The sequence below is a fragment of the Cricetulus griseus genome, chromosome 7 (assembly GCF_003668045.3).
Source record: "Cricetulus griseus strain 17A/GY chromosome 7, alternate assembly CriGri-PICRH-1.0, whole genome shotgun sequence".
Classification (NCBI taxonomy): domain Eukaryota; kingdom Metazoa; phylum Chordata; class Mammalia; order Rodentia; family Cricetidae; genus Cricetulus; species Cricetulus griseus.
Genome location: NC_048600.1, coordinates 102,064,927 through 102,206,627, shown reverse-complemented (window position 1 = coordinate 102,206,627; position 141,701 = coordinate 102,064,927). Strand labels below are relative to the sequence as shown.

The 141,701-nt window shown below is 45.4% G+C and overlaps 4 protein-coding genes, 1 long non-coding RNA gene and 2 other non-coding genes across 10 annotated transcripts; 4 read left to right on the top strand and 3 right to left on the bottom strand.

Annotated features, from left to right (window-relative positions):
- Positions 1-4,112: 4,112 nt before the first annotated feature.
- Positions 4,113-25,334, top strand: Dgke (diacylglycerol kinase epsilon). The gene is made up of 11 exons (XM_027426280.2): positions 4,113-4,909; positions 10,589-10,748; positions 12,346-12,465; positions 14,658-14,801; positions 15,088-15,245; positions 15,689-15,740; positions 16,917-17,030; positions 18,314-18,385; positions 21,204-21,331; positions 21,996-22,107; positions 22,384-25,334. Exons 1-11 carry the CDS (start codon positions 4,452-4,454, stop codon positions 22,561-22,563), a joined length of 1,698 nt encoding a protein of 565 aa, XP_027282081.1. The 5' UTR covers positions 4,113-4,451; the 3' UTR covers positions 22,564-25,334.
- A 24,185-nt stretch (positions 25,335-49,519) lies between these two features.
- On the bottom strand, positions 49,520-67,081 carry Trim25 (tripartite motif containing 25). 3 transcript variants are annotated; one of them, XM_027426281.2, is made up of 9 exons: positions 66,410-67,078; positions 62,069-62,164; positions 57,600-57,833; positions 55,445-55,616; positions 54,032-54,094; positions 51,606-51,629; positions 51,183-51,284; positions 50,998-51,096; positions 49,520-50,518 (listed from the first exon to the last, which is right to left on the bottom strand). In XM_027426281.2, the coding sequence occupies exons 1-9, from the start codon at positions 66,992-66,994 to the stop codon at positions 49,986-49,988; spliced, it is 1,908 nt and encodes a 635-aa protein (XP_027282082.1). In that variant the 5' UTR covers positions 66,995-67,078; the 3' UTR covers positions 49,520-49,985. The 3 variants fall into 3 exon arrangements, with proteins under 3 accessions (XP_027282082.1, XP_027282084.1, XP_027282083.1); XM_027426283.2 differs by lacking the exons at positions 51,606-51,629; positions 54,032-54,094 and adding an exon at positions 54,228-54,301 and having other exon boundaries at positions 51,183-51,259; positions 55,419-55,616; positions 66,410-67,081; XM_027426282.2 differs by lacking the exon at positions 54,032-54,094 and having other exon boundaries at positions 66,410-67,079.
- Positions 67,071-69,452, top strand: LOC103161399. Its single transcript, XR_003487233.2, has 3 exons — positions 67,071-67,583; positions 68,860-69,009; positions 69,249-69,452. It is a non-coding gene; the product is annotated as an uncharacterized LOC103161399 (long non-coding RNA).
- A 4,209-nt stretch (positions 69,453-73,661) lies between these two features.
- Positions 73,662-73,780, bottom strand: LOC113834995. Its single transcript, XR_003487346.1, has one exon. It is a non-coding gene; the product is annotated as a 5S ribosomal RNA (ribosomal RNA).
- Positions 73,781-74,314: 534 nt separating this feature from the next.
- Coil (coilin) lies at positions 74,315-87,445 on the bottom strand. 2 transcript variants are annotated; one of them, XM_027426284.2, is made up of 7 exons: positions 87,169-87,445; positions 81,950-83,051; positions 81,745-81,831; positions 81,440-81,487; positions 79,078-79,147; positions 76,715-76,803; positions 74,315-75,253 (listed from the first exon to the last, which is right to left on the bottom strand). In XM_027426284.2, exons 1-7 carry the CDS (start codon positions 87,411-87,413, stop codon positions 75,179-75,181), a joined length of 1,716 nt encoding a protein of 571 aa, XP_027282085.1. In that variant the 5' UTR covers positions 87,414-87,445; the 3' UTR covers positions 74,315-75,178. The 2 variants fall into 2 exon arrangements, with proteins under 2 accessions (XP_027282085.1, XP_027282086.1); XM_027426285.2 differs by lacking the exon at positions 87,169-87,445 and adding an exon at positions 86,722-87,143.
- LOC113834997 lies at positions 85,355-85,461 on the top strand. Its single transcript, XR_003487392.1, has one exon. It is a non-coding gene; the product is annotated as a U6 spliceosomal RNA (small nuclear RNA).
- Positions 87,446-92,867: 5,422 nt separating the features above from the next.
- On the top strand, positions 92,868-125,326 carry Scpep1 (serine carboxypeptidase 1). The gene is made up of 13 exons (XM_027426286.2): positions 92,868-93,018; positions 95,068-95,216; positions 100,203-100,292; positions 103,085-103,240; positions 103,592-103,666; positions 105,929-106,001; positions 109,012-109,049; positions 109,645-109,773; positions 111,336-111,429; positions 112,314-112,427; positions 115,270-115,407; positions 117,003-117,166; positions 124,691-125,326. Exons 1-13 carry the CDS (start codon positions 92,943-92,945, stop codon positions 124,760-124,762), a joined length of 1,368 nt encoding a protein of 455 aa, XP_027282087.1. The 5' UTR covers positions 92,868-92,942; the 3' UTR covers positions 124,763-125,326.
- Positions 125,327-141,701: the final 16,375 nt, after the last annotated feature.

The following is a 141,701-nucleotide window of genomic DNA, read 5'->3' as shown; positions in this document are numbered from 1 at the left end:
AGAAGCCCTAGTCATTGGGTGACAGTTTTATAATTAATATGTCTTTGTGTGCTTATTTGGGGCAAGGTGGCTACGGGACCAGGCTGGCGGGAAAGAAACTCCACAAGAGGCAGGGACTTGGGCAGCTGGCAACTTTCCGGGGAAGAAGCTACAGCAGCCACCAAGAATGCAGAACTGAACTTTTGTCACCTTTCCTTTGCTAGGAGACTCTCTGAGAGGGCAGGGTTTTGGGTGCAGAGAGAGGAATGGGCTCCCTAGAATGTGCAGGGGTAAACAGGAAGGTCCAACCAAACATGGGACTTTACTGTTCCTTCTGGATAGGACCAAATTGAGGCTTGTTTTAGTTTTTTGTTGTTTTTTTTTTTAAACAAAGCTATATTGCTTAGGGACATTCTTGGGGATGGTAAAACTAAAGAAGAGCAAGGAAATGACCCCAAGTTCAGGACAGGCATTTCCTGTAGCAGGGGAGAGGGAGACAACACACCCGGAACAGCTATGAATGTATAATATGCCCATCTGGGTAGTAGGTTCACAGGTATGTATTCTATTACAACATTTCAAACCGTATGTATGGTGTGCACATGTGCCTCATGCTCACATGTGTGGAGGCCAGAGATGAACTTTGGGTGTTGTTCCTCAGGTGCTACTGTACAACTAACCAGAGAGCCCCAAGAATTTTCTCATCTATATCTCGAGGTATAGCTGGGATTGCAAGCCCAATCCACCACACTCACCTTTTTCTTTTTTCTTTTTTTCTTTTTTTTATTTTTTTGAGACAGGGTTTCTCTGTGGCTTTTGGAGGCTGTCCTGGAACTAGCCCTTGTAGACCAGGCTGGTCTCAAACTCACAGAGATCCTCCGGAGTGCTGGGATTAAAGGCATGTGCCACCACCGCCCGGCCACATTCAGCTTTTCTTTCCTTTCCTTTCCTTTCCTTTTTTTTTTTTGGGGGGGGGGTTCAAGACAGGGTTTCTCTGTAGCTTCCTGGAACTAGCTCTTGTAGACCAGGCTGGTCTCGAACTTAGAGATCTTCCTGCCTCTGCCTCCCGAGTGCTGGGATTAAAGGCGTGCACCACCACCGCCCGGCTCTTTCCTTTTCTTTTTACATTAAAAACAACTTTATCCTGCTGAGCGTTGGTGCAACCTGGTCTCCAGAGTGAGTGCCAGGATAGGCTCCAAAGCAATACAGAGAAACCCTGTCTCAATAAAACTATCCATTATTTTATTTTATGTGTATGGGCATTTTGCCTGCATCTATGTTTGTACACCATGTGCACACAATGCCCTAAAAGGCCAAAAGAGGGCATCATACTTCTCTGGGACTGGAGACAGTTGTGAGTTGCCATGTGCCTGCAGGGAATTGAACCCTGGTCCTCTGGAAGAGCAGCCAGTGCTCTTAACCACTGAGCTATCTCTCCGGCTCCACAACCAGCTTTTTATGTACATCCTGTAGATCAAATGCAGGTCCTCTCATTCTTGCACAGTAGGCACTTCCCCCACGGAGCTACCTCTCCAGCCCCTTGAGCATGTAGTTTTAAACTCTGATATATGAAAGATTTCAGAACTTAAACAACAGTTTTAAATGAATCAATCAAAGAGTAACATGGAGATCTTGTAGGGAAGGGAGATGCCTATTTCCACCACAATTTGGTTAAGGGGGACTGGGCAGGAACTAGGCAACCCGAATTTTTAGACGATAGTAGGTAGCCTTCAAAAAACATCTAGCTGGGTTAAGAGCATCACGGCTTTGGTATGAGACAAACTTAGGGTCAAAGCCCCAGTTCAGTAGCATAGGGCTGTGTAATACCACATGAACTTCCTTTGCATATAAACTGAGGATGGTGAATCTGCCAATTGGCTATGGTGATAACAGCTAGGGACTGTGTGCAGCTCAGTGGTAGTGCATGGGCTTAGCATGCAGGAGGCTCTGGCTTCAACCTCACAGGAACAGACTAAGATTTCTCAGAGGGGGAAGTTGCTGTGAAACTTTTCCTATTCAGGCAAAATTATCAGATAATATTGACTTGCCAGAGGGGCTATTTTTGATAGAGACAGCGTTCAAATTGGCCTCAATATCGCCGGGCGTTTGTGGTGCACGCCTTCAATCCCAGCACTCAGGAGGCAGAGACAGACGGGTCTCTGTGAGTTTGAGGCCAGCCTGGTCTCCAGAGCGAGTGCCAGGATAGGCTCCAAAGCTACACAGAGAAACCCTGTCTCAAAAAAAAAAAAAAAATGGCCTCGATATCACTATGAAGCGTAAGCTGGCCTCAAACTTGAAGGAAACCTCCTGCCTCAGCCTCCCCGGTGAGGGAACAGGTGTGCACCACTACACTCAGGAAACTGTTCTTTAAAACTTTTTCATAAGCGTTAATTCCTTCATGCAGTGGCATCTTGCTTTGCCAGTGAACTTGTGGTGGTGGCCACATCCTATGGGCATGACTCCAAGTGTGCAGACATGACCCCTTATAAGGAAGAAGAGGGGCTGACTCGCTTTCTTGGGGTTTCAGAGAGCATCAGAAGATGCAGTCTCAGCCAGCTCCTTCTCTAGAACCTACTGCCAAGCCTGATAACCTCAGTTTGATTCTTGGAGCTCACAGGTGGAAGAAGAGAACCGACTCCTACAGAACCATCTCACTGCCTCATGGATGCCAAAGTAAAACGAAGTGATTTGCGATGTGGTAAGCTGTTATGGATGGGGTTGACCTTGCTATGTAGTTCAGGCTGGTCCTGAACTCACAGAGATCCATCCTCCTCTGCAGGCCACCATGCCCAGCTATTTTATTTTGTGTCACATGCATGCAGGTTCCAGAGGAGGCCAGAAGAGGGCGTCTAATTCCCTGGAGCTACCAGACACCGGTGCTGAGAACCAAATTCAATTCCTCTAGAAGAGCTCTTAACCTCTGAGCAATCTCTCCAGCCCTTAATAATTCTTTTTCTCCGTTTTTTTTGTTGTTGTTGTTGTTGTTTGTTTTTTGTTTTTTTGTTTTTTTGATTCTACGAGATAGGGTTTCTCTGTGTAGCCCTGGCCATCCTGAAACTCACTTTGTTGATCAGGCTTAATGGGGGATGTCCTTCTGTATGCTGTAAATATGTTTCTCTTATTGGTTGATGAATAAAGCTGTTTTGGCCAATGGACAGGCAGGATGTAGCCAGGCAGGAAGTATAGGCAGGGCTACTAAACTAGAAGGCTGGGAAGAGAAACACAGAAGAGTCCCCTGAGAGATGCCATGTAGCCACTGAAGGAGTAACATACCAGAACATTATGGGTAAGCCACAGCCTCATGGCAATGCATAGGTTAATAGAAATAGGTAAATAATTAAGAGAGAGCTAGCCAGTAAGAAGCCTGAGCCATCAGCCAAACAGTTTATAATTAATAGAAGCCTCTGTGTGTTTGGGACTGGACAACCCCGGGACCACACAGGCACCTAGCAATCATCCAGTATGTGTGTGTGATACCAGTAAGAAGTCTAGTGTTGTCTAGCATGTGATACCCCTGAGTTCGATCCCCAGCACCAATAAATAAGTAAATACAGACAGAAAGAAAGAGCACTGGTGACTTTTGGCAGTCTTTTACTTGTGCCATTCAGAACGCTACACTTTCAAAAGAGACAGTTTTCTCCATGGTTATGACATACATAACCATGTCAATTCCACCTCCACCGGTGAGGAAGTGGGTCAGACTGAAGATCAAATACTGTTTATGGTAGAACTTCCTGTGGTTCCGAAATGTTGTCGGTCAGCCATCTACATTAACATCCTCAGTATTACTCCGCCCCTTATTTCCCTAAACTACGCTTCAATGCACACCACGTCTTCGCTTCCAGGGTGCTCATCCTTTTCCATGCTCCAGATCCATTCAAAGTCTAACATTCCTGACCACCTCCAAGCTGACCCCGCCCTCATACCTGGCCCCTCCCACCCAAGGGGAGTCCAGCCGCGGGCCCCGCCCTACATCTCGTCCCGCCTATAAATGGGCTTCATCAGAGCAGGCCCCGCCTTTCTTTAACCCCGCCCACCAGCGGAATGTGCCGCCATAGGCCTTGTCCTATCCGACCCCGCCCATGCTCTGGGATCCTCAGGCCCCGCCCATCCCTCGCCGTGGTGGGCCAGCGTGCGGACTGCGCAGGTGCGCGCCATCAGCGCGGCCTCCTCACCCGAAGCGCACTTCGCTGCGTGAGGTTGGGACGGCGACCGCAGGCTAGGCTGCAGGTAGAAACCGGGTCCGCGCGAGCGGACGGAGGTCTCCAGAGACCTCGCGAGAGGGGCGCGGGCGAGGCCCCGTGGGTTGGCCGTTGTGTGCGCGGTGGTGCGGGCCTGGCCTATGCTGGACGGAGCCCGCGGGTGCGGGGCTCCGGGGGCCGAGGCCGCGCGCAGCGAAGGCGAGCCGCACCCCACGCTGTGAGTCCTAAAGGCGAGCCGCTGCTCCTTAGGCCACGCCCCAGCCTGGGAAGATGGAGGGGGACCAGCGGACCAGTCCGCCTACCCAGAGCCTGCTTCCCGATGGCTACTTGGTCCTATGGACGCTGTGCTCCGTGCTGCTGCCGGTGTTCATCACCTTCTGGTGTAGCCTTCAGCGGTCACGCCGGCAACTGCTCCGCAGGGACATCTTCCGCAAGAGCAAGCACGGCTGGCGTGACACCGACCTGTTCAGCCACCCCACCTACTGCTGCGTGTGCGCGCAGCACATCCTTCAGGGAGCCTTCTGCGACTGCTGCGGGCTCCGCGTGGACGAGGGCTGCCTCAAGAAAGCTGACAAGCGCTTCCCATGCAAGGAGATCATGCTCAAGAACGACGGCCGGGACGCAGATGCCTTGCCTCACCACTGGATCCGCGGTAATGTGCCCCTGTGCTCTTACTGTGTGGTCTGCAAGCAGCAGTGCGGCAGCCAGCCTAAGCTCTGCGATTACAGGTATGGCCCTGGTGGGGGGCAGGATTGCAAACACTGGGTCGAGAGACCTAAAATCGGTCGCAGCAAATGGACTAAACCACTCACTCACAAGCATCCCTGACACTCATGGCAGTTGGCAGTTCCCCTTTTGATTGGGGTTTTTTGTTTTTTGGGTTTTTTTTTTTTTTTTTTGGTTTTTCGAGACAGGGTTTCTCTGTGTACCTTTGGAGCCTATCCTGGCACTCGCTCTGGAGAACAGGCTGGCCTTGAACTCACAGAGATCCGCCTGCCTTAGCCTCCTAAGTGCTGGGATTTAAAGGCGTGTGCCACCAACGCCCGGCTTGTTTGGTTTTTTGTTGTTGTTGTTTTTTCCCTCCCCGTTTTTAAGACAGGGTCTCCTGTAGCCCAGGCTGGCCTCAAACTCACTGGATGGCAGAGGATGACCTTGAACTTTTGATCCTTCTGCCTTCTCCATGCTGAGATTACAAGCCAGTTCATAGTATGCTGGCGATCCAACTCAAAGGCCCTGAACATATTACTCAGTCACTCTGCCAATCGAGCTCCACCACCACCCCTTACCTTCCCACCCCTGCCAGGGCTCTTAATTTTCATCAAAGGCCTCTTAGTGGCTGCCTTTCTTGTGGCTACTCTGTAGCACCCATTTTACTTAAGAGGAAATGAAGGGCACACAAAGTAACTTTACAGCAGTCACAAAGCAACTGGTTCTTGGTTTGGAACTGTGAAAACAAGGGTCATCCCAAAGCAGGGCTTTTGATTTCTTTCAGTAACACAGGCAGCTCTTGGTGTTTGACACACAAGGCAAAGAAAGGAAGGAAGGAAGGAAGGAAGGGAGGGAGAGAGAGAGAGAGAGAGAGAGAGAGAGAGAGAGAGAGAGAGAGAGAGAGAGAGAGAGAGAGAGAGGAGGGGAAAGAAAGAAAGAAAGAAAGAAAGAAAGAAAGAAAGAAAGAAAGAAAAGAGCATTTTTTATGTTTTCCATGTGTTTATTTATGAGAGGGGTGCACATTATGAGAGTTGTATATGTGGACGTCAGAAGACAGAACTTTGGAGTGAGTTCCTTCCACTGCATGGAATCCTGTGACTCTAACAAGTCTTCAGGCCATTGGGCCTCACCGGCCCCAAAAGGAATATTTCTTTAGTCAGATCTTTCAGGATGAGTGTCTCCCATGAGTCACCCAAGTTAAACTGAGGCTGTTTTTATGGCTTCAGCATCTACACGGAAGAATGGATTTTGTCTGTGGGATGCTGTCTGAAATAGGCTTCTGTGTTGGAGGTTGGTGGGAAGCTTTGCAGATCGTTTGCTCTCCCTTGTTTGAACAGTTGAGAAAAATTGAGGATAAAATAGAACTGGTTCCCAAGATTTCTAACACCTAGCCTAGTCAGAGCCTTGTCAGACTTTCACTGTGTAACAGGATTTATTTCCAGTGACTAGAAAGTCCCACACACACTTCCAAGAGCTGAAGCAGAAAGGAGTACTAGCTATGAAGCTACTGTGTGTCTATGTGTGGGGGGTATGTACACAGAGGCCACAAGGGATGACACAATCTACACACCTGTACTGAAGTTGTAGGTGATTGTAAGCTTCCCTACATGGGTGCTGGCACCCCAGCTTGGGTGCTCTTCAAGAGCAGTACATACTCTTAACTGTTGATCCATCTCTCCAACCTCTCTTTGAAAAAAAAAAAAAAAAAAAAAAAAACTTTGTTTTCTAAGACAGGGTTTCTCTGTGTAGCTTTGGCTATCCTGGAACTTGCTCTGTAAACTAGGTTGGCCTCAGGCACAGAGATCCGCCTGCCTCTGCCTTCTAAGAGCTGCATTAAAGGCATGTGTTACCACTGCCAGTCTAAAATTCTTTATTTTTGGTTTTTCCAGACAGGGTTTCTCTGTGGCTTTGCAGGCTATCCTGAAACTAGCTCTTGTTACACCAGGCTGGTCTCGGACTCACAGAGATCCACCTGCCTCTGCCTCCCGAGTGCTGGGATTTAAAGGCGTGAGCCACCACTACCCAGCTAAAATTATTGTTATGTATGAATTTATCGTCCACCCTGGAACACATTGAGAGCAGAAGAGAGCAATATTAATAATTTTGCTGGAAAATAAGCTTAAACCAAGATATTCACAATGAAGCAAAGACATGTGCTCACCACATTCCTAAATCTGACTTAAATTTTTTTAAGATTTTATTTTAATTGTACATGTGTGGGTCTTTTGCCTATGTGTATGTCTGTGTGTCACATGTGCTTTAGTATCTGCAGAGGCCAGAAGAGGCACATGCTTTTAATCCCAGTATTTGGCAGGCAGAGACAGGCAGATCTGAGTTTGAGGCCAGCCTGGTCTACAAAGTCGGTTCCAGGATAGGCTCCAAAGCTACAAAGAAACCCTGTCTTGAAAAAACAAAACAAAACAAAAAGAACTAATGAAAGGTTCAAAAGGATGGCTCAATGGGTAGACTCTTACCACCAAGTCTTACAACCTGAGTTGAGTCTCCAGGGCCTACATGATAGAAGAAGAAAACAAACTCCCAGAAGTGTTGCTCTGACCTCTACATGTGCTGTGGTGTGCCCCTCTAACGAATAAGTGATACATTACAAGATAGGCAGATAGAGACATATATGAAAGTTTTTAAAAACTAAGGAAAGATGGACATGGCCAAAGCTATAAAGTAAGACCCTGTCTCAAAAGAAAAGAAAAAACAATGGATATAGCACATAACTAAATTCACACACACAAAAAAGACGCAAAAACAAAAAAGCCAGTTTACCTAGTTATCAAAGACCTCTGAATTAAAACAATAGAGTAACTTTTTTATCATCAAGACAAGTTTTTAGGTACTGATAGTACATAAATGTTTTTAGGAACTGGAGATGTAACTTAGTTGGTAGAATGCCTGCCTAGCATGCATGAAGCCCCAGGTTCGATTTCCAGCACCACATAAATTCCTCTGGTCCCTGTACACCTATGATCTGAACGCCTGAAATGTGGGGCAGATGGGTCACAGTTCAAGGTCATCCTTGACCAGATGTGAAGTTTTAGGCCAGCCTGGAATATATAAAACCCTAAAGTTTTTTGGTTTTTTTGTTTGTTTGTTTTTCGTTTGGTTTGGTTTTGGTTTTTTGAGACAGGGTTTCTCTGTGTATCCCTGGCTGTCCTGGAGCTAGCTCTGTAGACCAGGCTGGCTGAGAACTCAGAGATCTGAGTGCCTCTGCCTCCCAAGTACTGGGATTAAAGGTGTGCACTACCACTGCATGGCTGAAAAGAAAATGTTTTAACAGGAAAAAAAAAAAAGATTGAATAAGTTATGAAATAATACATATAATGTAATATTACACATTTCTTTCTAAACCATGTTTTAAAAATATATATAATAGCCTAGGAATATATGTATGATACCAACTAGGAAGAAATGCAGAATCCAGTATGTAAAGATCACTTTCCCACCTGAAAAGCATCTTGTACTGTTAAGTGCTCCAGAAGAGTTGTGTGAAGATGGCATTATACCTTTTTAACATTCTTAAATTCTCAAGCATAAGATATATATATATATATATATATATATATATATATATATATATATATCCATCCTAGTTTTTGGAAACTTAGGTAATACACATACAAAAATAGATACTTTTCTTCCCAGGGGAAGTTAGTAGGAAATACTTCAGTAGGTAGCCTTCAGGTTATGTTCAATAATAACTTACTAATTTAGGTTATGATTCTCTTTTGTAAGGCCACCATCATGTGTGAATCTGTGCCAGGAGGCAGAACCTAGGCTCTGCCCTTGTTTGGGGTTAGGTTTATTTTATATGTGGTATTCTGCCTGCATGTATATCTGTGTACCGAATGTGTGCCTGGTGCTCCAGGTCAGACGAGGATGTCGAGGCCCTGGAACTATAGTTACAGAGACTTGTGAGCTACCATGTGGTCACTGGGAATCTAACCCAGGTCCTGTACGAGAGTAACAAATGCTCTTAGTTGCTGGGCCATCTCCCCAGCCCCTGCCCTTGTTTTTTCAACACTATAGGGTTTTGTTTTGTTTTGTTTTGTTGAGGGGGATGTTTGTTTGCTTGTGGTTTTGATACAAGAACTTCTGAATGGGAAACTATGTGCCCCTTATGCTCCTCTCTGTGATGGTGACAATTTACATGCTAGATCTGATTAATGATGCAGGTGTGAAATCAGGAAGTTAAGTAGATCAGTATCTCATAGTCTTACCTAGCTTAAAAATTGGTGGCGCATGCCTTTAATCCCAGCACTCAGGAGGCAGAGGCAGGCGGATCTCTGAGTTCGAGGCCAGCCTGGTCTACAGAGCGAGTGCCAGGATAGGCTCCAAAGCTACACAGAGAAACCCTGTCTCAGGGGAAAAAAAAAAAATGGTGAAATTTGACCATTTCCCTACAAATAAATGTGGTGTGCTATGAGGAAAAATAAATATAATCTAGTAGGTTAGAGTTAGCTGAGCTGGAGATGTAGGTAAGAGAACATTTGAATATGGTGAACAAGTTCTGGGTTCCATCCCCAGCCTTAGAGGGAAAAAATTACCCAAGCCAGGCTTGTTGGAACCCGAGGCATTAAGATTGAGAGTTCGAGGTCAGAGAGGGTCAAATAGCAGTATTTTATCTTAAAAACAATAATAATATATACAATAGTAATTAGCTGTAGGACACCAGTAGATGGATGTATTCACACCAACTATATAACCATCTATTATAGTTTCTCATGTTAAAAGCCAGTATTTATAAATGGCATGAGCAAGTTGTGTTAATGTCTTTAACACATTGTACAGGTAACTATTTTTAGCCATCAATAGAACTCTTCAGTAAACAGCAAATAATTGACAAATCTCAACATCCAAAAGGAAGAAAGAAAGAAAAAAAACACTTTTAAAATAGAAGGCCAAGAGTTAACATCTGGCAGCAAAGTGTTTATTCCCTCCTTTTTAAATCAGTTAATTCTGTCCTCTGGTGGCCTGCTTTTGCTCAGTCAGATCTGTCTTATCTGTGAGTGGATTAAATAGCTTAGCAGATTAATAATAGAAAGCCCAAGTCTTGGCAACACTGTTCCTGCCTGTCTTTGGCACTGGTACCAAATACAGAGGCAAATCTGAATACACACATTTTATCTTTGTTTCAGAAGGAGACATGGAACTGTTTATCAGCTCCTAAAAGAAATAGGATGCTTTACTTTCTACATACAAGTTGAAAAATTTCCAAACCAGACCTGAGGAACTACAGATGTCATAAACATGTTTAAACCAAAGGATACACATTTCTAATGCATACAGTTGTCGTTCTAGCGTGACCTTGTTAGGAAGGCGTACCTGTAGGTGTCTACCATGTTAACAAAATCACCCTAAAGAATTATTTATGCTTTTCATTTGTTTTTTTGTTTTGTTTTGTTTTGTTTTTCTTTTGAGACAGGATTTCTCTGTTTAACAGCTCTGGCTGTCCTAGAACTAGCTCTGTAGACCAGGCTGACCTTGAACTCACAGAGATCTGCCTGCCTCTGCCTCCCAAGGTCTGGGATTAAAGGCGTGCATGAATGCCCAGGAGCAGTATATTCTTATAGTTTTTTATTACATTTATTTGTGTGTGGATACACTGTTTTAACTTTAGACAGAAATGTGGTTTGTGGATTAGGAACATTGGTTTAAAATTAATTGACGGCTGTTTCTCCTTTCCTCAGGTGCATTTGGTGCCAGAAAACAGTCCATGATGAGTGCATGAAAAGTAGCTTAAAGAATGAGAAGTGTGATTTTGGAGAATTCAAAAATCTCATCATCCCACCAGGTTATTTAACTTCCATTAACCAGATGCGTAAAAACAAAAAGACTGATTATGAAGCGGTAATAATTTATTTTCTTATGAATTTATTCACTTAAACTGTATATTTGAGAAAAATGGGAATTAAGTAAATAAGAGGTTAAGGGGTTTAAAATTTCACTATGGTAAGCTATAAAACCTTACCCACTGCCCATCATGATGGCAAACAACTTTAATATTAACACTCTGGATATAAGGCTGTAGGACCAAAAGTTTAAGGTCACCTCAGTCTATATAGCAAGTTCTAGAATGCATAGCAAAAACTAAGAACCAGGGGCTGGAGAGATGGTTCAGAAGTTAAGAGCACTGGCTGCTCTTCCAGAGGTCCTGAGTTCAATTCCTAGCTGCCACATAGCAGCTCACAGCTGTCTGTAACTCCAGCTCCAGACTGACACCCTCTGGCTTCTGAGGACACTACATGCACATGATACATGTATATACATGTAGACAAAACACTCATACACATAAAAATACATTTAAAATATATTAAAAATTGGTTAAATTTAATTTCTTTTTTTTGGGGGGGGGTTCTCTGTGTGGCTTTGGAGCCTCTCTTGGCACTCAGTCTGGAGACCAGGCTGGCCTCGAACTCACAGAGATCCTCCTGCCTCTGCCTCCCGAGTGCTGGGATTAAAGGTGTGCGCCACCAATGCCCGGCTAAATTTAATTTCTTAAAAAGGATGACATGGTCTGCCCCAAATGATGTGACACACTTTGATTCCCCCATGGGAGGCCTTACTCTCCCTGAAGAGTGATGAGGGGTCGGAGAGGGAGCTCCTGGGATTGGTATATAAAATGATATTGGTTGTTTTTGTTGTTGTTGGGTTTTTTGTTTTTTTTTTTTTGGAGATGGTTTCTCTGTGACTTTGGAGGCTGTCCTGGAACTAGCTCTTGTAGACCAAGCTGGTCTCGAACTCACAGAGATCCACCTGCCTCTGCCTCCCGAGTGCTAGGATTAAAGGCGTGTGCCACCAACGCCCAGCAAGATTGTTTTTAATTTAAATAAAAATTAACTTAAAGAATAAATTTTTTTAAGGGGGGGGTGACATGGGAAGAATACTGTAGAGGCTGGGAAAGTGGCTCGGTCAGTAAGTACTTGGCATGCAAGCATGAGGACCTAAACTCAATCCTCAGCATCTGTGTGAAAGACTGAGAGCACGGTGGCATCTCTGTGTAATCCCTGCCTTAGGAAGGCAGTACTCTGGGGCCTGCCAAAGCTGGCAAGTCCCATGACCCATCTGGAGACCTTATTTCAAGACAGGTAGCCTTTCTTGGTGTGGGGATATGGCCAACATCTCTCATCCCAGCACTTGAGAGGCAGGGACAGGTTGACCTTGATGAGTTCCAGGCACACCCAGGCTATATAGTGAGACTATCTCAGAAGTGAGAAAGGTAAGGAGGGGGTTGCCTCACCTCTACATGGAGACATATGCACATAAGTCTACGTTGAGTGAAAGGCCACGCTATAAGGCTCTCTACCATTCTGGACCTTGTTTTTCATTACCGTGTTCATAGTGCTGGTGTAATTGTTATTTCAGCAAATTATAACACCATTACCACTAAGGGTTATATTTGCCATCTCTCAGACACTAACTCCCTTTTGTTCATGTTTTTTTATAGCTAGCTTCTAAGTTTGGAAAGCAGTGGACTCCATTAATAATCCTGGCCAACTCTCGTAGTGGAAATAACATGGGAGAAGAACTGTTGGGAGAGTTTAGGATCCTGTTAAATCCAGTCCAGGTAACTAAAGAGAAAACCTTGCTCTCTAAGTCTCCTGATTTTTAGCTTTTATTTTCCCTGAATTGCAGTGGTTACTGATTCCTTAAATCACTACCTAGTCATAGGAAAAAATAATAATTATGAAAGACTCACACCTTTCAAATATATAGTAAAACAAAAACCATATCACCTAGCATTCCCATTTCAAGGAAAATAAAGCCTATGTCTGACAGATTTGGATGCAAATGTTCAATGGCAGTATTATCCATAATTGTCTAAAAATGGAACAGCTCGGATTCTCCATCAGCTGGTGAGTGGATAAACAAATTGTATATTCATAAAGTAGAATACTTTTCAGTGAATGAAAGAAACAAACTATATGTGATAGTAAGTGAACTTTAAAAAAGCACTGCTAGATCAATCAAGGCTGAAGGGATCAACCATACTGAATAATTTTATTTGTGTGACCTATCCAGAAAAGGCAAATCAATAGAGTCAGAGAATGCAGACTCTTGATTGCCTGGGGCTGGAAATGGGAAGTGACTATAAAGGGACCTTGAGGCATCTTTTAAAAAAAAAAAAAAAAAGTTGGCCAGACATTGGTGGCGCACGCTGATAATCCCAGCACTTGGGAGGCAGAGGCAGGTGGATCTCTGAGTTCGAGGCCAGCCTGGTCTACAGACTCCAAAGCTACATAGAGAAACCCTGTCTCAAAAAAACAAAAAAAAAGTTATAAACTGGATCATGATAGTAGTTGCACCAACTAAAATCAACTACTTTTCATTTTTAGAGAGGAATTTTTTTGATGAGTAATTTATACCTTGATTTCTTAAATGGGGGGAGGCATTCCATTAAAATTTAATGTACATAATCCAGGTGTAATGGCACATTCCTATAATCCCAGTACACAGGAGGCAGAAGCAGGTAGATCTCTAAATTCGAGGCCAATCTGGTCTACACTGTAAGGCCCTCTCTCAAAAACACAATTTTTTTCTTTTTTCTTTTTTTGAAACAGGGTTTCTCTGTGTAACAGCCCTGGCTGTCCTGGAACTCACTCTATAGACCAGGCTGGCCTCAAACTCACAGAGATCCACCTGCCTCTGCCTCCCAAGTGCTAGGATTAAAGGTGTGTGCCACCACCACCCAGCTCAAAAGCACATTCTTTCAAAAAAAGATTGTGAGAATATACTAACAGGTAAAGATCCATTTTGTAGTAATCAGAAATGTAATTGCTTTTCCTTTTGTAAATGTAAAAAAAAAAAAAAAAAAGTAAATGTTTTAGCTGGGCTGTGGTGTCGTACACCTTTAATCCCAGCACTGGGAAGGCAGCGGCAGGCAGATCTCTGTGAGTTCGAGGCCAGCCTGGTCTACTGAGCAATTTCCAGGAGAGCCTCCAAAGCTACAGAGAAACCCTGTAGAAACAAAGAAAGAAAGAAAGTAAATGTAAATGTTTTTCCTTCCAGTTTATGCTTTTTAAATAGTAACCCAATGATAAAGTAATTGCCTAACATGCAAAGACCCCAGATCCAGTCCCTAGCACCAAAGAGGGAAAGTACCATTAACAGGAAGATGCACAAATTTGCATTTCCTCAATGATGTAAATATTTTCTACCTTTGGAATATAGCCTCATAATTACAAACCTGGTGACTAAAGTAACTTAACAGATATGGTAATTTATCCAGTTGAGATTGTCCCTGCACTTGGATTACTATGAACTATACCACAGAAGTCACCTATGCAGAAGGCATTAGTCTCTTAAGTATTTTCCTGTATCAGTAAATATTTCTAGATATTCGGAGTCCTTACATTTTAGATCATTGTGTAGTTTTCAAAAGTTATTTTCTAGAAATTTGCACTAGTTCTGTTTTTGAAGCATAAAGTACAGAGCATTAGCTAAAGGTGAGCTTAGCACACTGTAGTTTGACGTGAATAGAAGGGAGTCTAATGGTGTAAAGTTAGACTCTCTGAAGAATGGCAGGCAGCTGGTCTAAGCTCCTGGGCCTAGTCAGAATGAGGCCGGGCCCTCCTCTGTAGGTCAGGGTACTGGGTGAGCCACAGTGAGTTCTGGCCCTGCCTCTGGGAACTGTCAGAGGAAGACACAACAGCAAGTACTGCTGCTCAGCTATGCCTCTGTTCATCTAGAAGGCCGTCATCCACAGATGAAGGACAGTGTGAAGTAAACATAATCTCTTTCTTGTTCTTTTATCTTTAGGTGTTTGATATAACGAAAACACCCCCGATCAAAGCCCTGCAGCTGTGCACTCTTCTTCCTTATCACTCAGTCCGAGTCCTTGTTTGTGGAGGGGATGGGACTGTGGGCTGGGTCCTCGATGCAGTTGATGAAATGAAGATTAAGGTATCTGTCTTTAAGAACTACTATAATGGGGTTGATGATATGGCCCGGGAGTAGAGCATGCCTAGCATGTGTAGGCTCAGCCCCTAGCACCACCCCCAAAAGAATGAAAGTAGCAGGAGACCACCCCAATTTGGATAATTAGGAATGAAACACTGTGATTAAGTATTTAGCACAACCTACAGTTACATTTTTGTCTTTGTTGCTTTAGTCTTTAAATTTTACAAAATACTATTATGCTACAAATAATCTAAAGAGAAAAATCTGCAGTACATCTTCTATATTCTAGGGACAAGAAAAGTACATTCCACAGGTTGCGGTCTTACCTCTGGGAACAGGCAATGATCTGTCCAATACCCTGGGTTGGGGTACAGGCTATGCTGGAGAAATCCCGGTTGCACAGGTGTTAAGAAATGTAATGGAAGCAGATGGAATCAAACTAGACCGGTAAGTCACACTGTGCAAGCAAGTCTGTTATTTGCACTAAGGATATTATTTGTATAAACAAAGACTTGTGTAGCTATAAAATTCAGTGAAGTTGGTCAGGCATGGTAACTCATACCTGTAATCCCAGCATTTGGGAGGGAATTGCCATGAATTTGAGGCCAGCCTGGGCCACTGAGTTAAGACTCTGTCTCAAGAAACCAAAATCAAGTTAATGTAATTTAAATGAAAAGAACTATATTAGTTGCACTTACAACAGATTCTGGTGTCTTGTTCTTGGTATTATAAATAGTTCAGTTATAAATTATGTCAGTATTTGCACACTTACTTAGATGTGAGTACTGTCTCAAATACTTTAAATTGCATTGGAATTTTCATGTCAGGTCATCTAGAATATAAGTTTTTGGTTAAAAAGTACTCTTTTTTTTTTAACTTCTGTTTTTTAGATGGAAAGTGCAGGTAACAAATAAAGGATACTACAATTTAAGGAAACCCAAGGTACGTTTTTTAGTGTTTCAGTTGTAAGCAATTTAGCAAATGCACAGAGTGTCTAAAGTCCATGATTCCAGGCGGGTAGTTCAGAGAGTCTGGTATCTCAAGGGAGCTGGATACGAAGCAGAATGCCCGAGTACCTGTCTTACTCTTGGGTTTTTTTCTTTGTTTTGTTTCTGTTGGCTTTTATTTTGGGGGATGCTAGATGAATACTCTTCAATGAACCACATCCCCAGCCCCCAAGCTAGACTATACAATGTGCTTTGGAAAAGAACATTGCCCTAGTGCACTTAGTTCCGCCCTGGTAGATCAGGTTAATTTGGATCAGCAAAGGAACACAGGATTTCCCCCACACAGGTGAAACATGCCAGCAAATAGCAAGCAATACAGAGATAATAGAGAATATTTGTTTACTGAGCATCACAAGCAGGATCTCACACATGCTGTTTTAAGAAAATATTCTGAGATAGTGTGACCATAGCACTCAGACACAAGGAGAGCCTTAAGGACAATTTAGAGACTTTATTTTCAGTTTAAAGACATTTTAAAGTTAGACTGAACAAGACTTGGCAACTGATGGCCACAAAAAGAAGAAAGCAAATATATAGCTACTAGATTTCTTATTTTTATTAGACATATGGAAATGGTGTTAACCAAGGAAATAAAATTAAGGAATTCGGGGCTTGGAGTAAAATGAATTACTTGGCATAGCCACTCAAATGACTGCAGGGTGTGGGGTATTGAACAAGAGGCTGCAGATTTGTGCTGTTTGCTCGGAGTGAGATCAAAGATAGACACGAAGACTGAAGAATTTAGACTGAATTGGCAAAATACAAACTAAGGGAATAAAGAGTTAAGACCAGCAGAATCTGGAAGTTACAAAGAAGGTGCAGAACAAGTACCAAGAGAACACAGGAGTGAGTAAAGCCTGCATAGAAAACTCAGTGGTAGTACAGGCCTTTAATCCCAGCACTCAGGAGGCAGAGGCAGGCAAATCTCTGAGTTCGAGGCTAGCCTGGTCTACAGAATGAGATCCAGGACAGCCAGGGCTGTTACATCGGCAGTTTATGACAGTCTGCGAAATGTAAATACAGAAAGTATTTTCTTTTCAAAAAGAATGCAGACTGAGGTTGACCAGTGGGTGACACAGCTGGTAGAGTCATTGTCGGTTCCTCACTGCAGGAGTTCACAATGAACAACTACTTCTCTATTGGACCTGATGCCCTCATGGCTCTCAATTTTCACGCTCATCGTGAGAAGGCACCGTCTCTGTTTTCCAGCAGAATTCTTAACAAGGTGTGTGGGATAAAATAAGATTTCCTGCTTATCACGAAGGTACAGTAAAAATCAATAGTTCAATTCTATTCAGCACTCTTAGATTCAGATCAGACCAACTTATGGGAACATTTACATGCCCTGCTTTGTATAGGATTTCAAATTAAAATCTATAAATATATTTTGTTTTAAAACTATAGCAAGAGTTTTAAAAGTAGAGATTGGGATATTTCACTTAGATGGAAGTTAATGAATATGTTAAAGTATATCTTAAACAGCTGAAAGAAATTCTATGGAAAATAAATTTTTGGTTAAGTTACTAATAGAGAAATATATTCTGGTGGCTTAGGAAAGCCACACGAGGCAAATGAGGTAAGGAAAGAGGCATTTGTTCACATTGGCTCTTAGCAAAAGTCATCACTCCCTTTGACAGAAGTATTATTTGGTGTGATTTTGATTTGGTTTGGTTGTTTTTGGGGACAATTTCTCTGTATTATCCCGAAACTCACTTTGTGTCTATACAATGTTTGCTAGCTTTATATGCATTTTCCTTTAATAGTTTGGAGTACTGGGAAAAAGTAGAGTTTTCTTACTTCAACATAGTAAAAATAATACTTTTTGGATAAATCAGGAGGCAATACTATTTAAACACAAACCATCCCGACCATATCCCACATTCCTTCTGAAAAAGACTAGTTAAAGCAAAAAATAATGGATTTTATTGTCGCCTTCTAAAGAGAAGAATCATTCTGTAAGAATGGGAAACCTGAGGCAGGAGAATCACCACAAATTCAAGGCCAGTCTGGATTACATAGCAAGACCCTGTCAGAGAAAAAAAGAGCAGAGTCCTTGTGTGGTGTGCACATAGCCCTGAGTTTAATCCCCAGATTAAACTCATGAAACCAGATGTGATAGCCAACCAACTGTAATCTCAGAACCCAAGAAGCAAAGGCAGGAGGATTAGGAGTTCAAGCTAAGTAACAAATTCTAGGCTAACCTGGCCTACATGAGACCCTATTGCCAAAGAGAGAGAGGCCGTTAACAGTTCATGAGTCATGGCCACAGTTCACCTAGAATTCTACTGCAGTTGCGTGATAAAATGCTGAGTGGGTGTTTAAAGGGTGTGAAATGGGGTTGTATTCCAGAGGCATTTCCATTTTTCTGTCCTTTAGTATCCAGGCCACATGGGAAGCGATGGCTTACAGCATAGCAGGAGCTTTGCTATAGTGTCTTCTTGATGCTTTAATGCCATATTTACAGTGTCTTCATGATGCTTTAATGTTGTATTTTGTCTATTTTCATAGGCTGTTTATTTATTCTATGGAACTAAAGATTGTTTAGTGCAAGAGTGTAAAGATTTGAATAAAAAAATTGAGGTAAGCTACTAATGTCTTCTAAAGGAGTGTGTGTTGTCTGGATTCTGAAGTTCTTTAACAAATGCTGAATTTTCTGTAAACAAACTTTGATCATGGATGTAAAGTGTCTGTTCCTTTGCTAGGCACTTGCCTAAGCTGTTTGTTATTTGTTTTATATGTGTATGAGTGTTTCACCTGCATATATGTAAGTGTTCCACTTGTGTGCCTGGTAACTTTAGTGACTCAAAGAGGGCACCAGATCCCCTGAGCTAGAGTTCAGGACAGTTGTAAGCTGCCATGTGGGTGCCTGGAACTGAACCTGGGTCTTTTGTGAGAGTAGTAGGTATTCTTAACCAGTGAGCCATCTCTTGATGGCCTCCACTTGACTAAATTCCTTATATTCATTACGCCTCTAAATTTTCAGTGCTGACATATATGTCAAACATTCCTATATTCCCAGAGACAGCAAAACCATTTGAAATTAAGTTATTTTCCTAAGTCACATAGTTCATGGCCACAGGAACTGGTAGTCACAGCTTGGACCCTGGTTTGTTTCCAAAATCTGTTCACCTGGTAGGCTGACTGAGAGCAAATTCAGAGTTCCTAACACAGTGCTGGCTCATCCGAATGCTCATGAAAGTTTAAGATTCATTCATGTTTTGAATGGTACTATTTACGTGTCAAGTAAAAATGTATGAACAGTAAAAATAGGATACTGTTGATCGTATGCTGCTACAGACTCCTGACCTCATATATAGCAGTCTTGTGTATCTTTCTTGCTTCTAGAGTCTGTAATAGTTAATAACAACAACAGAGACATTAGTTAGAGAAACCCAAAACTATTGTAAAATAAGGGGAGGAATGATAAAGATCTTGGGGAAAGAATGGATAGCATGAGCATGCAGTAAGGAGCCTGATACACTAGCCCAGAAAGCTGCTGCCATCCAACAAAGTGTTCTTAGCTGAACACTTCTGAGAAGCCACCCTGCAGGGAAGGAATTGCAAGACTGTCCATGAAAGTTTTATTGAGTGTGGTGCTGGAGATCAAACCCAGAGCCTACAGAGCACAGATGCCTGCCTGTAAGAGAGCTTCAAGGCAGAACATAGTTTGCAGGGAGGAAGAGGGCGAGAACCAAGGCTAAAGACATCCAGACAGAGGCCAGCCCATGTGTTACCATAGCAGCCTGTTTGGAACTTGAATTTTGCCTCAGGTGCCAGGGTAAGCAAGCCAGTGAAGGCTATAATGAGGGAGTGACATGTTGGTGGTGCCAGCTGATGTATCAGGATGCATGAGACATGAATGAGGTCGAGTGCACAGCCTGTAAGAAATATTTGCAGGGGAAATGGTGGATTCCACAAAATACTGTCAGGAATATAAGATGGTCAGTGTCATCTGGTTTCCTCTGGATGGGCAGTGGGAACACAGCGCATATAGCACCAGCCTCCTGGTTTGAGAATGTAAGGTGCCTTGTGCTTTCTCTGACTATTTTATAGAGTAAGGTGCCCAAGTAACTAGTTCAGGGGTATCTGAAGCCCTCTTCTGACCTCCCTAGGCACCAGGCATGCAGGTGCCTGTAGGAATTCATACTACGCATAAAGTTCTGTTTTGTTTTGGTTTTTGGTTTTTCAGAACAGGGTCTGGAGACTGTCCTGGAATTCACTCTAACAGAGATCTGCCTGCCTCTGCCTCATGAGTACTAGGATCAAAGGTGTGGGCTAGCACCACCTGAATATACATAAACATTTTAAAATATATAAATCTTAAAAAAAAATAAATAAATAAGGGAAGTGAGGTTTGGGACAAAGGAATGTTGTTCCACTTGGGACTGAGAAGATAACTCAGTTGGTAAAGGACCATAATGCAATCTCCAGAACCCAAGTTAAAAAACATACTAAGAGCCAGATCGACCTCAGTACACATGTGGGTGCACACACACCAGGAATAAACTAATTAAGAATTGATTCCATGGGCTAGAGAGAGCAGTTAAGTGCTCTTGCGGAGGTCCTGAGTTCAATTCCCAGCTGTACCGGACAGCTGTCTTCAGGACTGTGAACAGAGCCAGCCATACAGTCCAGGGTCCGATTCTGAATAGGGGAATCTAATTACCTAATGGCACTAATGATGAAGCAGGAAAAACCATATCATCTCAAGAGGGCTCCCATCTGATACCAAGAAGCCACAGTTCATTGAGGAGTCCATTCATTGAGGAGTCCATTTAAATAGTTTTCCAAGGGCTGGGGCAGCACCAGGAAGCATCTATTATGATGTATATAGCTGATATCAAGTGATTCTGTTAATTCAAGCATCACCTAAACAATTCCTAGGCACATAGACAGGGTTCTTGGCACAAGTGCTGGCCTACTCAATGCTTAGGCCCATAGAGATGCAAACTAGGAGGCATACTCCACTGAGGCTATGCCATTCAATAGCAGATTAGCAATCATCTGCAATACAATTGTAGACTGGAGCTCCTGGTTACTGGGACAGGAGGTTTTTTGGACCCCAAGACACTTTCTAATAGAATTGTTCGTTCTTGGCTCCCAATACCCAGCAACTACATGGTGGCCCAGAACCATCTGTAATAGGGTCTGATATCCTCTTCTGGTGTATGTGAAGACAGCGCTGAAATACATAAAATATGTGAATAAATAAATCTTTAAAAGAGAATTGAATCCATTGTGTGAAGAGCAGGAATGGCCAGGTTGCCTCGAGTGTGAGGAGTTGACTTCCCCTCAGCCACTTCTCACATCTGTGAATATGCATATTGAAGTCAGTTATAAGTAGACAGGTGTGGAAATGGGTGCCCTGTAATGACTAACAGCTTACATTTCCTTAAAGCTAGAACTGGATGGTGAGCGAGTTGAACTGCCTAATTTGGAAGGTATTATTGTACTGAACATTGGATACTGGGGCGGAGGCTGCAGGCTGTGGGAAGGAATGGGAGACGAGACTTACCCTCTGGCCAGGTATGTACATTTGCAGTATAGTTGGTTGATTGGTTTGGGAGTGTTGGGTTTTGATGCAGGGTGTCACTGTGTAAACCATATTCACCTTGAACTCCGTCTTCTCACTGCAGCCTCCCTAGAGCTGCATTACAGCTCTTAGTCAACACAGTCAGCTGCAGTCTTGGTTTGACGTGGCTTTAAAATGTTTTTGTTGTTTTTTGGTTTTGTTTTGTTTCTAGACAAAACAAACACAGGTCTTCACTATGTGGTGTCCTGGAGCTCACCTGGTAGACCAGGCTGGCTTTGAACTCATAGCTCTTGCCTCCCGAGTGCTGGGATTAAAAGCGTGGGTCTCTACATCCAACCTTCTCTTTTTTTGTTTTGTTTTGGGTTTTTTTGTTTGTTTTGTTTTTAGTAAACTTTCATATATTTCCCTCCAGTTTTCACTTTCTGTATATGTTAACATGGACATTAATAAGTTGATGGAATAGGGCATGGTGGCACTGCATGCTTTTAATCACATAAATAAATAAATAAATAAATAAATAAATAAATAAATAAACAAGCAAACACGAATGAGTAAATAAATAAATGGATGGCCCACTTAAAGAGTAACTGCTTTGCTTTCCATGGATAATTTGATTTTATGCGTTCTATAAGCCATATTTTCTTGTTCCGATGTTAGGCATGATGATGGTTTACTGGAAGTTGTTGGAGTGTATGGGTCTTTCCACTGTGCTCAAATCCAAGTGAAACTGGCAAATCCTTTTCGAATAGGACAAGCACATACAGTGCGGGTAAGTAGCCTGCTGTTTCCAAGCTGTGGATATGGAGAAGACAGCATGCACCTGCCACTTCCTCTGATCTCCATAGACTATACAGGAGCTTGCAGGAAGCTGGCCAGTTAAAGAAATAAAATGCCCACTGCAGAGAATCCCTAAACAGTCTTTTGGTACATTCGCATGAGTTTTTATTTAATGGCAAAGGTTAAGGGCCGGTAGGGAATAGTGGGAGATAGGAAGAGCTGCCTGTGGTTTCTAGAACTGACACTTTTCTAATCATTCCTGATTCAGCTGATTTTGAAGTGCTCGATGATGCCAATGCAGGTGGATGGGGAGCCTTGGGCCCAGGGACCCTGTACTGTCACCATAACACACAAGACACATGCTTTGATGCTCTACTTCTCCGGAGAGCAGACAGATGATGACCTCTCCAGTGCTTCGGATCAAGAGGACCAAAAGGATGCTGAATAGAGGGATGAGCTGCAACAGCATCTGCCCACGCCAGTAGATACATGGTAGCCCACAGGAAGTACTGTTAGCACACCAGTCTTCATTTCATTCCTTGTATAATGGTGTGAGCTTATGCAAACAGCGTTTCCACAGCTAGACTTCAGTCTCACAAACACAAACTCTTATCAGCAAGATCCTCTGATCTTGGGGGGAAAAAAAACCGCACAAAGTTGCATGAAGATGAAATGTTTCTCCTGACTGAATGTTTCAAGACTGGGGCTCACTCTGCAGTATGAACTGTCTTAAGTGACATATTTGACAGACAGGGTGTGGATGAAAAAAAAATCATTTCTCAGATTTTGATACAGAGACAACATAACATACCATGTTAAAAATTAACTTGCTTTTTGAACTGCTGTGGTTAACACTGGGCTTACTCCTGCAGTGTGCTTCCTGAGATTTCCCACACCTCAAACCCAATGGACCCTACATTCTGATTTCTAGGAGCCCCTGAGGAGAGAAGGGGAAGAGAGATGGTACTTAAAATTTTTACAGTAGTATATTTTCTGCCATCATTTTTAGGTCTCTGGGTATTTAATGGCCATATTGAACTGAAATGCAAAAATCTTTTTATTTTAATTGTTTTTATTTTGGGCAGTACTAGGGATTGAACCTAGGTCCTCTGGAAGGAAGTCTAGATCACTATACACACACACACATATATATTTTAGGAGAATGGGTCTAAAGTAAGATTAAGAGTACTCTGGGTTGGAAGCTCTATAATTCGCCAGCTTCTCTAGTGATTAAAAGATAGTGTTGACAGTGGGGAAAAATAGACATAAGGGAAGCTTCCGAGTTAGATTAATTACTTTAAAAAAAAAAAAAAAAAGGTCTAGGCTGACTGCCTTTGTGTCAAGTGAGTAGTCCTGTGTTGTGAAACCCTGCAGGGTTTTGACAGAGAGGACTCTTTGCTGAGATGTTTATGTCCTATTTATTTCAAAGTGGGAAAGATATCTATTTTAACTTATTATTAACCTTGTGGCATGATCCTTGTGTTTAGTGTTTACACTGTAGTGTACAGTTTTATCTGATAAAGTGGTCTCATAAGTCTGTGGTCATAGTCACATAGACGTCTCCCCCTTGGTTTCCATGGCATATACACTCACTGTGCTCTTTCCTCAGACTCCGAAAGGGAGGGCACATGATGAACTTGGGGTCACAAAGCTTTGTTTCGCTACACCTCAACCCTCTGTTGCCAAGTACTTATTGAAAGGCGGTTCCACGGCTCCCCATTAGAGGGTGCCCTGTTGCTGTTGTCAGTGACCTGCCTCTGCAGTTAGCCACACCCAGTGGGCATCTAGCCCCATGTGTTTCTGACAAATGGCATATTTGCACTTGGTGGTCTTGCATGGATTAACTTCTAAAAGACTAGAATCTAGTCCTAAAACCACCATTTATCTCCCTTTTAAATGTTTTATTATGGATCTATAGTCAGTGAATTGCCATAAACTTAAGTCTGAGTCACCTCAGGCTAGACCATGTTTTTAAAAGGACAACTTAGCAAAGTAATTTTTCACTGCTAGATTAACCTCTTCTACCTGTTCCCAGGTGATGCCAAATTGTACCATTGACAGATGTCCCACAGGTCTGTCCAGCCTACTCATAGGTCTTCACACTGGATAACTGCAGCCGAGGCTGCGAGAGTTTGCAGCTTTCCCTTGGGAATGGATCCTGTTTTGGGTGTAATGAAATTCATCCTTGGATTTATGGTCAGGGTTGTTAAGATGTCACCCTCTAAGGGACATTCTTAAATTTACCTGTAGTTCATAGTGCTCATTTGTAGTGGAAACAAATCATTAATTGGGGCTATGAGTTGGAATAATTAGGGTAACTCTAGAGATACTCTAGTTAGAGCAGGCTGCGTCCCCTTCCCCCAACACACCATGTTGTTTTTCTGATGCCTTACTCAGATTTTTATTCTGTAGCTTTCACAATACCGCATCACAAAACACCCTGCATTCCAGATAGATGTATAGGCTTGTGCCTTGTTTGAATACAATATGTAAGACTTGGTGTTTGCAAGTTATATATTAGGGAGTAGTAGCTGACATTACCAGGGATCTGCACTTATACCCTGGCTCACCATGAGATCGTCTGTTCCGTTTAAAGTTGTCTGAACAGCAACATAAATTACATGTTCTCAGGAAAAACTATGAACCATCTGTTTTTGCATCTCTTGTCTTCTTTTGCCCTGATGCATTCCTAATGCCTCGTGAACTTAGCGGCTTAAACACCAAATGCCCGGCAGCTCCTCTAGGCCCTTAGGCAGACAGTTTGCAGTGCTTTGTTATATTTAGTAGAGTCAGAGGCACTTCTGTCTAGAATAGATGTTGTCCAGTAGTAAGGTCGCTGGATTTAAATGTTTTAGATTTTCTGTAACTCTTAGCTGTGAACTGTAATGTAAGCTGATATTTATAAAAATTTTATAGTGAAACTATTTATTTTATTTTTTTAGAGTATGAAAATCTGTAGTAGTTGCCTTTTGAACATTTGTGTACCTGGTTGTAACATAGACTGATTCAGAAAAGTTCTTATTTGTGCTGTAAGCTGAGTACTTCTACCAGCAGCATGTCAGAAAGAAGAATTCTCATCTGTAATATAAAGTCAAATATTTCTAATGTACACGTGGGATTTTTAATTTGCACTAGCTAGAAAACTTGAAAGGCTGTGTTAATTTGCACATCAATGTGGACCCAAATACATAATCTGACCAGAAAGGTCAATAGAATAGATGATGGTTTTGTGATACTTTTGTTCAAAACTGAAGCAAGAAACCAGCACTTTATATTCAGAAATGCTGTTGGGGGGGAGTGGTCGTTTTTTGGGTGGGGTGGGGGTTAATTTGGTTTTTGTGACTTTCTTCTTTAAACTTCTGTACAGTTTAGGACAGGGAATGTTAAGTAGATTTTATCATTATTTTGAAATTTTTTTCTTTGTATTAACTTGTTTTTTGTTTGTGTTTTTTATTTTATTTGCTTTTATACTCTAGAATTTTGTTTTTGTTTTGTTTTCAAGGCAGGGTTTCTCTGTAGCTTGGAGCTTGTCCTGGAACTCACTCTGTAGACCAGGCTGGCCTCGACCTCACAGAGATCCTCCTGTCTGCCTCCCGAGTGCTGGAACTAAAGGCGTGGGCTGCCAATACTGCCCAGCCTTAGTTTTGTTGCTTTCTCCCAGTCCTCAGGAAGTCACATGCTCCACAGCGCTTGCTTAGCCTCACCTTTATGGAGCATGCCCCATGTTCTAGATGCCTCAGACCTAGCTGCTGCATCTCAGGGATTCTTTCAGAGCCAGGAGTGCGGTTGAGGGGTGAGTTCTCAGCCCAGTTGTGGTCTCATGACACTGAGAAACCTCTTTACTATCAGTACCCTTGTTTGTAGTAGGTTGGCAGTGTGTGCTGTTATAATCCCAACACCTGAAGGGAAGTTCTAAGCCAGCCTGGCTGGTATGAGGACCCGGTCTCAAAAAGAAAGTTTGCATTCTAAACCAATTGGTGATCTAGCTATTAACATAAAAATTGCTAGTTCCTGTTGTGAGTGTAGTCTTTGGGCTGCAGTGTAGGGAGAGCTGGCAGAGCAGAGTGAGCAGGCCAGGTGTGGCAGCTGCCTTCTGCCTCACTGAGTCATAGGAGTACAAGATGTAAAGATTTACACTATTTACAAAACAACTCTCAGTTGGTCATGGCAGCAATGTCATCTCAGTGACAGAGGCAGGAAGATCTCTGGGTTCAAGGCCAGACAAACGCTACATAAACCCTACTTCAAAAAACAAGGTGGTTTTTTTGTTTTTTAAAAAAGCACTTTAGTGGTTTGTTTTGTTTTGTTTTGTTTGTTTTTGGTTTTTCAAGATAGGGGTTTCTCTGTGTAGCTTTGGAGCCTATCCTGGCACTCAATCTGTAGATCAGGCTGGCCTGGAGCTCACAGAGTTTCGCCTGCCTCTACCTCCCAAGTGCTGGGATTAAAGGAGTATGCCACCAACGCCTGGCAAAAAAGCACTTTAGTTTTATGTATAGGATGTTTTGTCTGCATGTATGTCTATACCATGATGGTGCCCAGGTCGGCCAGAAGAGGGTGTAGAATGAGCAGCAATGTCAGTATTGGGAGTTGATCACAAGTCCCCTGGAAGAACAGCCAGTGCTCTTAACCACTGAGCTGAGCCATCCGGCCAGCTCAAAGGGTTTTGTTTGTTTTGGGTTTGTTTCGTTTGGTTTTTCAAGGCAGGGTTTCTCTGTAGCTTTGAAGCCTGTCCTAGAACTCACTGTGTAGACCAGGCTGGCCTCAAACTCAGAAATCCACCTGCCTCTGCCTCGAGAGTGCTGGGATTAAAGTTATGCGCCACCACTGCCTGGCATCAAGGGTCTTTTGTTTTGTTTTTTGTTGTCCAATGATTCGAAAAGTACTTTCTTTGAAGACTTTGTCACATGGTTGATTCTCTAATTTTTTTTATGCACTCAAACCCTCATAGTTTTCTGAAAATACCCTTTTTGAGGGGGATTCAGTTGCCACTTGGAACTGTCTCACACCTTGGCTGTCTCACACCTTTCAGTGGCATTCTTGTTGCAGAGTAAAATACCAAACTTAGCCTCTATTCCTTGTGTCGTGATCATAGTATGGAAATACTCAGTTACTCTGTGTAAATACACGCATGTGTTTATTTTGATGCCCCTGGCTGTGTAGTGGGTATGAGGCTTACTGTCCTCAAAAGGGTATATTCCAAGATTCCAATGTTTTAATACAGACATTGGCAAGATTTAGTACTCTGCGTATACCTATAGAATATTGTCTACCCAGAAATTATTAATCATGATGCAGACACAAGACCCAGGGCATTTCCTTAGTCTCTATAAAGGTAACCTGGATGTTAAGGGTACCCATATTAGAGGAGATCCAGCATAGAACACTCTGAACAGGAAAGGAATCCTAATCTCTTTGGTGACCAACATAGAATGTTGAAACAGGAAGAGTTGGGAAATTGGATTGTTTTCCTAGTTTTTTCTGGCATTATCCAAGCAAGATAGCACCCTCATTGGGTGGACAGATTTGACAGGGCCAGACACGGCATGTCATGCCCTTGGATTGCGAACGCCCCATACATCTTTTCCTCTAAATTCAGGGTTCTGCTAGTAGTACTTACAACTTGATCCACTTGAATGGTCCCTATGAGTAGGTTGGCCCTCTGCTCTGTAATTGTGTTCTGTGCAAGTTTAGAGCGGCTTAGCTGGGTCATCAGTTCTCTCACAAGAGAATTGTACCTCTGAATCCTCAGCATTGAAGATGCAGTGACCACAGGAGCAACCTGACAGCTTCTCCCACCTTGTACCCACTCTGACCACAGTACTGACATCTACCACTGTTACTTACTCTGTTAATTGCTTTCGTTGAGTTGGGTCTGCATACTGTGGTCAATGCCTACAAACAGAAATATAAATGAAAGCATATGGTATGTTGAAAATATGTTTGCTTGTTTTAAAATAAAACTGAAAGTTTGGCACTTGAAAAATTGACCTCGTGGGTTATGGTTGTCAACCAATGACATAAAAGAAGCAAATAGCCATTGGTCTTCAGCGTGCAAACATAATTTGTAGCAAGTCCTAAAGTCATATATTCTTGAATGCAAAGAAAAATGGAAAGTTTATAATGCCTGTGGTTATGGTGACACATTCCTTGTGCTGGTCTGAATGAGAATGGTCTCTACAGACTCATGTTTTAATACTTGGTCCCAGTTGGTGGAGACTGTGGGGAAGGACTAGGAGGTGTGGCCTTGGGAGCTGGGGTTGGGGAAGTCACAGAGTGGGCTCTGAGCTTTCAAAGGCCTCCCTGAATCCTCAGTGTGCTCTCTGCCTCTCTCCTGCTTAGGGTTTGAGATGTGAGCTCTCGGGTGTTCCTGCTGCCATGCCTTCACCCCTCTTCCGTTAGACTTGTAATTAACTGGCATTGAAGAGATGGCTCTTAAGAGTGCTTGTACAACCATGAGAAGCTGAGTTCAAATCCTGGCCTACTTTGGTCTCTCAAATTCCTATAACCTCAGCGTTCAGGAAACAGAAGGAACCTAGGGAAGACAAAACAAGGCCACACATTAAAGGCGTAAGCCTTTAATCCTAGCATTTAGGAAGCAGAGGCAGGGGTCTCTGCAAGTGATCTGGAGGGAAAGGTATCCTGACTTGTGGGGAAGTCAGGCTATACCTACAGCTGTGAAGGGAAGGTTTTCTGGATACCTGCAGCTATGAGGAACCTGAAGCTGGGTGGTCTCCCAGCAGGGTGTGGCCATCCTGCTCCTCTCTGAGAGCCCAGTACAGACGAGGTCTGCGCTGCCCACCTAAGGGAACTTCTCAGCAGAGGTATCCCTTTCTTCTCAGTTCCAACCCAAGGTGACTTCTGCTTCAACCTGCTAAAGGGGCAACGGCTGCAGACATGTAGCAATCTCCTCCAGCTCCAGCTCCTGCAAAAAGTTGTTACTTTTGCTCACCTCCCAAGGGAGTTCCCAGCAGAGGCTCTGCTCCCTGCTGGCAAAAGGGTCTTCACTCAAAACTCCTTCAAGAAAGATTTATTTGGGAAGGAGGAATACAGGAGAGTGGCTGATGCTTCCAGGGTGCATTAGGACAGCCTCCAACTGAACAGGCAGAGGGACTTATATAATAAGGGCTTCTTAGGGGTGGAGGGAATTGGTCAGATTTTGATCCCCTTGAGCTTAGACAAACTCAGATTGGCTGGATCTCATACTCAGGGATTGGTTGGTTTTCTGCTCTGGAATTGGTTTCATGTTCAGTTAGTCAGGGGCAGATTTGGCTCTGCTTTCTGAGGTCCTTTTTAGCCAGCCTTTTGACTCGAGTTTCAGAGCCAGGGTGTATTTCTTTTACTTGCTCTGGTTCCAAGGCCAAAATGTGTTTCTTTGGCTCTAGTTACAGGGTCAGGGTATGTCTCTTTGGTTCTGGATTCAGGGCCAAAGTGTTTCTTTCACTGGCTCTGGTTTCAGGGCCAGAGTGGGTAGCTTTAAGTGGCCCTTTTACCCTACAGTGTCTATGAGTTCAAGGCCAGCCTGGTCTATGTAATGAGTTCCAGGCCAGCCAAGGCTACAAAGTGCTACCCTATCTCAAAAAGAAAAATTGTTATACCCAGATAAGTAGGGTACTACATGAACTGGCGAATACAAAACACACTGTATGCCCCAGTTAAGTGGCACAATAATATCTGTAGAGCATCTGTCATTCATAAAACAATTTCAATGGAGTATTTTATTCATTCCTTTCAAAAAATTCAGTTGCATCTACAGAACAGATATTTCTGTTTCCCAAACATGACACTCAGAAAGGTTAATGGCATGCTATGTTGCCCTGATTCCATTTTTGAATCTGTAGACACTTAGCAGTCTACTCCCTGGCCCCTGACAGCCAGGTCTGCATTGACAACACATTTGGAATTTCCATGACCCTGACCATGGCCCAGATGTATTAACCAAAATAAGTAGTGATTATACAAACTAAAATAACAGAAAAAGATATAAATCAAAATAGACAAGTTGTGTCTGAAATAATTAGGTTCTATCAAATGTTTCAGAGTTACTCTGACCCTCATCTAGGATGGATGTAATTGTGCTATTTTGGTTTTAAAAACCTTGCCTTGAAGCTTTGACACCAAGAGACACTGAGGTATTAGCCCATTCTTGATCACAGGCCAAAAATTTAAAGGATTCAATCGAGATTATTGGCTTAGTTGGAGTGGTGGTCCATATCTTTCTCATGTGGACTTATTTCAATGCCAGTGTTGCATAGATTGAGGACCCCAACCCACAGTCTTTTTTTATCATTTTTTTAAATTTGAATTACAAACATGATTGAATTACTTGACAATCCCAGATCCCTTCTCCCTCCCCTCCTACCCTGCTACCCCCCCAACTAAAACCCTACCTATCACATATCCTTTCTTCTAATCTACATCTGACTCAAATTTTCTGCTCCCTCATGACCTCTGCATCCTTCCTCTTCTTCCCTTCTCATTCTTGTAGCTCCCTCCGCCCTCGTCCCATGTTCTCAATTTGCTCAGGGGATCGTGACCCTTTCCCCTTCTCCAGGGGACAATGCTTGTCTCTTTTAGGGTCCTCCTTGTTTACTAGTTTCTCTGGCAGTGTGGATTGTAGGCTGGTAATCCTTTACTCTGTCTAAAATCCACATATGAGTGAGTACATATCATGTTTGTCTTTTTGTGACTGGGTTACTCGCTCAGAATGGTTTCTTTGAGTTCCATCCATTTTCCTGCAAATTTCAAGATTCCATTGTTTTTTTCTGCTGAGTAGTACTCCATTGTGTAAATGTACCACATTTTCTCTATCCATTCTTCGGTTGAGGGGCATCTAGGCTGCTTCCAGTTTCTGGCTATTACAAATAATGCTGCTATGAACATCGTTGAACAGATGTCCTTGTATGAATGTGCTTCTTTTGGGTATATGCCTAGGAGTGGAATTGCTGGATCTTGTGGTAGACTTGATTCCCATTTTCTTGAGCAGTCGCCATACTGATTTCCAAAGTGGTTGTACAAGTTGGCACTCCCACCAGCAATGGAGAAGTGTTCCCCTTTCTTCACATCCTCTCCAGCAAAAACTGTCATTGGTGTTTTTGATTTTAGCCATTCTGACAGGAGTAAGATGGTATCTCAGAGTTGTTTTGATTTGCATTTCCATGATCATCCCACGGTCTTATAACTCTGAAATCCAGTGGGTTTGACCCTCCCTTTCCCCAACTAAGTACACCATCAGTGGTCAGTGAGGGGTTTCTAGCTTTTATTGGGTCATGGGCAGACTTCCCTATATAGTTGGCTATTGTAACTGTTATGGTTTCATTCTGTTTGTTATGACCAGAAGCAAGGACAGAGTTTATTTCCACTTGCAGGATGGGATTCATTGGTGGAATTTGGGGCAGGAACTTAGCAAGGGGCTGGAGTAATGGCTCAGTGGTTAAGAGCACTTGCTGCTCCTCCAGAGGGCCTGGGTTCAATCCCCAGCACCCACATGGCACACAACTTCAGTCCCAGGGGATCCGACACCCTCAGACATACATGCAGGCAAAATACCAATGCACATAAAATAAAAACAAATCTTTTTAAAAAGAGAACTTAAGCAAAAACTCATAGGCCTGCTCACTGTCCTTTACAGCATTACCTCCAATGAAGGAACTCACTTAACAGCCAAACAAATACAGCAGAGATCATAGAACTGGGAAGAGATACTTGCTAAATTGCCCACAAGCCATCATAGACTCAGATAGCTTTCTTTTTGTTTGTTTGGTGGTTGGTTTTTCAAGAGACAGGGTTTTTCTACATAGCTTTGGAGCCTGTCCTGGCACTCACTCTGGAGACCAGGCTGGCCTCAAACTCACAGAGATCCACCTGCCTCTGCTTCCCAAGTGCTGGGATTAAAGGCGTGGGCCACCAACGCCCGGCTTCAGATAGCTTTCTTATACAGGTCAGGATCACCTGCCTGGGGGTGATACCGCTGAGCCCTCCTACATCAATTAATAATCAAGATATCACACCCCCCCCCCGACATGCTCATAGACCAACCCCACCTGGACAATCCCTCAAATGGGACACTTTTTTCAGGTGCCTCCAGGTTGTCAAGTTGACAGTTGAAACAGGGCTGGAGAGATGGCTCAGCGGTAGAAAACAGGAACTTGCAGAGGACCAAAGTTTGGTTCCCAGCACTCAGATTAGATACCACAAAATTGCCTGTAATTCCAGCACCAGGGGATCCAATGCCTCTTCTGGCCTCCAAAGGTTCTGCACTCATGTACCCGTGCACACACATTCAATTTTGGGGGGTTAACTAAGACAGTAATAGACTCCTTTCTCCTCCCTCTACTGTCTCACGGTTATGCCACAAAACAGAAATTTGTGTTTGTATGTATGTGTGCATGTTCATGTGTGTGCATGTGCATTCTATATGCGTGTGTGTGTGTGTGTGTGTGTGTGTGTGTGTGTGTGTGTAAACCAAGGGGTGACCTCAGTCTTAGGTATCCTTCCTCATGCACAGTCCACTTGTCTTTTGAGATAGGCTCTCTCACTAACCTAGAGGCTCACCAGATAGGCTAAGCTAGGCTGACTAGCCAGCCAGTTTCAGTGATCTGTTGTCTCCACTTCCCCATGCTGGGTTACCTATATAACACCAAAGCCAACTTTTTTTACATAGGTGTTGGGGCTGGGATGGAACTCATATCTTCAGGTTCACATGGCAAGTACTTTACCAACTGGGCCATCTCCCCAGACCAGAAAGCAAAGTCTTATAGAGACTTCACTGGAACCAGCCTGGCAAGATGACTCAGCAGGGGAAAGACACTTGTTGCCAAGCCTGATGGCCTGAGTTTGATCCCCAGGGCCCACAAGCTGGGAGAAGAAAGCAGCCTGCATAAGTGATCCTGTGTCTGATCTCCACATGTATGCTGTGGTTTTCTCTCTCTCTCTCTCTCTCTCTCTCTCTCTCTCTCTCTCTCTCTCTCTCTCTCTCTGTCTCTCTCTCTCACACACACACACACACACTAAATAAATGTGAAAAATACAGATTGGTTTTGGTAGCCCGGCATGATAGTTCACAGGTGTACTCCCACCTCCCCCAGAGGCAGATGAATTTCTGTGAATTTAAGCCCAGCCTTGTCTATATAGCAAGTTCCAGGCCAGGCAACAGGGCTACATAGAAGACCCTGTCTCAAAAACAAACAAACACAAAGAAAACCTCAGCAGCTCTAGCTGGGGTGCCACACATGGTCAATATATACTGGCAGTGCAGTGGACTAGTTTTGACTGGTCAGCTTCTGCTGCATCCAGTCATTTCTGCTCTGACTCATCTACAGGCCCACAGGGGGACAGCGTGTGAACCTACAGGTTCAGAAGAGTTAGCAGGAAAAGGAAAGTGATACTTAGCCTGAGCCTAGTAGGAGGTAACAACCTAATAAATTCAAATCCAAAGACGTCATGCTGGACAAGACAACAGGAATAAAAGGATGAATTTGGAGAGGTAGCAAATGACTAGGGAGAACTTTTTCACACACACACACACAGACACAGACACACACACACACACACACACACACACACACACACTGTAAAGACCAGCTCTCAGCAGCTCAAGAACTGAAAGGGAGGTGCCGAATCAGCGGACTAATCACTCAATTGACTTTTTTATCTGAGGGAGTAAAACTTCATTCTCTGGGGTCTGGCAAAAGGGAAACACACACACACACACACACACACACACACACACACACACACACACACACACCTCTTTAGCGTCTATAATCTATCTTTATTTTTTTCCCTTATAGCTTATATGCCCCAAAAGACTCTTTCAAGAAGTAGAAAAATCACAATGTGGTTACATTCTATTTTTCAAGTGAATAATTATAATGAATACAAGTAAAAAAATAACATGTTTCTCATTTCCTTTACAAGATTAAACATTTTACGTATTATAGGTAAAAAGCAAGTTTTCCCAAAGACCCACATACATTCATGTCTAAGCAACGTGTTATAGATTAACGAAGCATAAGCAAGCAAGGTATTTTTCTCAGCCAGTTCTTTTACTGGCAGGCTGAATTTTGAGGTTACAAGGAAAGAATCATTTTATTTATCCCAGAAGGAATCTTATAAAATCTTTTAAAAAAATAACAAATCTAAACGTTTATATATGAAAAACAGTCATCTTTACTTTAAATCCTCAGGGCGTATACCCACTCATCAACAGTTTTTTATTAAATCATATCAGGAAGTTGAGGGCAGAAATAGGTACAAAGAATTAATTATTGCCTTTGGTCACCACCCCATCTTTAGCAAGAAAAGCATGTTAGCTAGCAATAACCAGACTGCCTTTGTTCTTGTTCCTTGGTCACACCGAGTCCAGAGTGTGCCTTTCTAGACTCTAAATTGTTCCTCAAGATCTTCCACCTCAGATCCATTAACAAAAACACCTTAACCTAACCTTACTAACAATTCACATGTCAAAGTTCTTTCTAAGGGTGGTTAATCTGCTCCAGCAGCAATGCTTGGAAAAAGTCAGTCACTGTTATTGTAAGTACCAGTGACACTGCCCAGAGAGGGGCTAGAAACCCCCTGAGAGTTTTCATACAACCCATAAATTATGAGGAACCTGGTGACCGAGAGGGCAATAAGCAGAGCTATGCTCAATGACAGCATGAGGACCTCAGGACCCGAGCCCTCTGGGCTCTGCCTTTCCAAGGCTCACAAGATGAAGATTTGCTGTCTGCCAATCCATATTCTACAAGTTCCAACGCTGCCTGTTGGTCCCCACACATTCATTTATTCATTTATTATTCATTTATTCATTGAGGAGGACATGTATGCTACAGTGCCTATAATCTCAGCACTGGGGAGATAGAGGCAAGAGGATCAGAAGGTCAGTTTCATCCTCACCTGCATAGAAACTTTGAAGACAGCTTTGGCTACATGAGACCTTGTCTGCACGGAGGAGTGGGGCGGGGGTAGTTTGCCTTGGAAGAATGAATCTATTCAATGACTTGTGTACACTCTTATGTGGGCGGTAAAAACAGAAGCACAGAATGCCAGCTCACACAAACACAGCCAAGGCCAAGGCCTGGCTGATTGAATCAGTAGGCTTACCAGGAGTCACTCTAAATTTTAAACCATCACTTATGAGCTGGTGACGTAGCTCAGCAAGTAAAGGCGCTTGCCACCAAGCCTAATGGCCTGAATTCCATCCTAAGGATCCACATAAAGTAATAGAGTAAAACTCTATTACAAAGGTCAGAACTAAAATGGGATGTAATGGTACATGCCTTTAATCCCAGCACTTGAGAGGCAAAGGCAGGCAGATCTGAATTTGAGGCCAGTCTGGTCTACAGAGAGAATTTTAGGATGGCCAGAGGTGTTGAACAAAGAAACCCTGTCTCTAAAATCAAAACCAAACAAAGGCAAGAACCAGTTCCAAAAACTTGTCCTCTGGCTTCCACATGAGTGCATAGGCCCATGCATACACAATAAGTCAATCAATGCAATAAAAAGAAATGTAATGATAAAAATTTACTATTACTTATATAGATAGCAAAAAGAATAATCGAAGGCTGGGGGTGTAGCTTAATCGATGAGTGTGCCAGATGTGGTGGCACATACCTATAATCCAGCAGTGAAGGCCAGAAGCAGGAGAATCAGAAGTTCAAGGTCACCCTCAGCTACTTAGAGTTTGAGGCCAGACTGGGCTTCATGAGAGACCCTGCCTACACAAAACTAAACCAAAGGTTCCAGAATACCTTGATAATTGTGTCACACACCAGAAACTGCAGCACTGAAATTCAAGGGGCCTGGAGACCACAATGTAGGTGGTTGAGCAGTGGCTTAACAAGCTGCTTCTGGGCTTTGCTGTGAGGGGGCTGGGCAGGAAGCATCCCCACTTCCTCCCACCTCCCCAGAAGCCCTGAGAAATGAGAACCTGTCTGTTAGCTTCCCCAGACAGATACGACAGTTAACAGAAGGACTCCTGCCAGTTCCTTGAAGGCCTCCCAGCCTCCCGCATCCAGGAAGAGCACTGGATGTTCTGCCAAGACTTGGACACACTGACTTTCAAGTTCACTTGAGTACGTACGTGCAAGGTCACCATGATGCTACGGTGAAGCCTCCCTCCCCACACATGGGAGCTGAGCTTTCTGAAACTGCAGATAAGCTTGGTTTTGGATAGACTGTACAGATAATGGGGACACTTATGGGGAAGTGCCTGGGGCTGGGCAGAACTGAAAGTGTAGGCCTGTGTGTTCTGTGCACAGTTGGTAGCGCTGACTGGCTGTTTGAGAGCCATCTCTAGTCCTGAGGTCTTGCCTCTATGACACCTGTTGTGGTTTCCTTCTGAGATGTCCACCCACATGGTCATGTGCTGAATGTTTGCTCTCTAGCTGGTGTCACTATCTGGGGATCCGACTGGTTAGAGGAAGTCACTAGAGGCGAGCCTTTGAAGTCTGGCTCACTCTGCTTCCTTCTCTGCCATAATATGATCTCCACCAGAATCCATCCATGATGAATTCTGCCATGCCTTTCTGGCCTTCCTGAACTGAGCCTCTCTGAAACTGTAAGCCCAAGTAAACCCTTCCGGAAGTTGTTAATGACAGGTATTTTGTCACAGCGACACCAAAGTAACAGATACAACAGTTGTGATATTAATTACCTGAAAACTTAGTAGTTATGTTCTTTGCCAGAGCGAGACAAGGTGCTTTTCAGACACCACTTCTTCCCCCAGATCCACCCAAAGGCTGGGGCTTAGGTAGGTGATACTGACTGAGTCCAAATGACCTCCTCTGACTTCTCTTCGAGGCTACCTTGCTGTGGAATAAGCCTCTTGTAAAGATTTCTCACTCGAATTGGTTTAATAAATGCTGATCTGCCAGTAGTCAGGCAGGAAGTATAGGCGGGGTGACCAAACTAAGGATGATGGGAAGGAGAAGGGTGGAGTGGGCAGTCACCAACAGACCCAGGTGCCAGGCTACTGAAGGTACCGAGACATGGCAGAATGTAAGTAAGGAACATGGGTTAACTTAAAATGTAAGAGCTAGTTAGTAATAAGCCTGAGCTATTGGCTGAGCATTTACAAATTAATATAAGCCCCTGAGTGGTTATTTGGGAACTAGCAGGTGAGAGAGAATCATCCCAGTCTACTGCCTTAGCTTCCTCACAGCATGAGATCCCAATACCAAGGAAAACATTTGGAGAAGCAAGCTGTGGAAGGAAATCCTGTCTCCTCAGGTGACAGCCTCAGAAGTTATAGCAGCATTTCTACAAGAGTCCCAGCCAGACTCCCGAGGGAGGAGGTGACCTCAGCGTCTTCTGGGAGATGTGAAAAGATGAGAAGCTCATGGAACCAGAGAGAGGCACTGGTCATTTTTGAAAAATGGATATGTAACATTATTAACATTATCTATCATTCTTTTTGTTGTTATTGCAGAAAAGTATACATAAGGAAACATCATTTTGGTGATATTTCAATAGACTGATTTTACATGTAGTTATTGGGTTAGTTCCTGCATGTGTGTGCAAGCATGTGTAGAGGTAGAGGTAGAAAGACAACACGCAGGAGTCAGTTCTCCCCTTCCACCTTGAAGGTTCCAGGGATCGAACTCAGGTCATCAGGATTGGCAGAAAGGGCCTTTACCTCTCCCTGACCCTGTTTTTTGGTTTTTGGTTTTTTTGTTTTTTTTTTTTTTTTTTTTGGTTTTTCAAGACAGGGTTTCTCTGTGGCTTTGGAGGCTGTCCTGGAACTGGCTCTTGTAGACCAGGCTGGTCTCGAACTCACAGAGATCCACCTGCCTCTACCTCCCGAGTGCTGGCCCTGTTTTAATTGTTTCAATTGCTTGCAACAAGTCCACAAAATTGGGCAAATATTACCACCATCCACTTCTAGAACTTTCCCAACATCCCAATCAGGACTCTGAACCCATCAAACAATGGCTCCCTATCCCCACTCCTTCCTGAATCTAACATTCTACTTTCTAGCCATATGAAGTCGCTGTTCCAGGTACCTCATTTAAAGGGTGAAGGGACCAGCTCCCCATTTCGGGAGCCACAACAGCCAAACACGTACTTGCCTGACCTCGTCTTGGTCCCTAGGAGGTCAGATGCCTGCCTCGTGGCAAGGAACCAATCAGAAGTTAGCTGGTGGTGCTATGCTTTACGGCTCTGGATGTGCTTTATGGACAAGTGCACAGCAATGACGCACAGAGCATAGCAACCACCCTGGGAGGGCCTATGGGCCATAACAACCAGTTGACCAATCAACACAGGGCAAACCCTCCAAGCCTGGAGGCACACCAATCCTGAGCCTGTGGGTACCCCTAGACACTCCCCTTACACTGCCCTATAAGATCTCTATGCAGTGGCTTCGCAGGGTCTTTCCTAGCCATCCACCATGGCAGGTGGATGAAAGACCCACGTTAACATAGGGTTAGCTCATTAAACAACTACAATAAAGCCTCGTGCAGTTTGCATCAAGCTTTCGCCTCCGCATGGTGATTGGGGTGGCCACGGTCCTGGGCTAAGATCCTGGGGGCCTGAGCTTCCGGGGGTCTTTCAAGGGGACTGTCAAGGTTTGAAATGTCCCCCAGAGGTTCATATGTCTGAACACATCCCCAACTTCTGGCTGTTCTTGGAGATTATAACACCTTTGGGGAAGGTGGCATAGCTGGTGACTGTGGGTCACTGTGGGTAAGGACTTTGGGCATTGTAGCCCAGCCCTGCTTCATACCTGAGCTCCCAGAGTCTACCAAGGTGTGAGGAGCTACAGTAATGCTCTCCTGCTGTGTTGGAGCAGCAGCCAAGCCTCATCACCATGATGAAGCAAACGTCCAGATCCATGTGCCTAAATAAGCCCTTTTTCTGGGAAGTTTCATCTCTCTGCTATTTTGTCACGGCAACTAGAAAAGTAATGAATACAGGAACCACACAGTATCTGTCCTGTCACATCTGGCATCATGTTTTCAAGGTTCAAAAAAGAGCACTTGAGCCTGTTTGGTTATCTACAAAATGGCGTCACAGAGCCTACCTCGCATGGTGTTGACACAACTCCCATCAGAAGTGAATCTAATTCCCCTCTCTATGAATATATACATTGACCTTTCTTTCCTTTCCATTCCTTTCCTTTCTAATAGGTTTTCTGAACCCTGATAATAAGGTTTCTCTTCCAACACTGTAAGCCCAATTGAACCAAATTGAAAAAAGTAGAACAGGTTTATTTGAGCAAAACAACATTCTGGGGCATTCTCCAGTCCCAGTGACAGAGGCTGGAGAAACCACCCACCCGAACTAAAACAGGGAGCTTATATAACTTGTAGGCAAGGCGTATGACAAACAAGCTGGGTTTGGGCCCAAGTATGGTCAAAAGCTGAAGACTTAAGGCAGAGACTTGGGTATCTGGCAGCTTCAGGGAAGGAGCTGCCATAGACACCAAGAACGTGGGCCTGGGCTTTTGGATTCTTTCCCTTTGTGGGAGATTCTCTGAGAGGGCAGGGTTTGGAGAAACAGGAATGGGGCTTTTCAGACCCAGCTGCAGGAGCCAGCTGGCGGTTCCAACTGAACACTTGGTTTCTCAGCTGAGTCTCACACAGCCCAAGCTGACTTCGAACTAGCTCTGTAGCTGAGGATGACCTTGAACTTCTATCCTCCTACTTCTACCTCCAGATGAGTGGGATTACAGGTTTGTACCACCTTGCCCAGCTTCTGCGGTGCTGGGGATGGAACCCAGGACATCACACTTGTTAAGCAAACACTCTACTGATTGAGTTACAACCCCAGCCCTACCTGGCTACTTTTTTTTTTCTACTTGGCTACTTCTAACGAGGAGAATGCAGTCAGTGGGGCACAGAATCTCCTGAGGTTCTGTCATAAAAGGTGGTCCAGCTTTTGCCTGTGGTTCTGCTGAGACATCGCCCTTGGATTCCAGCCCTTTCTTCAGCCTCATACAAGCCAACAAAATCTACCAGCTGCAAGGAGAGCAAGCAAGTGCATGGATGGGTCCCAGTTCTTGTTAATGACTGATGCAAGACAGCAGGTTAAGGGCAGCTCCCGTCTCCAGCCTTCAAGACACTCCGACAGATGTCAAGCGGGAACAGAAATTAGATGTCCCTCCCAAACTGTGCACACATAGAACATTCAGGAAGAGACTGCATGTGTATCCTCCTCCAAGTTTGCTGTTTGTTCCATAGAGTTGACACAGCTGGATCAACCCAGAAACTTCCTGCCTGGAGACTGAGAGTTCTTGAGAGGAAGCATTTCCTCATTTTTCAATGTTGGGTTTGTAAGCAGGGCATGGTGGCCCATGGCTATAATCCCAGCAGACAGGAGGCTAAGGGAGGACGGTTGTCTTAAATTACAGTTCAAAGCCAGCTAGGGCTACTAGGTAAGACACCATCTCAAGGGAGGTGGTAGCAAATGCTTTTAACCCCAGCACTGGGGAAGCAGAGGCAGGAGGATCTCTGTGAGTTTGAGGCCAACCTGATCTACCAAAAAACAAACAAACAAACAGGCTGGCAAAAATGGCTCAGTGCAGCCAGGCATTGGTGGCGCATGCCTTTAATCTCAGTACTCAGGAGGCAGAGGCAGATGGATCTCTGAGTCCCAGACTAGCCTGGTCTACCAAGCAAGTTCCAGGACAGGCTCCAAAACAACACAGAGAAACCCTGTCTGGAAAAAAAAAGGGGGGCTAGAGAGATGGCTCAGTGGTTAAGAGTACTGCCTGCGCTTTCAAAGGTCCTGAGTTCAATTCCCAGCAACCACATAGTGGTTCACAACCATCTGTAATAAAATCTGGTGCTCCTCTTCTGGCCAGCAGACATAGATGCAGGCAGACACTGTAATTAATAAATAAATAAATCTTTAAAAAATAAAATAAAATTGGTTTTAAAAAAACAGAAAAAAAGAAATGTTAAAACCTTTAAAAATGTTTAAGGAAGGGAAGGCTGGAAATCTGGCATAACAGTCAAAAGCACTGGATGCTCTTGCAGAGGACCTGGATTTGATCCCCAACACCTACACGGTGGCTCTCACAACCATCCATAACTCCAGTTTCAGGGAATCCGAAACCCTCTTCTGGCCTCTGCAGGCAACAGTAGGGCATGTAGTGCACAGACAGACGCGTAGCTAAAACATGGATCCACATAAAATAACTCGAAAAGAAAGATGTGTTCATTACCGTAAGCAGCATCCTGGCACCATGCTTGTGTGGAGTTCTGGGTGGTGACCAGAACACAAAGAGCAGAAAGAGGAAAGGCATTGCCAGGTACTGCTATTGTATGAAGTGGGAAACAGTGGCACGGTGAAAACAGCAGTGGAGAAATATTGCTGGAGCTTCTCTCCCTCCAAGTCCATGGCCGCTTCAGCCCCAAATAAACACACAAAGACTTACATTAATTATAAAACGGATGGCCTACGATTAGGGCTTCTTATTGGCTAGCTCTGTCTTAATTATTAACCCATTTCTATTAATCTATGTATTTCCACATGGTACATGGTCTTGGCTTACCGGAGAATGCCCTGACCTGTTACTCCTTTTGGCAGCTACGCATCGGATTCTCTCTGCCTACCTTTCCCAGAATTCTCCTCGTCTCCTAGTCAGCCTATCTTCCTACCTGTGTTAGCCAAACAGTGTTTTATTCACCAACCAATAAGAGAAACATATATGCAGAAGGACATCTCCCATCAGAGAAGATTCCCCCTACACCATGGAGGTGACAGGTCAGGTGGCCAGAAGGCAAAATGACAACCAATAAAATCAACTGAGATGCACAACAAGGAGTTGTGAACATCAACTAGCAAGGAGTCATCGTTAGGATAAAGGCCACCAGTAGACTCTTCCCTCACCTCAAAGTGTCCTCAGGGGAACCATGGGTGACACTATGAAATCTGATGTCCTCTGCCACATAATTCGGAGTGCAATTCTCAGACACTGGGACATCAGGGGATGCTGTAGGTAGAGAAGGAGTCACTGCTGTAACCCCTGGGGTGGTTCAGTCACTAAAACCCTAAACAGTGGGGGATTTGCTCCCAGGAGCTCTGAGAGGCCTTGGGAAAGGCCTTGATGGTGTGGAGGACAGTAAATCCTCAGCAAGAGTGATCCCTGTTGGTAAAGCAGTGTGATACCTGGAGAGAGATCTTTGGAAGGCGACTCCCTCCCCAGCAGTGTCACTGGGGAGTGGATGCAGGACAGACAGCTTGGGCTGTGGGCTGGTGACTCCAGGGAGAACCCTCCCTTTTTTCTTAGGACTCTGGGTAGACACATATTCAGCATCAGGGTGTCATTAGTGTTTGAAACAAGATGTCACCATGTAACTCAGGTGGGCCTTGACTCAAGACCCCCTGTCTCAGCCTGGGGAGTGCTGTGATTTCAAGTATGGACCGCCATCCTCAGCTCAAGTTTTAAAGATGATGATGATGATGATGATGATTCTATGTTTGCAGGGGGGGAGGGAGGGTGGCAGGTCTGGTGGATCCCCTGGAGCTGGAGGCACAGGCAGTTGTGAGCTGCAGGGTCCTCTACAAGAACAGCAAACACTCTCAACTCCTCAATAGATAAACCATCTCTCCAGCCCACAGCTTAGATTTAACACACACACACACACACACACACACACACTTACTTCACTTCCAAGCCTTCATGTTCTTCCCCAGCTTTGCCTTCTGGAGACTAAAGAGCTCACCCCAGCAAAGGGGTCACCCAGAAACTTAGCTAGAGCAACACACAGCATCTATTTATTATGCTCCAGTCTTGCCTGTTTTCTTTACCGCCCCTTTTCCCTCCATGGCCCCTGTAGGATATAGAACCCAATCCACCCCCAAGCATGGATTTGGAGTGTTTTTCTGTATCTTTGGAGTCTGTCCTGAAACTCGCTCTGTAGACCTCGGTAGGCCCTTTGTAGAGGGCCTCAAACTCACAGAGATCCTCCTGCCTCTGCTGCTCAAACGTTGAGATTAGAAGTGTGAGCCACCAACTACCTGGCCAGACAAATTTACTGGATTAGAAAATCACTCTTCTGATGCTGTGGATTTGTATGAGAGAGGAAAGCAGAGTTCACAGCAGGGACTCACAAAGGCTGGCCAGGCAGGCTGGGCAAGTGTGACATGGAGGGGCAGCTGTCAGTGAGCTGTGGGAGCTGGGATAGCCTCTGAGCCCTGTTGTTTTAAGAAGGAATAGAGAGAGGGTCATTGTCTTAGTCATGGTTCTCTTGCTGTGAAGAGACATCATGACCTTGGCAACTCTTATAAAAGAAAGCATTTAATTGGGTTCAGTTTCTGGGGGGGGTCAGTCCTTTATCATCGTGGTGGGTAGCTTGGAGGCATGCTGGGTAATAAGTATGGCACTAGAATAGTAGCTGAGAGTTACATCCTGATCTGGTGTAGGCCTGTCATGCCTGCTATTCTGGAAGCTGAGGCAGGAAGTTCACAAGTCCAAGACCTGCCTGAACTACAGAGTGAATTCAAGTCCAGCCTAAAAAAAATTAGTGAAAGTCTGTCTCAGAAGTCAAACATCCCTGGGGATGTCATTCAATAGTATAGCATGCTTGCCTAACATGTTCAAGTCCCTAGTTTCAAACACCAATATAGCCAAGGGAGAGGGGGAAAAAAGGAAGAAACAGCTGTGAAATGAATGCTGGCCGTGACTTCTGACCTACTTTTAACCTCCAGAGGCTGGGAGCTCCTAAAAGTGACAGATGAGAGGTCACCACTCTGCACTGTGTGCCTTAAAGAAATGTGTCTTGAGGTCTATTAAACAGACTCATTATGAGTCACTAGGAAGGGGGAAGAAATCGGGAACTGGAAACTGGCCCACCCAGCAGGTGCCATTGGTTTCACAGGACAAAGTTCAAAGTTCCACAGCAGTCACAACCATCCAACACCAGGCCAACCTTTCTGCTTACATTTCTTGGAGTGTTACTCTATGCAAGACTGCCCAGTTGACACTTCCTACTTCTTCAGTAAATGTAGGTGTGTGTGTTTATATCCCAAGAGAAAAACCACAGCAGAAATTGCTGTCAACCTTATATTACAAAAAAAAAAAAAAAAAAAAAAAAATTTAGAGGGATTTTTTGTATGCATGTGAAGGGACCAGCTCCCCTTTCGGCAGCCATAACAGCTGAACACGTGCTTGCCATAAACTTGCCTTGGTCACTTAGAGGTCAGATGCCTGCCTTGTGACAAGGAACCCATCAGAAGTTAGTCACTAGAAAGTCAGATGCCTGCCTCGTGACAAGGAACCAATCAGAAGTTAGCTGGTGGTGCTATGCTTTACGACCCTGGGTGTGCTTTACGGACAAGCGCACAGCAATGACACACAAAGCATAGCAACCACCCTGGGAGGGCCTATGGGCCATAACAACCAGTTGGCCAATCAACACAGGGCAAGCCCTCCAAGCCTGGAGGCACACCAATAGTGAGCCTGTGCGTACCCCTAGACACTCCCCTTACGCCGCCCTGTAAGATCTCTTGGGAGGCCCTAGGAGCTGTATTTTGCGAGCCATCTGCCATGGCGGGTGGGTCAGCTAACATGGGGTTAGCTCAGCCTCGTGCAGTTTGCAGCAAGCTCTCGAATCCACTTGGTGATTGAGGTGACTGCAGTGCCTGGGACCCCGGATACCTGAGTTTTCCTGGGGGTCTAACAGTACCTTAATTTCCCTCTGAGCCATTGTGCCAGCCCATAAAAGAAGCTGTTTGTTTTTGAATATTTATGAGGTGGGTGGCATACTCCTGGTGGCCCCTTCTCCTGTCTGAAATTATGGTGAACCAGATCTCCCTTTCGAGGGAATTTCTTCCCATGATCTATCTCCACAGAAGGGAATGGGTATCAAAACCACAATGTCATTGATGTAACAGTGCTGAGCCCTTATCTATGACTGCAAAGATGTTTAACCACCAGGGGCCATTCTGACCGTCAGGGGACATAGGTCTCAAGAAGTGGCTGTAACGTTCCTTGGTTTCCTTTAATCTATCTCCTTTCTGGAATGGTCTTCCTGGGAAGGTGGGGTGGGGGGTTTCTTAGAAGGTGTCCTCACAAACATCTCTGTCTGATGCAATTCCTTGTCTTAAGAGAATAAGGGCCTTGCCGCATGTGGGGTTTCCGCAGGCAGTTGGAGCCTGCCAAGACCGGCCTTGTTGTTTTCCCCCAACCCGTCCTTCCTCTTATTATCAGATCAGCTTGGCTGTCCCATACCCAGCTGCAAGCCTTCTCTTTCACCTTCCTCCGTGTTCCCAGGTGGAGTAAGGCTAACTTCAACATTCATTTTAACATAGGCTTATTTCCACCATTACACTGTTTCAGGCCAGGGATCACTCCACTAGACCCCAGACCACTTTTAAAATTGTTCCCAGCGCTTGGGAGGTGGGAGTAGGAGGATCAGGAATTGAAGGTCACTCTCACTCAGCTTCATAGTCAATCAAGCCTGGGTTAAATGAAATTCTGTTGCAAACACAAACCACTTTGATTTTGGGGCTGGAGAGCTAGCTCAGTGGTTAAACTTACTTCCTGCTCCTCTACCCAGCACCTGGGTGGGTAGTGGGGCTCATAATCACCCCAGCACTCTTCTGGACTGCAAAGGGGCACCTTCACTCACAGGGCACATTCCCACACTCTACACATGGCCTGAACTGAACTGCCATTCTGACTTTTAGCTGAATGACAGTGTTTGGAGACAAAGTGGCATCTCCGAAGAGCCTCTGACTGACATTGTGGGTATTCCAGGGTAAGTGATAAAACAAATCTAAAATGACATAGTTTGACATTCAAAAGAATGTGTGTTTTGATGCCACAAGCTACCTAGCAGAACTTAATCAAAGCTTGCAGGTCCATCACCTCTATTCCAACAGCAACTGCTGTACTGCATACAGGAGCCATGCCAGCCACCAAGAGTTAGATGTGGCGCCTCAAGTTAAGGGACACAGTTTCCCCACCCCACCCCCTTGCCTGGCCTCAGGCTCCACACACTGCTGACTAACAGCAAATCCTGGGAGTGGTTGTGAACTGCCTATGGTTTGGTCATTTGCTAGAATTCACAGAAGGCAGGACAGTACTGTATTTATGATTTGAGCTTTATTTAAATGAAAATAATCAGAAGCAGTCACATAGGGCAAGCTCTGGAAGGATCTAGAGCACAGATTCTCCTTGTCCTGCCATCATAGGACAAGAGTGCATCAGCCCGAAGCAAAGCCATGTATGTGTTCATCTGCAGAGAAGTTGCACTAGGTCTGGATTTGAACCATCATTTACTGGCAGGATTCCCAGAGGTCTCCGACTGACTCCAATCCCCAGTTCTCTCTTCTCCCTTCAGGGGTCCTTTGAGCTCAATGCCTCAACCCTCAACAAATCACCAAGCTGGTCTTTATAGTGGCCAGCTGCCATCCTGGGTCATCCCCTCTCTTGACAAAAATTCCACTGTGATCCACAAGGCAGACAAATAACAGTGACACTCCATCCTCTCAGGAAATTCCAAGAACTTAATACCCCACACACATACCCCCCCAAACCAGAAACAAAGGCCAGTCAAACCCTCTAACAGCCAACAAAGTACACTTCCCCAGACACCTATTCCTCTGTAGAAAAGATCATGAACACACTCCATCTCTGGTCTGGGCCATTTTCCATTTCACTATTTAGCTTTTCATGATGGAAATGTTGAAGCCTATGTAACCGTAATATAGGAAGAATAAGAAGAAAACAAGCCCCAGGTTCCCACCTCCCCTTGCAGGTTACTTAAGTGGGGTTTAGTTTTCATTTGTGTTCTGCTCTGCCACTGTCTTGAAGTTAGGCCTACACAACCTCTCTCTGAGTATTTTTTTACTTAAAGTTCCCTGAAATGGTGGCTACACTATGGTAGGGGTCAAGGGATTGTAAGGCCTGAACACCCAGAAACCCTGGGCAGTAGCTTTCAGGGGGCGTGTACCTCATCATTGGATTTCAGCTTGAGTGACAACATCTTCCACCCACACCTCAATCCAGAGGGGATACCGAATTCTGCTTCACTGCATTCAAAGTAAGGGGCAACAGCCATCCTTGCCCTGTTTATGGTGACTATCTTGATAATAACTCACTTCTAAAGCACTTAGTTCAAGAAGTCATTAGCTAGAACATTAGTAATTAACTAAAATCAGTAGAGGGAGGTAAATGATGTAAAAGATAACATATCGATATTAGTAATAGATCGAAAATCAATCTCCAAGCAATTAAAAAGACTAGCCAGCCAGTCCTGGATAATGCAAAGACTTGACCTTTAGTTTATCATACCAGAGTGACTGAGACAGTTATTGGGTCTAGGATAGGATTTTACATCAACGTTTCTGGCAATTCCTGTATGTCCACAGAGCCCCCAGGGTTTTCCTGTAACCTGTGTTTAGGTGTCTCTTCCATGTTGGAATGACAAGAGTGGTGAACAGAGCCATCCTCCACCTTTCCATCTGTCTGCTTCTCAAAAGGAGAAGCAAGATGGATACACAGGCTGTGTCCATTCTAGGACCCCATGGTACAAGATTCCAGACACGTTTATGGTCAAGGCAAGGTCTTACCATTGCAAACAGAAAGGTACCAGACAGCAAGGGTATACTCCTCCACTTACAGCTCCAAAGCACCTTGAACAGCTCCGGGCTTTGGTCACCTGCTTGGCTCTCTCATAAACAGAGGGATACATACTTCCTAGCCTGAGCTGTACATAGCCTGGAAAGAGTCTTGACTGTCAGTTTCATTTCTGTGTAAGAGTCCAAGGAGGACCCCTCAGTTAACCCTTGGCATTCTGCTTCTCTAAACCTAGATGTTTCCCAAGTCTGACTTGGTTTCAAACAAGGCTTTGTTTCAGAAGATCGGCAATCTTCAAATTCAGAGAAGAATCACCAAAGAACTTGTGTAGCAAAAAAAAAATAAATAAACTTTCAAAGGCCACGCATCATCTACAGGGACATGTGCCCCGCAAAGATGCTCCCAGGAAACAGAACATTCCTCTGGGAGAGGACACAGATCACACATCTGTCAGGAATGCCAATGCTAAGTAAGAGCCCTGGAATTCCATTACAAGATCTGAGATGTGTTATGTTCTCAAATATCCATCCATATGAAAGGTCTAGGGGCCCTACCTTCCCTACAGTGACCTCTCTTCATTGGAAGGCTTAAAGAGGGAGCTCCCCACTAAAGAAAAGGAGCTGGACTCCTGTCACAGAGGCCAAATCCTCACACGTTCTGGATTTGACATCAGTACATGAGGGTGGGGAGATTCTAGTCCTCCATCCCTGCCCTTTAGTGGCCTGGGCCATTTTTCACTGCATGAAAGACCACAGAAAAAACAGCCACTGGCCAGACCCTCCTTGGCTTTTTTCTTATCCTTAAAGGTCTTCCTAACCTACAGTTCAGTCTTATATGAGCACCTGGAATTGGCTCAAATGAGGAAGACAGATGAACAGGATAGGTTAGGTGATGGGTCTCAGACACATCAGTGGGCCTGTAGTCTGTGGCTAGGGAAAAACAGGAAGATAGCTGTCTCCCACAGGTCCCTCAGACCATAGATAGTCACCTCAGTGGGTGATCTAGTATGGCTCCAGAAGCAACCACGAGTACTTCATCTGCATGACTGTAGGGTATGGGAATGTGGTGTGGCTGACCTCTTAACTGTGGTAGCCACGGAAGGCAAAAGGTGGCCTTTATAGCCACAGCCCAGTAACTACAATCCAGAGGTGGGGGATGTTACTGATGAAGACTGTTGTCAAGGCAAGACATTGGTAAGAGCAAAGCCATCAGGCTAACATTAATCCAGCCTGATAGGGTTCTGCTCCCCTATCCCCACTCCCAACACAGGCTATGGGAAGAAAGGCGTCTAGCTCTATGGCCACAATCAACATGGCCCTGATGAGATGCCCCTTAGAGAGGAAGAAATTCTGTCTCAACTGGATCAGGGTTGCTTTGACACAAGCTGATTCAGATGAGACTTTGAAGCCTTATCTACAAAAGTTTCCTTGGAGGAAGGGTTATATGGCAGTTCAGAGCAGGATGAACTTCAGAAGTAAGACATATAAAGGCTCTAGATTCAATACCTAGCTCCAAAGAGATAATATATACACTGAACTCGATTTTGGGTTTTTTTGTGTTTTTTTTTTTTTGTTTTTTTTTTTTGTTTTTGTTGTTTTTTTTGAGACAGGGTTTCTCTGTGTAGCTTTCGAGCCTATCCTGGCACTCTCTCTGGAGACCAGGCTGGCCTCGAACTCACAGAGATCCGCCTGCCTCTGCCTCCCGAGTGCCAGGATTAAAGGCATTCACCACCACCACCAACGCCCGGCTTTTGTTTTGTTTGGTTTTGTTTTTGAAACAGGGTCGCACTATGTAGCTTCAGCTGACCTAAAATTCACTCTATAGGCTGGCCTAGAACTCATAGATATCCACCTGCCTCTGCCTCCCAAATGCTGGGATTAAAGGCATGCACCACCGCACCTATTTTTTTTTTTTTTAAATCTAGAGCATAATTAAAATACAAAAATCTGAAGGCAACCACAAAGAGTGGACATCCATTACCTGAGAAAAAAACATAGCTACAGATTTTCTGTAAGACAACAGGAAGCACTAATGATTTTCCTTTCTGAAGCTCTGCCCAAGTGGCTAGCAGCCTGAAATTTCCCAGACTCTGGGAGGTCACCCTGCCCTCAGGGGTACCAGGAGGTAGATATGCTTCCCCACCCACAAGACAATCACTCCACCCCTTTCCCAGCCAAATCTCCCCTTTTTATTCTCTCAGCCTCTCCCCCAGTTCTCCTTCCAATCTCCTACCTATGGGGACTCAGAAGTTTGCCAAGGAGAATCCCACCTACATACAGCGTTTTTACCAGTCTTAGATGTTCCTCAAAGTCCAAGTGTCTGAGGCTGGCCTAGTGGCCTGCCTACTTAGAGGAGGAGCAGATGGAAAGCGTGGTACCAGCGGAGAACACCCAGAAGGCTGGGTACAGGGCTTCAGTAAAGTCCACCTTGAACTTATACATCAAATAGACCTTTTCAGTGACAGCAAAGAAGATGACAAAGCCATGGTCACAGTTGAGAAGCACACCAACTCGAGTGGCTTTGGTGGAGGGCAGGGTTTTCTCCACATTGTTGTGCCAGGCAGAGATCTTGTTGTTGAACCATTCCACACACCACGAGTTGGCATTACGGCCCAGACGGCTCTCCGGGCCCTGCCTATCCATGCTGCCGTAGCAAATGCCTACACCGCAGAAATTGTTCTTCTTCAGCTCAACCTCCCAGTAGTGAATGCCTTTCTTATAGCATTGTAGCCCCAGAACCTGAGAGCAGTAGGTGAATCTCTGGGGATGGGTACGGTAGTGCTGAAGTCCCTCAGCCACGGAGGCGGTGGTATAGTTGTCTGACAGAACCACTTTGTTGTGGGCAGTATTGTAGTCGAAGACGACTTTAACGTAATCTGAGAAAACACCCCCCGGGAATCAATGACAAGAGACCCAAGGTACTTTCACTTTTAAAGCCTTCCCCATCTATACATTTATTTTATCCACCCAGCTATTCACCTATCCATCCACATATCCACATACCCACCTACCCACTCACACTTCATCCATTCATCCATCCATTCACTCACCCACCCACTCATCTATCCATCTACCCGACCATATACACACCTACCCATTCATCCATTTACCTATCCACATACACCTATCCATCTACCCACCCACCCACCCACCCACCCATCCAACTAGCCATTCATCTCTCCAAACACCCACTCAGATACACGCATCATCTATTAACCCATCCAACTCCCCACTCACTGGTACACTGACCACCCATTCATCTGTCTATTCATCCAACTACCTGCCCACCCATCCATCTACCCATTTATCTGTATCTGCCCACCCACTCTTCCATCCACATAGTCAAGCTACTCACACTCCAGAAGCTCGGCCCTAGACTTGGCTAAGAAGTTTTCTAGCATCTTAGCTTTGAGTGCAGTAGAGTTTGGCTGCAAGGTGTTGGCTTTGGGTGCGGCTAGAAGAGGAAACAGAGAGAGGTATTCAAGACAAGCTTGGGACAAATGGCAGATATTTCTCTGGCACTTGGTCACAACAACTCACCATCAGGGTCAGTTGTTTTAAAATCCATTGACTGTCCAGGAGCTCCAAAGGTGGGAAGCTTGTTGAATGAGGAAGAGCTGGGAAAGGAGCCGGTAGCACCAGCTGAGAGCCAAGAGAAGACAAAGGTGAAACAGCAATATGACACAGAGGACTGGATGACCTCTCCCCCCTTCTAAGATGGCTGTCAACTTTCACAAACACATCTGACCAGCCAGGGCCACACAAGTGAGTCCAGATAAGGCTCTTACTCATGCACGGTGGGCCTCCCTTCCCTGCTCAAGCCTGCCTGCCTTCACAGCGTACATTTGTAAGAACAGGGCCATGGCAGAACCCTTGTTAAAGCAGTACAGCTGTTGCTCTCAACGTTAGCTCTAGACTCACACAAGTCTTGAGAACCAAGAGATACACAAATGTACAACTTACTTGGTTTCTTGGTCTTCTTTTCCTCTAAAAAAAGAGAGATTTTAGGATTAAGGAATTTTAAAGCATACACAAAAGACCATAGTAACATTCATCAATATGCATTTGACACATACAAACTAAGGAAGGCTAGCCTGCCTAACTTAAAATATAGGGGGTGGCGGACAAACACACATCTGCAAGGACAGGAACCCTGACCAGGGTCATGGGGTCATGGGGTCATGGGGTTATAGACTATTAGGAAATAGGAAGGAATTTCTAAGAAGTGTTTACGTTGGTTTGGGTAATGATAAGATGGAACCCATTTGTCAAAGACATATTTAACTATACATTTAGGGTCTGTGCATTTTGCTACAGATTAGAACTCTGCAAAAGGAAAAAAAAAAAACAAGCAAAAAAGAGGAGGTCAGAAAAAAATAGTCTTGGTTAAAATGTCACAATAGTGCTTAGAAAACATCCTGGCCGGGCGTTGGTGGCACACGCCTTTAATCCCAGTACTCCTTTAATCCCAGTACTTGGGAGGCAGAGGTAGGCAGATCTCTGTGAGTTCGAAGCCAGCCTGATCTCCAGAGCAAGTGCCAGGACAGCCTCCAAAGCTACACAGAGAAACCCTGTCTTGAAAAACAAAACAAAACAAAACAAAAACAAAACAACAACAACAACAAAAAACACATCCTGCCTTCCCCAGGGCTCTTCCAAGCACACCCTGTCACTAGGTGTTCTAGTCCACAGAGAGACCAATGCCCAACAGTGGTTTGCTAAAGACAACTCACACATTATATACAAGCAACAAGCAGTAAAGTGCACCTCTTACACCCCTGACAACACTAGCAGCGGGCATCTAGATGCCTTTTCAGTAGACCTCGGGGAAATAGTTACAGCTTGCTGGTTTAAAAGGGTTATAAAGAATTCTAACAATCAGTGTGTCCCATGGGAACCTCACTTGCTTTCATCCCACGGGCTCAACTGTCATTATTTTCCAAATGTGAGGAGCAAGGAGATTCCTACTATTCTTCTCCAGCCCAATGTCCACATTCCCAGTGACAGTGACACTATCCCCGATGGAGGAGGGGAACAGGGATAAAAATCTAAGGCTTGAGGTGTGGGGTGTAAAAGGTGTTCTTTTGCCAGGCGGTGGTGGCACATGCCTTTAATCTTGGGAGGCAGAGGCAGGTGGGTCTCTGTGAGTTCAAGACCAGTCTGGTCTAGAGAGCGAGTTTTTTTGTTTTTTTGTTTTTTTTTTTTCCTTTTTTTGAGACAGGGTCTCTCTGCATAGCCCAGGCTGTCCTGGAATTCCCTATGTAGACCACGATGGCTTCAAACTCACAGGTGTTGGAATTAAAGGCATGCAACCACCATGCCCTGGTTACTGCTTATTCTTTTTATAAATAAACCGATATACTGTACACGCGTAGAATCAAATTTTCACTGGAGGGGACAATTAGGAAAACATTGCCTATGGCTCAGTGGGAGAGGTCAATAGAGGAAAATAGTGAGAAACACAAGGCTCAGGAGATGGCTCACTGGGCAAAGGGCACTTGCTATGCAAGCATGAGAACACGAGTTCAGATCTTCAGACCCCAGATAATGCTAGATGGGGTAGCATGCATGTCTCCCAGAACTCTCATGGTAAGATGGCTTACGGACATAGGAGAACCCGGAAACTTTCAGACCAGTGAGTCTGGCTTATGCCATGGCAAACAAAACACCCTGTCTCAAACAAGGTGGAAGGTAATGACTGACAACCAAGATTGAATTCTGACTTTCACACATGCACCACGTGTCCACACTCACACACACACAAGCATAAACACACATACACGCACAAACTAAAGACAGGAAAGATTAAAAAAAAAAAAAAAAGAGGGAGAACCACTGCAACAGTGTGCATTAAAGCCAGTTGGGCAGAGAGCACATTTATTGACTAGGCTTGGAGTGTCAAGTGTTTCCTCAAACACATGACAGATTTGGTGACTTTGCTATCCCACACAGCCAGGGTGGATGGTGAAGTCACCTTTCAGGATTCAGGAGCGCCTGCTTGGCCCTGCACCACCTGTTACACGGGGCCTGTTTCAGAACATTTCTCCAGTTGAGACCCTGGTAAAACTTGGGATGGCTGTGCCTGTCTGGAAGCAGCAGTGGCCTACGGGATGATTTCAGCCAAGCACCTTTCAGCCACAGCCGCAGTGACACCATAGAGATAAGAAGAGGCTACTTGGGCTGGAGAGATGGCTCAGAGGTTAAGAGCACCGACTGCTCTTCCAGGGGTCCTGAGTTCAATTCCCAGCAACTACATGGTGGCTGACAACCATCCGTTATGAGATCTGATGCCCTCTTCTGGTGTGCAGACATACATGGAAGCAGAATGTCGTATACATAATAAGTAAATAAAATCTTTAAAATAAAAAAAAAAAGAAGAGGCTACTTACGTGGTGTCTTCTTCCCAGGACGATGTTTGAGTGTGGACTCTGTATCATTATCTACCATGCTACCTGTGCCAGAGAAAAGGGGCTGGATGTAGGTGGCTCCTCCCTACCAACTCCAAGAGGTAGGTTTGTCAAAGCTGTGGGCAGAACATCCACACAGACAGTCCTCCCCATGAATATCCAGCCATTTACAAGAGACAGAAATAAAATGCTAGGAGGACCAATTTGTTCCTTCTCTTCTCTGCTTGAAAAAGCAACTGGAGATGAAATCTCCTCCTCAGCAACCAATTCTGACACTTCTCTGAGATTTGGTTTCTTTGGCCATCCATCAAGGAGAATGATAACTTGATGATGGCTGATAGGACCCTGAAATGAGGTCAAGATGTCTGCTGACTAGGCCAATGTCAGTTTCTTGCCCGCTAGTTCTTTCTTCCCTTTCTCAGCAGGTTAGTCACTCACAGATTTACCCCATGTGAAGTACTTCCAGAACCTTCCAAAAGATGCCTCATCTTCACCTGTTTCAGAAGCCCTTCGGCAAGGACACTGGGTTGTCCACACAGAAGTTCAAGGCCATCACCTGTGTTACTCAACAGGGATTTTACAAATGTATCAGGTTCTATCCTCAGCACTGTGGGACAGCTTTTGACAACAGACAACAGCCCCAGCCTCACAGAGGGCAGAGGAAGAAGAAAAAAAAACTTGATGACTAGGTGTGGTACACAACTATAATCCCAGTACTTGGGGGGGGTGGCAGATGGCCTGGGCCACATGAAGAGATCTTGTTTCAAACAACTAAGAGTTGGGTTTTCAGTTCTATGGTGGAGTGTTTGCCTAGCATACATTGGGATCAGTTCCAAGAATTAAGTGGTGTGTGTGTGTGTGTGTGTGTGTGAAGCAGTGAAACAAGATGGTGGCTAAGATGTCAAGAACAGAAAGGAAAAGTGAACCAGGTGTTGGTGGCACACGCCTTTAATCCTAGCACTCGGGAGGCAGAGGCAGGTGGATCTCTGTGAGTTCAAGGCCAGCCTGGAGTTCCAGGACAGGCTCCAAAAAACAATACAGAGAAACCCTGTCTCGAAAAACCAAAAAGAAAGAAAGAAAAGAAAAAAAAAAAAGGAAAGGTGTGCCAAGGAGTAATTTCAAGTTTCTTTGATCCTGGAACTAACCATATGTCCCTGTTGACCAAACATGCTGGTAGTCCAGAGTCACCCAAAACCTATCCAAGCTGGTCTCCAGAGCCCATCGGAACACCAAGCCTCAAACCTCTTTTTGGAAGGATAGCTGTGATGTCAGGACAAAGCAGAGGCACATTCAAGGGAGAAAGCAGTTTCAGGACCCCTGAAATTCAAGTCCTGATATTCTGGATCACACCCCAAGGTACCATAGGGACCATCAGCGTTGCATCACTGTTGTTACCTGGGCCAAGGGGCTCTTCAGCTTTCTTCTCCTGTAGCTGCTTGAAAGATTGCTTCAGCTCATTTTTGAGGTTCAATGCACTCTGGTAGACCCCCTTAATCAATTCGTGGTCTGGGTCTACCTTGGGGATGTAGACTTGTTTTGTTGACATTCCTTGCAATTTTGCCGCTTTCTGGAACAAGCCAAGGTGTTAAGTACAGGCAGTTCTTGAGAAGCCAGGGCCTGGGCTTCATCCTAATCAATCCCACAAGGTATTTCCAATGTCAACAATGAGTCCAACTGCCTGCTTCAATCACAAACCCAAGGTCACCAGCAATTGAAGTGTTCCTTTAAGAACTGGAGCTGGGGGTTGGAGAGGCAGCTTAGCGGTTAAGAGCACTGCCTGCTCTTCCAGGGGCCCTAAGTTCAATTCCTAGTACCCAACATGGTGGCTCACAACCATCTATAATGGGATCCGATATCCTCTTCTGGCATGTAGGCATACATGCAGACAGAGCACTCATACATTAAAAATAAACAAATGAATAAATAAATAAATGAATAAATAAATAAATAAATAAATAAATACATGCATACATACTGGAAGGACCTCAGAGGTAAATTATCCTACAAATCCAGGAAAGAGGTATAGACATGGCAGGTGGATTGCCAGAAACTGTGCCAATAAGAGTCTCTGGAGCTCCTCCTCTCCTCCCAAGAAATACAGAACCCTCCACCCTAATGAAGGCCTAACCGAAGGTCTTATAATGGGTAGGAATGTCTCATGGCATACAAGGTTGATCTAGAACATCTTCTATGGGATGGGGGTCGGGATGGGGGTGTCATTGAAGTTACAAAGTTATTTCACTAATTTGAGTCCTCCTGAATGAGGAGGACTCAGACAAGGACTCTGAATCCTTTCCCAGAAAACACAGGAATGAGCTCCCAGGGGCAGCATAAAACCTCCACCAGGGCACCAGTAGGCATTACACACAGAGCAAGTTCCATCATTCCTGTACTTAGCAGGGAATCTGGGTCCTTGGGGGACCAAACCATGTAGATCCCAGAGATCTGGGCCCTGCACTGGACCGGCGAGGGAGAAGGGGGTAGTGACAAGATGTGGCTTACAGCCAAAGGATACACGAAAGCAAGCACATCTGAAATGACATCTTCAGTGCTGTGGTGATGGTGGAGTGGGAATACTCTGACACACTAATAATATGTAACAGCGGGACTCAAGGGGTAGCCCTGGAAAAAGGGCATAATCCACTGGGCAGAAGAGGACTCAGTGGGAATGAAGAGTGTAGAGCCTGCTGTGGTCAGAACACAGGCATGGGCAAAGGATACGGGCAAGAGACGAACTTGACAGCAAAGACCAAGTCTGGACAGCAAGGACCTCATTCGTGCACCATGCTAAGAAGCACAGAGGCAAACAGAACTGGACAGCCATGCTTCAGAAAGACATTTTCAGGGACCACGTGAGAAAGGACAGGAAGAGAAGGTAGGCACTTGTGCAGTGAGTGACAAACTGAGTTGGTACCACGATTCTCCTCTTATACACACCCTCCGTAACTATCTCCTTGAGCACAACAGGGCGGGTGGGATAGGCTGTTACTGCACAACAAACTTACAAGGAACAGAGGAGGTACACCGCAGGAGTAAGGAAGACATCAAACCAGATAAAAGAATTAATCAAGAGGGCGATTATCCTGCCGGGGGAGGGGCAGACAGGATACTTAACTGGGTAAAAGACCTCAATAGAGGAAAGCGGGCCTTCCTAGATAGAGGGAGAAATGTTCCTGCTGGCTTGAGGAAGCATATGATGCCAAGTTGAAAGAAGGCCTCATCAGCCAGCCAGTAAGAAAGTGTACACTTGATCTATAGCCCCAAGGAACTTAAACTCTGCCTGTAGTCAGGTATGCTTGGAAAACAGCCCAGCCTGAAGCTAGACCATTGATGCCTTGTCAACAACAGGGAGCCACACCCAGATACTGAGCTAAGGGAACTGTGGGACAATAATCAGATGTTCTCCAAAGCCCCAAATTTAGGTAAGCTATCGCAGAGCATAGAAATACAGCGTGTCTCCGGGACACTTCCAGCCCCAACTCTGTGAGGTCCAAACTACTATCAACGCTGAGATATTCACACACACAGCAGCACCCTCGTCACGACTCACCTCCAGAAACTCAAACTCGTCCCCTTTGGACAGGGTGAGCTCAACCTCCGCCTTCAGGTTCTGCATCTCACTCTTCTTCTTGGCAAGAACCTGGTAGATGCTGTCCAGCTTTCCGTGGATCCGCTTCTCCTCCTCCTTCAGCTTACGCATCAAGTTGGTCTCCGCTGAATCAAGGATAGCCTTCATTTCCATATATTCTTGCCTCAGTTGTTCCTTTTTCCTGTTCATAGAGTCCTACAAGGCAAAAATGAAGGGGCTCCTGTCAGATGGGTGAAAATGCTAAGGCCGCATTCCTGTGTGTCGGAGAGAGGGGAGCACCAGGAACTGTATGACACTTCATGGCACCATTCTAGGCAGCCATGCCTCTGGAGGCAGAGGCAGGCAGATCTCTGAGTTCAAGGCCAGCCTGGTCTACAGAGTGAGTTCCAGGACAGCCAGGGCTACAAAGAGAAACCCACTCTCAACAAACAAACAAAACAACAAAAAGAATGTTAACAAGCACAGCCAGGTATGGTGACTCACAACTGTAATCCCAACACTTGGGAGGCTGAGATAGGAGGACCAAGAGTTCAAGGTCATCCTTGGCTTCATAGCATACTTGAGGCCAGCTTGGGTTATGTGTGACCCTTGTCTCCAAACTGGGGTGGGAGATGAGGGGGAGACAACTGTTCACAAGCATCATTGTTTGAAACAGCAAAAAGTGAGCTGGTCACAGTGGCACAGATTTATTATTCCAGTTCCTCTGGAGACTGAGGCAGGAGGGACACTTGAGCTATCTGGGGGTGGGGAAGCTAAGTACAGGAGAGACTTGATGCAAAGACTGAGAACCATCCTAGGATGAGACATTAAACGATAAACTGGAGGTACATGTGGATCCAGCTCACAAGGGAAAACACATAAGCTATGTGATTCTTTTCACACAAAGCTTAGACACTGAGGGAATGGCGGTGTTTGCTACCAAGGAATGCATGCACAAACAAAAAGGCATAAATATGTAAACACACGGGAATGAATGAGCTTGTGTTTAGGGTATAAATGATTAGGGAATAAATATGATAAATTAGGAACGGGGAGGGATACACTGCAGACGTTAACATAACATTTTATTTTTCAAGACAGGCTTTCTCTGGGTAGCCCTGGCTGGCCTGTAACTCACAGACAGCCACCTGCCTCTGCCTCCTGAGTGCTGGAATTAAAGGCATGCACCACCACTGCCTGGCCCCTAGTAAATTTTTAAAAGAAGGCATGAAACAATTTCAAAAACTTCCGGAAGAGGATTATTCCCTAGAACTCTCTTTTTGAGTGTTCCACGTGGCTGCTGCGCATTTGAAATGTGCCAAATTCAAGAAAAGATCTATCATGACTCTTAGTAGACACTGGATGTCAAAGACTTGATACCAGACAGCAGTGGTATCCCCTTTAATCCCAGCACTTGGGAGGCAGAGGCAGGTGGATCTCTGTGAGTTTGAGGCCAACCTGGTCTATAGAGCTAGTTCCAGGACAGCCTCCAAAGCCACAGAGAAATCCTGTCACAGAAAAAATAAATAAATAAAAACAAAACAAGAAAATCAGAGATGTCTGGAATGTTTCTGGTAGACAGTGTTGCTTCAAAGGTTGTAGTTTTGAACAAACTTCTTGGTTAACCTCAATAGTTTAGAATCAAACATGACAAACACAAATACTGTACACCAAAAGAGTGGAATTCAACTTTTAAAAAACTGTTACATTTATTATTAATCACTATTATTTTGTTGTTGTGTGCACACTCCCCCCAGGAGGTCAGAGGGCAACTTTCAGGAGTTGGTTCTCCTCTTCCTCTGGTCTTGGGGATCAAACTCAGGTTGTCAGGCTTGTGCAGCAAGCCCCTTTACCCACTGAGCCATTTCACTGAGCCTCTCATCCAGCCCTTCCCACTACCTCCTCTGTGAACACCAGTGTCCTTCAGTGTTCATTTCCTCTTTTGCTCTTTAGTAAGAGAACACCCCAGGAGTGTCAAGTGGGTATACAGCTTCTCAGACTACATTTCCCAGACTACCCTGCAAATGGGCTTAGCCAGGGTGGCTAAGTGGCTAAATTGCCTCCCGTGAGGCAAGGCTAGAAGTAGTATGTGCAACACCACATTGATTGCTTAAGAGGAAGTTGCTTGTTGTTGGTATCTTCCATCTTGCTTCCCTTTTCCCAGGCTAGAGCAAACAGGTAAAGGTGACCCAGAGTAAGGACCCAGTTTGGGCTGAATTCTGCCATCTTGGTGGTAACTGCTATATGACCCTAACACAAATCCCAAACCCTACATGACATGTTAATAGTTGTTATTATTATTATTTTAGAAAATCTAGGTACATTCCAGTTGGCCATGGGCCACCTTTGCCTATCTTAGCACAAAAAAAAAACCCCTTCCCTCCTGCCTTGTGACACAGGGATCGGGGGGATCCTCTTGTTTTGCTACTACTTAACATATCCTTCTGCCAATAAATCCTTAATATATTACAGCCTGTGCAATCCTGGATCTGCCAGCATCTTTGTTCTTCAGTACCTTCTGCCTTGACAGCCAGTTTCTATAATAGCCTTTGGCTTAAAAAAAAAAATCCAGCTTCAATCAAAGGCATGAGAGCATCAAACTGTGGAGTAGTGGGACAGTAGGAATGTTCATTTGGAGCAAAGCCATGCTAAGGGTCAAGAGTTGCTCTTGTGTGGACTTAGGTTGTTAAACTGAACAAAATGAACCACCTTATTGATTTGCATTTAAATGGATCCTAATCCTAGGAGGTTAGCCTGCCCTCCAACCAACCAATATTCATAATTCTACCTTCACCCTGTAGGTCTCACTATCTTCTCAGAGGAGTTGTGGTTGCTTTGCGTGTGTTTCGGGGCGGGCGGGGGGGGGGGGAGTAGGGGGGGTTGAAACTTGCATCTCCACCAACACAACTGAAGCCATCAATGAAGGCACAGTTGCTGCATCTCAGCAATGGTATTCTTAAAATTCCAGCTCCTTTCTTTCAATATAAAGGTAATATGGTACCATAGAGAAGGCTCAGTGGTTAAGAACACTGCCTGCTCTTCCAGAGGACAGTTTGATTCTAAGCACTCATATGGAGGTTCATGACCATCTGTAACTCAAGTCCCAGGGGATCTGACACACTCCACAGGCACCAGGCATGCATTTGGTACACACATACAAACAGGCAAAATACTCATAACTTAATTTTTTGGGGGTGGGAGGGGCAGGTTCAGGACAGGGCTTTTCTGTGTAGAAGCCCTGGCTGTCCAGAAACTTGCTTTGTAGACCAGGCTGACCTTGAATTCACAGAGATCTACCTGCCTCTCCCTCCTGAGTGCTGTGATTAAAGACGCCAGCTAATTTAATATTTTTTAAATAGAAAATGGATAATAAATCTGCCATTGATTTAACATGGCAACATGTCCTCCGCTAGCCTATGATATTTCCGTCTTAGTGTTTTTTTTCCTATATATCCTATTAGTTAATTTCAGACAACAAAACTATCCACCCATATCCTCCTAGCGTCTGTGAATTTGATCTCTGTTAGTACAAGGATCTTTGCAAATGTGCTTAAATCAAGAGTGAGATCATCTTGAGTTAGCCAGGTGGGTGTTGAGCCATACGGCAAGGGTCTTATTATAAATGGAAGAAAAGGCAGCCACAAGACAAGGAAGACCTTAGCTTCTAGATGCTGGAAGAGGCAGGAAGAATTCTCCCCGAGACACATTTCTTTCTTTTTCTTCCTCTTCTTCCTTCCCCTCCTTCTTCTGCTTCCTCTTCCTTCTCATTTTTAAATTTATTTATTTATTTAATATGTATATACAGTGCACTGCCTGTATAGTCCCTGCAGGCCAGAAGGGGGCACCATATCTCATTACAGTTGGTTGTGAGCCACCATGTGGTTGCTGGGAATTGAACTCAGGACCTCTGGAAGAGCAGTCAGTGCTCTTAACCGCTGAGCCATCTCTCCTCGGCCCACCCCCCTCCCCGCTAAGATCAGGTCTCACTATGTAGTCCTGGCTAGCCTAGAACTCACAGAGATCCGACTGTCTCTAGTTCCTGAGTGCTGGAATTAAAGGTGTGCACTACCATACCTGGCCTATTTATTTACCTTAGTTTTTATTTACTATTGGGGTGGAGGCCTGCGCCACAGCGTGGGTTTAGAGGTCAGAGGTCAACTCTGTGGAGTTGGTTCTCTCCTTCTACTGTGGCTTGGATTCCAGGGTTTCTCTATGGTTTTGGAGACTGTCCTGGAACTAGCTCTTATAGACCAGGCTGGTCTCAAACTCATAGAGATCTGCCTGCAGTTTCTGTGGTGCTAGGATGGAACCCGAGGCTTCAAGGGAGCTATACAAGCACTCTACTGACAAAGCTACACGCCTAGTCATGATGAGGTCATCACTATGCCTGTCCTCCCTGAAGGATGGATGGTGCTTTGGCATTTCCAGGCTGGGGTGGCGGAGTCACTCACCTGCACACCCTGCTGCTTGGCTCTCACTTCCTCCATTGCTCTGGTTGCCCCGTTGATGTGACTGTGGGTGAGGGTGAGTTTATTCCTCAGTTTGTTCTGTAGAGGAAACATACAGGGTGAGAGATCCCCTCTTTCACCTCCCAGTCTCCCCACACTGGGGGCCATCCATCCCACTGGTACTTCTGCCTACTCTGGGATTCTTGTAATTGATGCCCACCTTTACCCTGTTAGGCAGACAATACAGAAACATGAAGACTTGAAACCAAAAGGACTGTTGGAAATCCTGTTCCCAGCTGTGTGTCTTTGACCTATTCCTTTGCCATGAACAGATACCAATGTGTCTGCCTACAGGGGCTACCAGGAAGACTAACCAATGCAAGGCCCATGTTCAGAGCATGACCTGGATCTGCCCAAGGCCATAGTAAATATCAGCTTCTAGTCAACACATTTCATTCCTAGTACTCATTTTATAGCTCACGAAAGCCAAACAAGGCGGGCTGTGAGCAACCACCAGGGACATAACGATCTGGGACAGCTGCTTCTGTAATGGCGGGTGAGGTCATTCACCCTACCACAGCAAACACACATGAAAGCAGACAAAATATCAAAGTGAAGATACACTAACAAGACACCAGAGAACTAACAAAGCAGTGGAGTTTCCAGGAGAAGGGGACCTAGCAAAGGAGCCCAACACTTAAGGCTGCCATCCCCAGAGGTGCCTTTGAACTGCAGAAGGAAGCTGGGCGGCAAAGCAGGGACAAATACCAAACTGTACTTGGTCACCCCAGGTTGGGGCCACCAAACGCTGGGAATCAGGATAAGCTGGTCATCCAGGCTTGAAACAGCTAAGCTGATTCAAAACCACCTGGCTCTTAGCCAACTCCAGAAGCATGGTCCCCTATGTCCTTGCTCAGATGGAATGGTGGCCTACAGAGACAAGGGCTGTTATGAAGTGCTTACATGCGCCAGGCACTCTCCTGGCACCTGACACCTATTAACTTTTTAAATCGAAAAGCAATGCCTAGAAGGGACATCGAGGCACAGAGAACTCTGGTGACTCACCCAAAACCACATCGTTAGTAACTGGCACAGCTAAGGTTCTAGCAGTAAACTCATAGACAAGTGACCAAACTGTGTATGCTAGGAATTTCTAGGGAAAAAGCAAACATTTTTCTTCCCCTAACCAACCAGCTCAACACCCTGCTGCCCTCTCTTCTACTTTCCTGCTTCCTGTACTCCATCAGAGTCCCCTGGCTGGACCTGACCTGGAGACTGGATTTCAACCATCCACTGTCACATGTAAGGGCTGGCTGGATACAGAGATCAAGGCTGCACAAACTCTAGCCAGACAGTCCAGATCAGTGATGTTTGACCCAAGCTTTGTGACACAGCCCTACCCCCAGGCCTCCAACAGAGGCTGAGATAGATTTGGGCCAAAGGGCAAACCCAAAAAGATCCTGCCTGCCTCCCTAGCCTGCTAGTAACTGGCTCACTTCCAGAACGGCACTGCACTGGGAGCCCTCCCTGCTGAAAGATTCATCCACTACTATTCAAAATAGATAACAGTCCCCTCATTGTGCAAGGGGGACCACTCCACCCTACTTCAAATCAAAGGGAAGTAGCTCAAGGACTTAGATGACGATACAGTCCATTGACCAAAAATAAAGACCCTTTTGAAGTTTGGGAGCCTTGTTGCAGACAAAGGACCTAGATCCTCCTCACTGGAGAGAATGGAATCCTGAGTCTGCACCCCCAAACTAGCAGCCAAGATACCCAAGACTAAGCAGTGCTTGCATTCAAACAGCAAGAGCAGCAGCAGGGTTTAAAAAAAACATAGGCACAGGGTTGGCAGGGGAATCCTGCTATCAGGATTAAAAATGATAGCGGGCCTGGTCATTCACTCCAACCCTAGGCAAAAAGGCTGCAAGAGAGCAGAGGTTCAGGCCAGGCTAGGCAGGCCCCTTCTGCCTTGGTGAACGGGTACTTATAAAAGCGCCCTCCTTGGAAGCCAGGTTACTGCCAGGATCACTGGCAAGTCATCTTGACCAAGACAGAGACCATCAGGATAATGTGTTCTCTCTGGGGCAGAGCACAGAGTGCCTCATCCATTCAGGCCCAATAAGGAAAATGATAGTAACCTATACGGAGATTTTTGCAGAAAGTTGTTTTTTATAGACTGCCTTGCCTACTTTCTTATTTTTATTGGTTTTTTTTCCGTAATTTTTATTACATTTATTGTGTGTGTGTCCATCCACACACATCCAAGACCACGTGCATATGGATATCAAGTCAAAGGACAACTTGTTGGAGTTGGTTCTCTTTCCAACCCAGGGATCAAACTCAGGTGGTAGCCTTGGTATCAAGTGCCTTTACCAGCTGAGCCATCTCGACGGCCATTTGTTGTTTTGAGACAGACTTTCACCCTGGAGCTGACCTAAAACTATGTAGCTCCAGGCTGTCCTCAGACTCATGGTGATCTCCCTGTCTGAGCTTCCCAAGCACTGGAATTACAGGCATGAGTCACCCACCACACCAGCTTCGCCCCCTGTTCACTATAACCTGTAACCATTGTGTACCCCATTTTATCATTTTGCATCTAGAAGCTACAAGAGGGATCAGGATTTAAACCCATATCTTAGCACTGAATCTAGTAGGAGCCTCCCTCATAAGCTCCAGGCCTTCTATCATGAGATCCTGACTCCAAAACACTTCCCAGGAGGCCCAACCTACCCAGAGATCTGCAGTGACTTGCATTAAGCCAAACAGCTCTGTGGGAGCAAAGCAGTGCCCCAGGCTCCAAAGGCTGGGCAGACTTTCTTCTAGAACAGATACAATCGGAGGTGTCCATACCCTCATGGGGTGTACAGCAGAGGTGAACTCAAAAGATAAACCTTTGAGATCAACTGCCACAATTGGGGGGTCGGGGTGGCAACCTGAGGAACCTGGCTAAGACCCAGGCAAGGTCAGGGAAGGGCTGTGGTAAGAGGGAGCAGAGTTGGGATCCCATTCCTGGCATCGATTGCAAAGCCTGCCAACCTCACCCAGACTTATGATTCCTTTCACAACATTGGGACAGGCCTCAACTTCCCAGACATTTGATAGTGAAATGAGATCAGGCCACACTTCGACAAATGTGGCAGAGGGGCAGCTTCTGCCGAGTCCACTGGGAGAAGACAGGAGCCTCCAAACCTAAAGCTCCTAAAATCATTGCAACCCTGGAAGGTCCTCAGGAACTCTGACCTCTCTCTCCCCTCCTGTCTTTATCAAGGTGGACCTAGGTGGGGAGGCTAAATCCTTGCTCAGTTTCACACAGCAAGAATGACTACACTAGCCAGGTGTGGTGGAACATGCCTTTAGTCCCAGCATTTGGGAAGCAGAGGCAGGTGGGATTTCTGTGAGTTAGAAGCCTGCCTGGTCTACATTATGAGTTCCAGGACACCCAGGACTAACTGCATAGTGAGACCCTGTCTCAAAATGAAAAGAAGGAAGAGAGGGAAGGAGGAAAGGAGGGAGGGAGGGAAGGAAGGAGGGAAGGAAGGAAGGGAGGAAGGGAGAGAGAGAGAGGAAGGAAGAAAAAGATGGACTACACCATGGTGCAACAGTACTGGTTATCTTTGAAGGTCATATGCAGGAATTCCTGGGGCTCTGCCCACCCTCCCTGTCCATTAGAACTCTCCGGATCAACACAGGCTTCTGCTTACAAACCTCCAAGAACGCTCCCTGCTCTGGACTCAGCAGACATGGTCTACAGAGGAACAAGAAACCAGAACTGTGAGTCAAAGCAGCATGGTTCCCAGCTCTGACGGTTTGGACTTAATGACTGCATCAGCGTTGCTAAGCTAACGTCTCTGGGCCTCTTTTCCTGAACTGTGGAAAGAACTAAGAGTGCACAGTTCTTGCATGCTGCCAGGATCTGGGAGACGTAACCCCCAGGGTTCATAGTCAATATTCAAAACTACTAAACACCATCGTACAAACGCTGGCTTGGGGGCAGGCTCCCTTAAGCCGTGCCTTCGGCTGTTTGCTACGTAAAATAGACATGAGAGAGTTGGGGAAAGAAGGCAATGGGCAAGAGGGGGAGCTATATAATCTTCCTGCTTTCTGCTTGGTCAGTGGGGATACCGCCCCCCAAAACACACACCCACACACACACCACACTGTCCAACTCACAGACAGTGGCCTTTGGAGCCTAGGGCCATGAGGTTCTGTTAAGGGGTGGATCTCTGGCCCGGTAAAGCCTATCTCCTCCAGCAAGCCACTGGACAAGATACTCAGGGTGGGCCCTCTCTACAATTCAGCTGACCCGGGATGTCCTCTATACCCTCAGCAGCCATTCCCTACCTCCAAGTCGGCGCTGGCCTGGCTTAGGAGTGTAGGGGAGCAGGTCTTGTGCTCTACCAGGCAGATATGGCAAATGCACTCGCCATGTTCGGGGCAAAACAATTCCCGAAGGCGGTTATGTTGGGGACATTTGCGGCGCAGCAGGTCACGGACGGGCGGCTGCAGGGGGTGGTCCAGGAAGGCGGGACTGTCGAAGTGCGGTCTCAAGTGCTCCTGGCAGAAAGAGGCCATACACACGAGGCACGTCTTCACCGCGACCTCCTTCAGGCAATGGTCACAGGCCACCTCGGTGGCTGTAGCGGAGCGGGCAGGGGGGATCCAGTCGTCCACCGGCGTCCGTGCCTGCTCTGCTTGCAGAAACTGCTCTACCACCGCGCACAGCACCGTGTTCTTGTGCAGCTGCGGGCGCACCTGGTACACCGTGCGGCACTGCGGACACCGGTACGGCGGGCCCTGGACTTCCCACGTCTCATCCAGACACGACCTGCAGAAATTGTGGCCGCACGGGGTGGTGACGGGCTCCTTGAAGGGCTCCAAGCAAATGGAGCACGACAGCTCCTCGGCCAGAGGAAACAGCTCAGCCATCGCGCTCCTGGGGGCACCCGACGGGACGCACAGGGACAATGGCAAACACCACCGCGCGGTGCTCTGCAAGCGGCGAAGGAATCGAAACTGGACAGGAGGGGCGGCGCCCTGGGCTTTCAGGAAGTCACGTGGGTCCTGGGAGGGGGATGACGGGCCTCTGAGCTAGTGCTGGAAGCTGGAGGTGGGACGACAAGCAGAGTTCTGATGGTTCCCCAACCCCCGCGGGCCGGAGCGACCTCCGCATGACCACCAGTTACCGTTTCAGGGCCACTCCGCATGACCACCAGTTACCGTTTCAGGGCCACTCCGCAGATGAACTGTCGCAAGAGTAGGGGTATTTCTATTCCCCCAGTTGGGGCCTACGTCCTACCTGAGTGCAGCACTGCTTTGGAGAAGATTCATCCGTGCCCTAGGTGTCCCAACCGCCCCTCCAGAACAAGAAGGGTCTTATTATCCTCATTAAAATCAAAGCAAAAACAGAACAGAATACTGTAGACACAGAGCGCAATGGCTCACGCCTGTAATTCCCGTCACTTGGAATGCTGAAGCAGGAGAATTGCCACGAGTTGATGCCAGCCTAGGCTACACAGTGAGTGAGTGACTGTCTCAACATCTAAAACAGGTTGAGAAGATGTCTGGGTGGGAGAACTTGCAAATATAAGACCGCGGGGCCTAAATTCAATTACTGAAACCCTGGTTAAGACTCCATGAAATTAGCCCGGCTTTGGTGGCGCACGCCTTTAATCCCAGCACTAGGGAGGCAGACTCAGGTGGATCTCTGTGAGTTCGAGGTCAGCCTGTAAAGCTATACAGGGAAACCCACACAGAGAAACCATGTCTCCAAAAGAAGAAAAGAAAAAGAAAAAGACTCCATGAAATCGTCTTCTACCTACCTCCCCACCACACACACACACACACCAAATACATAATAAATAATTTAAGGAAAACAAAAACAGCAAAACACAATTATATGGGCAGTAAGTGACTGCTCTTTCCTTCCTTTCTGCTTTCCTTTCTCCTTTCTTTCTTGTTCAGTTCCCACTTCTTCCCTGGTCCTGGGCTCTGACTTATCACCAGGCAAGCCCTAAAGGCAGGGTCCATAGTCACACACTCAGATTTGGCAATTTCGTTTATTGATGGTACATGATTATTATCACAAAAGTGAGGCATCACACCCTTGCTCCAGCGACCCGTCCTCAAAAACAATTAAAAGAGACAAATTAAAAGAGGACAGCAGGAAAAGATTTATTCGCTGTGGCCACAAAGAGACCCAGTAAACTCCTCAAGTCCACTTTCCAGGTTCTGAAGTGAGATCGAAATTAAAAAGAGAAGGCAAAGATAACAAATATCTAAGCAGTCTCAATCCACATCCAGTTCAGCCCACCACTGGGGTTCAGTGTCTGTAAGAAAAATCCCATTTCTTTGGGGTTCATTGTTTCAATAATTTGATAGATTGAGAGACATGAGTATCTCTTTAAATATCTTCACTTAGGCCAGACTGGCAGCACACCTATAATCCCAGAACTCTCTCTAGGGAGACTGAAGCAGGAAGATCTCAAGTTCAAGGCCAGCCTGGTTACATAGCAAGACCCCTTCCTCCACCCACCCCGCTTTTTTTTTTTTTTAAAGTAATAAGGGTTACAGTTTAGTGGTAGAGTCCCTTACCTAGCATGTATGAGGCCCAAGTTCAATTTTCAGTACTGAGAAAAATAGCAATTTTTACTTACTTGGGATTTGGGGAGTCCTAAATCTAACAAATGTTTTCTCTCTTATGTGTGCACAATCAATCAGGGAGCTTCAGTTTTTTTTTTTTTTTTTTTTCTCAAAGTCACTCATTTATGCCTACTTTGTTTTCATTTCTGTAGGTCCCCCATTCTGGGTGGAGTACAGAACACATGGGTGGACAGGAAGGTACCAAGTGTTCATTGGGAAATTCGATGGTGGCAAAGAGAAGTTTTTAGAGAAATTATGGGAGTTTACTGTGGATGACAAGGTTGGGCAGCCATGAGGACAAGGTAAACATCCTATGGTCTCTAACGGCCGCCGCTGCTTAGGGGGTCCCTACTGTGTGCCAGACAAATAAAGAGTATATTATGGGGAAAACCCTTACAAAGCCCTAGGACTGGTGTCCTGCAGTGAAGGTCGAAACACTGTCACAAACAGAGCTGGGACTGGAGTTTGGGACTGCTGACTGAACTCAATGTTCTAAGTGCTGGTTTCCCTAATTTACACACACAGGTTTCTATTTCCCCAGGACCTATCATCCTGTCTATTCATGGTAGTTGTCTACACGGAAAAAGAAGACAAAAGGATGCTGGGTGAGATGCTGAGACCCTCCTTACAATAACCTCTGGAGGAGATAAAATCATCCCATGTTACAGAGAAAGCACAGGCGCAGAAAAACAGCAATCTAACTAAGACAATGGACACTGGCATGAGGCCTATCTGGTTCCAGAAGGCAAGTATTTCCTACTACAAAAGGCTGCCTCCCAAGGGAGGTGCAAAGCAGTTTCCAGGAAACAAACAATGTAAAATCTACCTCTAACCTAATTATCGTGGGTGGAGGAGTCTGGTGATTCAAGACAGAATGTGGAATTCTCTTTCTAGGCTGAGTGGCTGAGAAAGGCTGATTGGACAATGAAGATCATTGGGAGAGTCATATTCCATGTTTACCAAACTCCAAGGGGGAGAGAGAATCATGAAGACCTACTACCCAACAGCCATGCCACAGAGTGAGAGCTGGAGGGGTATCAACCAAAGAGTTCTGCCTTTTTTTTTTTTTAAATTAACAACTTTTAATTTTTTTTACCTTGTTTTTATTGAACTATACATTTTCCCCCAATTCCCTTCCCTCCTCATCTCTCCCCTTCCATCCTCCCCCAAGCCCCTTGCGCTCCCAGTTTACTCAGGAGATCTTGTTTCAGTTCTGCCTTCTAATACAGGTAGCAGTGAAGGGGAGTGTCCCTAGAAGCCAGCTCCTCTTGAGAGGATGGATTTCTCATCTGTGAAGCTGGGAGACCCAAAAATCTCCGAGCCTTTTAGTGCAGATGATGTGTAAACACAGAGGGCGTAGGCAGTAATGAGCACCATGAATTGTTAACCTTTATGATGGGCTGATGGGAGGCCAGGGACTGCTCCTGGCTGGCAGGGTGTGTTTGTTTATCACCATAACTAGTATCTTCAGTCCGGCAATGATCCAAAGTCAAATGCCACCCAGCTGGTCAAGAGGGAACTATATGGCCCCATCCAGGTAATGCCTAGCAACCATGATAGAATCCCTGCTCTGAATCTGGAGGTTGGGAGAAGTTGGTGAAGAGGCTTCAGTTTCCTGCAAATACGACATCCTTATTCCCACCAGTGCAGTCATTGTGAAACTACAGCTGTGGTTTGAGCACACACCTTTGAATCCTCAAACCCTTGTAAGGACATTGATTCTCACTTAAGATAGCCAGAGAGGCTGGGGATGTAACTTAGTGCTAGTATGTGTAGCTAACAAGATCAAAGGTTAAGAGAGGGGGAAAAAAAAAAGCCAGAGATATCTAAATGACAAAGACCTATTGTAATGTAGGCATGGGTCTGAACGGTGAGAGGGAGGTTCCAGAATCTTAGGTCTCTTAGCTTAGCTTTTTTTTTAATGTGCAGTCATGTCCATGACCCCCAAACATTTAAAACCAAGCTCCCACCCTCCCCAGATTTTGAAAAACAAACTCTGTGAAACTCAGGCTGGCCTCAAATTCCTCCTGCTTCCACCAAAGTTATTCCTAGCCATAAAGTAAGTGTTAAAGAGTTTTAACACATTTCTTGTTTTATTCCCAAACTGTGATCATGTTTTGGTAGAGGAACTCTCATTTGTCAACACTTATCAGTGGCTTTTCAACCTTATGTGGTTAGTGGTCCAAGCTGCACCAATAGAATAGAAACACACACTCCTGGGATAACAAACAGGCATTTAGTATTATCATTTTATATATTTCTGAACTTCATTTGCTAATTTTTGTCTTTAACATTTTAAATTGTGAGGCCCGGCAGTGGTGGCACATGCTTTTAATCCCAGCACCCATGAGGCAGAGGCAGTCAGATCTCAGCGAGTTCAAGGCCAGCCTGGTCTACAGAGTGAGTTCTAGGACAGCTAGGGCTGTTACACAGAGAAACTCTGTTTCCAAAAACAAAAAAATTTTAAGCTGTGTGTGCTCACAGGAGTGTTTTCTTGTTACAGCATGGCAGGCCAAAGCATGCAAGCAAAGGTCAGAGGACAACTTGAGGAGAAGGTTCTTTTCTTTGACAATGCAGATTCCATGTATAGGACTCAGGTTGTTAGGCTTGGTTGGAATCGCCTTTACCTGATGAACCATCTTGCAGGCCCCACCTTTTTTTTTCTTTCTTCTCCTCTTCCTCTTCTTCCTTCTTCCTCTCTCCTTGAACATCTGATTCTCCTGTCTCCACCTCCAATGTACTAATTATAGCCGTGTCCCCACATTCAGTTTATGTGGTTTGAGGATGTAATCTAGGGCTTTGTGTGTTTTAGGCAAGCACTAGATCGAACTACAAACACAGCCTGGATTTGCTAATATTTCTTACAGATGTTGTGTTAGTCACCATCTCATCATGGTGATGAAATACCAGAGATGACACAATAACAGGAAAGGGTGAACCTTGACTCTGTTTCTCGGGGTTCTACTCTATGATCAGTCGGTCCCTTTGTTTTGAAACTGTGGTGTAGAAGCACCTAGTAGCAGGAATGCCTGGCAGGGTCTGGCAGGATAGAGCACCCTCCCTGGGTGACACCAGGCCTTCAAAGGTTCCTGCCTCCCAACAGCACCATCTTGTGGACACAAAACTTTAACACATGGGTGCTGAGCGCTAGCTAAGCATCAGAAGGACACAATGGTTACTGCGATCCTGAGGGATGGTGGTCTATATACTCATTAAAATGTCTATGTCAGGTGGTGCCATCTGTGTTATTGCATCTTCACAAAGGTGAGTTGAGAATGCCCTTTGTTCTGAATTGTGAATTCAATGTATTTTATGAGGATGATTTGTTCTGCCTGTGTGTGTGTGTGTGTGTGTGTGTGTACCACATGTATACCTTGTGTCCATGGGGTCAGAAGAAGGAGGGCATTGGATCCACTGGAACTGAAGTTACAGATGCTCTTAATAGCTGAGCCATCCATCTCCCCAGCTCTGTGAGAATTCAAACTTTCCAGCCACTGTAACAATACTCGGAATTTGTAGCTGGAAGCCAGGTGGTTGTGGCCATGCCTTTAATCACAGCACTCTTCAACTCTTGGGAGGCAAAGGCAGGCAGATCTCTTTGAGTTCAAGGCCAGCCTAGTGAGTTCCAGGACAGGCTCCAAAGCTACACAGAGAAACTCTACACAGTGTGTGGGGCGGGGTGAGTGGGGGGCTTGGAGCTGGAGTTAGCTCATCGGTTTAAGAGTGCTGTTGCTCTTGCAGAGAACCTGAAGTTCAATTCTCAGCACTCACAAGGCAGCTCGAAGCTGTTTGTTACTCCAGTCCCAAGAGATACAGCGCCCTTTTCTGGCCTCTGTGGGCAAAACATGTGTACACCCTGCACAGATATACATGCAAACAAAACATCCATATACATAAAAAAAAATCAGGAGCTGGAGATATGGCTCACTGGTTAAGAGCACTGGCTGCTTTTCCAGAGGACCTGGGTTCAATTCCCAGCACCCTAATGGCAGCTCACAACTGTCTGTAACTCCAGTCCCAGGGGATAACACCAATGTACATAAAAAAAAATAAATTATAAAAAATCCAATTTTTAATTTGTTCAATGTTTAATTTTATTGCGTTTTTTTGAGGAATTTGTTAATTTCCTTTATATTAATACACATATTGTCATGCAGCTGCAATCTGGCCATGTTGGGATTTTTTCTTTTTTAAACTGAGAAATAATTCATTTATCATAAAAGTGATTCTTTGTGTATGCATGAACGTGTGTGTTTGTGTGTGTATGCATGAACGTGTGTGTGTGTGTGTGTGTGTGTGTGTATGTGTGTGTGTGTGTGTGTGCGCGCGCATAAAAAGGCCAGAGGTCTCCAGTCTCCTATTCCTGTCCACTTTATTTTGGTGTTTATTTTCAGCCAGACATGATGGCTCCTATCTTTAATCCTAGTGTTTAGGAGACAGAGGTGAGCAGATCTCTGTGAATTTGAGGCCAGTTTGATTTACAAAGCAAGAGTTCCAGGCCAGCTGGGGCTACAAATCAAAAAATATCAAAAAATATTTTTTTTTGTTTTTTAAAGATTTATTTTAAATTGTATGTATGGTTTGTGTGTGGGCATGTACTCCTGAGGGGTGCTCAAGGCATCAGACAGGTACTGTATCAAAAAATATTTTTTTTGTTTTTTAAAGATTTATTTTAAATTGTATGTATGGTTTGTGTGTGGGCATGTACTCCCGAGGGGTGCTCAAGGCATCAGACAGGTACTGGGAATGAACTCAGGTCCTCTGTAAAAGCAGTATGTGTTCTTAAGCACTGAGCCATTTTTCTAGCCTTTTATAAAGAAAACACACAAATACTTTACAGGGGACCCAGTCCACACATGGCTATGCTTATACACATAAAGCAAAAGTTTCATAAAACAAAAAAAATTTTTTTTGTTTTTTTTTTTTCGAGACAGGGTTTCTCTGTGGCTTTGGATGCCTACAGCACCCAGTATTCCCAGGTGGTCTCCCATCCAAGTACTAGCCAGGCCCGACCCTGCTTAGCTTCTGAGATCAGATGAGATCCGGCACGTTCAGGGTGGTATGGCAGTAGATCATAAAACAAACTTTAACTCATTGGACATGATATACTTATTTTTCTAAGGTCTTACATTTTTCAGAAGGCAGCTTATGAACCCTAAACTGATTTTATCATCTTTCTGTATACTCTATTTACCAGTATAGAGAGAAGGGCAATTCATATTCGGATTACATCTGAAAATACACCCTGAGATCAACACTCCCGAGCAAAGTCAACATTGACTACTTGTCTCAATCTGTTTTCCAAGCCCTGGAAAGACACTGTGGTACACAGAGTCCTACCACTTAGGGCTGAGCTGCCCTCCTAGAGTAAAACTTATAACTACAAATCAGCACACACACACTTTGACATACCTTCCTACTATACAGATTAATTAAACAACATTGTCATTAATCCAACAGCTCCCAGATCATATGGAACTCAGCTGAACAACAGACTTTTGACAACAGATTTGAGTCAAAGCAAAGTAATAACTTTTTTGTTATGAAAATGAAAATAAACCAAGATGACTATTTGTAAGACTCAAACACAATAACTCAGCATGGAAATTGAGTTCAATATGATTTTATTTAAAAATTTGCAAAGCTGAAGGAGGGATCTACATTTTTATTAAAAGAAAGCAATTTTCACAGTTTATATTCAGCCTTTAGCTTTGCTGAATAATATCAGGAAAGGAAATTTCTGTTCAAGATCCTCACTTCAGCATGATGAACCAGGCTCTTGGCATCCTGTGGCAAGGTCACTTGCCCCCTGGTCTGAAGTTCATGGCCAGCCCTCTGGCAGTGGGAGGCTGGCTGTCCTCAAGGCAATACAACAAGGTAGTCTTCCCACTGCCCTCTACACAGGACCCTGAGAATCCTGTATTTTATAGCTGGAAAAATATGAAAGGATTCCTTAACTCATCACTTGCAACAAATCCAACTGTACTAAGTCTTGAGGATGACAAGTATAAAATGCTCTAAATGCGTGAGATGCTCCAGGCTTAACAGAACAACTCACGTGGTTAAAAAATTAAGTCAAGAAACATGCCTTAGTATTTTAAATGCGATTTAAAAAGCAAAAACAAGATGCACAGCACGGTCTTCCATGTGCACTGTAAACTCCTAGTGACGATTGCTACTTGTGGTCCAAGAGGTGGAAGAGAGCAAGCACACTGCCATTCTGGTCTGCCCACAGGGATGTTTTCTACTGGGTTACTGAATTTAGCCTGAGAGAAATAAAGATCCACAAACTAACACCCATGTTACTCTAAATGATGAGGTAGATTTTTTTTTTCTAATATGGTAAAGTGAAGATAACAGAAAGTCCAAAAAAAAGTTCAATCTTCTTTTAAAATTTCAGGCTATGATCATGGTCACAAATACTACTTAGAGACTGCCAGACGACGAGGTCAGAGGTTATGTGCAGACACGCTATTTACTTGAGATGCTACTGGAGGAGTCAATAATGAGTCTTGGATCAATCAACTCTTTCCAAAGCACAGTGATCTGAGGGAAAAACACAAAACATCCAACTTAATCAATTCAATCTGATGTCACATAGATTTTAAGCTAAAAATCGGAGGCTAGTAAATTTCTGTGAAGAATGGCTGAATAATAAGAATAACTTCAATACCAGCAAACTGAGTTTAATTACTAGATTGGGTGGTGAGAAGGAGGCTACGAGTTATCAGAAGGATTTGCCTTATAGACAGGCAGCTCTGGGAGCTAGATGGGGCCTAGAAGCCGGGATTAGGTGACTGATTTCCTTTCTGTGCCACTCTGTAGTTCCTACCCTAATCTGCCTACGACAGGAACTATCACATAATTTACCAACAGAGATGCTTCAAGCACTTGGTGAGTGAGTGATGAGAGCCATCTAGTGTCAAGAAAGGGAAACTACAGGTTTTCTGCTTGCAGTTTTTCCTAGGAACATTATTTCAGCAAAAAAAAAAAAAAAAATCATACAGCTTAAATATTGCAAACATAGACGTATAGGAAATGGTACTGTCATAAACCCTTAAGAATGTGTTTCTAGGAAAAATTCCCAAGAGGCTCTTCTACCTTAAAAGACACAGGCAACACACAGTCTGGTTGGGTCTCAACGGGCTCAGAGTTCAGATAAAATAAGAATTTTCAGCACTGAAATATAATAGCAAAATAAGCAAAATGTCTAAAATATAATCTCAAAGAGGGGGAATTGTCTTAACTATAATCAGGCCAAGAAGTTACTGCCAGCAACTGACTGCTGGCTCTGAACAGAGGGAAACACACAGCCCACGTACTCTCCTGTACCTTAGGGCTGGCAAGATGGCTCGGCAGGTAAGGGTGCCTGCTGCCAAGCCTAGCAGCCTGAGTTCAATCCCCAGAATCCACATGGTGGAAGGAGAGAACAGACAACTGAAAGTTGGCTTCTGACCTCCACATGTATGGGGGCGTGCGCACACCCACACACACACAATAAATGTAACTTAAACATTATTAGAGGACAGAATCACCATGTTTTATCATTCTTTATGCCATCTCTGCCACTTAGGTCAGGACTGGGGAACCTGAGGGACAGTAACAACTGCTAATGACTGAGGCTTCTGAGGTCATGTTTCTTCTTGATCTGAATCTGGTCATGTGGCTAAGCTCAAACTACAGGAAGGGCTCTCAGGGTACTTGGTAATAACAAGTCTGACATATGCCCCTCTCCTATGGGAACCTACACAACTAGAATTTCATCCAATGCTATGCTTTTATACAAAGGCAGTGTTGGTGTAACCTGTCATGTGGGTGGGCTCTGGGAGGCTTGTGGTAGCTCTCTGCTTTGGAACTTGGCACTTGCTTGCTATTCCACAGGAAGACTAAATACCCCAGAGCCCCATCCTCCACAGTCCTAACACAAGCAGTTGGGGAAGCTGCTATGCCAGGTATCACACCCGCCACCTCCCCAATCAGTCAAGCGTTTAAGAGCGGCTGGCCTACCCTCCTCTCCTGTGTCACCGCGTACTCCACCACCTCCGTTCCATTTTCATTGTGATAGACCAAATCAAACTTGCCAGGTTCTTTCAAAGCTGAAACCAGACGGTAGGAAACAGGTAAGTCATTTCTGAGGTTAAATGTTCCTCAAGGGGATTTCAAACCACTGGGACATGGTGTGAAGGCTAGAGACAAACAGGAAAGTATGGCGTACTGCTATACAAGACACAGACAGCCCTGTGTCAGCAACAGGATTCTCTTACCATTATCAGAGATGAGCTTCCCTTCGTCAGAATGGCACTGGCTTGAAAAACCCACTGAGTACACCCAATATAAAATGTGCAACCACAAGATAATCCCAAAAGATAATCTTTGTTTCACAAGGGAAGGTATGGAATTTTGAGGTTTTCAAAAAACCATGTACACCTAATCTCAGAAACACAAGCAGGCTTCAGCCTTGTACAATAACGTGGGATCAGAAAAATGTTCATACAAGCTGAAACCATGCAAACAGTCAGTAATTGATGGGCAAAACTATGATCCTCTGAAAAATCTTTTTAAAATAGTCATCAAGTCAGACGGTGGTGGCACACACCTTTAATCCCAGTACTCGGGAGGCAGAGGCAGGCAGATCTCTGTGAGTTCAAGCCCAGCCTGGTCCACAGCATGAGTTCCAGGCCAGGCTCTAAAGCTACAGAGAAATCTGTCTTAAAAACAAATAAATAAATAAATAAATAAATAAATAAATAAATAAATAAATAAAAATCAAGCCAGATAGTGGTGACACATGTCTTTAATTCCGGCATTTGGGAGGCAGAGACAGATGGATCGCTGTGAGTTCAAGGCTAGCCTGGTCTACAGAGCAAGTTACGGGACAGCCGATCAAAACATTGAAATTCTCACCAGGGATGCAGCTCAGTTGGTAGTGTTTTTCCATCATGCATAGAGCCTGGGGTTCAATTCCTGGCACCCCATAAATCTAGGCATGGTTGTGGCCATCTGTAACCCTAGCACTCGGAAGAATCAGAAATTCAAGGTCATCATTGCCTACATATGGAGCTCCATACAGGGATCTCCAAGATTCCAGCTGAAAGTGGAGGAGGAGCAGTGAAGGGCTCAGCAAACAGTGCTTGCTGCACCAGCCTGGAGACCTGGATTTGGTTCCTCAGACCCACATGGTAGAAAGAAAGAAAAACTATTGCAAGTTGTCCTGACCACCTCATGCGCCCCCCCCCAACACACACACACATACCATGCCCAAACACCACACACAAAACACATGTTTAAAAAAAAACTGGAGGGGGGGACACAGGAGACATTAGAGGGGGTGGAAGAGGGGTAAAAATGATGTGAATACAGTCTCATATATGAAATTCTCCAAAAAAACAAAACAAAAAAACCTAAAACCAAAACAAACACACCAACAAAACCCCCAAACTTTAAAAATTCTTTTTTTTGGGGGGGGGTTGGGGAGCGTTTCAAGACAGTGTTTCTTTGTGGCTTTTGGAGGCTGTCCTGGAACTAGATCTTGTAGACAAGGGTGGTCTCGAACTCACAGAGATTCGCCTGCCTCTGCCTCCCGAGTGCTGGGACTAAAGGCGTGCGCCACCACTGCCTGGTTCAAAAATTCTTAATGTATGAAGAAATTAAAACAAAACTAGCAAACTCACATTGTGTGCTTGGATCTTTAAGAGCAGACACTGAAAACTAAAGTGTTCACTTCTCTGTAAGTGGGCTGATGCTGCCTGCTGCAGCTTTCTCACCCCCTTCCGTGCCTTGTGGGTGGGCATGCACCTGTCAAAGCTCGGATCTTCTGACACCATGCAGCAGCTCAGCTCTGACAAGTTTCTTTTGTCAGTTTGTTTTGTTGTTGTTGTTGAGACAGGGTTTCTCTGTGTAGCTCTGGCTGTCCTGGAACTCATTCTGTACACCAGGCTGGCCTCAAACTCATAGAGATCTGTCTGCCTCTGCCTCCCAAATGCTGGGATTAAAGGCGTGCACCACCATCCAGCTTCCTTTTGATCTTTTATAGCAGATCTACGCAAACAGCTGAATGGCAGTTTTTCTTTAGCCTCCCTGAGTCAGCATTCAGTTTAGATTTCTTAGAAGTAACCATTTTTGCATTTCATGTTTACTAGTATTTATAATCTCCTGCCAGAGTGTATAATGACAGTGATAAGTACAACCAGCCCAATGTCTCGATCCAAGGTGCACAAGTCCCCAGGGCTACAGTGTGCTAACAGGTAGTGGAGAGCAGAGAACGGCACCTAATCCTGAAGCCAGGCGAGTGGAGGCCAAGGGAGAGCACAGCTCAGAACGCAGTGAGTGGTATGGAGTCCAAGGCTCCACATTTGTTTCTAAGGACTCACCTGGTAAGTCTGAGAGGACTTCTATATCCACTTGCTGGGTTTCTGGGTCATGGCTTAATATTTTTCCTTCCTTCCAAAAATAAAAGACCAAGTCACAGCATTATAACGTACTAAAGGTCAGTAAGTAAGTAGACTGGAAAATGGCTACTTTTATATAAAATAAATTTATCTCAACAAATCAACATGTAGGGAAATAAAAACAAACAATGGAGAAACAAGCACTCTACCTGACTATACAGAAATATTGTGGGAGGTAAAATAGATACACGTTAGTCATGACTGACAGATACCTACAGCACTTGGCAAAAGGAAAAAATTGTATCAGGGCCCCAAAATTGATGGGCTGAGGGGAGGAAAGTAGACTAAAGCAATGTGTTCAAGAGAGAACTAGCATCACAGCTTTCATCGCGAGCTACACATAAACAGTGGTGCTTCGGTTCCTAGCATTGCTGGGGCCACTCTAAAGAATGTAGGGGGACAGGAAGCCACTTTGTCATTGAAAAAGTCACAGCTGCTTCTTCCCAGGTCTCCAGGTTTAAAAGCTGGTTCCCAGACTCATGGAGATGTCCTGAAGCTGGGTATGCTGGTGCGTGCTTGTAATCCAGGCAGACAACGTGAGGGCTATGATTTGAGGCTAGCTAAGACTCTGCCTCTCAAAAATTTAAAAGGTGGGGGGCTGGAGAGATAACTCAGTGGTAAAGAGCACTGTCTGCTCTTCCAGAGGACCTGGGTTCAATTCCCAGCATCCATATGGTAGCTCACAACTGTCTGTAACTCCAGCTTCAAGGGCTTTGACAGCCTCACAGACATACATGTCTTTCTATCATGACCAGCCCACCTAAATGCCTGCCCAGGGATTTAGCTTCTGATCATACTTGGGCACAATCCCAGCACCTGGCTGGCATGTCATCAACCCTCACCTACAGAGTACCCCCCAAACCTTAGCTCAGGCACATGACTTCTCTGGTCCTGTTTGTTGGGACTCATGAACCTACCTGAAAGCAACACCCAATAAACCTGCATTTATCTGCTTTTAATCTGGTCTTTTGCATCAGCAGAAACATATCAAACACCAAAACACATAAAATAAAAATAAATAAATCATTTAAAAAAAAACAACTTAAACCAGGCATAGTGGTATGTCCTTTAATCCTAGCACTTGGGAGGCAGAGGCAGGGGGATATCTGAGTTCAAAGCCAGTCTTGTCTATGGAGCGAGTTCCAAGATAGTTTCTTTGTGTACAAAGAAACCCGGTTTCCAAAAACAAACAAATACTTAAAAAGAGGACCCACTGCTCTGCCCATATAGGTGGCAATGGTAAGACAAATGGGCAGCTTTGGAGTCATATAGTAAGGCCAACCGATGAGCTCTTTTTTGTTGTTGTTCTGTAAGACAAGGTTTCTTTGTGTAAAAACCCTGGCTGATCTGGAACTTCATTTGTAGACCAAGCTGGTCTCAAACTCACAGAGATCCACCTGCCTCTGCCTCCCAAGTGTTGGGATTATAAAGGCATGCGCCACCACTGCCAGCTAACTCTTTACTGCTGAGCGGTCTCTTGGGCACCACCACTCAGATCCTACCCTTTCTCTCTGGGCACAGACAAGAGATGCTTTTTATTTACTTACTTGTCTTTATGTAGCTATTTATTTCTTTTTGAGACAGGCCCTGAGTTTGAACCTTGGAAGCACAACAGTCCCTGTACTCCACGAGGAGCTAATCATCCTTGTCTTGTTCTCAAGTGTCAGCGACAGAAGACTGGGGGACTTCACAGTGACACTTGTAAAAACATCCACAGGACTCTCATCTTCCTTTATAACATTACTTACCAAAAATGTCTATTATTATCCATGCAAGTGCTATTCAAATCTATCAGCAGTTCATTTTTTAAAATATTTTTGTGTATGAGTGCTCTCTCTATCTGCATGTACACCTGCTTGTCAGCAGAAAGCACCAGATCTCATTATAGATGGTGTGAGCCACCATGTGGTTGCTGGGAACTGAACTCAGAACCTCTGGAAGAGTAGTCAGTGCTCTTAACCACTGAGACATCACTCTCCGGCCCCATACTTCATCTGTTTAAAATATTCGGAAACAGAATCTCCCTATGTCAGCCCAGTTTGCTTCAGTTTCAAAATTCTCCTGCCTCAGCCTCCTGAGTGCCAGGATTAAAAGGTGGATGCTGCTACACTGAACAAGTTTCTGACATAGTGACAATTTAATCTTTTCATTTTTTCTTTTTAATGAACTAGCTGTGAACTCCTAGGCTCAAGAGGATATCCTGCCTCGGTCTCCTGAGTAAGGTAGACAATAGGTACACTCCACCACACAGCTAACTTCATTATGTTCATAGAAACAGTCTTACCTTGTAGTCAGAGACATCAGGAGAGTAGTCCGACGTGAGTTCCAAAAGCTAAAAAAGAAGACAAAGCCTTAGAGTCCACAACTCTCCCAGACCCTCACTCTCTTGGGCCTGCTCCCTCCTACCCCAGGAATGGGTGCCATGCAGAGGCACACACCCCCACCCACCTGATGCCCCACCATGACTTCTGACAACGGCAGACAGTTTTTGTAGACATTGCTTAGTAAGATTCACTAAGTAAGTTTCATGTGTTTGTGGGGGGATGGGAATCTTGCCTTTGTTATAGTTGGTGCTGTTTTAACATATACCTTAAATGCAATCTTTTCACCGACTTGAGGGGCAGCTGCCAACAGTGGCAATAGACTATAGTCCTTCTTGTGTGTCTCTACAGGATTCTGGAAAACAGTCACATGACTCGGTTAACTGGTGAAAAAAGAGGAACCCGTGGCATGCCTCGGAGCTGAGATACACTCCGTGGGGAAAGGGAAGCCAACTCAAACAACGAATGGTTACCTGGATCACAGTGGACGAGTTTGTTAGGATGTCATTTAACTGTTTCTGCTTCTGACTCTCAGAGCTTCTATTTAAGATACAGGAGATAGCAGGCCCTCGGCCTCGACCTCGGCCTCGTATACCCCGGCCCCTCAGCCCCTTCCCCAACAAGAAGTCCTCTCCTCGACCCCATCCTCTTCCCAAACTGGTAGGGACAGGCACACTTGGAGCAGGACCAAGAGCTTGCCTGCCTCTGCTGGAGTCAGAAGGCTTCCAGCCCATAACACCCGAAGTCTGCAACGTCAGCCCTGGACACCCTTGCCCTGCAAAGAGACCGGCTGTCTTTAAGAAGTCTGAGGCGCCTTCAGAGATGTTCTTGGACACCAAGAACTGGTCTTCCGACTCGGAACTGGAGTCTGAACTGGATGACGAGGTTCTGATGGCCTTGCCCTTGCCCTTGCCGGAGCTGAAGGGAAAGGCGGGCTTTGAGGCCTGTTTGTTGACAGCTGCCGTTTTTGCAGCAGGTCCATCGTTCAACAGCTCAGCTGAGAGTTTCTCTGAAAAGGTGATCCCCGACACTGTGATATTGCAGAGGCTATCACTGACCGACTCTGGACAAGAATCAGACTCTGACAGGTAGCCTGAGCCCCCTTTTGGCCCTGCACTACTTTTCCTCAGGGCTTTAGTGAGGCTGCTTCTGGGGGAGCCCTTGGGCAAGCAGTTCTGTGGGCTCCACTCCTTGGGCATCTGCGTTTTGGGAGACTTGGGTGCCTTGGTCTGCTTCTTATGTTCACATTTCTCCTTTTTCTTTGGTGACTTCTTTCTGGCCTCTTCCTCCTCCTCTGCTGGGCTGTCTGTCACTTTGCTTTTTTTCTTGCTTTTCGTCCTCCCCACCCCCACCTCATCTGGAACAGGTTTTGTTTCCAGGTCTAAGGCCTTCTCTTTATAGCTGCTGTCCTCTAGCTTTCTCCAGTGCTTCTTGGAGCACTTGTAACCCAGTTCCATTTCTTCATTGTCCACCAACTTAAAAGCCCGCTTCTTTGCTTTTCTGAGTAGAAAGTTAGAGTCACCGCCATTGCTTACTATGAAATTCTCAGGGAGTTCTCCATCTTCTAACTTAACCCTGTCAAGAGAAGACAGCAAGTAGTTACATACAGCCAAGACTGCAGATTGTGGAGTTTAAGGATGAAAGACGACACAAAATGACCACAACTCTTTCAACGGCTAGTTTTGTTTCGTCTTTGTCGTTTTGAGACAGGGTCTCACAACTTCACCTTAGATGGCCTGGAACTTGCTATGGAGAACAGGCTGGTCTCCAACTCACAGAGCTCCACTGTCTCTTCTTCCTGAGTGCTGGGAGTAAAGGTGGTATTATCATGCCTGGCTCATTGTGGCTAGTTTTAGTAACTTAATAGCTACTGTGTCCCACACATTTTTTTTTTCCTAACTTAAACATCACTGACAAACTAGGTAATCTTTCATTTCAGAGGTCGCAAAATCTACAACTCAAACAGGTACCTGCCCAAGATTCACAGCTGGTAAGAAATAGGAGGATATTCCAACCTTGGCTTGCCTATCTTCAAAACTCAATCAGTTTTTTTTTTTAACAATATAACATTGATTTATTGATAATTTCATACACATATACAATTTATTTCAACCATATTCACACACAAACACTAGCTTCCAACTTCTCTCAGACACCCCAGCTTCATGCCTCCTTTTTCTTAATCCACAATCTCTGTACTATATGTGTGTGTTAGCCATTCTAAAGGATGAACCCATTATCCATCCAGTTTTGCTCTAGAATGAGTAAAAACATAAACTGAACCTGAGTGTCTACTAACAGTTAAGTAAATAGGGAAAATGTGGTGCACATATGGATAATGGAATATTACTCAGCTGTAAAGCAGGTATATCATTTGTAGCAATATGGAGCTGGAGGGCAGGTTGCTAAATTAAATCAGAAAGACAAATACCACACATGTTCATTTATATGAAGACTTTAAAATAAAAGATCTCAAAGAAGCAGAAAATAGAATAAAAACCTAAGGAGGTTGTAGGGGAAGGTAAGACAAACATGTACACTGATACAAAGACTAAATTCTAATGTTCCTCCATAGTATAGGACAACAATGGTGGACAACAATTATCGACAAAGAGCTACAAAAATTTTCTTTTTTCTTTCTTTTTTTTCTCTTTCTCATTCTTTCTTTCTTTTTTGACACCACTGGTAGCTTTGGGTGGCTTTAACTTGGTATGTAGACCAGGCTGGTCTTGAACTCAGAGATTTACCTCTCTCTGCTACCTGAGTGCTGGGATTAAAGACGTATCTAGAGAGGACTTTTAATGTCCTCAACATAAAAGAGAAAAAAATGAAGAAACAGATATGATAATCAATTCTGTTCTGATCATTACATATTATATATACATATCCTGAAATGAGTCATTGCACTCTACAAATATATAAGATAACTATATGGTAATAAAACATTTAAAGCTGGGTGATGGTGGCACACACCTTTAATCCCAGCACTTAGAAGGCAGAGGCAGGAGGATCTCTGTGAGTTTGAGACCAGTCTGGTCTACAAGAGCTGGTTCCAGGTCAGCCTCCAAAGCCATAGAGAAACCCTGTTTCGAAGAAAGAATTATTTAATTATTATTAAAATAATAAAAGTGTTTTCCTATTTCTGCTTAGATTCTGAATAGTTACAGTTACCTATATGATCCATGACAGTTTATAAAGGTTAATTTTATGTCCACCTGGCAAGGCTATGGGGTGCTCAGCTCAAACATTGTGTCTATGACTTGTCTGAAAGAGTTTCTGGATGAGATTCCCACTGAAATCTCAAGAGTGAATAAAGGGCTGCTTGTTTCAAGACCCCTCTCTGCTGCAAGTACCTATGACTTTCCCTTTCTCCTTTCTTTCTTTTCTTTCTTTCTTTCCTTCCTTCCTTCCTTTCTTTTGGTTATAGTTTTCGAGACAGGATTTCGCTGTATAGCCCTGGCTGTTCTGGAACTCACTCTGTAGACCAGGCTGGTCTCCAACTCAGAGATCCACTTGTCTCTGCCTCCCAAGTGCTGGGATGAAAGGCGAGCGACACCACCACTTGGTGATTCTATTTCTCTCTCAGCTCTAAAGAGGTGTTTGTGTGTGTGTTTGTGTGTGTGTGTGTGTGTGTGTTTTCAAGTACTCCAGGACCAGAAGAGACTGTTGGAAATCCAACAGCTGGACATACAGGTGGTTGTGAATCACTGCACATGGCTGCTGGGAACCAAACTCAAGTCTACAGAGCAGCCAAAGCTCTGAACTTGCCAGTCCCTCTACTTCTCAGTATATCTCACTTGCCATTCCTCACTGTCTCACTCATCATTCTCTGTACTGGTGAGCTGGTGAACTTAGCTCTGACTCAATAAACTGCTAATATGCTCATTTTGGTAGTACCCCTACTAAAACTATAGTGACACAGAGAAGACTCACATGGTCCCTGTACAAGGATGACTGACAAATTTGTGAAGCATTCCATACTTTTTATATCACCCCCTCCAAGACTCAGGAAACATCAAAGGGAGGGGGGAGGATAATACAAGGCCAAGAGGAGACGTTCCTGATGTGATACAGCACTGCACTCATGAACTCACTGGAGGAGGCTACATGTCAAGAGCAGTACAGGACTGGGCCTCTCAACATTTCATCTGGATGTGAGGTGTGACAATGAGACCCCACCCCTCCCCGAGGAAGGGACCATTAAAAACAAACGGGACTAAGAAAGTAAATGGTCTCCCCGATGCCTCAATCAATAGAGTGCCTGCTGTACAAGCATGAGAACCTGGATGTGAGTACCTGTACTTAATCATAGCACTGAGGAAATGGAGACAGAGACAGGCAGATCCCTAGAGCTCACTGGCCAGGCCAGCCTAGCCTGGCTCCCTGTCTCAGAAAAATAAGGTGAATTGTAATTGAAAAAGGCACTGGGCATCCACCTCTTCATAAATTTACACAAATGTGCACACACAGTCAGTGCATATGTGCACATCCACAAACAAGACACAGACATATATACACACAATTAATCTGTCAGGAAAGACCATTATAAGGAGTGAGAAACAAACAAACAAACAATAATAAGACCCCAAATTTTCACATTTAGTTGCTTTTCATTAATTTAAAAAAATGGGGATTTTATTTACTACTTTTTTCTTTAGTGGGTTATCATGTAGGTACTGGGGCCTGAACCCTGAACCAGGGTCCTCTAGAGGAGCAAACAGCGCTCTTAACTACTGAGTCATCTCACAAGCCCGCACATGGAGGTTTGTTTGTTTGTTTGTTTGTTTCTATGATCTACATCATTTACCAGCAAGGTTCACTTCAATCCACCTCTCTAGCTCCCTGGACTGAATCTATCGCCTCAAACATACTAGCTAGGCAAGCAATCATTCAACTACAGAGCCACATTCTCCGGCCCACAGAGGTAACATTTTTCCAGTGTAACTGTTCATTTGAGGCATTTAAGAGCAATTTCCCCTCTGCTACAATTATTACTTGTAACAGTTTTCGTCGTTGTTTTTGACATCATTGTAAGAATGCAATTTGGGCTGGAGAGATGGCTTAGCAGTTAAGATCACTGCCTGATCTTCCAGAGAGGTCCTGAGTTCAATTCCCTAAAAACCACATCGTGGCTTACAACCATCTATAGTGGGATCTGATGGCCTTTTTTTTTTTTTTTTTTTTTTGGTTTTTCAAGACAGGGTTTCTCTGTGTAGCTTTGGATCCTGTCTGTCCTGGAACTCACTCTGTAGACACCACCAGGCTGGCCTCGAACTCACAGAGATCCACGTGCCTCTGCCTCCCAAATGCTGGGATTGCACCACCACCGCCCAGCCTGACGCCTTCTTCTGACATCCAACACGTTAAGAAAACAATACTATCCTTTCTTCCTGCTTTGGTCTCCTGCACCAAGCGCAGCCCAGAGAAGGCGGGTTTGTGGCACATGTGGCACGCGCGCCACGCGTCCGGCACACAGCCCTGGCCTGGAGCTGCCGAGCTGCTCCAAGTCTCGTCCCCCTGCAGTGAGAAGCGTCCCAGGCAAGGATGCTCCGGCCCTGGCTGGACCGCTCCGGGTCTCTGGCGTGTGCCTTTCTGCAGTTAGCTCGTCTCCCGGGGCCGAGGTCGCGCAGTGCAACGAGCGCGCCCCCACCCGCACGGCCCAGCCGGCCCCGCGCCGCGCGCTCCCGCACACCTGAGGCAGTCGTTGTCTCTCACCAGGCGCGCGCTCTCGGCGGGGGGCAACAGGCCCCCTTCCAGGTAGAGGCCCAGGAGCGCCCCGGAACTGAAGCCGAAGCGCTGGCGGATGAGACTGATGAGATCCGTGACAACTCGGCATCTGTTCAGATCCACCAGAAGCCAGAAGACTGTGCAGTGCGGCGTGGCCGGCGGCGGATAGTCAAATTGAAGCCGTAGCCTAACCGTCTCGGAGGCTGCCATCTTGCTCGTGCTTGACGGAAGCCGAGAGGTTCCACCGGGCTACGGACAGGCGTGCTCGGCTGGCGCGCGCCTCCTACAGGCGCCAGGGTGTACTGCAGGCTCCCATCGTGAGCTCTAGCTACTACTCCATTCTTTTCTGAGGTCTGAATATCTGCCACGATGTCTCCTAAGATAGCGGTTCGTGTATGGGGGGAAAAAATAGGGCCTGTAAAAATAGTAAGCAGCCTAACCCAAAACCCTGTAATAGGATTTTTACCTTTATGACAAAAAAGGTCAGGAATGCACAAAATCCACATTTGGTGTTTGTCCAGGCAGAATCAGAGGGGTTCTAGAGTTTACGTGAGAATGACTAAAACATACAAAAGCACACGTCCTTCGGGCCTCAGGGGTTCTGTGTGGCCGTGACCAGATCAATCGTGCTTTCCTTATCTTGAGGCAGAAAAATCGTGATGGTGTTAAGGCACAAGTGGAGAATCAGAAAGTTAAATGAATCTGAAGCTTTGTAAAATAATTAAAACAAAGCTTCTTCTCTAAAAACAATGATAATTAAAAAAACACGCGTTGGTGGCACATGCCTTTAATCCCAGCACTCGGGAGGCAGAGGCACCTGGATCTCTCTGAGTTCGAGACCAGCCTGGTCTCCAGAGTGAGTGCAAGGACAGGCTCCAAAGTTAGACAGAGAAACCCTGTCTCGAAAAAACAAAAACAAAAACAAAACAGTAACCTTGAGCTGGAAATATAGCACAGTTGATAGAGTGATTTCCTAACGAGCATGTGGCCCTGGGCTCCAGCCCCACCACAAAGATATAAGTTATGACCTCTTATTCTTATTTGGAAGATTTTAATTTTTTTGTTTTTGTTTTTTGAGACAGGGTTTCTCTGTATTGTTTTGGAGCCTGTCCTGGAACTCACTCTGTAGACCAGGCTGGCCTCGGACTCACAGAAATCCTCCTGCCTCTGTCTCCTGAGTGGTGAGGTTAACGGCATGCGCCACCAACGCTTGGCGATTTTAAAAATTTTAATGTTCAGAGATGTTAAGCCACTCCTCAAAAGGTCATTAGACCCGTGAATGGTTGGCACACTGAAAAAAAAAAAAGTTTCTTATGATTCTAACCCAGTAGGTCTTCCAGATTAAATCTCCATTACTTTCTTTTGATGGTAGGGTCAAAGCTGAAGAGTTGTATTATTCATGCTAGGGAAATATCTTATCTCTCAACTACGGTCCAGCCCTACATTACCAGTACAGATATTAGTGGTGCACAGCTAATCAAAATAACATAAAACATAAAACAAATAACATAAAACAAAGTGGAGCATGGTAGCCATGCCTTTAATCCCAGCACTCAGGAGGCAAAGACAGACAAATATCTGTGATTTCGAGGCCAGCCTTGTCTATAAAGTGAGCTCCAGAACAGCCAGGGCTACACAGAGAAACCCTGTCTTGTAAAACTATTAAAACAAAAAACAGCATTAGTTAGTGACACAATAATTAAACAGAGAAAGTGAAATGGACACAATGGGGCTCCCTCCTTGACTACAAACCACACACAACACCTGTTTTCACAGAGAGATTCTTTATTAAGCAGGAAAGAAAAGTTAAAACGACTACTCTCTGACTCAGGCAGAAAAACAGCAGCAAATGACCTTGCAGGTGAACCTTTTAAGAGGAGAAAAAAGGAGAGGTCTGTGTTGGGCTAGGATGCAGTGATAGAGGAGGGCGAGTGGGAAGGGGACAAGGAAACAGTATAGGGTAAAAAGGGCCAAGGAAAACACCCTGACCCTGACTTGACTCCAAGACCAGAGCCAAGAACTTAAAGTCTCACCAATCCCTGAGCTTGCCCCAGAATCAGGCCACAAAACCCCACCCCGGAAAGCTTTGTCCATCCACCCTCCCCAAGAAATCCTATATAAGCTCTGTATTCTGTTCAGTTTGTGGCTGCTTCTCATCCTAAAGGCAGCTACTTACTCTCCTGGATTTTTCTGTCCCAATAAATCTCTTGAGTGAGGTTTGTTGTGTGGTGTGACACTTTCACTGGAGCAAAGCCCAGCTGTGACACTTTTGCTGGGGAAACAGACCTACTACATTTGCAATGAGGAGACCTTTCCCAGGAGCAGAGCTGTAAGCAGCAACAATTACAGTGACTTTGCAGTGTTCCCTGACTCCCGACTGTATCTGATGGATACCTTTCCATCAGAGCTGCAATGCTAACATTTGGTGTCGTGACTTAAATAGGCTCTTCTGGTACCTGTGTTCCCCGTCGTGATCTGAGATGTACTGGGGTCCTAGCCCTCATCTCCAGTCCATTCACAACAGACTCACCTTCCAGCTCAGCACCCCATCTACCAGTGGCAACTGGGTAGGTTTCTCCTTTGGCCAGTGTCAATGTTTCCCTGAGTCTGAGGAAGTGACTGTTGCCTGTCCAGAGCCCTCTGGTACTCTTGGAGGTGGAGGTACCCATCCATGTTCTTTCAGGGTACAGCTGTCCCTCTTCTCCAGACCTCGTCCCACCACCCCCGGGGCTCCAATCCTGCAGTTTCCTTCCGCCTAGCCGGGCTATTGTGCCCCTTCCTGCCCTCTTCTCCTGTCTTCCCTCTGGATTTGCCCATAATCCCACAACTCCTCTAGGCTCTTGTGGCTTTTGTGACCCCATTTCCAATGGACGAGATCTCCTGTCTTAGAGCTTGACTTTCATCCTTACCTTCTGGCCTCTATGCAAACCCTGGTGCCAGGTGCCAAGTCTCACCTCATGTTGAAAATGGAGACCTTGGGGGCTGGGAAGATGGCTCCAAGGTTAGGGATGTTTGCTGCCAACCTTGACAACTTCCAGTACTCACATGGGACTCACATGGCAGAAGAGGACCAGTCATGCAAGCTGTCCTCTGACTTCTACATGTCATGGCCTGCACATCCCCATACAAAAAGTAAATGCAATTAAAATTATTTTCTTTCTTTCTAGTTTTGTTTTGTTTTCCAAGACAGGTTTTCTCTATGTAGCCCTGGCTGTCCTGGAACTCACTCTGTAGGCCAGGCTGGCCTCGAACTCACAGAGATCTGTCTGCCTCTGCCTTTCTTTTTGAAACTCTGTTTCACTATGTAGCCCTGGATGGCCTTGAACTCACTAAGATCCACTTGCCTCTGCCTTCCTAGTGCTGGGATTAAAAGCATACACTATCATTCCTAGACCCCCAAAGAACTCTTTTTTTAGATTTATTTATATGTTATGTGTATTCATTTGTGAGCATGTGTGTGTGTGTATGAGATATGTCACATATATGCCTGCCGCCTGCCTAGAACCTGTGGAGGCCAGAAGAGGGCATCAGGTCCCCTGGAACTGGAGTTAAAAAATACAAACTGATTGTAAGCCACTGTGTGGGGTGCTGGAAACCAAACGTAGATCTAGCCAGACCAGTAAGAGCTCTTAACTGCCAAGTCATCTCTCTAGCACACATTCTCCCAGCCTCAAGCCCTCTCCCCACCACACCAAAAAAAAAAAAAAAAACAAAAAATCCAACTTTTTTTTTTTTGAGACATGGTGTTGTGTAGGTGGAACTGGCTTTGGACCAGTTATGTATCTTAGGATGAGCCTGAATTCCTGATCCTCCTGCCTCCTTTTGCCTCTGCCTCTTTTTTCAAATGACCTGTCACATACCTGTCATGCCATACTTGGTAACATATGTCTAAATTATCAGTTTGTGTGCTGGTTGACCTAGCAGTTCTTCTAGGCGTCTATACTACCTCGAGTTACAGGTGTTAAGCTACGTGCACAGACTCCTGTGCAATGATTTTGGCAACACCATTTGCTTATTTTGCAACGCTAGAGACTGAACACAGGGCCTTGTACATACTGCGCAAGCATTCTGCCACCGAGAAACATCCCCCACAGGGCCTGGCAACTTTTTTTTTTTTTTTTTTTGAACAGGCTTGGAGACTGTCCTGGAACTCACTCTGTAGACCAGCTGAGCCTGGCAACTTTATACTAAGTAGCTAAAGACAAAGTAAATGCTCATTAACCAGGACCGGACAGAGTGGATGAGTGTACATCCCCACTGCTGGCTGGTGGCCTTGCTCTGGGTTTCATTTCAGCCGCTGTATGCAAATGGGCTGCAGTGAACTCATTCATCTCTGGGACCTGGTTTACTCTCTTCTGAGTTTGGAAATACAACAATTAAACCGTATTTGGGAGCACCTCCATTCAGTGGTAAGTTTACTATTCCTGTTATCACACCTAAATTTAAATTTAGATACTGAAGTTGAAACCGGGGCTCCAAACCACCTCTACATATAGCAGTCCATCATCACACATCTTTTGGGTTCCTCACTACAGCTTGAAGTGCTACTTGGAGTGAAGCAATCAATAAAAAGCATGTCATTTGGAAAGGTTCTTTAAGCCAGCCATCTGGAAAACTGCAGGGGAAGAGAGGAGCCCCAGATACCCTAGTCTTTGTGGGTTTCCTTGCAAACAGTGATCTCTAGAATATTTCATCTCTGATATTTTCCTATTGTGACCTTTGTCAATCATATTTACAATTTGCCTCTGCCTTGACTAGAGGCTTATTTTTTTTATATGTAAGATGTTGGTCACATGTTGCCAAGAGAGAAAAAAATTACATTTTTTTTTTTGCCGTGTTTAAGAAGACACTTATGGGCAAATGGTTGTATATGATCAATTTTTGTGAATTTTTAATATATTTGTGATACATGTAATTTAAAAATAATTTTTAGTTTCATTTTATTTTATCTATATGAGTGTCTCACCTGCACGCTTTCGTGGATATCAAATGTGTGACTGAGGAAAGGTGTCAGATCCCTTGGAATATGAAATGTGGAGTTAATGGATGATTGTGAGCCACCATGTGGTTGCTGGGATCCAAACTCAGGTCCTCCAAAAGAGCAGCAAATGCATTTACCTCTGAGCCATCACGCCAGGATGATGGTATTAGAAACATATTTCTGCAAATGGAATCTAGTTTTAAATGATCTGGTGGGTGGTGCTTCATCTGACTGGACACAAATGCAGTGTTAATGCTAGGACTAGGACTGGAGAGATGGCTCAACAAGGTTAAGAGCACCTGTTGCTTTTCCACACCTTCTTTTGCCTAACCCCACATATGTGACACACACCACACACACACACACACACACACACACACACCTTACAAAATAAAGTACTAGGCCTTTTGTTGGAGAAGACAAGCACCGGCAGGTTAGGGAGTATGGTGGTTATTCCGCTGTAGTTTCTCAATCCTCCCCTACTTAGTAACCAAAACAAATGATACATTAACTGCCTCCTTGCAATACCTCCCTAAACCGTGGAGAGTGACCTAACTTGACCAAACCATCCCGAGAGCCATGGCCGGAGGTCCTGGGTGGGTCCGACCGACAGAGGGCGCGCCAAACACCGGGCGCCTCAGGGACCACGTAGACCCCGCCCTGACTCCGCCCAGGCCCCGCCTCGTCCCCACCCACCGCCGTCACGCGCTGGCCGTCTGGGTCCAGCCTGTTGCTGATGCTGCGGCACTGTATTCACCATGGATCTGGCGTGGCGTGTCTGTCCGGTCCCACTGTGGCTGCTGTTGCAGTCGCTCCTCCTGGGCCTCAGTGCAGGTAGGTGCCCGAGAAAGGCGTACCAGCGATGGATGCTTCCTTCTCGAATTTGTTCGTGGATTTGTGTTTTGTTTTGTTTTTTTAAACACATTTTCCCCTAACCGGTTTTTCCCTTGCATAATTTATATCGCTCTTGAACCTCCTAATTTTTATTTATGTTTTAGTTCAAAGTTCCTGTTCTGCTCTTTTCTGTTTCTGGGTGATTTCTCTACGCGGAGGTAGAGGTGGTTGTACAAAAACGGATCGTTTCAGGAAACTGCCGATGAGTGAGACTTTAAGGTCTAAAGGCCACCTCTCCTTTCTGCTCGGTTGGCTGCCTGGTGACGTTCTAGGGTCATTTGATTGAGCTGTGATCAGAGGCCAAAGAGACCCATGCAAATCCTACCACGAATGGGGTGTTGCTTTGAAACAATGCCTGTCCCCTCTGCTGGGTTGGAACAGACAAAATAATCAGCTGACTCCATTGGGCTGTTCTGGGGCAAAAGCAAATTTGTGTTTTGTGGAATGATTTGGAAATTGATTCTTTCTTTATTAATTTTTTTTTTTCTGAGATAGGGTTTCTCTTTCTAGCCGTGGCTGTCCTAGAACTAGTTCTGTAGATCAGGCTGGCTTCTAACTCACAGAGACCCACCTGCTTCTGCCTCCCAAGTGCTGGGATTAAAAGTGAACACTACCACCACCTTGCAAAAACATTTTCTTTTTCCTGCATGTATGTTTGTGTACTTTGTATATGCCTGGTACCTTTGTGGGTTAGAAGAGGCATTGGGTCCCCTGGAACTGGAGTTACAGAAGGTTGTGAGCTGCCATGTGGATGCTGAGACTCAAACCCAGGTCCTCTGGAAAAGCAGACAGTGCTTTTACCAGCGGAGCCTTATTGCCAGTCTTTTTTATTTCATTTTTTTGCATTTTTAAAAATTTGTGAGTGTGGGAGAGGTATAAATGTGCTACACTGTGTGTGTGTGTGTGTGTGTGTGTGTGTGTGTTTTGCAGTGTGTGTGTACAAGTGTTTATGGAAGAAACTCTCCAAGTAGGCTAGGCTGGCTGGCCAGCAAGCCCCAGGATTCACCTGTCTCCAGCCCCAGCCCTGGAATTATAAGCACAAGTCACATTCAGTGAGGTTGAACTCTGATCTTTGTGCTAACTGACCAATTTCCTCAGCTCCACTTTTTGGTTCTCTTAATCTTCTTCCTCCTCCCGTTTCATTTTAGTATGTACGTATGTATGTATGTATGTATGTATGTATATTAAGTTAGGGTTTCTTGTTGCCCTAATTGGCCTCAAACTCAGTGTGTGCTTAGGCTGGACACGGACTCCTGATCCTACTGTCTTCTATCTCCTCGGTGATAAGATTATAGACCTGGCCACAAGACATCTTTTCATCCACTCCCATCTCTTCCCTGCTGGGCCCCGTTTTTGTTCTTTTACTTGCCAAAGAGGCTCGAAAGCAGGAAGGAGAGGGCAGCAAAAAGCAGAAGCCACCGGGGACTTCTTCCCTCCCTAGTCTTCCGCCCCACCCCCACCCCATCCACCCAGCTTGACTGGGAATTGAACCCAGGACCTGACACAAGTCACACCAACCAATGAACTTCACTCTCAGCCTTTTTCATTTACAAATGGTCTCACCATGTTGCCCGAGAGAAATGTTTGGTTTCTCTTTTCCATAGCTGAGGTGTTGTGGGTCTTTGTGTGTTTTTGAGACAGGGTCTCACTTTGTAGCCCTGGCTGTCCTGGAACTCACTTCATAGACAAAATTGACATCGAACTGAAAGTACAGAAGGCCACCTGCTTCTGCCTCTCAAGTGCTGGGATTAAAGGGGTGCATATACATGCCCAGCTTCCTTCCTCCTTCCTTCCTTCCTTCCTTCCTTCCTTCCTTCCTTCCTTCCTTCCTCCCTGTCTTTGTTTTTCCTTATCGGCATGTATACCCAGGTGGGTGAATTACCTAACACGGACAGCATCATCTCTAACCCGAATGACCATCTCTACCAGGCTTGGAACTCGATGGGTATTAGATGTTCCTCGGGAAATGACACTGAGCTTCCGTTTCAGGAGCTGCCGTTGACTGGCCCGCACAAGAAGGCAAGGAAGCATGGGATTATGTGACCGTCCGAAAAGATGCCCACATGTTCTGGTGGCTCTATTATGCCACCAACCCTTGCAAGAACTTTTCAGAACTGCCCCTGGTCATGTGGCTTCAGGTAAAGTAACTTCTTTGCCTCCTAGTACCTCTCTGCTTGGTTCTATTTTGTTTCTTGAGACAGTGTTTCTCTGTGTAGCTTTGGCGCCTATCCTGGCACTCGCTCTGGAGACCAGGCTGGCCTCGAACTCACAGAGATTCGCCTGCCTCTGCCTCCCAAGTGCTGGGATTAAAGGCATGGGCCCAACGCCCAGCTCTGCTTGGTACTTAAGAGTGTCCAGGTAGCCAGGCATTGGTGGCGCATGCCTTCAATCCCAGCACTCGGGAGGCAGAGGCAGGCAGATCTCTGTGAGTTCGTGGCCAGCCTGGTCTCCAGAGCGAGTGCCAGGATAGGCGCCAAAGCTACACAGAGAAACCCTGTCTCGAAAAACCATTTCATTCATTCATTCATTCATTCATTCATTCATTTTGAGGCAGGATCTTGCCAGGTAGCCCGGTATGGCCTGGAACTCTTGGCAATCCCCCTGCCTCTGCCTCCCTAGTGTTGAAGTTATAGGTGTGCACTCCCATTCCTTATTTTCCAGAGTCTTTTTATATTGAGTCCAGACAGTTTCAAGGACCATTACTGAAAGCTGCCCACAGGTTGGCATTTGACGGGAAGTATTTAAAAAGTTCTGAACCAAAGGTTGAGGTACCCCAATCCTACTCCCTTCTGCCTCTCCAGACAGTCCTGGTCCCCAGCTTCTTATACCCAGAGAAGCCACCTTTTTTTAAAACTTTTTTTTTTTTTTTTTTTTTTTTTTTTTTGGTTTTTTGAGACAGGGTTTCTCTACTTTAAACTTTTGAGATTATAATATAATTACAACATTTTTCCCTTCCATTTCCTCCCTCCAGGTCCTACCATATACCCCTCCTTGCTCTCTTTCAAACTCATGGCTTCTCTTTTCATTAATTGTTATTGCATGCATATGTATGTACAAATATGTTCCTAAATATCACATGCCAGTCTTTTGTACCTTAGCATGAAGGTGAAGTCGTACCCTTTTCCCTAGTGTGTTTGAATTTTAACCCTGAATTCTGCCTCTAGGGTTGAAGGCAAAAAAAAAAAAAAAACCCTTGTGAATTGTTTAGGGATCCTGCTACATTCTTCTAATGGCCCTATGATGGCCTCGCCCACCCGGAAGACTAATCTGTAGGGAGGGGCTGAGGTCCCTGGAGGTTCTGGATGTCTCACCAGTAATTAGGGCACCCTGGTAGTCACCTCTGTGGGATATGGGTGAGGCTTCCATCTCAAATGCCTGCGGGAGCTGAGGCCTTGCTGCAAGGCCTGTCACTGAAGACTTCATGTTGTGATGAAGTGAAGATAAACAGTTGGGGTGGGGGCTGATGTAAGATCTTTACAGCAGTTTTGAGGGGAGCCTGCTATTGGATCTTTACAGCAGTTTTGAGGGGGAGCCTGCTGTAGGATCTTTATAGCAGTTTTGAGGGAAGCCTGTTGTAGCATCTTTAAAGCTGCCTCTGTGAGGACGGGAAATATGGCTTAGTCGGACAGCATAGCTGGAAAATGATTGGAGTGGAATCCATGTGGTCATCCCAGGTCTGGCAGCTGGTGATGAATGTGTGGCATAGTTTCCCCGGAAGAGCAGAGTGTAGAAAAGCCTGGGCCTGGAGGTGTGGAGACACCTAGGTTTTCAGCACCTTCCTTCCACTTTTAGCCATAGTGAGACACGTCCCTTCTCTGGACTTTAGTTTTCTTAGTGGGGAGATTTCGGTGGTTTTGAGACTGTTAATCAGCAGAACTTTTTGGCTCAGATGAAGGTTTGGGTGAAAGCAGAAGTGCTAAAGCTATGGTGGTTGCTGAGTCCTAGGTCTGTGGCTGCTTCTTTGTCCCCAGCTACCCCCAGGGCACTCTCTGTTTTTCTAAAAACCAGTTTGAAAAATGTTGAATTGCGTAGGCAGATTTAGCTCTCCTGTTGAGAGGTTCCTATCCTGAAGAAGGCCCTGGGTTCTGTCCCCAGCACTAAAGCACAAAAATGAAACAAAAACCAAAGTTGCAAGCCAGCCTTTTTCTTTTTCTGCCTGCTCTTAGTGTCTGCCTGACTCTGGAGGCTGTCTAGTGTGTGGCTTTGGTTAGGTTAATCCTCCAGCTGAGATTCTATGTGCAGGTCAACAGCTGAAGACACTAGTCTGCTCTTCTCTGTTTCCCCAGAGCCCTAAGGAAGAAGAATAAAATATGATTAAGGAGGAAACAGTTCATTTAGATGAAAAGATCTAGCTAGCAGCCTTCCAAGGACTCGTGCAGTAACTTCTTTGGGGGGTGGCATTCTTTTGAGAATTGAGGTCGTATCATGAGTGGAATAGTAAGCTGCTATTTCAGGGACAGTAAGCTATTTTTCAAGTTGTTTAAGTATTTCTGTTCATTCACCGACGCATCATATTTCAGAGGAACCGTGTAACCCTGAGTCCCAGCTGTTTCCAGAGTTTCTGGATGAGATTTTGTGATCATTTATCATCGTCATCATCATCATTATTATTCAAATAGCAGGGGCTTCCAGCATGGCTCAGTCTGTAAAGTGCTTGCAATGTGTTCATGAGGATTTGAGTTTAGGTACCCATCCCTCATATAAAAACCAAGTCATCGGTTCTAGTTTGTAACCCTACTGCTGTGGAGGTGGAGACAGGAGGATCCCTGCCAGGCTAGCAGAACTCATGAACTCCAGGTTCAGGGAGAGACCCTGCCTTAAAGTATAAGGTGGAGAGTGATTGAGGCAGACACTCACTGGTGACCTCTGGCTTCCAAATGTATACACACACACACACACACACACACGCACGCACGCACGCACGCACGCACGCACGCACGCACGCACGCACGCACGCACGCACACACACACAGTGGAATCATCCAGTTAGTTTCTCCTAGCCACTGGGGAAGGGAGAAGAAATAGAAAATGGAAATTCTCCTACAGTGGCCCAGGCTTCTAGATTCTCAGTCATGTTCCTGCCAACCTTTTTTTTTTTCCATCCTGCCCGTACTGACAAGTCTCCTTGAAATAAAGGACCCTCCTTCATTGGAGGGTGCACACTTCATTAGTGGACTGTGTGTTTATTTAGGAGCCACACCACTTCTGGAGTTTGTGATTCTAAGTGGTCACGTGATTCATCCTGCAGGTGTGGTTCCTCGCCCTCTTCCCTGTGGTAGGACATTTATGTGAGTTGCACCCTGACTCCGTGCTATTAATGACACTGTGATGAATATCTCCAACTAGTTTGCAAACTTTTTATCACTGTATTAGGCAATCTTAACATGTAAAGTGCTTATAATCACAGGGCAATTGAGCCTCTGAATTTTAGCAAGGAGGTTAGTAACAGTTCAAAACATTAGTATGGGAGACGCTTTACAGAGAGGGCCTATTGCCTTGTCCTGCCAGCCCTGCTTCCCCTTTGTCCTGCCTCTTCTTTTTGGGAGGGGCAGGGTCTTGCCCAGGCTAGCCCTGAACTGAATAATCCTCCTGCCTCTGCATGTCATGCAGGGATTACAGGTGTCTGCCACACCTCAGTCAGTTTCTTTTCTTTAGATTTCTCTGGCTTCTGCTGTGCCATCCTATTCTTCCCTTTACCCTCTCCCTTCTGAACCCTCCTTCCATGCACTGAGAGACTGTGTACCCAGGGCTTGTCTCTGACTCATCTGATAACGTTTTCCTCATCCCTACCTCCAGCTCATCTGGGTCCCCTAGATCCATCTAGGAAAAACTCCTTCCTTTTTCTTGACCAGACGTCTCCCAAAAGACCCCTCCCCATCCTTAAGCCCACTTTGCCTGCCCCATTTTTTTTTGTTTTTTGTTTGTTTGTTTGTTTGTTTGTTTTTCGAGACAGGGTTACTCTGTGGCTTTGGAGGCTGTCCTGGAACTAGCTCTTGTAGACCAGGCTGGACTTGAACTCACAGAGATACGCCTGCCTCTGCCTCCGGAGTGCTGGGATTAAAGGCGTGCGCCACCACCGCCCGGCTGCCTGCCCCATTTTGCCTGCTTGCTTTGGCCCACTCCTCCCACTATGAGCCCTTCAAAGCACACAGACTTTGCCTTTTCCAGTTTGGGGGCGCTGGTACCAATCTTCAGAATCCTGCCTCTGTGCTGCCCTTGCAAACCACTTGATGTCACATGCTCCTGCCCTGATTGGTTGTATTGATGTCACATGCTCCTGCCCTGATTGGTTGTATTGTACACAGACACTAGGCTTATCCAAAGTACCCCTCAGAGCCCGGGCGTTGGTGGCGGCACGCCTTTAATCCCAGCACTTGGAAGGCAGAGGCTGGTGGATCTCTGTGAGTTCGAGGCCAGCCTGGTCTCCAGAGTGAATGCCAGGATAGGCTCCAAAGCTACACAGAGAAACCCTGTCTCGAAAAACCAAAAAACAATAAAAAAACAAAAACAAAGTACTCCTCAGTCTTGGTACTTGGCCATCCACTGGGCTCCAAAGGAGAGTCTCCCAGCTTTGGGTTGAGGGGAAGGAAAGAGTCAAAAATCCCAATTTATAGCTCCAGTGGAGCCTGCAGTTGCTTAGTGGCCCAGGGCTAGCTTGGTCTATCCCTCTTTGTGCCTTCTTTGAAATGTGTTAGAGATGTATTTTGAAGGCCCCCAGGTCAGGCCTAAGTTTAACTCCAGAGAACTAAGAGGCAGAAAAGGTCACGTAGGAGCTCTTAAGTCATTTCCATCCTTTCAAAGAGAGACTTGCTTGGTTCCCGCACGAGTTTGGTGGACACAGAAGCTCCCAGAAAACATGGAGCTGGAGAAAACATGTCCTTTGCTTTTAAATTTTTGTTTGTAGCTTTGGATGACCTTGAGCTCCTGATCCCCCTGCCTCATCTCCTTAAGTGCTGGGATTATAGATGTGCACCTTCTCATCTAGCTGAAAACACGTCCTTTTTACGGGGTGATGCAGCCATTACTAGGTTCTAAGTTGTTTTCCTGGGTGTGCACAACTGTTTAATAACCAGGGCTTGGCTGCATCTTCTCTGGGTTAATGTTTGCTTCTTTCTCTTCCACAGGGTGGTCCAGGTGGTTCCAGCACTGGATTTGGCAACTTTGAGGAAATCGGTCCTCTTGACACCCATCTCAAGCCACGGAATACCACCTGGGTACAACAAAGACAACCCTCAACCATCCCTGCCCTTCATCCTCTCAGAGGCTGGGCCCCATAACTCTACCCAGGCAGGGCAGGGCCACAGAGTTAGCAGTCCACCCTGGTGGGCTTTCTTGAGACCTTGAACACCTACCTACAGCCTTCTTCCAGCCCAGCTTCTTCCATGTCTCTTGCCTTTTCCAACTTGATGACCTTCACTTACCTTCAGAAACTTCTAGCCACGGCTGAGGGGCAGCTCAGTGGGTATTATGCTTGCCCCGAATGCACAGAGCCTTGGGTTCAAACCTCAGCACTGTAAAAAAACAGGCTTAAGGATGAACACCTATAATCTCAATTTACAGGACATAGAGGCTCAGGGGTGAGAGGCTGAAGATAGTCCTTGGCTTTGCAGTAAGTTCAGGGCCAGCCTAGGCTACATGAAACTCTGACTGAAATCAAACAAAACTGGGCTGGGTGGTGGTGCATGCCTTTAATGCCAGCACTCAGGAGGCAGAGAGGCAGGTGGGTCTCTGAGTTGGAGCACAGACTGGTCTACAGAGTGAGTTCCAGGACAGCCAGGGCTACAAAGAGAAACTTTGTCTCAAAAAACAAAACAATAACAAACACAAAACTGAAATTGCCTGCAGCTGACACTGTGCTTAACCGCATGGTGGCCACCCCGCAACCTCAGACCTTGATTTCCACGTGTGCTACAACTTTCAAGTCTTCTCCTTTTTCCCCTCGCATCTGGGCTTCATCAAGCTTGCAAGTCCCTTGTCTGCCCCCCTCCCCCACCGCCTTCGGTATCTTTCTAGTTCTTTGTGTCCCCACAACCCATCACTTCCTTCTATAAACAACCTCATTCTCAATTCACAGCCTGGCTGAGTCCATCCTGCTGACTAGCTAGCTGGACCTGGGCTCTCCTGCCCCCATGCACTGTGCCTTTCTCCCTGCCCTGTGGGAGCCCTCAGTGTTGAGAATGTTTCCCAGTGTCCTCCGGCTCTTCTGGTCTCCCATCTGGAGCTAACCCATCTTGTCCTCCAGCAGCATTTTCTCTTGGCCTGAAATAGTTCTGATCTCGCTGTCGTGGTCCAAGAGCATCGTCACTCTCCTCCCTGGCCTTGTTCCCACACCTGGACCCAAAGGCAGTAAGACAGGAACGGAGAGCCTGAATGAGGAGTGAGGGGCCCGAGTCCCAGTCTTGATGCTGCTACCCATCCTCTGTGTGATTCTGTGACCTTGCCCAAGTCCCGGGCCCTTTCAGGGTTTCTACTTCCTGATCCGTGAAGAACATGGCTACTCCTCCCTGAGGGTCCTTCCAGAGGCACAATTTAGAATTCTCAGTCTCTTGCAGTCAAAACGGGAAGATGGGCCCATTTGGAGATTAGATTCATCTGGAAGAAAACGGATAATGTGATATCCATATTTCTTTTTAAAATATTTTTTGAAACAGTGTCTCATGAAGCCCAAGCCAGCCTCCAATTTACTGTGTAGCCACAATGTCCTGGAACTTCTAATCCTCCAGTCTCCACATTCTGTGTGCTAGGATCATAGGCGTGATCCACTGGCCTAGTTTATGCAGTGCTGGGGATTGAACCCCCTTCAGGCATGCTAGGCAAACATTCTAACAACTGAGCTACATCCTCAGCCCATGATGTCCGTATTCTGTGTGTATGTTCATTCCTTCAGATTACCGCTCAGAATAATACAGCCTGGTGCTCCCTGCACTATTACCTACAGTGTGCTTCTGTGTGAGAGATGTGGTGGCTTGAAGTCTTGGTTCATGTGTAGCATTCATCTCGTCTTTCCTTTCTTCGCTACAGTTTATATTCCTGTCTCCTTAAAGAAATCGGTTACATTTATTTTGTGTGTGTGTGTGTGTGTATGTATGTATGTATGTATGTATGTATAGTGGGGCGCAATTAATGCGTACCACAGAGGAGTCAGGGCAAGTTTGAGGAGCAGAGGTTTTATTATATAAGTACTCACGCAACGGAGTCAGTCCTGTACAACCAGGTGAACCATGGAACAGAAAGAGCTGCCTGCGTGTGACCCTCATATTTAAGGTCTTGCTATGTCACTGGTCACGCCCTTGTGTGCGTGGTCTGCGACACCTGTGCCAGCCCCCAAGAGGGTGTGGCTAACATTTCCCGTGTGTGTGTGTGTGTGTGTGTGTGTGTGTGTGTGTGTGTGTGTGAGAGAGAGAGAGAGAGAGAGAGAGAGAGAGGTGAGAGAGAGAGAGAGAGGTGTGAGAGAGAGAGAGAGAGAGACTAACCTTAGGTTGTCGTTATTTTGAGACAAGGTTTCTTATTCTCTTATTGAACTGAAACTTACTATTTAGGCTACACTGCTGAGTGACACCCATAATACATCAGTCCACACCTCCTCAGCACTGGGGTTACAAGAATGCACTACGTTGCCCAACTTATTGTTTTGTTTTTTTGTTTTTCAAGACAGGGTTTCTCTGTGTAGCCTTGGAGCCTATCCTGGCACTCACTCTGTAGACCAGGCTGGCCTTGAACTCACGGAGAGCCTACCAAGTGCTGGGATTAAAGGCGAGCACCACCAACACCCAACATTTTTTTTTTTTTTTTAACATGGGTTCCGGGCATCAAACACAGGGTGCCATGCTCATAAAGCAAGGATTTTACTAACTGGGCCATTTCCTTAGCCCCCTAAAATCACTTTAAGGAATAAGATAAGATCACTACAAGAGTGTTATCAGAGATGTGGTTTTGTCAGCTTCTTAGGAAGATAACTGGTGACTAACCACTGGTTGCAATGTTTGCTTTTTCTGGGTGGTTGCAGCTGCAGTCGGCCAGTCTCCTGTTTGTGGATAACCCTGTGGGCACTGGCTTTAGTTACGTGAACACAACTGATGCCTATGCAAAGGATCTGGACACGGTGGCTTCGGACATGATGGTTCTCCTGAAATCCTTCTTTGATTGCCATAAAGAATTCCAGGTAATTCTTCAGCTTGGATGCAGGAGATGAGCAAGAGGGATAGGGAATTCTTAAGAGTACTAAGCTCTCCCAAAAGTTCAGTGCCATGGGACAGCCAGGACTGTATAGAGACCCTGTCTTGAGAACCAAGAGTTCGGTGGCAGCTGGTTTTCAGAGACTTCCTCTGTTCTTCCTAGGTTGTGGGCTCTGACTTTCTGTCACCTAACTAGACCTCAGTAATCAGATAGAGGGCAAAGACAAGCAGATTGGTTTTATCTACCCTTGTATACTATAGAGATCGGAAGGTGGTTTATGTGAGTTGAAAGGCAATCAGGGTGTTTTTAACTCTTTGTAAATTCTTTTCCTTGCTAGACGGTTCCTTTCTACATTTTCTCAGAATCCTATGGAGGGAAAATGGCTGCTGGCATTAGTCTAGAGCTTCACAAGGTAAGTGGGAGGGTGACTTTGTTGTAATGGTGCTGAACAAAAAAAATGAGGTGTTGCTTTCATATGCCTATGTGATATTGAACAGGTCTTTTTTAAAAAAAAATTATTGTGTGTTCATGCACATGCCATGGTGTGTGTGTGTGCGCGTGCGTGCGTGCGTGCGTGCATGCGTGCGAGCGAGCGCTTGAGCATATGTGCGGGGGAGGGGGGGTGGGTAAGGGGGGTTGGGAGGGGGGTGGAGGCTAGAGGGCAACTCTCAGGAGCTCTCTCCTTCTACTGTGGGTTCTGAGGATCAAATTAGGTTGTCAGGAATGGAGTCTTGTGCAGATACATAACTGCAGGTAAACACTTGTACATAGAAAAAATAAATGCATTTTTAAAGAGATTTTCTTTTCCTTTTTAAAAATTCTATGTGCATGAGTGCTTTGCCTGCATGTATGTCTGTGTACCACAGACATGTATTTACATATATATCTATGTGCATGTCTGGTATTTGCAGAAGCCAGAAGAGGGCACTGGATTCCCTGGAACTGGAAATGTAGCCAGTTGTGACCTACCATGTGGGTACTGGGAATTGAACCTGGGTCCTCTGAAAGAGCAGCTATTGTCCTTAACCGCTGAGCCATCTCTCCAGCCCCTACATCTTTTTTTGTTTAATGTCCGAATATAACTAGCTACATGTGGTGGCACACCTGTAGCCTAAACACTAGGAGGCTGAGGAGGGAGGTTGTGAGTTTGAAGCCAGCCTGGGCTACACCCTGTCTCAAAGACAGAAAAAAACTCATCTACCAGGTGGTGCTCACCACTTTTTAGCACTTTGTAATACTTTGTGCTCATATCCATAAAATCCTAACCAAAGAGCAGTCACACTGTGGCCTATCTCCATCAGTGGGTCTCCTCCTTCCCCTTCCCCCCACCCAGCACGTTTCACCCCATGTTCAGGCTTCTCTCAGTGGTCCCAATGTGTCTTCTAAGCTAGTTTGTCCAAGCTAATACACAGTCCGGATGAATGACATCTGGCTTTGATGTCCCTAGGGGCTCTACATCTAACACAGTCTCCTTTTCTGTGACATTTATTTATGTAGAAATAATGTCCTCCTGTGTAGCCCTGGCTGGCCCGGTACTTGCTGCTAGTCCAGCCTGGCCTTGAACTTGTTGTTGTACTTTACCTGCTTCAGCCTTCTGATTTCTTCCCCTCTGCCCCCATCTCCCTCCTTTCCTCCCTTCTCCTGTAAATTGAGTTCATGGCCTCAAGTAGGCTGAGCTATCACCCAAGCCCCAGCCCTGGTTTTATTCTTCTCTTTTCTTGCTGTATCCTTTCTTCTCTCCTTTGCCCTTCCTTCCCTTCGATTTCTCCCTCTTGCTCTTGTTCCCTTCCTTTGTACTAAGGATTAAATAACCCAGGGCCTCGTATGTGCTAGGCACACCTTCCCCAGCCCTCTTTGCTTCTGTTTTGAGACCATATCTCACTGAATTGCCCAGGCTAGCCTTGAGTTCATTCTGTGGCCCAAGCAGGCTTTGAAAATCCAGTCTCCCTCCCTCAGCCTCCTGATAAGCTGGGGTTACAAGCCTGTTCCATCAAGCCCAGGCCCAGTCTTGTTCTCTTGTTTTAAGTCTCTGAATAGCTCATATATTCACATTGGTTAACTTGTGCCCTACTCCCCTTGGCAGCCTCTGAGTCTCTCTATTTTATCAGATACACACAACTGTGTAAACCATACACATGACAGCACATATGATACGCCAGCTTATATTCCTTTTTGAGTGTTCAATAATGTGCGGTGGGCATGTTTTCACTTTGGTTTCTAAGGAGCCTTCTGCTTTGCCTTGAGTTTCATGTGGCCCATCTTCCAGGTGCATGTTTAGATTGTGTCCAGCATTCTGTTTTGGGACTGGTGTAGAGAAGGATGGGCTTCCTGTCCCGTGCATGGCTCCTACCCTCAAGAACGTCCTGCAGAGCCCCAGCCTCAGTGACTGCTGCTTGGCAGTGGTACCTATACCCAAGGAACCCCTGAGTGACTTCAGGACATGGATAGCCCCAGCCTTCCAAAGATAAATAGGGACAGATCCCATACCTGTCCTGGGGACACTAGTGAATAAGGCAGAGAGAAACTCAGCAGCCCCTCCTGTGTTTCCCAGTGGTGATGAGCAGGGGCTGCTGTCAAAAGTGTGGTCTTCTGACGCCATGAGTATGTGCCCGTGCTGAGGAGGGATAGAGGCCTTGGTGGCCTTCGTCAGAACATTTCTTGACTTTTCTTTCAGGCCGTTCAGCAAGGGAACATCAAGTGCAACTTTTCTGGGGTTGCCTTGGGTGACTCGTGGATCTCCCCTGTGGGTAAGTATGCCATTTTTAAGCGTCTCTCTTTTCTCTATCCCTGTCCCTTTCTGTGACTTCGGAGAAACATAATGAAAGGCCTGTTTGCCTCCAGCATCAACAGACTGAAGGATTCCACCCAAGTCCTGCTTTGGTGGTCTAGGGGGTTTTTGAGTGTTACTTACAGGAAGTAGCCTGTGTGACTCTTGATTGACTGTGTACTGCAAGGTCCTGTCCTTAGGCAATTAAAAAAAATTTTTTTTGAGACAGGGTCTCTCTACCCAGCGTTGGCTGTCCTGAAACTCACTATTGTAGACCAGGCTGCCCTCAAACTCAGAGATCTGCCTGATACTACCTCAGAAATGCTGGTATTAAAGGAGTGTGCCACCATGCCTGGCCTAAACAATATTTAAAAATTAGTGTTGATAATGATAATGATGATGGTAATGGGGTGTGTTTGTGTGTGTGTGTGTGTGTGTGATAGTGAGGTGGTCGTTAGTATTCAGGCATTTGTACTGGCCTGCCTTTGGAGTTCTGACAGGATACACCCTCAGCTGCTGCTACTAAGAACTCCACTTGTGCCTATTATGTTCCCTTTAAAAGAGCCCTGTCTACCCTCTCCCTCTCCTTCTCCCTCTCCCTGTCTGTCTGCCCCTCCTTTCCTCTCTCCCACTGCTCCTATCCTTAGAGACCAGTCTCCTCCCCACTCCTTTCCCCCTTTTTAAGATCCTTTTCCCCTAATTTAAAAAAAAAAAAAAAAAAACATCTGGTTGAACTCTGTTGTATGGTTCAACTCTGTTGAACTCTTTCTCTCTCAAGCCACTTTTTAAAAATTACAGCAGGGGTGCCACTGCGAACATGTAGAGGTCAGAGGACAATTTTGTGGAGTTAATTCTTTACTTCTGTATTCATATGGGATCTGGGGAAATTGAATTCAAGTCACTAGGCTTGTACAGTAAATGCCTTTGCTCTCTGAGCCATCCTGCTGGCCCTGCCCCCAGGCAATTTTTTTTTTTTTTTTAAAGAGCCACATTCCAGCCTCTCTCTTTTTTTTTCTAACTTTATTTATTATGTATACAACATTCTGCTTCTATATATATCTGTACACCAGAAGAGGGCACCAGATCTCATTACAGATGGTTGTGAGCCACTATGTGGTTGCTGGGAATTGAACTCAGAACCTCTGGAAGAGCAGTTGGTGCTCTTAACCTCTGAGCCATCTCTCCATCCCCCCCCCCAGGCAATTTTAACCTCATTTATTTTAGTGTTTCTAAAATACATGTAGTCCTATAGTGGGGCAGACGGGCAGTAGTGGGCTTGGAATCCAAAGGGAAGGGTCTTGTGCAAGTCTTGTGATCGCCTTTCCTCCCCTGATTGTTCTATTATCACGGACCTTGCTATATGTTGTATATTTCTGTTTATTTTGTTGCCTAGGTTCAAGGTCTCTGATAGGTCACCACAGTCACTGCTGTGTGGTGGTGACCAAGCCTAGGAGAAACAGCCATTCCCAAAGGGCTGTGCTGTCCAGATGAAATAAGAGGACAGCAGAAGTGTCTGGGTTCTTGGAGAAGTCATCACAGAAAGTATTCATCCATCCAAGATCTATATGGGGATGAGTTGTCGTCGGCCTGGCCTCTGTGACCAAGCTGAGTTCTCTGATGTGGTTTTCCCAGTGAAGGAATCAGAGTTTACAGTAGGAGATGGCTGTAAACACTCAGGGATGTTGAAATAGTCCCTCAGACAGCACGAGTGGCCTGGAAAAGAGGAGACCCAGTTCTGTGTGACTCAGCACAGGGGGAATCTGTGTCACTAGCTTGTCCCCTCTAGCATCCTGATGCTAGAAGAGCATATGCAAGTGGAGTTTCCATGTGTGACTAGTGGTGGTGAGGCAAGGTTGATGTCAGGTCTTGCAACTCTGAGGTCTGTACTTTTGTAATCCTTTGGGAGCACGGACTAGAACAGTCTATCTCAGACACAATCAGGGTGTGGCTTCAGGTATCTGAAGTGGTCATCTCGGGCCAGGTTGATTCTCTTGGGTTCCCTCAACCTCCGCACCACTGCCATTTGGAATAGTGTAGTGTTGTTGTGGGGAATGGTTCTGTGTATTAAGGACATTTGTTGTTGTTGTTGTAAGGGGGTATGTGTGAGATGTTTGCATGTATATTAATACATGTGTGCAAATGCATGTGCCCATGCATGAATGCATGCATAAGCCAGAGGAGGACATCAAATATCTATCACTCTCTACCTTATATCTTTAAATAATTTCTTTTGATATTTTACTTATTTTTATGTCCTGTGTGGGTGTTTGCCTACATGTATGTTTATGTACTATGTGCATGTAGTGCCCTCAGAGGCCAGAAGAGGGCATCAGATCCTCTGGGTCTTGAGTTACAGGTGGTTGTGAACCACCTGATCAAATCAAACTTGTCTGAAAGAGCAGCAAGTGCTCTTAACTGCTGAGCTATCTCTCCACCTTATTTATGGAGATAGGGCAACTCCCTAAACCTGGAACTAGACTGGTAGCCAGTAAGCCTCAGCAATCTTCCTGTCTCTGCCCCACACAGTGCTGGGACAATAGGCACGAGCAACCAAGCCTGGCTTTGTATGTGGGTTCTGGGATTTGAACTCAGGTCTTCATGCTTGTGCAGCAAACACTCTTACCTGCTGAGCCATCTCTCCAAACCTCATTTTTGGACGTTTGTCTGTAGCATCCTCATCCTCTGGTCATGAGATGACAGACAATAGGATCACTCAGTGTGACATCCAGAAATGTCCTCAGATATTCCTCTGGGGATTAAATGGCTCCTAAATTGGGAACCACTGTTCTAACATTGTTTTTGTTTTCTGTTCAATTGGTTGGTCAGGACAGGCTCTCTCATAGTCTAACCTGGCTCAAACTTGCTTTATTGCTGATGCTGGCCTTGAACTCCTGGTTTCTTGCTCCTGTCTCTTGGCACTTTGAAGGGAAGCCAGTGGGGTGGTCTTTTAGAAAGACATAGCTAACCTGTACTTACTTGGTTTTCTTCAGATTCAGTGCTGTCCTGGGGACCTTACCTGTACAGCATGGTAAGTAGGTGGGTCCTCCGCTCTGCGCTCTCCCTGGGAAACAGCACCACTGACTTCTTTGGGCTCTGACCTCCTTTGGTCTCCAGAGAGAGTGTGTATTAGTTATTATTCCTGAGGCAGGGTCTCATGTGTCCTATAGCTTCTTGCCTAGTTGACCAATTGAGCTGAATCCCTAGCCCCCAAACCCATGTAGACAAGGATGGTCTAAAACTCACAGAAGTCCACTATCTCCATTCCAGCCCAACACAGTCTTGAATATTCTTGTTCTTCAGATACCCCTCCCTGACCACTGGAAGATCCACAGTAAGCCTAAATCCTCACGGGCCTACTATCTTGACTCATTTAACAGTCTAGTCTGTGTCTTCCATCAATAAGTATGTGACTTGGGGCTGGGGATGTAACTCGGTGGTAGAACTCTAGCCTAGAATGCACAGGGTCCTGGGTTCAATCCCCAGCACCTCTCTGACACTTTTGACTATGTCCTCTGTAGGTAAGCTCCCATTTTCATTCTCTCTCTTGCTCATCACCAGCTGCAGCAGTACCAGATTCACACTCCCTGATCAAGTGGGCTTCTTGTTCTCTATTTATCTTCCAGTCTCTCCTTGACGACAAAGGCTTGGCTGAGGTGTCCAACATTGCAGAGCAAGTCCTTGATGCTATAAACAAGGGCTTCTACAAGGAGGCCACTCAGCTGTGGGGGAAAGCAGAAACCATCATTGAAAAGGTAAAGAGCCCAGCATGACACGGCTTTTTGCCTGGGGGGATGGGACCCATGGTTGGTGTTGTCAGGATCTGTCCTATCCTGGACCTCCCACTAATTTAGAACTGCTTGTATGCTGAGTGATACTCTAGATGTCTTAGCAATGGCACAGTGGCCCTTTATAGGATCAGAAAGCCTCCTAGGCTTGAAAGACCTCCTTGTCCCTGACTGAATGTTTGGATTCTATAAGAAAGATTATCTCAGGCGGGCAATGGTGGTGCACAGCTTTAATCCCAGAATTTAGGAAGCAGGCAGATCTCTGAGTTTGAGGCCGGTCTGGCCTACAGATTGAGTTCCAGGACAGCCAGGGCTACACAGAAGAAACCCTGTCTGGAAAGAACAAAAAATAATTTTTTTTTAAGTTAAAAAAAAAAAAAGAAAGAAAGACTGTGTGGTGGCCAAGTAGAATGGTTGCATTTTATCCCATAATATCCCAGCACTTGGGAGGCAGAGTCAGGAGGATCAGATTTCAGGGTCACTTTAGCTACATAGTAAGTTTAAGGTCAGCTTAGGCTACTTGAGACCCTGGCTCAAAAACAAAACAACAAAAACCCAACAAACAAAGAAAAAGTATGGTCCATTGGCTTAGTATGTGTCTTAGGGTTTCTATTGCTGTGAAGAGACACCGTGACCACAGTTACTCATATAAAGGAAAACATCTAGTGGGGTGACTTAACAGTTTCGGTCCCTTATCATCATGGCGGGAAATGGTATCACGCAGGTCATACCTCTTAATAGTGTCACTCCTTTTGGGGGCCATTCTCTTTCAAACCACCGCAGTTGGTAGCGCAAACATCTGTAACCCAGCATGTGTGGGGTAGAAGGGAGGGTTGGAGATTCCAGGTCATCCCTAGCTACATAGCAAGTTTGAAGCCAACCTATACAACATGAGATAACATCTCAAGTCACCAGAGAAAAGAGACTGCTGAGCTCAGCTCAGGGGAGTGTGGTATTTTGGTGGTGATGGTGGTAGGTTCTTTTTTTTTTTTTTTTTTTTTTAAGATTTATTTATTTATTATGGATACAGTGTATCATGTATGCCTGTACCAGAAGAGGGCACCAGATCTCATTACAGATGGTTGTGAGCCACTATGTGGTTGCTGGGAATTGAACTCAGGACCTCTGGAAGAGCAGCTGGTGCTCTTAACCTCTGAGCTATCTCTCCAACCCTGGGGGATGTATATTTTTTAAAGACAATATATTTTCCTATTTGGATCCTTGCCAAATAGTAATCTGCCGTGAGTGAGATCAAAGGAAAGAATATGGTGGCCAAGAGGACACTCTGCCATTGGTCCCCTGTACACTGACACACAGGCCCTTGTGTTCCAGCAGTGTCCGGGCTCCATGGGCTGTGTGCTACAGGCACAGGGCAGGCACAGCTGCCATCTACACCTTCAGAGAGGCTTTCTTACTAATCCAGTACATTTATAAGCTTAAGGCATCCTTGGAAAGCCAAGCACTTTTCTGTTTTGCAACTTTGACAGTGGACAGAGAAAGAAACTATCCGAATGTGCTCTTTATTTCAGAACACAGATGGGGTAAACTTCTATAACATCTTAACTAAAAGCACTCCCGAGACCTCTATGGAATCCAGCCTTGAGTTCCTCCGGAGCCCCTTAGGTGAGCGTACCTTGCCGCTGTTAGCCCCTTCCCAGCCTCTGTGCAGAAAGACCTGTCCTGTTACTAACATGCAATTTACATAACAGAGAAGTAGCTCTCAGTGGTTTTAAATATATTCACAGAGTTGCAAGTCATCACCTCAGTCTAGTTTTAGAATATTCCCATCACCCCCAAAAAGATCCCACACATCTGTTTGCAGGCACTTCTTCCCACTCCCAGCCGCAGGCAATCACTAAGCCACTTTCTTTCTCTCTGGGTTTTGGCTTTTCTCAACATTCGATATAAATGGAATCATACAGTAGCTTTTGAATCTGCTTTTTTTTTTTTTTTTTTTTTTTTGTTTCTTAGCATAATGTATTTGGGAAGCAACTTGATCTTAGTCAAAAGGCTTCAAGCAATGGGAACCAAAGCCTTTTGATGAGGAAGAGTTAGGAATGGTACCCAGGACCTAGCGCATGCTCTGCCGGTGATCTGCACCACAGGGGAAGCAGTTTCTGCTCATTGAAGTGCAGTTTCAGGCCCCTGCAGGGCTGACTTCAGTGGTCTCTCAGCTGGTCCAGCTTGGCTTTGATTGCAGAGTGCCTGTAACCCTCCCCCAGTAAGCTGGCCACTCTTGATTCCTCTTCTCAGCTGACTTCCTTTGTCTGTTCAGGGCAATTCCAGTGGCCCTAAAATGCATAGACTGAGGTTATCAATACTAACCTATCTGATTTCAACCTGCTCTGGCCTCCTTTCTCCCCTCCACATAGATCAAAGTGACACTTTTTCCTTTACCAGGAAAAAGCCTCCCCACTGCTGTGCTGATTTCCCCAGTAGCTTGGGAAAGATGTCCCTGGGCTCCTGATCCCAGGCCTTTGACTCACTGTATACCAGTTTGCTTTTAGTTCGTCTTTGTCAGCGTCACGTGAGAAATCTACAAAGAGACACCTTAAGTCAACTCATGAATGGCCCCATCAGAAAGAAGCTCAAAATCATCCCTGAGGATTGCTCCTGGGGAGGTACTTAAATGGCCTAATCAGGTGCCCTTGATTTGTAGACTGGGTTTCCTTGGTGATGGCAGTCTGTTGTAAGTAAAATAATTTTACTGTCTGCAGCAGATGTAGAGTCAGTCAGCGACATGACAACAATGAATTGCAATAAGGAGCTGGCAGAGAATGGGTGGGAAGTGGTATGTGGTTGGTTATGAGCTGATTACTGTTGAGGCCTAGGATGGGCTCATAGGGACTATTACAGCCTTCACCTCTGTAACACAGTGAAAAAATGGGAGTGGGGTATGGTAATACACGCCTGAAATTCCCAGTTCTTAGGAGGCTGACATAGGACCACAACTTCAAACTGGGCAATTTAGCAAAACACTCTCTCTAAATAAATAAAGGGCTGGAGAGATGGCTCAGTGGTTAAAGGCACTTGCCATCAAACCTGTTGACCTAATTTCAGTCTCTGGGACTCACGTGCTGGAAGGAGAGAACTGACTCCCAGAAGTTATCCTCTGGCCTCTGCATGTGCCCCATGGTGTATATGTCTCCATCCCCGCCCTACACCCATCAGTAAATAAATAGGATTTTTAAAATTATAATAAAAATGCTATTCTTTTTTTGTTTTGTTTTGTTTCGGTTTTTGGTTTTTCAAGGCAGGGTTTCTCTGTAGCTTTGGAGCCTGTCCTGGAACTCATAGAGACCCACCTGCCTCTGCCTCCCCAAGTGCTGGGATCAAAGGCATGCACCACCACTGCCTGGCTAAAAATGCTACATTTTTATAAAGAAATTCCACAGCTGGTCACATGAGATTTCTAGCCAAAAGTTCTTTGAAGGGCCTCAGACGGTCCATGTGCAAGGGCGGGTTTGTCTAGTTCCCATGCTGGCTGATGCTAGACAGGATTTGCCTTGTCTGTGTTCTGGTCTGGAGGTCACAGTGTGGAAACACTGGAGTCTTTAGACATCAAGGCCAGATAAAAATCTTGGGTAAGTTCCTATTTAGTCCCATCAGACAAGCAAAATGGCATTTGTTTGGTTTGCATCCAAGGTACCCCAAGACTACAGGGGGTCTCCTTTCTCAGGTCACCCCCACCATAGCTGCGGAGAGCTACGGATTGGGGGGTTTTTGGTTTTGTTTTTTCTGTTTTTGGCTTTTGATTTTTCCAGACAGGGTTTCTCTATGTAACAGCCCTGGCTGTCCTGGAACTCACTTTGTAAATCAAGCTGGCCTCAAACTCAAAGAGATCCACTTGCCTCTGTCTCCTGAGTGCTGGGATTAAAGGCATGCACCACCACTGCCTGATGAGAACTATGTTTTGACCCTGGTCCTGATTTTGTTAGGGTTCATGGGTCACCCTATCACAATGTGTATCACTGGAGCTCATTCCTAACTTAATATCTTCATGTCTGTGCATCAAATATAAAGCCAGACTGTGGTGTTAAACACTGCAGGGGGCTCGGTATGGTGGTAGACATTTGCAGTCCCAGTACTCAGCAGGCTGAGGCAGGAGCATTGAGAGTTCAAGGCCTGCATGGGCTGCCTAGTAAGATCCAGTCTTTAAAATACCCAGGTACAGTGTCTCACGTGTGTGAACCCAGCACTTAGGATGCTGAGGTAGGAGTATCACAATGAGTTAGTTCTAGGCCAGCCTGAGCTAGAGTGAGACCTTGTCTCAAAAAAAAAAAATCAAATAAGGACTAGGGAGATGACTCATTGGTTAATGCTCTGGCTGCTCTTGCAGAGGACATGAGTTTGGCACTGGGTAGCTTACAAACTGTAACTCCAGTTTCAGGGGACCCAATACCCTCTTCTGGCCTCCACGGAGAAAGCATGTGTATGGTATACCTAACACAGACACATGCACATACACGTAAATAGAAAAGAAACCTTTTTAAAAATCCAAATAAATAAAAAGGACAAGCCGTCCTTGGCCCTGAGTTGCAGTTGGTCGGTCTTTCAGGCCCAGATTCAAGTCTTAGCTCGCTGGTGGCTGGTTGTTTCAATCTGGCTGTGTTCCTCAGCCTCTCCGAGCTTCATTGACTTGAACTTTGTTCAGGCTCCTTATCTTCCAACGGAGTAATGAAGAAGCAGAAATTTGCTTCTGTAACATTTTTTTGTTGTTGTTGTTTGTTTTTTTGTTTTTTTGAGGCAGGGTTTCTCTGTGTAGCTTTGGAGCCTATCCTGGCACTCTCTCTGGAGACCAAGCTGGCCTCAAACTCACAGAGATCCGCCTGCCTATCTGCCTCCCAAGTGCTGGGATTAAAGGCGTGCGCCACCAACGCCCAGCTGCTTCTGTAACATTTACCTAGCCCATACCTGTCAGATAAATGGCAATGGATGCTATGTTGTCATCAGCTATGGTGGCGAGGCAGGTGGTCGGGCATCAGGAATCTGCTGTCTGTTGTCTGACTGACGCTTCTTAGCCATTTGCCTTTCCTGGAGGCCTGCTTTGAAGTAACTTAGATCTGTTTTGGTTTGTGGTAAGATAGGCCCTTGTTCAGGTTCATTACTTGTAATACAGCCCTGAGACTACTTAGCAGCAAACTAACTTTGGTCCAAAGTACAATATAGTCCCAAGTGGACCAGCTAAAAGGTTGTCTGGGCCCCTGCCTCTCTGTTTCCTTCTGCCGATTTTAGTTCCTTGTTGCATATGGCAGGCTCCTGAGCAAAGGGACCATATGCACTGTTTCTGTCTCCTTTCTACCCAGCTGTTGCTGGCCAGTTGGTCCTTCTGTGGAGCACCTGTCATTCACCCTTTGCTACCTATAGGGACTATTAGGTATCATAGCTTAGGATGCTTGGGTTGAAAGATACTTTTTAATCTGGCCCATTCTAACCTGCTACCTCTCTCTCCTCTTTTTGTAGGCCAGTCATCTTACGTCTTCATAAGCATGGAGGGTGACTTCATGAAGCCTGTCATCCACATTGTGGATGAGTTGCTGGAAGCCGGGATCAATGTGATTGTGTATAATGGGCAGCTGGATCTCATTGTGGACACCATGGGTAGGAACCAATTCTGAGGGACACATGGAAGCAATCATGGGTCAAGCTAGAAGGAAATGGCCTTGGATACATTAGCTTTGGGGTTGGTGGCATTAATGCCAGGAGGAATACCATTTCCTGCTATGTCCATCAACCCCTGACTTTGACTCTTGAGCTATGACATGAGAGAATTCTGGGTCTTTCCAATTCTGGGATGCCTGGGTATGATTAAAGAAAAGAATAATACCTGCCCCCTCCTGCCAAAGTTCTTGGCTCTTGAATATACTGCTTAATTGAGGGAAAGCTTAATTTTTGTGGTGTGTTATAGAAGATGTTAAACACTAACAACTCTATTTCCAAGGCCCCAGGAGAACTGGTCTCTGTAGGATCTCAGGCAGGATCCCTTTGCCTTGTCTGAAAGCCACATGCTTTCTCTGATCGCAATAGAGTCCGGTCTGTGGATGCTTAGAGACCAGATCTTAGAACCCACAGGTAAAGCTGTGCCTAGTGACCCAGGCCTGTGATTGGAAGGAAAAGTATGGACTCAGGGCCCCCAAGACCAAGGTCTCCACACAAAGGAGATTTCTTTGCCCCAGAGGGACAGAGGACAGGGAATAAGTGACAAACACAGGAGACAGATGATGAGGGAGAAGGAACCAGGGAAAGGAGGCAGGGGTATTCGTCCCAGGGGACAAAAGCATGCCTCTGGATAAAGAGGAGACAGATGTGTCACATAGGCAAATGGGGCTTATAAAGGTAAAGGGGGAACCCCATGTTAGGATGCAGTGCTTAATTTTAATTGGGCATGTTCCTTTTAATTAGGTGAACCAAAGGGGACTTTTGATTACTAGATTTCAATGCTTTGATTACTAAACTTTGGTAGTCAGCCTCAGGAGGAGGAAGTGGACAAATAGGGAATAGACCTTGGGGGCTAGCTGTAGGAATGTAATCTAAGTTTTTAGCAAGGCAGAGGGAACTGGGGAGAAGGGCAAGACCTGCCAGAGCTTCATGCTCTAGTGGGCTAGTGTCCCTTCAGTGATTATAACTACTGAAGCTGACACAGGATGATTAATTTTTTTCTTTTCTTTTTTTTTTTTTTTAAAGACAGGATTTCTCAGTAGCTATGAAACCAGTCTTGGAATTCGCTCTATAGACCAGGCTGGCCTCAAACTCACAGAGATCCACTTGCTTCTGCCTCCCAAGTCCTGGGATTAAAGGCATGTGCCACCACCACCTGGCAGGATGATTAAAATCTTAAAATCTAGATGAGCAATAGTGTGAGTTCAAGGCTAGCCTAGAGCTCTTGAAATTAGCAAGACATTCTCTTAAAACAAAACAAAAAAAAAAACACAAAAAACCTGTGAAACATTTAAAAGTTAAAAAAAAAAAAAAGACAGCTTCATAGCTGTTGGATTTCTCAGTCCAAGTATCAATGGGAACTTCTAGAAAAGGTATTCGCAAGCCCCACCAAGAACTGCTTATAACAATATCCCAGTGAGTTTAACACACATTACAATTGGGCAGCACTAAGTTATAGGACCTAGATTTTTTTTTCCTCTATCCCTGACTCCACCAAGCTTTCAGTACTGATCCCATTCCTTGGCCCCTCTCACTAGGTCAGGAGGCCTGGCTGCGGAAGCTGAAGTGGCCATATCTGTCCAAATTCAACCAGCTGAAATGGAAGGCCCTGTACAGCAATCCTAAGTCTTCGGAAACATCTGCTTTTGTCAAGTCCTACGAAAACCTAGCCTTCTACTGGATCCTAAGGGCGGGTCACATGGTGAGTGATCTCCCTTTTGTTCTAGACTTAAGGATAATGCTGATGGGAAGCCACAATGTTTCATGCATATGTCCACTGCCTGGATTGGACTTCAAAGAAAACTGCAGGCTTGGGAATATTTGGTGCCTACCCACACACTCCCCTCAACCATGTGCAAGCTCCAGCACACGAACTTGTGTGTGAGTGTGCGCGCGAGCGTGTGCGTGTGTCTGTCCATCTGTCTGTCTATTATACTGGGTGTTTTCTTCTTCAATCAACTTGCTTGTAGGCAGGATTTCACCATGTAGCCTTGGCTAGCCTGGGATTCACTATGTAGACCGTAGACCAGACTGACCTTCAACTCACAAAGATTCTCCTGCCCCTCCTGGAATTAAAGGCACATGTCACCACACCTGGCTCAACCTTATGTTTTGAGACAGGGTCTCATTGAATTTGGAGCTACCAATTGAGCTAGGCTGGCCGGCCAGTGAGCTTGGGGTCTGCCTATCTCTGCCTCCCCAGTGCTGAGATTACAAGTGTGGACTGCCATGACTGGCTTTTCACAGGATCTGAACTCAGGCCCTCAAGCTTTCCAGGCAACTTTACCAGCTCCCTAATCTGTGTTTTGAGGGTTTGGTTTTTTTTTTTTAATTAAATTTTACTAAGGTTGAACATTGCTGATCCAAAAATCTAAACTTGGAAACTTTTTTAACATTAACATGACTTTGCAAGGAGAAAGAAAGATCATTGCCCGATCTCAAGTCATCTGACATAGTCCAGACACAATGTGCTAAAAACATTGCACGAAATTACCTTCATCCCGTAGGGTTGAGTGAAGTCATCTCGGGTCCCAGCCTCAAGATTCTTGTTGTGTATATGCAAGTATTTCAAAATCTAGAGGAACAAATCTCAAGCACTCTGGTGTTGTGCACTTCATCTAAGGGCTCCTCAGCCACTGTTAGTGTTTCTTTGATGCTGAACATAAACTCAATCTAAAGGTTAATCTCCTTGGGAGAGGTATCCTGGACTCTCCTTCTCCATTCTTTGTTTTGAATGGATGCCTAGGATGCATTGCTCTTAACAGTTTGCCTTGGGGGGAGAAGGGAGAAAAGCCTTCCTGTGACTATGTGAAGCTTAAAGCTGAGCTGAGCACAGTGACACCCTCCTATAACCCCAGCACTCAGGAGACAGACAGGTGGGGAGTGTCTCCAAGCAGTGGTGGCCCAGGGACATGTTGGGAAGAGGCTTTGGGTATAAAGACGGACTCAAGATGGTGGGCACTTCTATACCCATGGAAGGAATGGACTATTTCCTTTTTGGGTTATGTGCTGATTACGTAGCTTTCTTTGAGCTTAATCCCAAGTGCCCCCCAGTCCTACAATAGACACACATATTGATGAAGGGATTGGGAATAGAAAAAGGCAGAAGGGCCCCCAAAACCTCATTAATCAAACACGAATGTCTCCTAAGTACTAACCATGAATACTACTGTGCAGGTAGCTGAAGCACAGGCTGGGTGAGAATGGTTCTAGATCCTGACCTCATGGAGCTACGGGTCTCAGCAGGGCCTAGGTTTACAGAAATATGATAGGATTATTATTATTATTATTATTATTATTATTATTATTATTATTTTGGTTTTTTGAGACAGGGTTTCTCTGTGGCTTTGGAGGCTGTCCTGGAACTAGCCCTTGTAGACCAGGCTGGCTTCGAACTCACAGAGATCCGCCTGCTTCTGCCTCCCACGTGCTGGGATTAAAGGCGTGAGCCACCACCACTCGGCCAATATGATAGGATTATAGATCAAACATTTACTAATAGTGAGTCATAAATTTCCTTAAAGACAGTTCTTTGGGCCGGGTGTTGTTGGCGCACGCCTTTAATTCCAGCACGTGGGAGGCAGAGACAGGCGGATCTCTGTGAGTTCAAAGCCAGCCTGGTCTACAAGGGCTAGTTCCAGGATAGGCTCTAAAGCAATACAGAGAAACCCTGTCTCGAAAAATCACACACACACACAAGCCAATTCTTTGGTATACATTTAATTTTACTGTTTATTAGAGACTAGAGTAAGTTTTCATAGAAGTGAGATGCATAGGCCTGTTTATTTTTATATAAAGAAATACATCTTGACTAAATATTTGGTACTCCAGACAAAGAGGATCTTCAGTATTTTTCAGAGTTTACCTCTTCTATAATTTCATAAGGTTTATTTTATTTTTCTTTCTTTCTTTTTTTTTTTTTTTGTTTTTTTGTTTTTTTGTTTTGTTTTTTTTCAAGACAGGGTTTCTCTGTGTAGCTTTGGAGCCTATCCTGGCACTCACTCTGGAGACCAGGCTGGCCTCGAACTCACAGAGATATGCCTGTTATTGTTTTGTTTAAAAAGAAGAAAAGAGAAATTGCTGAGACAGACATATTGACTATAAGTTTATTATAAGGCCCGGTAAAATGGGGAGACTAAGAAGAGGAACAGGGGTAAATGGCTGACCGCCATGGCTGGTTGCCATAGAGAGAGAGAGCGGGGGAAACAGAGAGACGAGAGAACACACACACAGAGAGAGAGAGTGAAAGGTTCAGGCATTATGCTGGCCTGCCCCTGTTACCTGGTGGAATCCACTCAGGCAATACCCTGGTCAGCCCAAGGTTCCATGGGAAAGAAGTCTGCACGCAGGTGCAGAGGACCCCTTTAAAAGATAGGCCCCTGCACCTTTCTCACTCTTTCTCTGCCCCTTTACTCTCTCTGTCTGTCTCTCTCTCTCTCTCTCTCCCCCTGTCTCTCTCTCTCTCTGTATGTGCTCTCTGTTCCCCTCTCTCTCTCTCTATGGCGACCGGCCATGGCGGTCAGCCATTTACCCTGTTCCTCTTCTTAGTCTCCCCATTCTACCGGGCCTTATAATAAACTTATAGTCAATATGTCTGTCTCAGCAATTTCTCTTTTCTTTTTTTTAAACAAAAGAATAACAGAGAGACAGGGGGAGAGAGAGAGAGTAAAGGGGCAGGGGCCTATCTTTTAAAGGGGTCCTCTGCACCTGCGTGCAGACTTCTTTCCCATGGAACCTTGGGCTGACCAGGGTATTGCCTGAGTGGATTCCACCAGGTAACAGGGGCAGGCCAGCATAATGCCTGAACCTTTCAATGCCTGCCTCTGCCTCCCGAGTGCTGGGATTAAAGGCGTGTGCCACCAACGCTCTGCTTATTTTATTTTATTTTTCTTTCTTTTAAATGATTTATTTATTTTTATTTTATGTGCATTTGTGTTTTGCCTACATGTATGTCTGTGTGAGGGTGTCAGATCCCCTGAACTGCTGTGTGGGTTCTGGGAACGAACCTGGGTCCTCTGGAAGAGCAGCCAAGTGCTTTTAACCATTGAACCAACTCTCTAGCCCCTTATTTTATTTTCAAACGTATGTGTCCATGTGAGTAGATGCCACATGTCTATGAGTGCCCATGGATACCAAAAGAGGGTGTCAAGCTGGAGTTACAGGTGATCCACCCAACACAGATCCTGGGAACTGAGCCAGGGTTCTTTGGAAGAACTGCAAGTGCACACTTCACCACTGCGCTGCTTCTCTAGTCCTGCTATTTTGACTTTAAAATATTTTCAATTACATTATTCTTTGCAGAGGATTGGGGGTGACAGACATGTAGAGGTGAAAAAACAACTCAGAGCCATCCCTTCTCTCCTTCAGGCTCATGGGTCTGGAGGATCAAACTCAAGGCTGTTGTCTGACTTAGCAGCAACTGCCCTTTCCCTGCTGAGCCACGTTGCCAACCCAATAATTTGATTTTATAGTGGTCACTACCAAGAATGCTATTTCCTAGAAATAAGTAAAAGAAAGTAGTAGACAGAATTAGGATAATTTTAAAAATTATTGGAAATTGCTGGACATTTGGTGGTACACACATTTAGTCCCAGAACTCGGGAGGCAAAGGCAGGCGGATCTCTGTGAGTTGGAGGCCAGCCTGGTCTACAGAGCCAGTGCCAGGACAGCCTCCAAAGCAATACAGAGAAACCCTGTCTCAAAAGCCCCCCCCAAAAAAAAATCAATGGAAATTATGTCCTACATTTATGTGGCTTTTTTTTTAAGATTTATTTATTATGTATGCAGTTCTGCCTACATGCCAGAAGATGGCACCGTGTCTCATTAGAGGTGGTTGTGAGCCACCATGTGGTTGCTGGGAATTGAACTCAGGACCTCTGGAAGAGCAGCCATTGCTCTTAACCTCTGAGCCATCTCTCCAGCCCTCATGTGGCTTTTTGAGAAAGTGTCTCACTGTGTGACCCTGGCTGGCCTGAAACCCACTATGTAGATTAGGCTGGAAATCTGTCTGCTTCTGATGTCTGGGTCCTAGAATTAAAGGTGTGAGCCACTGCATCCAGCCAGAAAAGAGTTTTTGGGGCGTGTGTGTGTGTGTGTGTGTGTGTGTGTGTGTGTGTGTGTGTGTGTGTGTGTGTACATGTGTCTGTATAGGTGCACGTGTTCAGGAGGGGGTCGTATGTATATATGTAAGTTACCTGTTTGTAGAGGCCAGAGGATAGCCTGTAACATTATTCTCAGGAATGCTGTCTATCTCCTTTGAGACAGTCTGTCATTGGTCCTAGATTTACCAGCTAGGCAAGGCTAACTGGCCAGCATGCCTCAGGGATGTTCCAGTGTTTGCCTCCCCAGTGCTAGGAATTAAAGTGCATGCCATCTTACCCAGTATTTTTAAATTTAAGACAGGGTTTCTCTGTATAGCCCTGGCTGTCCTGGAACTCACTCTGTAGACCAGGCTGACCTCGAACTCAGAAATCCACCTGCCTCTGCCTCCTAAGTGCTAAAATTAAAGGCGTTCGCCACCACTGCCTGGCTTAGGGAAAGCTTTTAATGATAGGGTATCTCCCCAGCACCATATGACAATTTTTCACTAAACCCAAGTCAACAACTGGAATAGATTTTTTTTTTTTTTTTGAGACAAAGTCAGGTTTAGCTTAGGTTAGTCTAAAATGTACATGTATTAAGAATGATCTTGACCTCCTGGTTCTCATGCCTCCACCTCCTAAATGCTATGATTGAAGGCATCAATCGCTGCCACATCCTGCTAGAGCAGCAGTAGTTCCCAACCTGTGGGTCTCGACCCCTTTGGGGGTCAAATGTCCTTTTCACAGGGGTCACCTAAGACCTTAAACTGACACACTGCTACTGTGTGTGACCCTCCTGCTCTAGCGTGGAATTTATGCCTTCTTGGTTTGTCACTTACAGACCAGAACAGCGCGTTCAAGCTGAAGTAGTCCTTGGAAACTGTTACTAAGTCATTCCCTTCAGTTGGCTAAGTGTCATTTTAGGAAGCCCCAGTTAGGAGAGTCCAGGACGGTGAATCAGAAAGGATCAGAGGGTGGGGATGTCAGGCCCAGAGTCTCAGATAGGATTCCTATTGCTGTCTAGAGACGCCATGGCCACGGCAACTCTTATAAAGGAAAACATTTAATTGGGGCTGACTTGAAGTTTCAGAGGTTTAGTCCATTAACATGGCAGCGTGCAGGCAGACGATGCTGAAGAAGGAGCTGAGAGTTCTACAACTTGATCCACAGACGGAGGAAATGAACTGAGCTTGACCTAAGACCTCAAAGCCCGCCCCCACAGTGATACACTTCCTCCACCAAAGCCACACCTACTCCAACAAGGCCACACCTCCTAATGTGCCACTCACATCCCTCTGGACCAAACATTCAAACACATGAGTCTACAGGGGTCACTCCTTTTCATAGCACCACTGCTAGAGACCACTGCAAAGCTTTCCCAATGAAGAAGAGAAACCAAGGCCTTCAACCTTCCCTTACTTAATGATGTATGGAAAAGTTTTTTACTTACATATTTTTTTCAGTGCATTCTCAGCGTGTGTTTATTGCTAAAAATATATACATATAGGTGCATTTTCCAACTCTTATAACAGTTCCTTTTCCAAAGAGTCAAATTTCTTCAAAACTTCCATATATAGATTTTTAAAAAAAAATTTATTCTAAAACATCTGATATCAGCCGGGCCGTGGTGGTGCACGCCTTTAATCCCAGCACGTGGGAGGCAGAGTTAGGCGGATCTCTGTGAGTTCAAGACCAGCCTGGTCTATAAGAGCTAGTTCCAGGACAGCCTCCAAAGCCACAGAGAAACCCTGTCTCAAAAAAAAAAAAAAATCTGATATCAAAGAAACAATAGAAGCTTCAGGATGTATGCAGAACAAGGTTCATTTCTATTGGGTTTTAGGTCTTCAGTTAGAATGTGTCTCCACCCCTCTCTATCCCATCCTCACCATCCTCATCCTGGACAAGGGCCTTCCTCCTACAAAAGAAAAGGAATGTTTTTAAATGTTTAACATCTCCTTCCTTCTCTCTCTCTCTCTCTCTCTCTCTCTCTCTCTCTCTCTGTGTGTGTGTGTATGTGTGTGTGTGTGTGTGTGTGTGTGTGTGTGTGTACACATGTATATGGACATCAGAGAATGTCTTTCAGCTGGTTCTCTCCTTCCACCTTGTTGAGGCAGGGTCTCTATGTGCCTGCTATGCCAGCCCACAGATTTCTGGTTGATTCTCCTATTTCTGCCTTTTGTCTTACCATAGGAGTTCTGGGGTTACAGATGCATAGCACCACATCTTTGAAATTAAAAGAACATTTTTAATTGACTAATTTTTATTCTCTGCATATTTGTGTTTTGCCTGCATGTGTGTCTGTGTGAGGTTGTTGGAGCCCCGAGTACTGGAGTTACAGACAGTCGTGAGCCACCTGTGGTTTCTGGGAATTGAACCCAGGTTCTCTCTCTGGAAGAGCAGTCAGTGCTCTAATTGATGAGCCGTCTCTCCAGCCACCCCAACATTTCTTAAACATACTGATTTTTTTTTTTTTTTGCTTTTCTTTTTTTTTAAGGCAGGGTCTCATAATTTAGCCTAAGTTGTCTTTTGACTTTCTGTATTTCTAAGTCTTGTTTTAAATTAATGATCCTCCTGCCTCCCCTCTCAAGTGCTGGTCTTACAGGCATGTACCCTCTCAGCCTGTTTTATGCGTTACTGGGGATGGAACACATGCCTTACAATGACTTTACCAGATGAGCTACATACTCAGCCCTTTTTCTGCATCATCTTCCTTCCTTCTTAAATAGACCGAGTCCCAGTACCATAAACACAGCTGCCATAAGGAAGAAACCAAGGGCTAGGGGTATGTGACTCAGTGGTTAAACACTTGCCTACGATGCGTGAGGCCCTAGGTTTGATTTCCCACTCTGCTAAAAAGAGAGAGAGGAAGGAAGAAGGGAAGGGGAAGAGGACATGGAAATAAAGGGGAGGGAAAAATCAACAGATCATCCCCAAGTGGAATAGAAGGCTCTTCCTTAAATGCCAGTTTTTTCAATCCCCAAACATTGGGAGCCCAGAAGAACTTTGGTCTGGCAAGGAGGCCCTTTCTTGACAGCAGCTATTACAGATCTTTCTAGAACTCCCCTAGAAAGGAGGGTGTCAGTCACCCTTTTCCTTGACCCAGTAGTTACATCAGGAACACTAATTTAGATGCTTCTTGGTTCTAGGTTCCTGCTGACCAAGGGGAAATGGCTCTGAAGATGATGAGGCTGGTGACTCATCAGGAGTCGGACGCCTGAGCTGAGCTGAGCTGGCTAGGCCTGGAAACCCTGGAGCAGAGCTGAGGATGTAGGTGCTAATGTCACAGGCTGCTCCTCCTTGACTCTCCTGCGGGATGTGACTATGGGGGCTCCTGCCATCTCCTATACATTGGGAGACTGTAGCTTCTATGTCAACTTAGAAGTCAGCTCTACTTTGTAAAGAGTATTCAAAACCAGATTCATTTCATCAAAATGAAGGATTTTAATAGATTGGCCTCTTATTACAAAAGCAAACTATAACACATGTAAATTCCAGCACTTGAGAGGTAGCAGCAAGAAGATCAGAAGTTCAAGATCATCCTCAGCTGCATTGCAAGTTCAAAGCCAGCCTGCACTAAATGAGAGAAACACAAAGAAAATAATAAGCACCAGTGAACTGCCAACTCAGTGTTTACGCCGACAGGTCTTTTAGTTGCTACATATACTTATATATTTTTACAAAAATGGAATCCATGCTGTATGCTATTTTGCTTTCTATTTTATTCACAAATCAACACAACCTGCACTTCTTTTCCTGTCAATAAAGTGCTTTGATATTTTTAATGACTGCTGAAAATTCTATTTTGTGACCGTAGCTTCCTAATTGTTTCCCTAGAGTGTTTCTGGTTTGTCCCTATTGTGGATGGCGCTCTGGTATGTCACCCTAATAGTTAATGGTTTTATGCACGCTTCATTTCCCTCTGGTAAACTGGTGGAAGGATAAATGTTTGGTCAAATGCTTTCCACTTTCCTTTAAAATGAAGATGAGCTCACAACTTGAGTTCTGAGTAAGTGATCAGGTAGTTTCCACAACAGTCTTGGACAGCAAACCCAGCTCTGCCTGGAGAACATGAGGTCTTCATCACAGATCCCAGCAGTGTTATCAGAGTGCCTTGGCCAGACTCCTCTCCCTGGGGGCTCACTGTTCTTGAGTCTCTTGTGCCCCTTGGAGAGACTAGTACAAGTCTACGCTGGATCCAGCCTACACATTCGTTCCCTTTCTCCTACTGCCTTCGCTTTGTATTTGTTGTTGCTAAAGGAGAGAAGCAACTCCTGAGGATCCCTGAGTAGCCCTTGCTGTGTGTTATCCTTTCCCCGAGGGCCTGTCCTGTGCTTCAATCTATGTTAAAAATCCCCTTAGGCTGGAGAGGTGGCTAAGACCATGTATTGCTCTTCCAGAAGGACCAGAGTGGTGAAATTTTGTTTGTGCTCTATCAGAGCTTGGAGATCAACGTGCAGAGCTACCTACTGGTTAGCCATAGAGGCCTGTTGGTGGCATCCACCTTTAATCCCAGTTCTTGGGATCTCATGCCTCTGATCCCAGCACTAGGGAAGAGGAAACAAGAAGTGATATGGCTGGATGGAAGGAGGAATATAAGGCAGACGGAGACAGGAGCTCACCCGTTTTCAGTCTGAGGATTTCATAGAAGTAAGAACCTTAGTGGCTGGCTCCTTTACTTCTCTGATCATTTAGCATTTGCCCCAATATCTGACTCCAGGTTTTTATCATTAAGACCAATTAGAATTCACTCTACACCAGAGTTCAGTTCCCAGCATCTATGTCAGGACTGCTCACAACTGCTGGTAACTCCAGGGGATCCATCACCTCTGGTCTCTGTGGGTACCTACACACATGTGGCACATACACACATAGACACATGATTAAAATAGGTCGCTGAACGGTAGTGGTGCACACCTTTAATCCCAGCACTCCAGAGGCAGAGACAGGCAGATCTCTGTGAGTTCGAGTCCAGCCTGATCTATAGGCTAGTTCTAGGACAGTGAGGGTTACACAAAGAAATCCTGTCTGGAAAAGTCCGAAGAAAATCAACAACAACCAAAGAGGCAAGTATGTAACACTCTCTTCAGTCTTAGTCTCTAGTAAGTCACTGAAAACACTGTATTGCCAGCTCCGAGGGGTCTTTTCTGTTGGAAGTTAGTGTGTTTCCTGGAGATGTACACAGGTGTGTGTTTAACACAGGTGAGACCCTGGACTCAATTCCCTGCATAAAAAAAAAAAAAAAAAAAAAAAAAAGTCAAATAGAATACAAGTACTGAGAAAGACCATTTAGATAGAGTCTAAGGAAGTTTGTGACTTCAAAACTTTTTGGCCCTTCCTTGCCTAAGGAGGTGAGTCTCTATGAGGTCCTATGCTGAATCCCTAGAGTTGCTCATGCCCCCATTCCTGATAGCTGTGGTTTGAATGTCCCCCTTTAAAGCTCATGTTACCAAGCGCTCCCTCTGTGAGAGTCTTGGGAGGAGGGGCCTTTAAGGTAGGGCGTGAGAATACTCTCATCATGAATGTATCAATGCCATTTGTAGCTTAGTTATCAGGATTCTCTTTGTGATGAATTATAGGTGAATTTTTCTTTTGGCCTCCAGCTCACAAATAATGACATGGATACTTAATAATTAATAATTATGAAAGCTTGAGCTTAGCTTAGGCTTGCTCCTAACTAGTTCTTATAACTTAAACTAACCCTTCTATATTCTTTTACATGGATTAGTTACCTTTACTCTATACTGCCCATCCTGCTTCTCCTGTGTCTGGCTGGCAACCCCACCTTTCTTCTTCTCCAAGGCCTCTTTGTCCCTGGAAGTCCTGCCCAACTTCTTCCTGCCTAGCTATTGGCCATTCAGCTCTTTATTAAACCAATCAGAGGGCACCTTGATAAAGACCCATCTTCTGTAAACCAATACTCTGCAACAGTGAATACAAGAAAAAACTTGATTATAAACCCCCCAATCTGTGGTGTTTTGTTACTGCACGAGACACAACACTGTCTATTAGATTGGCTCTACTACAAAGCATGCCTTCATAGGGAATTCCCCGAGATCCGTTCACTGGAGAAGGCAACTCTCAGGCTTGATTTACACATTCCTGACCCTGGGCAGGCCTCCTTCATCTGAAGATAGATGCACAGCCATAGCCTTCCTCTATGACAGCCCTGGAAGATGGCCATTCTCCCAGAGGGTAGAACCTGGGACCTTGCACCAGCTTCACCTCACTTGAAAGGAGATGGATAGAAAAATGGACCATTATCAAATCCTCATTTGACTGGATAGTCCAGGCCCTGGAAGAAACATAACTGAAACACTAATGACAAAATCTGAGGACAAGGAATACAGGAAGCTAGCATGAGTGTGAATGTCCTGTGAATTCCCACCCAAGGATAAAGGAATATTGTAATAATCGAGTGTCTAGGATCTAATAATGTGGAGTATGTCGGATTACCTCTGCCCTGTGCACACCCACGCCATGTACAGCAGGCAGCCTCTTGCAGGCATTCCTGCAGGCAGATGGCTCATGAACAAAGTGGCTGTGGTGACAGTGGAGGTTATTCATGGACTTGCCACTCAGCAAGGCTGACCTGACTACATCCACTGCTGGGGACCTCATCTGCCAGCAGAAGTCTCTCTGCCGTTGCCTGGGGTTTGGCCAGCTACCTAGAGTGAGGTTGATTACCTTGGCCCACTTTCATTATGGAAGAGACGATGCTTTATTCTTTCTGGAGTTAACACTCGCTCTGGATGTACATTTGCTGTCCCTGCTCACACCACTTCTGCCAGAACTACCATCTGTGAACTTAGTAAATGCTCATCCACAGCCCTGCCATGCACAGCAGAAGAAATGCAGTAGTATATTCTAGCAGTATTAGTTATTTTCCATTGCTGTGACAAAATGCCCAACGAAAGCAACCGAAGGAAGGAATTGTCTGTCTTGATTATCAGCTTGAGGGTACAGTCTCTCTTAAGTTAGGGTTTTCATTGCTATGAAGAGACACCATGACCATGGCAACTCTTATAAATTTAATTGGGGTGGCTCAGTCCATTATCATTATGATGGGAGCATGGTGGCGTGCAGGCAGACGTGGGGCAGGAGCTGAGAGTGCTCCATCTTGCAGGCAACAGGAAGTTGACTGACTGTCACACTGAGCGAAGCTTGAGCAAAAGAGCCCTCAAACCCGCAGTAGCACACTTCCTCCAACAAGGCCACACCTCCTAATAGTGTCACTCCCTTTGAGATCCATTTTCTTTCAAACCACCACATATCTGTCATGGCGGGGAAGGATGGTGGGTGGTAGGAGCATGAGGCACCTGGCCACACTATACCTGCACTTGGAAAGCAAAGAGAGACAGATGTGGGTGCTCATCAGGCTTCCTTCTTAGTCAGTCCTAGGACCTCAGCCTATAGAAGGTGGCACTCACATTCAGAGTGGGTCTTACCTCTTCGGCTAAATGTCTCTGTCTCTAGAAATACCCTCATACACATACCCAGAGTGTGTTTCCATGGTGACTCCTAATCCTATCAATCAAGATTAACCACCGTTTTATTCATATGAAACTCATTCTCACCATGTTCTTTATCTTCCAGAATTACTGCCTTGGCAGATGGCTGAATGGGTCTTTGAACATTTGGTCCCAGCACCAGCTAGGTGGGGATAGTTGGCAGAGCTGGGGTGTTATTCTCCAATGTGCTCTTGTGTGTGAGCATCCGTGGTTCTCTCACAGCCAGGATACATGAGGCTAGCCATCAGAGGATCAAAACAAAAATGTCTTCCCTCATTATGAGCTCTAGTTAGTAGTGAGCTGCTCACTTCCCATCCGGGCGGCTGAAGTTGTACTGGCTAGGAGCTCTTGGTTACAGTGGGAGAAATGTTTTCAGCGTTCAACGGGTACTTGAAGCTGCCATCGACCTCTTTGGACTCTGCACTGGTGGGCAAAGTACTAGCTGAGGTGGCTGATCTGACTGTCATGGGTGAATTGGGCTACTATTATACAATACGAGTAGGGGGGAAGAATGCAGGAAAGCCTTTGACCATATTGTCTGACTAAGGTCAAAAAGGTATGTGCATGCATGTGATGTGTGATGTATGTGTGTTCACATGTGGTCTGTGGCTTGTTTCCATGCACAGAACTCATGGATTCTACTTCATGCTTAGATTCATAGTTTCCTACTTTTCCCTCTTTTTATCCATTGTTTTTTTCTGATTGCTCACTCTGTGCATACTGCAGTCTCCAGAACTGGGTCTGAGACAGTAAGTGCCCTTATCAAGATTGGCTGGTCATCTCCCGTACTGCCCAGGTCAAGTCCTGTAGTGGTCACATGAACACACACACACACACACACAGAGAGAGAGAGAGAGAGAGAGAGAGAGAGAGAGAGAGAGAGTTACACTTCTTTTCAATCATGATTATATATTTATTTAAACTTAATTATTTTAACATATCCCAAATCCCTTATAATTAGGATCTGGATATTTGATATGTTTTAAGCAACAACTTGATTAGTTATAGGGACTTCTTCCTCTTCTTTTGGGGTTGTTTGGGGGGTGCTGGGGCACCATTCTTGGGTGACAAACACTCTTATCTCTGAACTGCATCCCTCAGTCCACATCTCCTTTCTTATTGGCATCTGATTTTGGCATCAAATTTGAAAACAATAAATTTATATCCTAGCTCTGTAGACCAAGCTGGCCTTGAACTCACAGAGAACCCCTTGCCTCTGCCTCCCAAGTGCTGGGATCAAAGGTATACAGCACCACCACCTGACTGGTTTGGTTTCTCAAGACAGGATTTCTCTGTGTAGCCCTAGCTGTCCTGGAACTTACTTTGTAGACCAGATTGGCCTTGAACTCACAGAGATCTGCCTGTCTCTGCCTCCAGAGTGCCGGTATTAAAGGCATGGGCCACCACGCCTGGCGTTTGGTTTTATTTTTAAGATCCTGCCTCATGCATTCCAAGCTGGCCTTGAAGGCATCAGGAGCAGAGCTTGGATCCCTAGAAACCGTAGAAAAAGCCGGGTAACATGGGCCAGCAGTAGGGCTCAGTGGGTAAAAGTCCTTGACACTTAAAAGCCTGACAGCGTGAGTTCAATTACTGGGACCCACATAAAGGTGGGAGGAGCAAACTGACTCCAGTGTGAGGAGCTGAGGAAGCCTTGAGCTGAATATAGAAGGAGCAGTTCAAGTCCTGCGTGAGTGTGTATCCCTGACATAGGCACAGCCATTTCAAGGACCCCAGTGCCTCATGAGCTGCAGTTTGCTTTTTCTTTTCCCATTGGTGTTTTTTGTGTTTTAATAAATCTTCCCAGATTCTAACATCATATTTGCCTGTTTCATTCCAGATGGTTTTTTGTTTTTTTGTTTTTTGTTTTTTGTTTTTTGTTTTGGTTTTTCGAGACAGGGTTTCTCTGTGGCTTTGAAGCCTGTCCTGGAACTAGCTCTTGTAGACCAGGCTGGTCTCGAACTCACAAAGATCTGCCTGCCTCTGCCTCCCGAGTGCTAGGACTAAAAGCATGTGCTACTACCTCCCGGCTGTGGCAAAGCATTCTTGAGTTGAGGCTCAGAGAGGCGAGTTTGTCTGTTAGAGATGTATCTGCGTCTGAGTGTTAGAGATGCATACAAAAACTAGCAACTGCAGCTTCTTTCTCCCAGGTGACTGCAACCTGGGACTGCTCCCCTACAGAGTCTGCCTACCGAGAAGACTGTATGTAATCAACGTACTGAGGTTTCGGGTTGTCACCAAGTTGGTGCTGCTCTGGTAGAGGAAGCGGGGCCCACCTGATTCTAACCTTTCTGTACATGCTACATGCCTGTGTGTCTGTTCTTTCTTCATTCGTTGGCCTAGTTAGGTTAATAGTACCAAGCTGTGCAGGACATGCTACCACAGAATTGTCCTGTAACTTCCACATGTGCACTGTGATACCTGCACACACACACACACACAATGATGATGATGATGATGATGATGATGATGTAAATTAAATAGGCAGTGTGTATCTGTAATTCCATTACTAGGATGGTGGAGACAGGAAGAGTCCTGGGACTTGATACAACAGCCACTCTAGCTGAATCTGTGAGCTCTAGGTCCAGTGAGAGAACTTGCTCACAAAAATGAGGTAGATAAGCCAGGCAGTGGTGGTGCATGCTTTTAGTCCCAGCACTTGGAAAGCAGAGGCAGGCGGATCTTTGTGAGTTTGAGACCAGCCTGGTCTACAGAGCTAGTTCCAGGACAGCCTCCAAAGCCACAGAGAAACCCTGTCTCGAAAAACAAAAAACAAACAAACAAAGAGGTAGGTAAAGAGTCAGTGACATGGCTCAGTGGGTAAAGGCATCTGCCACCAAGACTGGTAACCCAAGATCAATCCCCAGAACCTTCGTGGTGGAAATAGAGAACTGACTCCTGCCCATTGTCAGATGTCTTCACCTGCGTGCTCACTTCCCTCTCAAATAAGTAGATCAGAAAAAACTTCGCAAATGAGATGGAACAATCAAGGAACACACACACCCAGGGTTGCCGGGCATTGGTGGCTCACGCCTTTAATCCCAGCACTCAGGAGGCAGAGGCAGGTGGATCTCTGTGAGTTCGAGACCACCCTGGTCTACAAGAGCTAGTTCTAGGACAGCCTCCAAAAGCCACAGAGAAACCCTGACTCAAAAAACAAAAACAAAAAAACACACGCAGTGTCAACCTGTAGTCTCCATATGCACACAGGTGAAGGTGCAACCACACCCACACATACAAACACACACAGCCATGGGGGAGGGATTGCACAATTCTTCCCAAAGTCAGCATGCCTGGAAGGAAGGGCACCAGCATCGCCAGCCATTCTGCTGTTGTCATAAGTAAGAACCCTTGGTTGGTCACCCCATTCACTTGTGTGTAGGCTAAAGAAATGTCTGATGTTCTAATATCTTTTCTCGTTAGTGAGTTCCCTTCTAGGGTGATGGTTAGAGACTATGGTGATGAAACCCACACTCTTTTAGGGGAGGAGAAGTCATGAATGTCACTTTACTCAGGTAGCTCTTTCTAAAGCTCATGCAACATAAATCCTTCTTTGTTCTACCAGGTTAATGGCTCTTTGTCATCTTGTGTTCTTTCTTTAAAAGCCACCTGCCTGTTGCTGCAGCCCCTGGGAACTTCTTTTATTCCTCTCTCACTTTCCCTTTAAGGGTTGGAGCATTTCTGCTGGCTAAGACTCAAGTGCCCTCTGGACTAATTGGCACAAGGTGAGGATTTCCCAACTTGGGAGAGAAGGAGTGCTTGCCAGTGAAGGCTCTTCAAGGTAATTGCTCTCTCGGAGCTCCTGCCGCTGCCTTCTGCAGTCTTCTGGGACAAATCCTTCTTGCTGCTGAAGGGGAGAAACCCACAGATGGGCAAGCACAGCTCAGGGATGAGACCTTTGGAACTAGTGACCTCTGGAGAGGATGTGGGGGAAAGGCCAGTACGACAAAGGCAGCTGAACCACTGTTTCCCTCCTCAGCACTACTGGGCTGTGCTAGTCCCATCACCACAACAGTCCTGAGGAAGGATATTGTAGCAAGAAATGAACACTTCTGTGGAGAAAATGCATGGACTAAAAACCCTACCCTGGCCCCGGTGGTAGTAGCATATATCTTTAGTCCCAGAACTGGGGAGGCAGAGGCAAGTGGATCTCTCTGAGTTTGATGCTGGCCTGGTCTATAAAGACAGTTCCCCAGGCCAGGCGTTGGTGGCACATGCCTTTAATCCCAGCACTCGGGAGGCAGAGGCAGGCAGATCTCTCTGAGTTCGAGGCCAGCCTGGTCTCCAGAGCAAGTGCCAGAATAGGCTCCAAAGCTACACAGAAAAACCCTGTCTTGAAAATCCCCCCCCCAGAAAAAACAGTTCCCCAAGACAGCCAGGACTACATGGGGAAACCCTGTCTTGAAAACAAACAAAACAAAAGCCCACCCTGGGCTTCATGGGAAAACCATGGGAGTACTGGATGAGGAAAGATGCCACTAGCAGGCTAAGGTACCAAGAGGAGGTGGTGTGTGTCCCTGTGTGTGTGTGTGGGGGGGTAAGAACAAGGGACAGAAGTCATATCTGAGCCACTCCCTCCACATAGATGTGGGGTGGGCTGAGAAGGAGATGAGGAGACAGCTTAGTCAGTAAAATACTTGCCAGTCAAGCATGAGGACCTGAGTTCAACCCAGAACCATAAAAACAAATTTTAAAAAAAAGCTTGGAGGTAGTGGTGCATGCCTTAATCTCAGCACTCAGGAGGCAGAGGCAGATGGATTTCTGAGTTTGAGGCAGACTGGTTTACAGAACTCCTTCCAGGACACCCAAGGGTACACAGAGAAACCCTGTCTTGAAACAAAACAACAACAACAAAAACAAACCCGGACCTGGTGACACACAGTTATAATCCCAACTCTGGGAGGGGTAATAGCAGGCAGTTCCCTGGGACTTTCTGGCTAGCCAGCATAGCCTACTTGGTGTCCTCTAGACCAATGAAAAACCCCATGTCAGAAAACAAGGTTTGGGACTGAGACTACTCCAGAGTTGAGAACACTTACTGCTCTTTTTTTTTTTTTTTTTTTTTTTTTTGGACAGGGTTTCCTCTGTAGCTTTGGAGGCTGTCCTGGAACTAGCTCTTGTAGACCAGGCTGGTCTCGAACTCACAGAGATCCGCCTGCCTCTGCCTCCGGAGTGTTGGGATTAAAGGCTCGCCACCACTGCCTGGCCACTTACTGTTCTTTCAGAGGACAGGAGTTCAACTCCAGCTCAAGGGGATCTGATGCCCTCTTCTGGCATCCACAGGTACCCACACACATACACATGAGAGAGAGAGAGAGAGAGAGGAGAGCTCAGGGGATCTGATGAGAGAGAGAGAGAGAGAGAGAGAGAGAGAGAGAGAGAGAGAGAGAGAGAGAGAGAGAGAGCCCGCATACACAAATAGCTAAAAACCAGAAAGAATAGGGTGACAAATCCAGAGGAATGCCATTTGTTGTTGTCTTCTTAGATCCATCCATATGTGTACCTGTACACACACACACACACACACACACACACACACACACACACCCAACACACACACATGAACAGGGGGAAAAGACCTAGAGGGAGGGTGGTGAGCATACAGGATGGCAGGCTGGAGAGCTGGCTCGGCAATTAAGATCATGCACTTCGAGGGGACCTGAGTTATGTTCTTAGCACCCACACTGGGTAGCTTACAAATGCCTGTAACTCCAGTTCTAGGAAATCCAATGCCTTCTTCTGGCCCCTGTGGGTACCTGCACTTACATGCATATACCCACACACAAACATGTACACATACATCAATTTTAAATTAAAAAAAAAACTTTTAATGCAGGGAGAGGGGAGTGAATTAAAAAGAAATGTGCAAACATAATATTGATGTGTTTTCTTATTGGCAAGTGTCCCATTGAGTTTTCCTTTTCTTTTCTTCTTGTTCTTGTTCTTTTTGTTTGTTTGTTTGTTTTGTTTTGCTTTGTTTTTTCCAGACAGAGTTTCTTTGTGGCTGTCCTGGAACTAGCTCTTGTAGACCAGGCTGGTCTCCAACTCACAGAGATCTGCCTGCCTCTGCCTCCCGAGTACTGGGATTTTTTTCTTTCTTTTGAGACTTGTAGCCCAGGCTGGCCTTGAACCTACTATGAAACCAATGATGACCTTGAACTCCTGACCATTCTGCTTCTGCCTCTCAAGTGCTGGGGACACAGGCCTGCAGCACCATTCCAGCCTGAGTGGCTGTTTCCAGCCCTTCCCCCACTCTGCTTTAGCCACCTCAGCACTGTTTTCCTTGTTTCCCATTGCTATGGCACAGATGGGTGCATTCTTTCTAGGTAACAGAGCCCTGTTCTGGCTTCTGTCACCGTTGATATGGAGTGGGAAAACGAGAGGAGGCCCAGGGTAACACAGCATGGAGAAGCACTCCAGTGGGGTGGCAGTCCCAAGGAGAAGACACCCACAGTTGTTTGGGGTGAAGTGGCTGCTTGAAGATGAACTGAAGAGGCTGTCCTTGAGGGAAGGCCCTAGCTCAGGCATGGAGTGTAGGACTGCTTGGATCCAAGGCTGAGGAGTTTTTGTTTGTTTGTTTGTTTGTTTCTTTGTGTAACAGTTACACAAAGGGTTTCTTTGTGTAACAGCTCTGATTGCCCTGGAACTTGCTCCAGAGACCACGCTGGTCTTGAATTTACAGAGAATCACCTGCCTCTGCCTCCCAAGTGCTGGGATTAAAGGCGTGTGCCACCACTGCCCAGCCAAAGCTCAGGTTTTTAAACAATTTAATTTAATTTAACATTAGTGTAGGAGTGACTTGGGGGTGTGGCGTGTGTCACAGTGTACACGAGGAGATCGGAGGACAACTTGCAGGAGTTGGTTCTCTCCTTTCACCACAGGGATTCCCAGGATCAAATTCAGAACCTTGGGTTTGCAACTTCTCTTCCCACTGAGCCAGTCTTTCCAGCCCCTCAGCCCTCCTTAATTTTCTGCCCTTCCTGTTGCTCTGGGTTCTAGAACACCCAATGGCAGCTCCTGAAAGGAAGAACTGAGACTAGGGGATAAAGACACCGAGCTTGAGCACATTCTGGGAGGTTATGTTACCTTTTGGAGAAGTGGCCTTGGTGACGACTGATGAGACCATAGGAATGGGGATTACATAAAGGTTATAGGCTAGTTCCACTTCTGGTTTTTGTTTTGTTTTGTTTTGTTTTGGTTTTGGTTTTGGTTTTGGTTTTGGTTACTCCAGTCTTAGGGGGCATCCAATGCCTTCTGACCTCTAAGGGCACCAGGCACACACATGGTGCAGATGTAAAAATCAATAAATCTTAAAAAAAACCAACAAGCAAACAAACAAACAAAAAGAAGGAAACAAAGAAGGAAGAGGAAATAAGTAAGCAGGTCCTCATTCAATGTCACACAAAGGATAAAGGAAGGAGCAAAATCTCCATTTTGTCAGTTATCCAGTGGTCCTTGGTGGAGAGGTATGTGTGGAGGTACTTGGGATTCAGAGAAGCTGGCTTTTATTTTAGACCTGGTGGATACATAGGTGTTCCTCTGTGAGTGTGATATACCTTACAATAAATTAAATAGCAACAAGAAGGGGAAACTTGGGCTGGAGAGATGGCTCAGAGTTTAAGAGCACCGGCTGTTCTTCCAGAGGTTGTTCCACCGGCTGTTCTTCCTGAGTTCAATTCCCAGCAACCACATGGTGGCTCACAACCATCTGTAATGAGATCTGGTGCCCTCTTCTGGCCTCCAGGGATGCATGCAGGCAAAACACTGTATGCAAAATAAATAAATATTTAAAAAAAAAAAGAAGGGGAAACTTTCAGGGATCTTTAATGCAGACAGAGCCCTGCCCCTCATTGTGTATGTGTGCAGATAGAGCCCGCCCCATTGTGTGTGTGCAGATAGACCCCCCCTCATTGTGTATGTGTGCAGATAGACCCCGCCCCCTCATTGTGTATGTGTGCTGATATTGAAGTTGGATCTCTCCCTTAATTGCTTTCACATTGTTGTTGTTGTTTTCTGAAACCCTGAGACAGGGTTTCTCTGTGTAACAATCCTGGCTGTCCTGGAACTCACTCTGTAGACCAGGCTGGCCTTGAACTCATAGAGATCCACCTACCTCTGCCTCCTAAGTGCTGGAATCATGGGATCAAAGGCATGTGCCACCACCACCAAGGAGTTGCACGTTGAGGAAAGGTTTCTCACTGAACCCGGCCAGCAAGACAGAGAGATCTCTGACACCTGGGATTACAGATGTCGGGGATCAGCCCCAGGGCCTGGGCCTCCTGCTTCTTCAGCAAGCACATTACCCATTGAGCCCCAGCTTTCCTGCCTCAGAGATTGGGATCTTATATGCCACAAGATGGCTTGGAGCTCACCAACTCAACTCTATCTTCTCACCTTCCTGATTCCACCTCCCCAGTGCTGGGTTTACTGGTGTGCACCCCCCACACCTCATTATGTGATCCTGAGCATCCAACACAGGCTTCATGCTTGATAGGCAAACACCCCTACCATCTGCGTTACTTCCCCAGCCCAAGGGCTCTCTTCTTCAGAGAAACATGACTATAAAGTGCTCATGGTTCAGCAAATCTCACACACAAGTGGATCTCCAGCTTGGCTTCCCATCATAACCATCATGTGTGTTACACCTAAAATAAACTCTGAGTTGGACCGTTTGATCATCTTGCTGTTTGACACAGCGAGCATGAGCAGGTACAGTTTGGCTCTTCCTGAAAGAGGCACTGAAGAGTGAAATCTAATTCTCATTGTAGCAGCAGTTGCCCTTGGGATCTCCACAGGGCAAGGAGCAGCATGTCCCGAAGCCTGAGGGAAGCACATGTTCCCTTGCAAAACCCTATCCAAAAAAAAAAAAAAAAAAAAAAGCTGAGCAGGCTAGAGAGTGGAGGGATTGCTCAGTGGTTAAGAACACATACTGCTGAGTTCAGGTTACCGTGTCCATGTCAAGAGGCTCACAGCTGCCTGTAACTCCAGCTCCTGGGGACCTGGTGCCCTCTTCTGGCCTCTGTTGGCACCTGCACTCATGTGCACATAGCCACACCCACATATACATAATTAAAAGAAATAATTTTCTTTCTTTCTTTTTTGTGGTTTTAAGCAGAGTTTCTCCATATCATCTTGGCTGTTCTGGAACTTGCTCTATAGACCAGGCTGACCTGGAACTCACAAAGATCTGCCTGCCTTTGCCTCCCTGAGCACTGTGATTAAAGGTGTGCACCACCACTGCCCAGCAAGAAGAAATAAAAATTTTAAAGGCAGTTAAGGTAGGGCTCTGTTTAGGACTTTAAGCCAACCTTAGAGATAATGGGAGGCATTTGGAGCCAGACTTTGTCCTTGGGGATATGTGAGGGTAGATAGGGTGGCTGAACCAGGAGGTGGCTACTTACATTGTTCTAGCTCTTTTAGAATGCTAAGGTGTTCTATTCAGCCACACTCTGGTCAAGATGGAGCTTATTTATGTTTCTAAGACTCATATATAATCTTGACTGTCCTAGAACTCATTAGGTAACTAAGACTGGCCTTGAAGTTGCAGCAACCCTCCAGTCTCTGTCTCTGGATATAATAGATGGCAAAACCACTCTTCCCCAAGTTCCTTCTGATCCTAACTGCTGCAGCAGGCTTAGTTCTTGAACTTGGGAGGGGAAAGAATTCACCAAAGTAGGACATAGGCAGAGTAAGAAGCCAAAGTTTATTTTTAGCAGGAAAGAAAGTGAAAGCAGAACGGTCACCCTCCAGAGTGGAGAGGCAACAGAGCTGAGCCAGAAGAGCTGCCTCTAGTATCCGGACCTAATCTTGGTCCACTATGTCTCTCCTCCCTTGCCCACCCCTAGGGGCAGACTAAGGTAACCTTCTTGAAATAGGTAATATGTGGAAGCTTTCTTAGAGGCTGTTCTTGCCCCCAATTCAGTCTAACTGTTACATTTAAATGGAAGTGTGTATAAAAATGTAATGATCCATAAAGTTGAGACCTTTACTAGGGGAAGGGCAACTGTCCCTTGTGGTGCTTCCCAGGAGCCAGAAAGAACCTGCCAGCCTGCCAAAACTAGCTTTGCTGCCCACCCCACACACCCTGGGGCCCTATCTTTCCTCTTATCTAGTTAACATAGCTGTTTTATTTTACACTCTAGCTTCAAGCCCTCTTCTTTATCTTCCCCAATGTTCTTGGGAGGCCCCCTTCCTTCTTTCTTTTCTATGTGAGATATATGCTCACTGTATATATGGGTGTAATGCTCCTGTGTATTTCAGTGATAGAGGCCGTTCTCTATCACTCCCTGACTTATTCCTTTAAAGCAAGGTCCTGCCCTCCAGGGACCTTCAGCTCATACTTTTTGGCTAGGCCAGCAACCAGCAATCCCCAGTGATCCTTTTGTCCTCTGCCCACCTCTGTGCTGGGGTTACATGTCTGGCTTTTTGCATGGGTACTGGGATCCGAACTTCAGTCCTCAGGCTTTTGTGGCAAATGCTCTTAACCACCGAGCCATCTCTCCAGATCACAGCATATGTCACCATGCTCTACTGAGTTCTGCTTGCTGAATGACCAGCCTTCTAGATGTCTCAGACCCATGACAATGTTTTGTGTCCCTTCCCCCTAGTTAAGGTCTCAACTTTAGGGATAGCTACATTTGTATACACACCCTTGCATTTAACAAGTGGTTACTTGGGTGCCAGTTGAGGTTGTGGGCCATTGAATGGTGTTTTAGGGCCCAGGAAAGCAGCATCCTCAGGCTGTAGGTAGAGGTGGAGCTGGCCCAAAAAGTACGGGACTCCTGTGTGATTTCTCCTTTTGATGGTGATGGTAACTGAACCCAGGGTCTTGCTTCTGCTAAGCATCATTTTGCTGTTAAGACACACCTCCAGTCCTATCAAATTTTAATTTAATATAATGAATAATTACTTAGTAAATATGTCCCATGCAGACATATTTTTACTTTAAAATTTAGTTTTAATTTCACCTGCCATGGTGGTGCACACCTTTAATCCAGCACTCAGGAGACAGAGGCAGGAGGATCTCTGTGAGTTTGAGCCCAACTTAGTCTACATAGCTAGCTCCGGAAGACCAGGGCTACAGAGAAAGACCATATCTCAAAAAACAAAGCAACAACAGGTGGTTGTGATCCATCATGTGGGTGCTTGAAATTGAACCCAGGTCCTCACAAGAGCAGCAAGTGCTCTTCATTGTTGAGCCATCTCTCCAGCTCCTGGTTGTGTTTTTAGATTTTTTTAGTCGGGCAGAGTAACCCAAGTCTGAAATCCCAACACTTAGGAGACTACAACAAGAGGATCATTCAAATTCAAGGCCAGCCTGACCTTCACAGTAAGTTTCAGACCAGCCAGGACCACATAGTTAGATCATTCTAAATTTCCTTCCTGTGTTTACTTACTGTTTATTTTTCATGTGCATTTGTGTGTGACAGAGGGTGCGTGCATATGGTGTGGAGGTCAGAGGACAACTTTCAGGGATCAGTCGTTTCCTTCCACCGTGTGAATTCTGTCCATCTAACTGAGGTCGTCAGGCTTGTGGCCTTTAGTCACTAACCCCTATATAGTTAGATTTTTGTTGCAAGGAAAAAAGAAAGAAAGAGAAACCTAAAAACACAGCCCCCTGATCATGGATGCCAATGGGGAGGCCCCTGCACTCCTTGGAGCCTCTGGAGGTGGACTGGCGTTTTGTCCTGGTGGGTGGGAGGGACTTCGAGAGCCCATCCCACTTGAAGGGATTCGCTCTGTCTCTGAACACATGGGGAGGGGCCTAGGCCCAGCACAGGAAGATTTGGTGGACTTGGTGGAGCCCTGGTTGGGGGCCCTACCCTGCCTGGGGAGTGGCGGGTGGATGGGGTGGGGGGTAGGTTGGAGGTGGGGGAGAAGGAATGGGGGTGGGGGAGGGAGAGGGAGAGGGAAAGTACATGTGAAAATATTAATAATTTAATAAAAAAAAAGAAAAAAAAAAAGAAATGAGTAAACAGCTGGGTGTGGTGGCCTACACCTTTAATCCCAGCACTTGGGAGCCTGAGACAGGTGGATCTCTGTGAGTTCAAGGCCAGCCTGGTCTACAGAGTGAGTTCCAGGAAAGCCAGGGCTACACAGAGGGACCCTGTCTCAAAAAACCCAAAACAATGAAAACAATTTTAGCCAGGCAGTGGTGGCGCACGCCTTTAGTCCTAGCACTCAGGAGGCAGGCAGATCTCTGTGAGTTCGAGACCAGCCTGGCCTACAAGAGCTAGTTCCAGGACAGCCTCCAAAGCCACAGATAAATCCTGTCTCAAAGCCCTCCCCCCCCAAAAGAAATGAGTAAATAAATAGATAAAACAGAAGAGGATGAAGAGGGGGAAGACAGGGAAGGAAGACTGAGGCAGGATGAGGAAGAGGGGAAGGTGGAGGTGGGGATAGAAGGTGAGAGCATCTTGGTGCTGTGATAACAAAGGCACAGTCAACAAGAGAGAAGCCAGGCAAATTGGACACCATGAAAACTTCAAATCTGTGCATTAAGAGCCCTGTCACAACCCAAGTCCTTCCCTTCCAACTGGGCCCGGCAGAATGGCTCCCACAAAGATGTGGGGTGAGAAGATGGCTATTCTACCCTCAGTGAGGTGGTAGGAACACACCAACACTCTCAAGCACATCCATGCTGTGGGCTTCA

Excerpts from the sequence above, each read along its gene's own strand:
- Dgke (XM_027426280.2), top strand. The coding sequence starts at position 4,452 with ATGGAGGGGGACCAGCGGACCAGTCCGCCTACCCAGAGCCTGCTTCCC. Across the intron at positions 4,910-10,588 it reads CCTAAGCTCTGCGATTACAG|GTGCATTTGGTGCCAGAAAA; the intron begins GTATGGCCCTGG and ends TCCTTTCCTCAG. Across the intron at positions 12,466-14,657 it reads TCCTGTTAAATCCAGTCCAG|GTGTTTGATATAACGAAAAC; the intron begins GTAACTAAAGAG and ends TTTTATCTTTAG.
- Trim25 (XM_027426281.2), bottom strand. The coding sequence starts at position 66,994 with ATGGCTGAGCTGTTTCCTCTGGCCGAGGAGCTGTCGTGCTCCATTTGC. Across the intron at positions 55,617-57,599 it reads ACGAGTTTGAGTTTCTGGAG|AAAGCGGCAAAATTGCAAGG; the intron begins GTGAGTCGTGAC and ends GGCTTGTTCCAG. Across the intron at positions 51,285-51,605 it reads AAAGAAGACCAAGAAACCAA|CTGGTGCTACCGGCTCCTTT; the intron begins GTAAGTTGTACA and ends CTTGGCTCTCAG.
- Coil (XM_027426284.2), bottom strand. The coding sequence starts at position 87,413 with ATGGCAGCCTCCGAGACGGTTAGGCTACGGCTTCAATTTGACTATCCG. Across the intron at positions 76,804-79,077 it reads AGTCCTCTCAGACTTACCAG|CTTTGAAAGAACCTGGCAAG; the intron begins GTGAGTCCTTAG and ends GTCTGGTTTCAG. Across the intron at positions 75,254-76,714 it reads CGGTGACACAGGAGAGGAGG|ATCACTGTGCTTTGGAAAGA; the intron begins GTAGGCCAGCCG and ends TTTTTCCCTCAG.
- Scpep1 (XM_027426286.2), top strand. The coding sequence starts at position 92,943 with ATGGATCTGGCGTGGCGTGTCTGTCCGGTCCCACTGTGGCTGCTGTTG. Across the intron at positions 95,217-100,202 it reads CCCTGGTCATGTGGCTTCAG|GGTGGTCCAGGTGGTTCCAG; the intron begins GTAAAGTAACTT and ends TCTCTTCCACAG. Across the intron at positions 103,241-103,591 it reads ATTGCCATAAAGAATTCCAG|ACGGTTCCTTTCTACATTTT; the intron begins GTAATTCTTCAG and ends TTTCCTTGCTAG.